The sequence below is a fragment of the Silene latifolia genome, chromosome 1 (genome assembly GCF_048544455.1).
Source record: "Silene latifolia isolate original U9 population chromosome 1, ASM4854445v1, whole genome shotgun sequence".
Classification (NCBI taxonomy): Eukaryota; Viridiplantae; Streptophyta; class Magnoliopsida; order Caryophyllales; family Caryophyllaceae; genus Silene; species Silene latifolia.
Genome location: NC_133526.1, coordinates 77,310,595 through 77,454,773, shown reverse-complemented (window position 1 = coordinate 77,454,773; position 144,179 = coordinate 77,310,595). Strand labels below are relative to the sequence as shown.

At 37.9% G+C, this 144,179-nt stretch overlaps 3 protein-coding genes, 1 long non-coding RNA gene and 1 other non-coding gene across 7 annotated transcripts; 2 read left to right on the top strand and 3 right to left on the bottom strand.

The window, feature by feature from the left end:
• Nucleotides 1–61,641: 61,641 nt before the first annotated feature.
• Nucleotides 61,642–64,478, top strand: LOC141606733 (uncharacterized). Its single transcript, XM_074426007.1, has 3 exons — nt 61,642–61,773; nt 62,370–62,786; nt 63,586–64,478. Exons 2-3 carry the CDS (start codon nt 62,374–62,376, stop codon nt 64,196–64,198), a joined length of 1,026 nt encoding a protein of 341 aa, XP_074282108.1. The 5' UTR covers nt 61,642–61,773; nt 62,370–62,373; the 3' UTR covers nt 64,199–64,478.
• Nucleotides 64,479–67,062: 2,584 nt separating this feature from the next.
• Nucleotides 67,063–74,367, bottom strand: LOC141606741 (uncharacterized). 3 transcript variants are annotated; one of them, XM_074426014.1, is made up of 7 exons: nt 74,129–74,367; nt 68,615–68,836; nt 68,408–68,539; nt 68,096–68,248; nt 67,883–67,999; nt 67,532–67,666; nt 67,063–67,319 (listed from the first exon to the last, which is right to left on the bottom strand). In XM_074426014.1, exons 1-7 carry the CDS (start codon nt 74,165–74,167, stop codon nt 67,173–67,175), a joined length of 945 nt encoding a protein of 314 aa, XP_074282115.1. In that variant the 5' UTR covers nt 74,168–74,367; the 3' UTR covers nt 67,063–67,172. The 3 variants fall into 3 exon arrangements, with proteins under 3 accessions (XP_074282115.1, XP_074282124.1, XP_074282131.1); XM_074426023.1 differs by having other exon boundaries at nt 68,615–68,782; XM_074426030.1 differs by having other exon boundaries at nt 68,615–70,344; nt 73,860–74,328.
• An 18,868-nt stretch (nt 74,368–93,235) lies between these two features.
• TRNAN-GUU (transfer RNA asparagine (anticodon GUU)) lies at nt 93,236–93,309 on the top strand. Its single transcript has one exon. It is a non-coding gene; the product is annotated as a tRNA-Asn (tRNA).
• Nucleotides 93,310–93,675: 366 nt separating this feature from the next.
• LOC141606756 (soluble inorganic pyrophosphatase 1-like) lies at nt 93,676–97,390 on the bottom strand. Its single transcript, XM_074426039.1, has 9 exons — nt 97,235–97,390; nt 95,969–96,105; nt 95,848–95,876; nt 95,622–95,687; nt 94,882–94,989; nt 94,743–94,808; nt 94,535–94,655; nt 94,196–94,277; nt 93,676–94,055 (listed from the first exon to the last, which is right to left on the bottom strand). The coding sequence occupies exons 2-9, from the start codon at nt 96,099–96,101 to the stop codon at nt 94,013–94,015; spliced, it is 648 nt and encodes a 215-aa protein (XP_074282140.1). The 5' UTR covers nt 96,102–96,105; nt 97,235–97,390; the 3' UTR covers nt 93,676–94,012.
• Nucleotides 97,391–101,378: 3,988 nt separating this feature from the next.
• On the bottom strand, nt 101,379–103,585 carry LOC141606732 (uncharacterized). The gene is made up of 3 exons (XR_012526795.1): nt 103,416–103,585; nt 102,380–102,494; nt 101,379–101,694 (listed from the first exon to the last, which is right to left on the bottom strand). It is a non-coding gene; the product is annotated as an uncharacterized LOC141606732 (long non-coding RNA).
• Between the last annotated feature and the right edge of the window lie 40,594 nt (nt 103,586–144,179).

Below are 144,179 nucleotides of genomic sequence, written 5' to 3'. Positions count from 1 at the left end.
ATCGAGTACCCCCTTACTCGATCGAGTACCCCAGCTACTCGATCGAGTACCCAACAGGTCAGAAACTATTTTATTTCGCCACTTACCCTTACTCGACAGAGTAAGGGCTACTCGATAGAGTACCCCCAAGACTATAAATACGGAGTATTACACCTCTCCCCCTTCGCCTAGTACTAGGGCCACTGCCGATGTAAGGGAGGCTTTTTCAAATTATCAAAAGGAATCCGCTGCAATTAAAAATGTTTTGATTTTTTCAATGGATCCTGCTTTACAAAGGCAATGTGTCAAGTTTTGCGATGCACATGAAGTATTTGGTATCTATCAGGCTGGCGACTAACCCTTTCTGACCTCCTAGGTTCAATATGACACCGCATTTCGTTTCTTTGAGGCTAACCTCAAAGATGGTCAACCTGTAAGTTCACACGTACTTAAAATGATTGAGTACGTGGAAACTTTAAAGGGGTTGGGATGCAAGATCCCCGACGAACTTATGGTGGACCGAGTGCTCCACTCTCTCTCGCACGTCAAGGGATTTACCCAATTTAGGGTAAATTACAATATGACGAACATGAAAAAGAGTTTACATGAGCTCCATTCTCTGCTTGTGCAAGCAGAGAAGGACATGGGATTGAGTGGGAGTACGAGGAAAGATGTGCTTGCGATTAACGTGAAGGGGAAGAAGCAGTTTAAGAGGAACGTAGGTAAGAAGCCCGTTCAGGTGGAGGGCAAAGGTAAAGCAATTGCGAATTGCTCTACCAAGCCAAAACCTATAAAGGGTAATCCTCTTAAAGATACTTGTAATTATTGTAATAACAAGGGACATTGGAGACGTAATTGTACAAAGTACCTGGATGACATAAAAGCTGGCATTATGAAGCCGACATGTAATTTCTCAACTGAATATTTTATGATAGACATAAATTATGCTTCAAATAAAACTTGGATATTAGATACTGGTTGTGGTTCTCACTTGTGTAATCATTTGCAGGGCCTAAAAAGCATAAGAAAGCTAAACAAGGGTGATGTCGATCTCCGAATGGGAAACGGGTCTAAAGTAGCTGTCGTCTCAGTAGGAACTTATGTACTTAGTTTAGCTTCGGGGTTGGAGTTACATCTTAATAATTGTTATTTTGTACCAACGCTATCTAGAAATATAATATCCGTATCTGTGTTAGACACAGAAGGGTTTTCCTTTGTAATTAAAGACAAGTGTTGTACTTTTTCCCTTAATGGGATTGTATATAGTCAAGCTATTTCAATCAATGGTATTTATATTCTAGATACTTGCAATGATGTTTATCATTTAGATAATAAAAGACTCAAAACAGGTGATCCTGATCTATCTTATTTATGGCATTGTCGATTAGGACACATCAACGAGAAGCGCATTAAAAGACTAGTGTCGACTGGTGTAATTAAACCTTTTGATTTCGAATCATTTGGTACATGCGAATCTTGTCTTCTTGGCAAGATGACTCGTTCACCTTTTCTAGGAAAAGGATCTCGAGCTAGTGAGTTATTGGGTTTAATACATACCGATGTATGTGGCCCAATGACGATCCGCTAGAGGTAATTATGACTATTTCATTACTTTTACCGATGACATGAGTAGATATAGGTATATCTACTTAATGAGGTATAAAAGTGAAGCTTTTGATAAGTTCAAAGAGTTTCAGAATGAAGTAGAAAACCAATTAAATAAGAAGATTAAAGCATTACGATCAGATCGTGGTGGGGAATATTTAAGGAAGGACTTTAAAGATCACCTTAAAAACTGCGGTATTGTATCTCGATTAACTCCTCTGGCACACCACAATTAAATGGTGTGGTGAAAGGAGGAATCGAACTTTATTAGATATGGTTCGATCGATGATGAGTCAAACAGAGTTACCTAAGTCATTCAGGGGTTTTGCCATTTTATCTATTGTACAATCACTTAATAAAAGTCCCACTAAAGCAATCGACAAAACTCCATATGAGATATGGAAAGGGAAAGTCCCGAATCTGCGATACATGAAAGTATGGGGTTGTGATGCTTATGTCAAGAGCAAGTCTGACGATAAGCTTGCACCTCGTTCTGAAAAGTGTATTTTTGTAGGCTACCCTAAGGAAACTTGTGGATATTACTTCTACAATAGTAACGAGAAAAAAGTGTTTGTGGCTCGTAAAGCTGTCTTTCTAGAAAAAGAGTTTATTTCTAGAAGACAGAGTGGGAGAAAATTTGAACTTGATGAAGTTCAAGAGCCACAAACTGATTTGACAATACAGGAAGATGTTCCTTCTACGTCTGAATCAGTTATTGTTCCCTCTCAACTTAGGAGGTCAGAAAGGGTTAGTCGCCAGCCTGATAGATACCTTGGTATTATCGAGGAAGATGGTGACTATGAGATTTTACTTTTAGAAAGTGATGAACCCAAGACCTATAAAGCAGCTATTATGAGTTCTGACTCTAAGCTATGGCTCGAGGCCAAGCAATCCAAAATGGATTCCATGTACGATAATCAGGTATGGGACCTGGTTGACTTACCTAAAGATGTTCGACCTCTTCAGTGTAAGTGGATATTCAAGATTAAAATCGGTATGGATGGACATAAAGATGTCTACAAAGCTAGATTGGTTGCAAAAGGTTTCACTCAGGTTCATGGTTTACACTATGATGAAACTTTTGCACCAGTTGCTATGCTTAGATCTGTCCGGATAATGTTAGCGATTGCTGCATTTCATGATTATGAGATATGGCAAATGGATGTCAAAATCGCTTTCCTGAACGGGTTTCTGGAATAGGAAGTGTTCAAGACACAACGTGAGGGTTTTGTGGATCCTAAAAATCCTAACAAAGTATGCAAACTTAAGAGATCCATTTATGGTCTTAAGCAAGCGTCAAGGAGTTGGAATCATCGTTTTGATCATGTTATTAAACAGAATGGTTTTTCTCGAAGTGTTGAGGAACCATGTTTATACATGAAGTTTAGTGGGAGTAAAGTTGTTTTCTTACTTCTTTATGTGGACGACATATTACTCATTGGGAATGATGTTAATATGATTGCTTCTGTTAAGAAGTGGTTGGGAAATCACTTCCAAATGAAACATTTGGGAGAAGCTCAGCGCATCTTGGGTATCCGGATCTATAGGGATAGATCCAAAAGGATTTTAGCATTGAGTCAAGAAGCCTATATCGATAAGATTCTTGGCCGATTCAATATGAAAAACTCCAAGAGAGGTTTTCTACCTATAGGCAGTGGGATCACTTTGAGTAAGTCACAGTGTCCTACTGAGCCTAAGGATATTGAACGCATGAAATCTATTCCCTATGCTTCCGCTGTTGGATCGATCATGTATGCTATGATGTGTTCTCGTCCTGACGTCTCGTATGCTTTGAATATGACGAGTAGTTTTTCAGAAAACTCCAGGTGAGAGTCACTGGATAGCCGTCAAGAATATTCTGAAGTACTTGAGAAGAACTAAAGATTCATTCTTAGTGTTTGGAGGAGAATCTGAAATACGTGTAAGAGGTTATACGGATGCCAGTTTCCAAACCGATAGGGATGATTTGAAATCCCAGGCTGGTTTTGTCTTTTTGTTGAACGGAGGGGCGGTTTGTTGGAGAAGTTTCAAAGAGTCTCGTGGATGCTGATTCTACAACGGAAGTCGAGTACATTGCGACCCTCCGAAGCGCAAAGGAAGCTGTTTGGATTAGGCAATTTTTAGAGGGACCGAAAGTAGTTCCGATCACGAGGATCCTATCACTTTGTATTGTGATAACAGTGGGGCAATTTTTCAAGCAAAAGAGCCCAAGTCTAGTAACAAATCTAGACATGTACTTAGTAAATTTCATGTAATTAGAGATTTAATTGAAAGGAAAGAAATTACAGTTTGTAAGGTTGGGACAGCTGACAACATCGCTGATCCTTTAACCAAACCTTTGTCTCAAGCTAAACATAATAGTCATGTAGTTTCGATGGGGTTGAGATGAATGCCAGAACTGTTGTAAATTATATGATATGTAATAATCAAAATATTGTATTTATTATTTCATATATGATAAGTTGCATTTATCGTTATATTCAGTTTTATGTCTGAATTTATATACTTTGTTTTCTCCAAATAGGTTGTAAAGACAATGTCGAACCCTATTAAGTGAACTGGACTAACATTGTATTTTGTCCCTAGTTACTTAATGAGGTGACGTCTCGGAGTGACTAGATTGTAAGGCGATAGATGACAGGTTCGACTGTCATATGGTCATAGTGATGACTGGTCGATTACATAGGCATATTGTGAGACAATTTGTCGGACAGTGACAGTTTATAGAGTCCTTTTGTTGCTAGGTCGTGGCGAGGATTTCTATTTATTCCTTCGAGTCAATTCTTTATACTGGTGACTATTTGTCTGAGTTGGTACGGTTTTTCGGTGGCTTTGGTTTTTGTTCTAGGTCGCACCGTAAAAGGAGGCCGATGAGCATTTACTGGGTCATTGTGATCCGTATCGAATGAAGAAAATAGGTCAACAGGATTGTCCTTTTAAGTCATATTTTATCTCAAGGCCACTCGAGGAGAGATGACTGTGAATGCGTGGCCACGCTCGGATGCGATCTATAGTAGATTGTCCGGTCAGACAGTCATTCTTCTGATCGAGGAAACCACTTTATGATATGATCACGTGCAAGAACGACCTGAAAGACATCTTGCATTGAGTGGGAGATATTATTGGACAAGAGAATTGGTAACGCACACTTGTGTCAGACAAGTGGGAGATTGTTGGAGTAGTGTCCTCCACAATGAGTGCGTTTACATAATAAATCTTGTAAAAGGAATATCAGGGATTTATATTATTTTTTTGTCAGGTGGTCATCGTTAATCGGTAATGATTGGTTGACTAGAGTTTGACATTACTGTCGTGTGACGGCGGTGATCAGCTGATCCCTTTAGGTCACACCTATAGGACGATGCCCAAATTGGATAAATTAATTATTTGTATGAGATACGATATAATTAATTCCTTGTATTAATTGACTTTTAATAAGTCGTGTGAATGTATTATTTGATGACGGGTTATGAACTCGGGCCAAGAGGATTTATTATTTAATTATGTGATAATTAATTAATAAATATAAATTAGAATTTATTAATTAATTGTTAATTAATTAAATTTATACGATATATGTATAAGTTTTGAGGTAAAGATAATTAGCTATTTTAATTTACAAGAGGTTGTAAAATTAGCTAAATGGGGTAGTATTGACACAATATATGTTGATAAAATGGTCTCATGATTACTTAATAGTTAAGTAATCATTAGTGGTTAATTTGTATTATTTAACTGTTAAATAATTAAATTAATATTTAATTATGTAAGATAATTAAATATAAGACTTATAAGCATTTGTGGGACAAATGTCGGAAATCGAAATGGACCAAAATATTACATGTGGGTTGACACTTGTATAAGATAAGTGTTATTACATGTGGCATAACCCACTAAAAAATGTTTAACTCATTTCTTTACATTTTGTTCTCTATAAATACCCCACTATTTACACTCATTAGATGAAGATTTTGGAGACCAAAAAATCCTCAAAATAGACCCTTGGTCGTGCCATATTGAAGAGAAAAAGAGAAAGAAAAAAAAAACCTTATTTTCTTCATATTTTCCCATCAAAAACTTGATCAAATTGTTGATCATCATCAAAAATAATTCACAAAACTATAATATACATAAAGTAATATTATTAGCGTAATAATATTACATAGTATACAAGGTTATCCTACTAATTATCTAGTTAGTAATTATTAGGATTTTTGGGTTTAATCTTGGGTGCATCCAAAGGAGATTACCTAAGTTGGTAATTTGGTTTTTGGAGGATCATCCATCATCTATTAGCTCAAGAACAACATCAAGGAAGGAGTCCTTGAGTTGTGCCCTTTATATTTCCATCATCAATATAAGGAAATTTCTCTTAAATAGTTTTTACACCATTTTTGTTATTTTTATTTGCATGCATGTAGATTTAGACCATTACATCAAATTAATTAGTAATTTTGATTTCATAAGATGAGTATAAAATGGTCTAAATGACTAACATCAAGAAGTCCACCCGTGCTAATATAGCTCGATCGACCTAGTTGTCTACTTAAACTAGTCGATCGAATTCTTTACATTGCTGAAGGTTCTCGATCGAGTTCTTATGTTACTCGATCGAAATAGTTGTTTGTTGGAGTCCTCGATCGAGTACTTATGTTACTCGATCGAGAGGTTTGCTAGGTTTTATCCTTGATCGAGTGGTTTCATTTCACTCGACCGAGAGGTTCGGTCTTCTAGGCGGATTTTAAGTTAATTTCGAGATATTCTTTTGTAATTAGGAATAAATAGGAATTGACGGCAGTCGTTAGCTTCTTTTCTTCTCCTTTTTCTCTCCCTTACTCTTTCTTTTAGAACTTTACACTAAAAAACCTAATTCTCTATTGCTATTTCCTTTATAATCGGTATTCTCTACTCTTAATTAATTACTTTTACTTTTATTATTATTTTTTTGGTGGAAATGTAAGTAATATTAAGCTCCTCCCAAATCGGGAGTGTTCACCTTAGTACAACCTATTCAAATCAACCTACTCCTGCACAATACATTCAATAATGCCTACAACAGTTTCCAGAACTCTTATAATAAACCTCTCACACGACACAAGTTGACATCTACTGATGATAAAGTAGCATTCCTATTGTGCAACAAAGCTCCCTTACCAGCCTCCTCTACAGCTTTCAAGATGGTCTTGGGGTGTAGCACCGTTTGTTCCATCCTGCAGATATTGCGAGCATACCAAATTTGGTAATGAGTTGCTATCACCAACGAGCAAAGTAACTTCCTCATAAAGCCAAACACTTTCCTAAGCCTCATCATCTCCTCAGCTATACCAATTTGCCTAGGTTACAGGTTGAGCCAGTTGTACAACATTTTAAAGCACAGACAGGTGAACTTGTATTGAGTAAACAAATGAGCATGGTCCTCATCCTGTTCTCCACACAAAAAAGCAAAGTTTCTAATCAGTGACCCCCATTCTACATAGCCTATCCAAAGTGAGAAGCCTCTTATGTTTGATTAACCACGTAATGAACCTATGCTTAAGAGTATTCAGACTATTCCAGACAACGTTGTACCATTCAACTTTAGGTACAGGACCCTGTCTAAGCCATTCATATCCTGCAGCAATCATATAATCACCATCCTTCCCCAACCACTTATCTCCAATATAGCCTCCTTTAAGTCTCTCCTTAACTGCACATATCTGTCTCCAAGCCCAGGAACTATTAGGACTCGGTTGGTAATCAAACTTGTCATTGCCTTTCATATAAATTTTATCAATCCATCTAATCCACAAGATGTCCTTCTTGGTTACTATCCACCATACAATCTTCCCAACAGCTGCAATATTCCAATCCTTACTGTCAATCATCCCCATGCCACCAGCTTTGAGAGGTAAACAGACAACTTTCCAAGATATTAGGGGTGCTTTAGTGTAATTATCAGCTCCCTCCCAAATAAAATTCCTACACAAAGCCTGTATTCTATCCATAACTCCCATGGGTAACACAAAAATTTGAGCCCAGTAATTATGCAAAGTTGCCAACACTGATTTTACCAACACCAACCTTTCAGTATAAGAAATTCTTCTCTTGTTCCAACCTTTAATTATATGTATCATCTTATCCACCAGAGTATTGCAATCCATTTTGGACAGTTTCTTGTAAGATATGTTGACCCCCAGGTATTTGAATGGGAGTGCCCCTCTCTTAAAACCAGTTCCCCTCATTATAATGTCCTCCACCTCAGGTTGCATACCATTAAACATAATATCAGTCTTCTCAGTGTTTATATGTAATCCACTAGCCTTCGAGAAGCAGTCAAAAGCCCCCATCAGAGTGAACACAGACCCCACAGTCCCTTTGCAGAAAAAAAAAAGGAGGTCGTCAGCAAACATCAAGTGGGTAAGTTTGAGTCCTATGCACAGGGGGGTGATAGGTGAAATTTGGTCCCTTACATGTGTGGACGCGGGCCCACGGGGGCGCTTGGGAAACAAGCCTTTGCATTTGTGAAGTCGCCACCAATTTATTGTGGAAAATTGGAAACCGTTCGAATATCTCGTGCCATGTCAAGACACAAAGTAGTGACATGAACACCAAGAACTCGTTACCCTTAGCATTCTATGTCTAGAATGAATCTCGTGGATGCCAATAAACACGGATGTTCACGGAGATCTGAAGTAAAGGGTGAGGGTACGTATTAGGAAGCTCTTTTGATCGAACACCTAATCCCGCCCGCCTCGATAGCGGCCTCTACTAATGATTAGGGAAAATTGTCTATACTCGATATATTGTCGATTATATGCATGTAATGCAACATCCAACGTTTTGATCCTAACATATGAAGAATTAGACTACGTCGGTGAAACACGTAATTTAACATACAATTAATGTCAAAGTAGAAATTTAAGTTGATTACATGTGAGAGCATACAAGCAATATGATAAAAGAAATACAATAATAAATACAATGAAGAAAATTACAATAATTACATTGGATTAATTGATTTATGTCGAAAATATATTTAAAACGGATGGTTTAGAAAAGAAAGAATAAATAAATAAACAAACATATTAGGCGATAATACGAGTAATAGTTAATTAAATACGTAAACTAATAAACTAGGTCAAGGCAACACGGGAGTTCAGGGACAGAAATCAACCAGGAACAGGCGCAGCAGAGCTGCGTCCCTTGGAAGAGGCGCAACACTTGCTGCGTCCGTTCCTTGGCTCAGTTCTGGCTGTAAAGCCGGAATTGCAAATTGTTAATATTCGTTGGTGATTTTAATGCTTGATTATATTATTTGACTCGGATGAAAGTGATTAACAGATTATTTACATGTGATTAAGGGTCATAAAAACAATAAACATGAAACAAAACTAATTAGGACTAATTAACTACTAATTACAAGAGTAATGGATTATTAACAAATTAAACAAACTAAATTATTTAGGTTAATCAGATTATTAGTGATGAATTAACGACGGATATGATAAATAACAGATGCAAATATATCAACAACGAATTCCAGAGACTCAATATTGATGAATCGAATCTCTAAAACCCGAATTGATTTTAATGACGAAAACCCGCAAATATGAATTACATGGGATTTAAGTCGGGAATTGAAAGATGAATTAATTACTAATGATTTATTAATGATATGTCAGATTACTATGCTTAACTTATTATGTCAAAGAATCAAAGAACAAACGAACTAAAAGAGATGAATTGACAAAAGACGAAGGAAGAAGAAAGGAAGCAGGAACTGCGGCAGCCTCACGAAGAGGCGCAGCAGGTGCTGCGTCCTTTCTCGACGGTCATCTTCTGGTAATTCGTAAAAAATGATTTAAAGCATGGTTTTATAAATCGGTTTTAGAAATACTTTCGACATAAACCTTACAATATGATTACAATAGTAAAGAACAATATTAAAATAGGGATTATACACCCTCAGACTTACATGTTTGACGAAACGAGATGAACTAAGTATACGTTTAGTGATGCTCGACTCGAATGTAGACGAAAGTGCCCTCGTAAGAGGAAAACGAATAAGATTGATTAAAGTTGATTAATTGTGGAGTTGGTCAAATTGGTCGGTCATGCAAAATGAGGCTGGTACTCAGAAAGATCCGAGCTTACGTGGTCGAAAGTTCAAGCACGTAGACGCCAAAAAGTAAGAACGTGGTCTAGAATGCAAAGGGAGAAGAGAAGGGCGGACACTCGCGTGACAAATATGTGAGACCGAAGGTCTCTATTTATACTAATCACGCGGAGGAAATTAGGGTTTTCGGAGAAACTTTGGAAGTGAATCTCGAAAAGATATGAAAAGATACGAAAAATACGCAGAAAAGGACTTTGGAAGAGGTGCAGCAAGAGCTGCGTCCCTTGGAAGAGACGCAGCACTTACTGCGTCCTTTCCCAAGTGGTTTCCTCCTGCGGAAGAAAGATTTCCGTGTTTTGATTATGGAATGACGGATTAATCTTGTTTTCCTTAATATTTTGTGTGAATATTACGGGAAATTATTTGCCAAAGATTAAAAGATTGTAAAATATGGAATAGAAATATCCGGAACATTCCAGAACATTCTGACTCGGTTTTAGAAAATGAAGACGGTTTTTTTGACCCGGACTCCAAATGTACTCTAATTACTGCCAAAACGACCGTAACGGCATGTAGATGACAATTAAAAGGTAAACATAAGTGTTTGAGCGATCACTTGACGATAAACTTACGAACTGTCACAAATCGTTCCGCGTACCAAACATGCGGCCCAATCATCACCGGGTGGCTTGCGGGAGGTGCATAAATGAGGTATCTACAGAGCCCCCACTTTGACTGAGGCTTGGACAAGGCGAAAGTCAAAGTATAGCCATCAGGTCAATCGAAGATTACAACATGACGACTATGGCGACGCGAGGCGGCTCAAGGGGTCTGAACCAAGGACCTATCGTCGGGAACATTTTAGAGTCTGTCGACTATCGGGGAGGGTCGTTTAAAGTCCATTAGACTACGTAAGGAGTCTCGCCAGCCATAAGAAGAGACCATATCTGAAATTCCTTGAAACTCCAGGGGAAACAAAACGCGATATTGGGATAAGACAGCAGGACATAGTCTGGAACTGCTGGGAGAAATCTGCTTGTGGTCGGCTTCAAACAAACTTCGGAAGTGCTTGGGGTCGATGTTGATCTCCATGTCTCGAGAGGGAATGACTGTCGGTCGTGAACTCTCGCTGGGGGAACATAATCGGGAACTGATCTCCATGTCTCGAGAGGGAATGTCTATCCGTGTGCTCTCGCTGGGGAAACATAATCGGGAATTGATCTCCATGTCTCGAGAGGGAATGTCTATCCGTGTGCTCTCGCTGGGGAAACATAATAAAGGCGTGTCAAAAACACCTTTCAAAGAAGGAACGCTCGTTGTGACAAGCTAGGTCTTGGATAAAAATAATATATGGCAGTTTGCAGTTAGCTTGAAAACGCGGGTCCAGGCGAAGAATATACGTTAAACAGATCAAATATGTGATATAGCATCAAGGAAGAGGCGCACCAAAGATGAGCCCACGAAATAACGAACTCATAACGAATTTTTGAAAATTCGTATGAAGAGAAGCTGTGGAAGAGGCGCAACAAGAGCTGCGTCCCTTGGAAGAGGCGCAGCACTTGCTGCGTCTTTTCCTGGGCGTGTCTTTCCTGCGTAAAAACCCGATGAAACAGAGGGTTTATTTCATTTATTCGAAACACAAATTCTCAATTTCTCTCTCAAATTCCAACCATTTTCGTCAAAATTTGATCCGAAAGCTTGCATTTGCCATGACTAATCGAGGTATGTGTACTAATCTTGCATTTATCTTCCGTATTTGATCGAATGGGATCGACAAAATTAGGGTTTTCGACCCTAATTAGTCGAAAATTTGGGGCTTTTCCCCCAAACAATTTTGCCTTGCAAAATTGACTTTGTAAACGGCTAATTGGTAATATAAGGATCATAACCATGTATTTGTTTCGAATTTTCGTTGAGTTTTGAGCATTTGAGTGAAATTGAGACGGTTTCACAGCTAAACCGTAAATCGCTTCGAAAATAGCCTTAGGATTGCCCATTTGTGACGAAACTTGATATTTGGACTCCTTGTATGATGGGTAAACTTCCTACCATCTCGGAATTTTGATTGGTGATGGCTTTTTCAGGACGTTTTCTAGGGCATAATCGCCGTTATAACGAAATGCTGTCGAAATTCCGACTCGAACCCATGATTAGGCTTCAACTTAGGCTTGACTTGACCCAAATTACCACATGAGCAGACGGGTTTATGGGAAAATTGCCAAGGATGGCGAGAAGGGAGCGATTTCGGAGCACCGAAAACTCGAAAACCTTCTAATCAAGGCTTGTCGTCACTTGACGCGGCCTAAATTTACTTAATGTTGCAGGTGACGAGGCTTCTACATCTGGGAGAGATCCCATGGACGTGGACACTGATGCTGACCCTTCTCAGGTGCTTGAGGAGGCGTTGGAGGAGGATTTCACCGCTGCGGTGACGGCTGTTGAGGACGAGGTCCTAGAGGAGGAGGTTGTTGAGGAGGAGGAGGCCCCGAGATGGGCCAACGTTGGACGGGGTGGTCGCCAGCTGAGGAGAGCACCCGCGTGGGCTGAGAACTGGGACAGTAGGCACCTGCTTTGGGCTGCGGAGAGTCACCTGTCCTACAAGACGGTGAAGAGCTTGGTAAATCGAATTCATTTCTCTTCATTCATCTTCTTTCATTTTTGTCCTTCCTTTTCTTCTTCATCTGAGCTAAAGATAGCTTTTGTTTCAAATCAACATAGGAGGCCGGGAACATCAGATCGTTCTCGGGCTACACGACGGCGATGGGGTGCTACGAGAGGCTGTCGGCCGAGGAGCAAGCCATGATCGAGCAGGGAGCATTCGGTGCCCTGGTGCAGGCTTGGAGGGATATCGCGAGGAGGAAGCTTCGGGCTAACCTCAGTCTCGTCCGAGCTTTCTTGGACCAGTTTTGGGACACGACCTCCATGTTTCACATGCCTTTTGGTGAGGTGGGGGTCACGTTATAGGACTACGGCATGATTTCTGGTCTGCCGTGTGGGACTGAGGTGGTGGAGTGGCCAGAGACAGCCGTGAGGGTTGATTCGGCGGAGGCTAGGAGGTTGATCGGCTGGAACTTGGAGGCGAAGGCGGCTGCGGTACCTGGATTGGTGCCTAGTTCTTACGTTCGGGACTACTTCGCAGGGAAGACTCCGACGTCGGTGGTGATCGAGGGGAGGGAGACGGCTCCTCCTCCCTGCACTGCAGAGTAGAGGGTCCGTTTGTGGCTCTGGTTGTTTCTGTCTTCGATCTACCTCGGATACAAGGGAGAGAGGCTTTCGACGAATCTCTTTCCCTTTCTTTCTAACCTGAGCTCCCTAGGCCGTTGGGACTGGGTCACTGCTAGTTTTGCGGTCCTCATCCGCTTCATGAGGGCCATGGTTCGTCCGGAGTTGATGGAGAAGGGGACTTCTCCTGCTGCTGTCGGCCCTGGACTGTTGTTGAAGGTATGATCCTTCACTTCGTTTCATGAAAGATCATTTCCTTTTCTTATTGAATCACGAAAGATCGTTGTTGATTATCTTATTTTACAGGCGTGGGTGTACTCCTACTTTCTGGGCCTCGCGCCCAAGAGGACGGAGCCGGTGGAGAAGGTGTAACACCCCCTCATACCAAGGTGCCTTACCAGGACCACCCTACCATGAAAGTGTGTTACCATCTCGGTTGCCCAAGGTTAGTACATATCAAAAGCGTCTGAACTGAGCACATTTATTAAAAATCTTGCAAGGTATAAAGTTTACAACATCCAAATCCAAATACGATTTAACAAAATACATCCCCAATGTCCGACAATAAAAGAAATCAAACTAAGACTCGAGACGGTGATGCTGATATTTGGTGATGACAATACTCCCATGACTGTCCCCAAGCTCACACTAGCAATACCTGTCAAGCCTGCTCACCATCCCCGAATGGATCACCGCAGATTCCACAAACAACAACGGGGTCAGTATTACTCAAATATTAAGACAAACAAACGAAGTAATCAACTGATCATCACCAATTCCCAATCATCCATTCTTACACAGTAACCGACTACACACCGAAGTGTGTAGCCCTGCCAGATTACCCATCGCAACAGGTAATCCTCGCCGCCAGTGGGTGACCGCAGCCGATCCCACCTAGTCCAGCTCCTCAACGAGCGACAACAATCCCTGTCCTTTAATGTGCACATCCCCTCCCGTGGCGGGTTCCACGGAGGGCGAACTAGGGTGTGAAGCCACTCCCGCAAGTGACTCCACCACAATCACAATCACATGACATCACAGCCGTCTCAATACCCTCACACCAACATCGTCACAACAATCTCCATACTCCGATGATCAACAGATAACAATAATCACAACAAACATGTCTTACAAAGAACGAAGAACCGAGTAGGAAACCCTACCTTAGCAATCAACAGTGGAATGAACTCGAACAATCACAAAGGCTCCTCTACGAAGTCTTCTCCTATACCATAATCATATACCACATTTACACATTGCACAACCCCCATATTCCCAATTCCCTAAATGTACAGTAACCCCAACGAATACGAATAACATAGAAATAGAACTTACCAACAGTAGGATGAGGAATTATACGCAAGAACTCCGAAGATTTCACACACAACAAAGCTATGGGATGATTAGGGAGTGATTAGGGAGAGATTAGGGTTAACGTAGAAATGATGAAGTTGAAATGATGTTTTAAAAACTGACGCGGGATATAAAAATAATCTTAAACACTCCCTAATCAAACCGTCAAAATAACACTCGCCCGACCGAATACTCGGTCGAGTAAAGTTATACTCAGCCGAGTATCCGCTACTCGGTCGAGTATTCACTATACTCGGCCGAGTATTCATCGGCAGAACCAAAACAACTCACAACAACAGCACTACTCGGCCGAGTAGGCTCTACTCGGTCGAGTAGTCACCAAAGAAAATCCGTAGTATTACAGTCTTCCCCCCTTAAAAAGAACTTTGTCCCGAAGTTCACACTCCACTCTAAAACAAGGCACAACACAACGCAACAAGACTATACTAACCACATATAACAACACCAAAGAACTACACAAGTCACCACAAAATTCACTACCCCGACTCAAAGCAAAACAACAAAACAAGACAAAACACGACCGCGACCATCTACTACCCCCCTAAAAAGACAACGGTTACGTCCCCGTAACCAAACATACCTGATCAAAAAGGTTAGGAAAACGTTCTCGCATAGCTTCCTCGGGTTCCCATGTGGCTTCCTCCACATTATGATTAGACCAAAGGACCTTGAGTAAGACCGTCTCACCATTTCGGGTCTTACGAACCTTGCGATCAAGAATCTCCTTAGGAATCTCGGCGTAGGATAAGGATTCATCAAGCTCGATGTTCTCCATTTCAAGGATATGCGACGGATCGCTCACATACTTCCGAAGTTGAGATACATGAAAAACATTGTGTACCCTATCCAAAGCTGGTGGTAACGCTAACCTGTAAGCTACCTCGCCAACACGGTCCAAAATCTCATAAGGACCTATAAACTTTTGGCTTAGCTTACCCTTTTTCCCAAACCTCATAACACCTCGCATAGGTGACACTTTCAAAAGGACCTTGTCACCTACCGCAAACTCAATGTCCTTGCGGTGTAAGTCGGCATAGCTCTTCTAACGATCTTGAGCTGCTCTCATCTTTTGCCGAATTAACTGGACTTGCTCAACCATATCTTGTACCAGCTGTGGCCCTAAAACCACCCTCTCAGAACTATCATCCCAACAAACTGGACTTCGGCATTTCCGACCATACAAAACTTCAAAAGGTGCCATCCCGATGCTTGTATGATAACTGTTATTGTATGAAAACTCGATCAGATCAAGCCTATCTTCCCAACTGCCCCCAAACTCCATAACACATGCCCTCAACATGTCCTCTAAGGTCTTGATGGTCCGTTCTGTCTGACCATCGGTTGCCGGATGAAAGGCTGTACTCATCTTCAAAGTTGTACCCATCAACTCTTTCAGTTCTTGCCAAAACTTAGATATGAACCTCGCATCACGATCAGAAACGATATCTTTAGGTATACCATGTAACCGAACCACATGCCTCCTGTAACCCAATGCCAGCTGCATCTTAGACCAAGTATCTTTCATGGGAACGAAATGGGCTGACTTGGTTAACCGATCAACAATTACCCAAATCATGTTGTTACCTTGCTGTGACCTAGGCAACCCCACAATGAAGTCCATGGAGATCGACTCCCACTTCCACTCGGGTACTTCCAAAGACTGAATCTTACCTTGTGGTCTCTTTTGTTCACCCTTGACCCTTTGACAGGTCAAACATCTGGCTACAAACTCAGCTACATCTCTCTTCATGTTTGGCCACCAAAAAGTCTTCTTAAGGTCTTTATAAAGCTTGTCACCACCCGGGTGAACTGAATAGGGAGTGCAATGAGCCTCCGTCAAGATCACTCTCCGCAACTCTGCATCCTCAGGAACACACCATCTCCCATCAAAACGAACACTCCCATCTGTATGGATAGAAAACCTGGAAACCGTTCCACTCTCTACCCTTGACTTCCACTCCTGAATCTTAGGATCAAGTTCTTGCTTACTCTTGATGTTCTCATACAACTCTGGCTCGATTGTCAAATCCCCGATGGTATCCCCCTCTCGAATCATAAAGATCCCCAACCTAGATATCTCATCCCTCAACTTCAGCAAGGACATAGCTGTACATAGCGAATGAACGCTCTTCCTACTCAGTGCATCTGCAACAACATTAGCCTTACCCTCGTGATAGATGATCTCCATATCATAATCTCCGATCAGCTCCATCCATCGTCTATGTCGCATGTTAAGCTCCTTCTGAGTGTAGATATATTTTAGACTCTTATGATTAGAGAACACCTTAAAAGTTGCTCCATAAAGGTAGTGCCTCCAAATCTTAAGAGCGAACACAACTGCACCCAGCTCCAGATCATGAGTAGGGTAGTTCTCCTCATATTGCTTCAGCTGCCTCGAAGCATAAGCTATGACTTTCCCTTCCTGTATCAAAACACAACCAAGACCATTCTTTGAAGCATCGGTATATACCTCAAAGTTCTCACATCCCTCTGGCAAGGCTAGGATAGGAGTTGTGGTCAAGCGTTCCTTTAAGGTCTGAAACGTCGTCTCAAAACTCTCATCCCAAACAAATCTGACTTCCTTCCTCATCAAAGATGTCATAGGCCGCGCTATGGTAGAGAAATCTTTCACAAATCTCCTATAGTAGCCATCAAGGCCTAAGAAACTCCGAATCTCAGCAACATTCTTCGGCGATTCCCACTTGGTTACGGCCTCAATCTTATTAGGATCCATAGATACTCCCTTCTTAGATATCACATGGCCTAGAAAAGCCACTTCTTCTAACCAGAACTCGCACTTAGATAGCTTGGCATAAAGCTGATTCTCTCTCAAGGTCTGCAAGACTATCCTCAAGTGCTCCTCATACTCTTCCTTAGTCTTAGAATAGACTAAGATATCGTCGATGAAAACAACCACAAACCTATCCAAGAATGGTGTAAATATCCGATTCATCAAATCCATAAATGCTGCTGGCGCATTGGTCAACCCAAAAGGCATCACCACGTACTCGTAATGACCATATCGAGATCGGAACGCTGTCTTAGGAATATCCTCATCTGCTATCCTCAGCTGGTGATATCCCGGCCTAAGATCAATCTTGGAAAACACACCTGCTCCACTTAGATGATCAAACAAGTCATCAATCCTCGGCAACGGATACTTGTTCTTCACTGTGACACGATTGAGCTCTCTGTAATCAATGCACAGTCTCATACTCCCATCTTTCTTCTTTACAAAAAGAACTGAAGCTCCCCACGGTGACACACTAGGCCTGATGTAACCCTTGCCTAGCAACTCATGTATCTGCTTTTTTAACTCTGCAAACTCTTTAGGTGCCATACGGTAAGGTGCTTTAGATATAGGACCCGTTCCCGGCTTAAGCTCCACGCTGAAATCAACATCTCTCTTGGGAGGCAAACTCGGTATCTCCTTAGGAAAAACATCTTCGAACTCTCTCACCACAGATATCTCAGAAGCTGTCGGTGGCTCTACTCGGTGGTCTCTCACATGACAGAGAATCAAGGGACACTTCTTCCTCAAACATGACTTTAAAGTCATCACAGCTATGAACCTACACTTAGGCTTTACCACAAACCCTCTATAGGACACCCTAATACCCTTGGGCCCCTTTAAGGACACCCTCTTTTGCCGACAATCTATCATGGCATCATACCTACCCAGCCAATCCATCCCGACAATCACCTCGAACCCATCCATGGGAAACTCTAACAGGTCTACTGGTAAATCTACCCCTCCAACTACCATGGATACTCCCTTATACAACTTGAGACACGACACAGACTCCCCCAAAGGTATGAACACATCATCTTTTACAACCTCAAACCTTCCCAAACCCATAGACACAGCATGACTCTTAGACACAAAAGAGTGTGTAGCCCCTGAATCAAACAAAACAAAGGATGGTACGTTATGAACAACAAAGGTACCGGTATCTACATGAGCATCATCCTGTGCTTCCTGCTTGTCCATCATGAAAAGCTTCCCATTTGTTTTTTCTGTCCTCCACCCGAATCGAAGCATTGGAGGTACTTGGCTTGGTTGCTTGAATCGAGTGGTCTTTGTTGTTCGGCGCGATATGATCCACCACCACTGCGGTTGTAACCGCCCTGGTTGCCCTGTCCACCTCTATTGCCCCATGAACCTCCCGGTCGGTTACTAGCAAAACTCTGAGTCGGCCCCTGAGAAAAATTCCCTGACCGAGCTCCTGAACCAGTGCCGGGCTTGTAGCTCGTGCATTCCCGTCTTTTGTGGCCTATCCCACCACAGTTGAAGCATGTAAGGTTAGAGTTGTCACTCACACTCCGACCTCCATTCTTTCCCCAGCCACGAGATCCTCCCGAAAAACCAGCTCCACTAGAAAAAGCCTTAGCATGGTTGAAGTTCCCCTTCTAGTTGGTCGACCGATCGTTGCTTCCACTTTGTCACCTTCCTCTTTTCCGCGCGAGTCCTCTCATCGATCTCTCTTGAGAGATCTACCATTCTCTCGGCTTGACCCGCTCTCGATACACTTCTTGAGGTCAGTAGCAACCCCGGCTGGCATACGACTCACGATCTTAGCAGATAAACCCCTCTCAAAACGGAGAGCCAAACCTCTCTGTCCTAGCTGCATGTCCTCAACATAACGAGATAGCTCCAGGAACCGATGATAGTAGTCAGTGACTGTCATCTCATCCGTCATGGTGAAGGAATCAAAGTCGGATCTCATCTTGTGTCGATATGCTCCGCACGAATCGCTCCCTCATAGCACTCTTCAACCGGACAAGGAATAGCTCCTTCCGCACGGTAAAAAGCTCTAGCATCTTCCTTGACGTTTTGCCACCAAACTGCAGCTTCACCTCTTAGGTAGTACACTACCTGCTCGATGATCATGTCTTTGGGGCACTTAACCATTTCCATGAGAGCTTCAATCTCACGGTGCCACTTCTCGAGTAGCTTTGGTTCACCTACCCCATCATATGTGGGAGGGTTGAAGCGAGCAATGATGATGCTTAGCTGAGTAGCATCCATCGACTTCTCGTTCCCCTTTCCCACATTTTTGAGAGCTTCAAGGAGAGCCTCTTGTTGCTCAATCATGCGAGCAGCCTCATCAAGAGTCATCTCAGAAGCTTGGATCTGCGCGGGAGTTCTTTTGGGCGGCATTTTGAGCTGACAAGAAACAAGGAAACGTAAACACAAAAGCCTATGGCTCAAAACGAAATCAAACTAAGACTCAGACGGTGATGTTATGACTGGTAATGACAATACTTCCATGACTGTCCCCAAGCTCACACTAGCAATACCTGTCAAGCCTACTCACCATCCCCGAATGGATCACCGCAGATTCCACAAACAACAACGGGGTCAGTATTACTCAAATATTAAGACAAACAAACGAAGTAATCAACTGATCATCACCAATTCCCAATCATCCATTCGTACACAGTAACCGACTACACACCGAAGTGTGTAGCCCTGCCAGATTACCCATCGCAACAGGTAATCCTCGCAGCCAGTGGGTGACCGCAGCCGATCCCACCTAGTCCAGCTCCTCAACGAGTGACAACAATCCCTGTCCCTTAATGTGCACATCCCCTCCCGTGGCGGGTTCCACGGAGGGCGAACTAGGGTGTGAAGCCACTCCCGCAAGTGACTCCACCACAATCACAATCACATGACATCACAGCCGTCTCAATACCCTCACACCATCATCGTCACAACAATCTCCATACTCCGATGATCAATAGATAACAATAATCACAACAAACATGTCTTACAAAGAACAGTAAACTGAGTAGGGAAACCCTACCTTAGCAATCAACAGTGGAATGAACTCGAACAATCAGAAAGGCTCCTCTACGAAGTCTTCTCCTATACCATAATCATATAACACAATTACACATTGCACAACTCCCATATTCCCAATTCCGTAAATGTACGGTAACCCCAACGAATATGAATAACATAGAAATAGAACTTACCAACAGTAGGATGAGGAATTATACGCAAGAACTCCGAAGATTTCACACACAACAAAGCTATGGGATGATTAGGGAGTGATTAGGGAGAGATTAGGGTTAACGTAGAAATGATGAAGTTGAAATGATGTTTTAAAAACTGACGCGGGATATAAAAATAATCTTAAACACTCCTTAATCTAACCGTCAAAATAACACTCGCCCGACCGAATACTCGGTCGAGTAAAGTTATACTCGGCCGAGTATCCGCTACTCGGTCGAGTATTCACTATACTCGGCCGAGTATTCATCGGCAGAACCAAAACAACTCACAACAACAGCATTCACCTTGCATTTGTTTGTCTTCCTTCTTTTACTTTTAGAATTGACCATAAGAATGACCCTTCGTTTGCTTTTCTAGTGGGTGCCCAGGCCCTGGGAGGAGTACGCTGGCGCTCCTCCTTTCGTGGCTGAGGTCCTTCGGCCTAGGAACTCGAGTCGGCTGCTGCTGAGGACGTCGATGGGTCCTGTGTGGTACTTGGGTGAGCACTTGGCTCGTCAGTGTTCTCGGGACGTCTTGATGGTTCTCATCGATCCTCCTCGGACGATGTTTAGGGAGCCTTCTGAGGCTGAGAGGGAGACTGACCTGGCTGGCGTCGGTGAAGACGCCCTCCTTCTTCCTGGTGAGGACTACCCGGCGTTCCTCTACGGGAGGTTGGCGTACTGGCCGGTTGTGGTAAGTGCTTTATCCTCTTTCCTTTTTGATTATTTGAGAATACGATGAACGATCATCGGTTAACGGAAATCACCTGACCTTGCAGGAGGTCGAGGCGGCGAGCATCGAGCCCCCAGAGTACCCCGAGACCCTTGAGTACACCGACACGATGGGGATGACGACGATCTCCGAGCTACGTGACTTTGACATGGCGGTGAGAGATGCTGGCTTGGACGAGTGGCAGCATCTGATTCGGAGGGTGAGTCTTCTAACTTATATGATTTTGTGTAAGAACACATTTGCTCGAGTTTTGTCCAATCGCTAAGAATTTTCTTTTTGAAATGCAGGTTGCGCCATCCCGGTTCGTGGCTTTGTGGAAGGTAGCCAACCGGCTGCGGGCTACTGCCGTCGAGGCGCTTGCTGGCGGCCGAGGACGTCAGGTATGAACCTTCCGTTTACTTCATTTTCGAATTTTTCTAATCTTCCTTATGTTTGAAATGATTGACATGAGCCAGTTCTTGTTGTTTGCAGAGGGAGCGTGAGCTGGAGCGAGAGCTTGCCCAGTCCCGGGAGGAGACGGCTCGCCTACTGAGGGAGCTCGAGGTTCGAGACGCCGAGGTTGCTGCTCTCGAGGCGAGAGTTGTTGAGCTAGACGGCGACCAGCAGTAGCTTTTTTGTTGTTTCTTGTTTTTTGGCTGTATTTGGTACATTTGTACATTTTAGGACCCACATTTTGGACATTCGGACCTTGTTTTGGGGCTCGAGCCCCCAGTTTGGTGTACATATCCCCTTTTGGTTGTGTATATGATGGCCTGAGTGCCTTTGCTGCTGGGTTTCTTTGTTTGTACCTGCAGGTTAGCTTTGAACAGGTTTGGTAGATGACGGTTTGCGCCGTCATGCTGCCGAAATTTACATAGAAGTCACATAGAACATACATTTGTACACATGGACTAAATTAGCACAAAACGATGACTCGAAAATGCAAAAAAAATGGCCGGAAATGAAAATGCAAAAATTTGGTCGGAAATGAACGGACGCTAGGGAGGGTTACCCCCTAAAAAAAGAAAAAATAAAAAACATATAAGTTTGAAACGTAATGTGGAAGGAGAGTGAAATGATTCCCCGAAAAGAAAATTAAAAAGAAATGTATAAGTTTGAAAATAAATAAATTAAATAAAATTGGTGAAATGATTCCCCCAAAAAGAAAATTAAAAAGAAATGTATAAGCGTGCTAAAAATGACGAAAATGTCGATATCGTCTCGAAATGCGTGCCCGTGCAATTAGGAAACACGAAATATGGCAACCTGACGTATTTACCAAAATAATAACCCGTATGAATAGGAAATTATTCGTTGAGGAATTTAGGAAAGATCCCACGCGGAAAATCACAGAAAGAAGGCTGAGGAAGAGGCGCAGCAAGAGTCGCGTCCTTCGAAGAGGCGCGCAGACTGGCCGCTGCTGCTTTGTTCCAAAGATGCATCCGTCCTGACGGATTTTAGGAAATAGCTTTTAGTATAAATAGAGACGTCGAGGGAGGTTTTATTCACATAATTCTTCCGTCTTTCTTCATCTTATTACACAAAGCTCCCAAAATAAGGATACATCATGAATACTCTTGAAATTCGTCTAAAAGAATGGACAAATGAGTTCTCTAATGTGGAGAAACACGACATGGGTGCTTATAATTTTGGATCGCTTTTGAGCTTGAAGTTGATCAAGGTAGTCAAACCATTTCTAGATGCTTGTCTTGACTATTGGGACCCGAATTATCACGTATTTGCCTTCCCTGGAGGCGACATTTGCCCATTTCGAGGAAATTCTTTGCGATTGGTGGTTGGGACCCGGAACATTTGCCTGCTATTCCCTCCACTTCTCAAGGGTATAAGAATAAGTTTAGAGACTTGCTTGGATTGGCAAGAGTTGATGTTGACCGTCTTGTGACTTCTAAAGGAGTGCGAATGTTGGATTTCATTGATCGATTCATCAATAGGGCTGATCCCACTGTCTCTTATGTTGCGAGGCGAAGGGCATTCGGATTTTGCCTATTACATGTATATGTCCTTCAAGGGCATATGGATGAGGATATGAGAGGCGACCCTCGTCTCTTGAGCTTGATTGAGCAAATGGAGCTGCGCAGGAGCCCAGCTTGTCTGTGTTTAGGAGAGATCTTATTGGGTTTAGATAACAGGAAAGCCAATCGCGACCTTCCTTACTTGGGAAGTCCCATTATTTTACAGGTAAAAGAACTCTTTTTCTCTTTTTTTTCTCTTTTTTCTTTTTTTTTCGATTTTTTTCGATTTTTTTCGATTTTTTTTTCTTTTTTTTTTCTTTTTTTTAATACCTGCTTTTGGTAGGCCTGGCTTATGGAGCGTCTTCGATTGATCGAGCCCCCAGTTAATGTTCCTGCTTATCATGCTCGCTCAATTGCAATGAGAATCGGGCTTTACATGGTGGACTTCACTCGAGTTTGCAATTACTGGGAAAACAAATTGAAGAGTGAAGATGGCCCCTTAACTAAATGGATCGTACCATGGTGGCATCTCAAATCTGTCACTGGAGTATCTTCCTTGGATCCTACCCGATCTGTTTGCATTCCCGGCCTGGAGTTTATGATATGCATCTTCCCAGAGAGGCTGATGAGGCAGGTTGGATTAAAGCAGATGATCCCGAAGCTCGACATGTCCCCCGCAGATCGCCGTGGCGCTTACTACTGAGAGTCGAAGAGAATGGGCCATCAAATGGGCTCAGAGGAACATTTAGTTCTTGAATTCTTCTGTCAGTGCTCTATGGGTGTCAGATTCCTATCTGCGGTGGAGTAAAGCTGCTACTCCGGAGGAGCGTGAGAGATTGAGGAAGCGTGAACCTGTTGACTACAAGGTTCGCGAGGTGGAAAAGGAGAAGGAGAAGCATCTGACTGAGGGAGAGGAAGAAGCCGGATTTCGAGTTGTTCATCCTTCGAAGAAACCGAAGACTTCTCCTGCCGTCGAGATGGTGGTTGACAAAAATGGCAAAGCAAGACCACGAGAGAGACCATTGGTGATTAGGTCGGAAGTGGCACAAGAGCGTCCGGCTCGAGGTCGGGACAAGAAGTATGATAGAAATGACAAAGGCAAAGGGAAAATGGAAGAGTAGCCTGAGTCTTTATTATTATCTATTTATTATTATTGTAATAAGAAGGTGGAGTTTTTAGAATCCTAGCCTATTTTTTTATTATTATGTAACGTACTATTATTAGAAATGAAATAAAAAGGTCAATTGGTTATGAAACCGTTATGATTTTCTTTGCATTATTCTTGTCGAAGTTCAAATGCATTTGCAAATGTCCTGCTATTTACATTTAAGACAATTAAATGGGTTGTATCCCGTGAAGGATTGCCTACGTATTCATTTAAAAAAATGAAATCAAACCCTTGCGCGTAGTTCGAGTAAATGTAAAAGAATAATTGTTCTAAGCAAGAGCTTGTAATGAACTTAGAAAATAAGCATGAGCTTTGCTTACTCCTGAAATGCTATTTAGTTTATTTGATGATATGAGGATGACAGATTGTCAAAGTGCAAGAGCAAGATGACATTAGCTTAATTCGGCTTGGCCAGGGGCCGTTTATTTCGTGCCACAAGAGCGACACGTGAGGTTACGCGAGGCGCGTTTTGTGCTCCTATTCTAGGCATAGTAACGTTTCAGTTGGTCAAGGTTTGTTGGGTTGACAAATTCGTTTCCATCTAGGTCTGTGATCCTAACCGCACCCCCTGGAAGTATGGACTTGACTAGGAATGGCCCGGCCCAATTGGGTTTGAATTTTCCTCGTGGATCGACAGGTAAAAGAGCTCTAATTGACTTGAGGACCAGGTCTCCTTCCTTAATGTTCCTTGGCTTAACCCTTTTATTGAAGGCTCGTTTGATACGCGCCTGATATGTTTGCACATTATGTAATGCACGTAACCTTCGTTCATCCAGGAGGATGAGTTCTTCATATCTATCCCTCTTCCACTCAGCTTCTGGGATTTGGCTTTCGAGTAAAATACGCAAGGATGGTATTTCTAGCTCGACTGGTTGTACGGCTTCCATGTCGTAGGTCAAATAGAAAGGAGTAGCCCCAGTGGGCGTCCTAACAGACGTACGGTATCCCCATAGAGCAAAGGATATCTTGCTTGGCCAATCTCTATAGTTGTCAATCATTTTCTTGAGAATCGTGACGACATTTTTGTTAGCTGCCTCTATCGCGCCATTCGTTTGTGGTCTATATGGCGAGGAGTGGTGATGCTTGATTTTGTACTTGGCTAGCAATTGTTCAGTCTCAGCTTGGAAATGTGACCCATTGTCACTGATGATCTCATATGGGCAACCATATCGACAGATAATGTTGGTTTGTATGAACTTTGCCACGTTCTTGGCTGTAAGACTGGTGTAGGAAGCCGCTTCTACCCACTTGGGGAAATAATCGATTGCTACTAGGATGAAATAGTGACCTCCTGTTCCGGCTGGAGTGATCTTGCCGATGATGTCAATTCCCCAAGCAGAAAATGGCCAGGGAGATGTCATGGTGTAAAGCAATGAAGGAGGGACATGTTGCACGTTCCCGAAGATTTGGCAATTATGGCAATGTCTTACATATTTGATGCAATCCGATTCCATCGTGGTCCAATAATACCCTAAACGTGTGATTTTCTTTGCCATCATGGGTCCACTCATGTGAGGGCCACATTCTCCATCATGGACCTCTTCCATCACTTTCCGCGCCTGTGAATGATCAAGACAATGTAGGATTACACCAAGAGGTGTTCTTTTGTATAGCTCTCCTTGCATGAGAACGTATTGGGAAGCTAGCAAGCGGATAGCGTGTTGTCCCCTTTTGTCCATTTCTGGTGGATAGGTGCCATTGAGCTTGAAGTTTAGGATTGCTTGGAACCAAGGTTCCTCCGCAATTTCCTCTTCATCGGTGATTTGGTGCACATAAGCTGGCTCTGATCGTCGTTCGATGCACAAAGGCTTTTCTACCATGCTATCCGGCATATTAATCAAAGATGCAAGTTTTGCAAGAGCATCTGCAAATTGATTTTCTTCTCGAGGTAGATGTAGGTAGGTCACTTGATCGAAGAATTGGGCAACTTGGTCTATTCTGGCTTGATAAGGTGCTAAGCTTTCGCTTCGGATTTTCCAAGATCCCGTAATTTGATTGATGAACGAAGATGAATCCCCATGTACTCGAAGATTCTTGATGCCTAAACTTACTGCCGCTTGCAATCCGATGAGACAGGCTTCGTATTCTACAGCGTTATTTGTCACCTCGAAGTCGAGTTTGACAGAGATTGGTGTATGCTCGCCTTCAGGAGAAATGAGCAACACTCCTATTCCACATCCTCTTAAATTCGATGCCCCATCAAAATAGAGGTCCCAGGAGTCTACATCCGTTTGGAGTATATCCTCATCCGGAAACGACCAGGTGTCTATCGTTTGTGTATCATTGATGGGATTTTCTGCGAAGAATTCGGCAACGGCGCGTGTGACACCCCGCGATAAAGTGGAAAATATAACTAATAAATTAAAGCGGAAATTTGTGATATTTTAAAAACTTTTAAAAATTACTAGTTAAAGAATAGCACGCGGGTACCACTAACGAAAAGAAACAAATACAACAATAGACAATTTTAGGTTATTACAACCCAAGTCTAGAAAACGGGGAAAAGATATCCCACGAATAAACATATAAGGGGTTTCTAAACTAGCAACTAAGGTCCAAGGGTTTAGTTCTCGCTAGCCCACACGTCTTCCCCACGTAAGCATCTGCACCACATGTTATTCATGTAAACATGAATGCCACAGTCAGTGGGGAGTAACTCAAGGTTCTCCCAGCCACAATATGTCGAAATGAACATAACAAAGAACATAAACAAACAATCATATTAGATAAGACATGGGTGAATCGAATCATAACTAAACATGGGATCATACGTGTTTAAACCAACAAGAGTAAAAGAAATGGTGGAAAAAACAAGTAAGGCATAAGCAACAATAAATAAATGGAAAAGAAGGACAAGGAAACCGACACGGCCACTTAGCCACGAGCACGTATTTCAAGGAGATATGACCAAAGTAACCATCCAAATAATGCAAGACATTTATCACTCTTAGACTATAATTTCCCCGGGTAGGACTACGATAATAATACGGTCCTAGTCTAAATCTGCAGATTCTCGGGTGTACATCCCGATTCGACGTGCGCCAGCACAGCACGCACCCAAGACTCGACTACTAAGGAGACCGAGTACCCCAATCGCCAGAATAGCACGAAAGTGGCGGAAAGACTAAGATAAGACTCACTTGCCAGAACAGCACAAGTGGCCAGAAGCCGTACTTGCCAGAACAGCACAAGTAGGCGAAAACCGTACTTGCCAGAAAAGCACAAGTAGGTCAAACCGGTGCTTGCCAGAACAGCACAAGCAGGGCAAAAATGTATGTCAAGCACGTACGATGGTAATATGGCATTTCTACAAGAATACGACTCTTACAAGTACTTATTTATAATAACCTTTTCATGCTGGTAACATATAAATAAACATTTCATTTCATAATTATACATGCGAGTTAAATAGAATAAACAAGTACAGCAAACAAGTACATGGGACGGAATTATTAATGTCACACTCATACTTATGGCTTGCATCTCACCATAAGTACGGATGGGAACATCGGTCCCGACGATCATATCGCAACTAGAGGGCCTATGGCTCACCCCTAGTGTCCGATAGGACCACGACTCACACCACCGAACAATACAAGACATTATCAAGAATATGACTTTTACCAGCACCTGTAATAAATATCTCGTACTTGTATCATATTAATAAATATTCCATTTTATAATTTAACATGCCGGTTAAATAAAATATACCAAGTGATAGTGAATAATTTACGTTACAGGAAATTACAGAATAAATTGTGACCAACTCAAGTGACTCATTTATGAGTCCAATAAGCAAACTATAAGGAGCCCAATTATAAACATATGACAAGCCCAATTAACTTAACAAGTCAAGCCCAATTGCATAAATGTATAAAGAGCGATATTAACGAATTACGTTATATAAAATACGAGACGGTTATTTAATCATATTTTAAATAAACCAAACTAGCGCCAAAAACAATTTATAAACATGACTTAAGAGGTATTTGACACGAGATTATCGAGTGTAAACACGATGGAATCAAATATGGCCCAAAATCCCACATATGGACCGGTCCCAAAATGAAACACAACCACACAAACAGCTGCAAAATAAAGGAGTAACCCCGTCCAATACGCGATATAAAAACAGGAAACCCACCGTCTAAAATCTGAGTTTTTCAAGCGGGAAACATCGAGTATACATGTGACGATAGTAGCGTAAAGATACCAACAAGGAATGGAACCGAGGGGACCATTTAGTCCGTTCCAGAACAGGGAAAGAAAACAGTAGAAAGGAGGGTAAAACAGGGTGAGTATCCTAGCAGGTATGCGATTTCAGACAAATAACCCCAAAGACAAATTTGAGACGGAGCGAGTACGACTTAAACAAGGATGACGCCATTATAATTCAGCCATAAATGAGCCCAGAGAACCAGCAAGGAAAGCATACGGTCATTCGAAGTGACAACAAGCAATACTCGGGTTTCGTAGGTGACAAAACCGTGACAATTAAGCCATGGGAACAACTACTAGCCAACTAAGCTGACCACAAGCTCAACAAAATTAATTCCACACATGAGAAAACACGTAAAGATTAAAACTTTAAGACGGATGAGTGTAAAACCGAGTTGAAAGGATGGAATATCGACTCATTGTCGAGTAACCTATCACCGTTACCTTTAACTCTCGAATTCCCGAGTAAAAACGTCTAAAACACGAGCCTATCTTTAGTCTTCAACTAAAAAGGAGGAAAAACGAGTTCCTGAGTCACCAAAACCGAGTTGTCCTAAGTTTCCCATTTCGAAACTAAGTCAAAACGTAAGCTTTCTTACCTTAAAATAACGAGGGAGGAATGAGGAAGCTAATGGTGTAAAAATAATGGAGTTTGGTTGAGAAATGGAGGAGGGATCTTGGTTTGAAGGGTCGATTAAAATGGTTGTACGGTGCTTTGTGTTTTTGGTGTTGTAGTTGTTGTGTTTGAAAAAGAAGAAGAAGACAGAGGAGGGAGTAAGAATGAGGGAGGTGGGGACGGGTAAAACAAAACAACAACAACAACAATAATAATAATAATAATAATAATAATAATAATAATAATAATAATAATAATAATAATAATAATAATAATAATAATAATAATAATAATAATAATAATAATAATAATAATAATAATAATAATAATAATAATAATAATAATAATAATGATAATATATAATAATAATAATAATAATAATATATAGATATGGGGTGTGAGTGAGTAGGTGTATGAGTGTTGTTTAATTTTGATTGGTCGAGATTAAGAATAACCTTACATATGAAAATGTGACGGTCTATTGCTTGACGGAAAAACGTCTCGAGTTTATTTCAACTTGAGACGGAAACTAACATTATAACTGTCACTATTATTGTCCGACCAAAAATACGTATACATATATTCTTATATAAATTATGTCTTAAAAAATATAATTTAATAATAATACGTATTTTTATATAAACGAGCTTTTATATATTACTTTTATAAAAATCGTGTTTGACATAAAATTGATTAAATTGAATAAATCAAAAATATAAAATAAAGTAATCAAACAGTTCAATAAATTTTAAATGTCAAAAAGGGAAATTCGCGGGTGTTACAATCACCCCACCTTTTAAAAAGTTTCGTCCTCGAAAGTTGAAGGTAGAAAAGAAAGGTTATAAAAATAAAACTTAGCTTTTTGGAATTGGTAACCAATCATTTAAAAGGCTACTCACTTGTAAGAATTAAAATTCTTCCAAAAGTTTCAACTAAAGTTTTCCGACAGAGCCAAATCGAAAGGTAAATCATTTGTATGAATCAAAAATCAAAATGCCTTCAAAAATATTAATGAAGAGTTTTCAAAAGTATAAGTCTCATTCATGGAACGAAATTGCTCTTGTCGTGCACACAAGAACGCTAACTTTCCAAGTCAAAGGCAGATTTAAAACAAAATCATACGCCGACAAGCGTAGAACAAGTTATCAAACGTCTCCAATAACGAGTTCTATCATCCGATCAACGTCAAAATCAAAAGAAAAAGATAGTCCACTCAAATTTTCTTTTGCAAAAGCCAAAATAGAGATAAAGGTTTCACTTTTAAATTAAAAAGGAAGTCAAATTCCTGAAAATATGACATTATACTTTGACAAAGAAATCATAAATAGATCAAAGTTAACAGAAATTGGATAAAATTTAAAGGAATTTCGGGTTTAGCAATTAAAGTTATGATAAAGAAGTCTATACTCAAGGAACGAATATGAAATTAAATCAAATTTTCATTTTCAAATCCTTAAAATAGGTAAGGTTTTTCAAAAGTAACATCAACTTTTAACAACGAATCGAAACTGGTAGCTTGAAAAATTTAGAAATTGTGCAAAAGAAAAGTAACTTAGATATCATAGATACAAGTATACTAAGAGGATTCAAACTTAACTAATCAAAAAGAGCTATGATGAAGCAAGGAAAAGGGGTATGAACGGTAACGCTTACGATCAAGGAAAAAAGGAAATAGTCAACAAGGAAACGCCAGATACTCACACCTCAAATACGACATCATCCTAAACGGTTCCGAAAACTTCCTAACAACAAAACTCATAATCACAACACTTCCAAGGATTTCCTCAAAACACTCATGTTACTTCATCCTAAGTCATTCCATGAAACAAGGTACTCCACAATAAGTGTGATCTCATCACTCTAAATCCTCAAACATCTACAAACAACTTCCACAAGATCAAGGTCAAAGCTTCCATCAGGGTTGTATTCATGTCCAACTAGGGTCAACCATGGGTTTCTCAAAATAGTAAAACTCCCAATCAAGGATCCTCATTCCAACTCTAAATTCTCATAAAAGGTTCCTCAAATATTCCACAAGGTTCTCATATAGGGTAAGCTAGTAACAAGTCAACCTAAAACTCCCTTCATAACAGTCCACTCTACTACCCTCATCCACCACATCATCCCATCATCTCAAGTATTCAACACAACCTCAAGGTTTATAAAACTATAGGGTTAACAAATACTTCTCAATACTAAGTCTCTCTCAACTGAAGAACTCTCAAGAGCCAACTAAAATCAAATCACATCACCAATCCATTATGGTCATCAACATCTCAAGGTATATTCCTCCAAATCCGATATCCTAGAACTTTACTTATCATCGAGTTCTCAAGAAACAAGGTCTTAGTGGTAACAACACTTTGCCACCTCAAAGTTCCTAAAACCATAAATTGAAACTATGTTCTTTAACCTAACAATTGGTGTCAACCATGCCATTACCCTTTCTAGTTACTAAAACAAGTGCTAAGACTTCCCAACAATGGAGTAATCAATATCACTCACTTAAACCAACTAATAATCCCGCCATTAGCTTTTCTCATATGGTTATACACATTTTCAAACTCTCATGTCCAAAGTGATTATGGAAGCCAATCAAAAACTCGACTTACTTAGTCAATCCTATATTGTAACACCCCCATACTCCAAGTGCCTTACTAGGACCACCCAGGTATAAGGATGCTACCATCTCGGTTACCCGAGGCAATGATAATCAAATAAACAATAATGAAACAACGTTTAAATAGAAATACTTTAGTGAAAGGTTACAATCCAAAAACCAAACCAAAATACGAATACATGTTCTCAAACCAACTGTCTACTAAGCTAACTGTAATGTTTATGAAAACTACTAAGCTACAGCGGAAGACTTCTATCATCAGACGGTGGCACATCCCAGCTATCCCAGAAACTCGACTCATACCTGCTCAATAACTGCTCACCATCCCCGAATGGATCACCACAGTTTTTAAAACATTAACCGGGGTCAGTACTAATCACACAATTTATATAATCAACGAAAGACAAAACAACACAGCTCAAACAGTCACACACAATCACCCACACCAATCAATCTCGTCACCGATCGTCCTTTGGACCACCGCGATGGGGGACCGCGGCCGTACCCACCAAATCCCCGCTCATCATACCGAGCGATAACCCTGTCCCATTAATGTGCACATCCCCTTCCGTGGCGGGTTCCACGAAGGGCGAAACTAGGGCGTGAAGCCACTCCCGCAAGTGACTCCACTCAGCCGAGAACGCATCTCGAGAACCAAGGACAAACAATCACAATCATCAACAGCAGTCAATCAACAACCGTCTGAATCAATCATCAATCACTAACTACAGCACAATCACCACACATTATGTAATTAATACTGAGTAGGGAAACCCTACCTGGAAAGCACAACACAATCGACGATCTCACGGTGATATCAAAACGCTTCCTCTACGAATCCTCCTCCTAACATACAAACATATAATCACTACCAATCATACAATACAACAAAACCCCCAATTCCCAATATTAGGGTTTAACCAACCTTAAGGAAATACGATAAAAACGGTATGTAGATCTTACCCTCGACGCAAGGATCACAACGGTATAAAGAAAGGTAAAATCCGACCTTCCAAGCTCCGGGATTTGCCAACAATGCGATTAAAGCGAATGACGTAGTTTGATTTCTCTTTTCACAGTAATTAGGTTTTAAAAGTGTTTAAAGAACAATGACGGAAGTTATATATACTCTAATCGCATTATTAACAAAACCCGAAAAATCATCCCCCGTAAACCGGCTACTCGATCGAGTAGCCAAGGTACTCAATCGAGTGCCCCCTTACTCGATCGAGTATCTGCGTTACTCGATCGAGTACCCAATAGGTCAGAAACTATTTTAAACTGCAACTCGCCCTTACTCGACAGAGTAAGGCCTACTCGATAGAGTACCCAGAGACTCATAAATACGTAGTATTACATATATCCTCAAATCCACCATTCAATTTCATCCACCTTAGGTCAAGTACTAAGCACTAGTATCCCAAACATAAACAACAAAGCCAGGTTCTATAACCTTAGTAACCAATGCAACTCACACTTGACACACAAAATCCACCAATCAAATATACTCACTTTATCAAGGATCTAGGTATAAGAATCAACAAGTATGTCTCATCACACTACCTAAGTCTTTCCAACATCAAATCCTCTCAAAACCAGGTTTAAGGGTCAAACACAACAATCTCCTCCAAAGTTAAATTTTCCAACCAAGGTCAACATTCCTCAAAAGAAAGAGTACCATTAAAAGGCGTTAAGGGAGGATAAGCAAGGAACAAAGGACAAGTTAGGAGTACAAGAGTAGCTTTCAAAGTAAAACAGAAGAGAGTTTAGAAGGAGGATAAGCACCAAGAGATAAAGAATAAGGCAGAAGAGAGTTTAGAAGGAGGATAAGCACCAAGAGATAAAGAATAAGGCAAGTTACACAAAGAATGAAAACATCTTCGAGGAAGTAGAAGCATTCTTCAAAGTTGAACAAACCTTCAATCCTCGGCAATAGGCACCAAATCTTGATCACCACATTGGTAAGTTTACAGTCATTGATCCACGAGCATAACAATTATTAAATGACAATTAACAAACATGTTAGATCCTAACAAGGAGCAAACACACTACAGACTACCACCTTAGGCCCTTAAGTCTACCCATCTCTCATTCATTATTCAAGGTCAAGTTCACATTTAAATTTGGGGTACACGTGTGTGCGTCGGGAGCAACATATGCTCTGATACCAACTGTGACACCCCGCGATAAAGCGGAAAATATAACTAATAAATTAAAGCGGAAATTTGTGATATTTTAAAAACTTTTAAAAATTACTAGTTAAAGAATAGCACGCGGGTGCCACTAACGAAAAGAAACAAATACAACAATAGACAAATTTAGGTTATTACAACCCAAGTCTAGAAAACGGGGAAAAGATATCCCACGAATAAACATATAAGGGGTTTCTAAACTAGCAACTAAGGTCCAAGGGTTTAGTTCTCGCTAGCCCACACGTCTTCCCCACGTAAGCATCTGCACCACCTGTCATTCATGTAAACATGAACGCCACAGTCAGTGGGGAGTAACTCAAGGTTCTCCCAGCCACAATATGTCGAAATGAACATAACAAAGAACATAAACAAACAATCATATTAGATAAGACATGGGTGAATCGAATCATAACTAAACATGGGATCATACGTGTTTAAACCAACAAGAGTAAAAGAAATGGTGGAATAAACAAGTAAGGCATAAGCAACAATAAATAAATGGAAAAGAAGGACAAGGAAACCGACACGGCCACTTAGCCACGAGCACGTATTTCAAGGAGATATGACCAAAGTAACCATCCAAATAATGCAAGACATTTATCACTCTTAGACTATAATTTCCCCGGGTAGGACTACGATAATAATACGGACCTAGTCTAAATCTGCAGATTCTCGGGTGTACATCCCGATTCGACGTGCCCCAGCACAGCACGCACCCAAGACTCGACTACTAAGGAGACCGAGTACCCCAATCGCCAGAACAACACGAAAGTGGCGGAAAGACTAAGATAAGACTCACTTGCCAGAACAGCAAAAGTGGCCAGAAGCCGTACTTGCCAGAACAGCACAAGTAGGCCAAAACCGTACTTGCCAGAACAGCACAAGTAGGTCAAACCGGTGCTTGCCAAAACAGCACAAGCAGGGCAAAAATATATGTCAAGCACGTACGATGGTAATATGGCATTTCTACAAGAATACGACTCTTACAAGTAATTATTTATAATAACCTTTTCATGCTGGTAACATATAAATAAACATTTCATTTCATAATTATACATGCGAGTTAAATAGAATAAACAAGTACAACAGACAAGTACATGGGACGGAATTATTAATGTCACACTCATACTTATGGCTTGCATCTCACCATAAGTACGGATGGGAACATCGATCCCGACGATCATATCGCAACTAGAGGGCCTATGGCTCACCCCTAGTGTCCGATAGGACCACGACTCACACCACGAACAATACAAGACATTATCAAGAATATGACTTTTACCAGCACCTATAGTAAATATCTCGTACTTGTATCATTTTAATAAATATTCCATTTTATAATTTAACATGCCGGTTAAATAAAATATACCAAGTGATAGTGAATAATTTACGTTACATGAAATTACGGAATAAATTGTGACCAACTCAAGTGATTCATTTATGAGTCCAATAAGCAAACTATAAGGAGCCCAATTATAAACATATGACAAGCCCAATTAACTTAACAAGTCAAGCCCAATTGAAGAAATGTGTAAAGAGCGATATTAACGAATTACGTTATATAAAATACGAGACGGTTATTTAATCATATTTTAAATAAACCAAACTAGCGCCAAAAACAATTTATAAACATGACTTAAGAGGTATTTGACACGAGATTATCGAGTGTAAACACGATGGAATCAAATATGGCCCAAAATCCCACATATGGACCGGTCCCAAAATGAAACACAACCACACGAACAGCTGCAAAATAAAGGAGTAACCCCGTCCAATACGCGATATAAAAACAGGACACCCACCGTCTAAAATCTGAGTTTTTCAAGCGGGAAACATCGAGTATACATGTGACGATAGTAGCGTAAAGACACCAACAAGGAATGGAACCGAGGGGACCATTTAATCCGTTCCAGAACAGGGAAAGAAAACAGTAGAAAGGAGGGTAAAACAGGGTGAGTATCCTAGAAGGTATGCGATTTCAGACAAATAACCCCAAAGACAAATTTGAGACGGAGCGAGTACGACTTAAACAAGGATGACGCCATTATAATTCAGCCATAAATGAGCCCAGAGAACCAGCAAGGAAAGCATACGGTCATTCGAAGTGACAACAAGCAATACTCGGGTTCCGGAGGTGACAAAACCGTGACAATTAAGCCATGGGAACAACTACTAGCCAACTAAGCTGACCACAAACTCAACAAAATTAATTCCACACATGGGAAAACACGTAAAGATTAAAACTTTAAGACGAATGAGTGTAAAACCGAGTTGAAAGGATGGAATATCGACTCATTGTCGAGTAACCTATCACCGTTACCTTTAACTCTCGAATTCCCGAGTAAAAACGTCCAAAACATGAGCCTATCTTCAGTATTCAACTAAAAATGAGGAAAAACGAGTTACATGAGTCACCAAAAACGAGTTGTCCTAAGTTGCCCATTTCGAAACTAAGTCAAAACGTAAGCTTTCTTACCTTAAAAGAACGAGGGAGGAATGAGGAAGCTAATGGTGTAAAAATAATGGAGTTTGGTTGAGAAATGGAGGAGGGATCTTGGTTTGAAGGGTCGATTAAAATGGTTGTACGGTGCTCTGTGTTTTTGGTGTTGTAGTTGCTGTGTTTGAAAAAGAAGAAGAAGACAGAGGAGGGAGTAAGAATGAGGGAGGTGGGGACGGGTAAAACAAAACAACAACAATAATAATGTTAATAATAATATATAGATGTGGGGTGTGAGTGAGTAGATGTATGAGTGTTGTTGAATTTTGATTGGTCGAGATTAAGAATAACCTTACATATGAAAATGTGACGGTCTATTGCTAGATGGAAAAACGTCTCGAGTTTATTTCAACTTGAGACGGAAACTAACATTATTACTGTCACTATTATTGTCCGGCCAAAAATACGTATACATATATTCTTATATAAATTATGTCTTAAAAAATATAATTTAATAATAATACGTATTTTTATATAAACGAGCTTTTATATATTACTTTTATAAAAATCATGTTTGACATAAAATTGATTAAATTGAATAATTCAAAAATATAAAATAAAGTAATCAAACAGTTCAATAAATTTTAAATGTCAAAATGGGAAATTCGCGGGTGTTACAGCGCGCCCCTTTATAACTTTCAGAGGTACATACTTGAGATCGAACTCTGAGAGCATCAAAGTCCATCTTGCTAAACGTCCATTGAGAACGGGTTTCTCGAAGAGGTATTTGACAGGATCCATTTTGGAGAAAATTTTGACGGAGTAGCTAAGCATGTAATGGCGTAGCTTCTTCGTTGCCCACACAAGAGTGAGGCATGTCTTCTCGAGTGGTGTGTATTTGCACTCATACTCCAAGAACTTCTTACTAAGGTAGTATATGGCTCTTTCTTCTTTTCCTACAGTTTGAGCTAGCATGGCGCCCATCGCCGTTTCAGTTACCGTGAGATATAAACCAAGAGGTTGATCTCGTTGAGGTGGCATGAGCACTAGCGGTTTGGCTAGTATTTCCTTGATTCGATTGAAAGCCTTCAGACAGTCATCATCCCACATGGTGCGATCTGTTTTCTTTAACTTCTTGAGGATAGGTTCGCAGATCATGGTGAGTTTCGATATGAATCGACTTATGTATTGCACCTTGCCTAGGAACCTCTAGCTTCTTTCTCTGTTTGAGGTTGCGGCATTTCGATTAGAGCTTTGATCTTGGAAGGGTCTATTTCTATACCTCGTTGGCTAACAACGTATCCCAGGAGTTTGCCAGATGTTACTCCGAATGCGCAATTCTGAGGATTGAGCCGCATGTTGTACTTCTGTAGCCTTGAGAAGAATTTGCGAAGGTTCGCAATGTGTCCCTCTCTTTCCTTGGACTTGACAATCATGTCATCTACGTATACCTCAACTTCTTTATGCATCATGTCATGTAAGAGCGTAGTTGCGGTGCGTTGGTATGTAGCTCCGGCATTGATTAAACCAAATGGCATAACCGTGTAGCAATAGGTTCCCCATTGAGTGACAAAGGCGGTCTTATGCATGTCTTCTAAGGCCATTTTGATCTGGTTATATCCTGCGTATCCATCCATGAAGGATAGCAACGCGTGATCCGCCGAATTATCCACTAATATGTCGATATGTGGTAGAGGAAAGTCACTCTTAAGACTTGCTTTGTTTAAGTCTCTAAAGTCAACACAAACACGGATTCTCCCATCCTTTTTGGGTACGGGTACTATGTTAGCTACCCAGTCTGAGTACTCGGAAACTTTGATGAACCTGGCTTTGAATTGTTTATCGACTTCTTCTTTAATCTTGAGAGCCCATTCTGTCCTCATTCGACGAAGCTTCTGTTTCACAGGTTTGAAACCTGGTTTGATTGGGATTTTATGCTCTGCGATGTCCCTGTCGATCCCTGGCATATCTTTGTAGGACCAAGCAAAAACTTCTTTGAACTCATGCAGGAGGTCTATGAAATTGGCCCTTTCGGTGGGGCTCAAGGTTGTCCCTATCCTAAGTTCTTGGGGTTCTAGTTCAGTTCCTACGTTGATGGGTTCAGTATTCTCTATCACTGGTCCCCCTTCCCCCTCTTGTAATATGTCTTTGGCTATATAGGGAGGTATTTCGATTGAGTCTGGGTCTGGATCATCCTCATCATCATCGTAAACAGAATTGCATTCAAGATAACACGAAGAGTAAGCAGAACCTGATTTATTCATATTAAGATTTGAGAAAAGTTGAAACAAAGAAGCCATCGATCCGTAGTCGGTGGCGGTAAAGGGACAATGTTGGGACATTTCCGAACTCTTTGTTGCTATTTGACACTAAGCTAGGAGAAACGAGGGGAGTGGGAATGACGACAGGAGGAGACTCTCTAGGAACTTCTCTAGACTCCGACTCTGATTCCGACTCTGACTCTGACTCGAATTCATCGTCTTCTGGTTCTCCTTTGAACATCTCTCCTTCTCCAGTAGTGAGCTTGAAGAGTCTTCCTTGATTGTTTGTCCACTTGATCGATTTTCTCCATCCTTTCTGCTGATTGGTGTTGGTTTCTGTGATTAACGCGGTAGGGTTGAAGTGATCATCTTGAAGTATCATGGTAATGATCTCATCCTGCGCGGCTCTAACAAATCGATCTTCTCCAAATAGTAGACTCACGGTTTGTTCGTCTAGGCAAGGTGCTTGACGAGTCTTGACGGTAGGAACCGTTTCTGGAGGAATGAAGTAGCAATCGTGAAAGATCTCGATTCCGGCTAGCTTCCTTTTGAGATAATGCCAAGGCTCAGGAAATCCGTGGAAGATATCTTGACTTCCTTCCCTAACGAAGTATACATTTAGGGTAGGGAGGTAGGGTCGCATTTGGATTCCTACGTTCTTACGGTTTTGAACTTGAGCGAGCATCTCGAGAACTTCCTCTTTAGTGGGTTTGTATCCTAGTCCAAGGGGTATTCTTTGTGAGTTACCCTCCTTGTAGGGTGCAAAGGTGTTTCTTCGGATAGGATTCAAAGGCATTCCCGGGAAGTATCCCTGGGTTTTGAGTATGTGGTTGACCACTAAGTTAGAGTAGGGATTGAAGTATAAGGGTGCCAACTCACTTTCTCTGACATTTATGATATTGAAGCCCCCAAGTTCATGTACTGGATCCGTAAGGACTTGATTACTTGACTTCCTTTCGATTACTGCCTTGATGGGCGACGAAGTGATCGTCACCACCTTACCATTTAGTGGGATTTTGATTTTCTGGTGGAGCGTGGATGTTACCGCTTTGGAAGCGTGAATCCAGGGTCTTCCCAGAATTATGTTAAAGGATGCCTCAATATCCACTATTTGGAAGTTGACCTTTCGCTCAATCGGCCCTGTGGCTATGGTTAGGTCAACAAGTCCTACTACCTTTCGTCGTGTACCTTCATATGCGCGAACACCTTGGTTGGTAGGGGTCCAATCCGACTCTTTCATGCCTAATTTGTATGCCGTTTTCAAGGGTATGACATTGACTGTGGAGCCATCATCTACCAGAGTCATTGGCACATTCTTCTTTAAGCAGATGACAGTGATATAAAGAGCCAAGTTATGACTAGCACCGAAGGGTGGCAAATCCTCATCCGAGAAAGTAATAGGATTACTTAGTTTTGGTGATTCTTGGAAGACCAAGTTGACCACGTTGTCGGGTGTAGAGTTATGTGCCACATTTAGTTTGGTCAAGGCTTGCAGTAAAGCTTGGCGATGTGGGAATGAGCTTGCCACTAGCTGCCAGACTATAGTTTCTTTAGCAAATGGTCGGTAGAGCCTTCTTCATTATCATTTGGTATGACCACATTGGTTGGACCGTTTGCTATGGGACCATTTTGAGAAGTGTTTTGGTATGGGCGCTCCGAACGAGTGAGGTGGTCTACATCTTGATCTTCACAATTTTAGACTATTTCCTTACTGACTTTGACTAAGTAGTGTTCAGTGAGATACTCGTCTTCATCATCATCGGCCCATATTCCGTTGACAGTAACAAGTTCCCTCATTCTCATGATTTCAGCCTCTAATTGGATAATTTGGTCGACTAGTTCATCAACCATGGCTACTACTTCTTTCATTGTGGTGTTTTGAGAGAAGACTAGTGGTGCACGTTCTTTAGGTGTGGCGTTAGGATCACGTAGGGTTGTCACTGCACTCTCTAGTTCCACGACTTGCCTATCTACACTTTTTGTCCATGCGATGAAATCAGTGATGGTTGGAGAAATGGTGGAGTAGTTCCCTTCATTTTCTATTGCATGAACTTCATTTTCGACTGGAGAAATGAGGTGTGAACAATCTATGGTAGATTCCTCACTTGTAATCACTAGAATTCCAAGAGGATTCTGATTGTCGTTAGGCTTACCTCCAGGTGGTATTAGTAGGCGACCGTCTTCGATCATATCTTGAAGTACATTTTTCAGTATGTAGCATTTTTCTGTATCATGTCCCTTACCTCTATGGTATTCGCAGTACGAATTCTTATCCCAGAACTTGGATTTCTTTTCTGGTTCGGGTGTAGGGCCTATGCGTTGAAGTTTACCCAGCTTCATCAACCTTTTCAGAGCGTTGGAATATGTGTCCCCTAGATTTGTGAATTTCCTTGGAGGGGTACTCTTCTTAGATGGCTCGAGGAGGTTAACTTCATCAGTTTTGCTAGTAGAGCCGTAAGAACGACTTGTTGAGCCTTGATATCCACGACCTATCGTTTTGGACAAGAGCCCTTTACGGATGTCATCTTCGATCCTTGTCCCTGGTACGGTTAAATCTTTGAAGGTCTTGATGTTTTAATACCTCAAATGATTTGCATAGATGGGCTTTAGGTTGTCCACGAATTTCTCTACGAGGGTGGCTTCATCCGGACGTTCAACAAGTTGAGTACTAGTCTTCCTCCACCGACTTAGGAAGTCGGTGAAACCTTCTTTGTCATTTTGGGTAAGAACCTCTAAAGTGCTCATGTTGACTTGGATTTCAGCATTATCCGCATATTGTTTAGCAAACTCGATTGCGGCATCATCCCAGGTAGCGATTTTCTTGTGCTCTAGCGAATAGAACCATTGTTTTGGGATGGTGTCAAGAGATGAAGGAAAGATCCTTAAGAACATCTCGGGTTTAATGCCTTTGATAGATATGTAATCCTTGAAGGCACGGATATGGTTCAAAGGGTTTTCATGCCCCTTGAATTTAGGGATATCCGTCATGTTGAAGTTGGTTGGAAACTTGGAACTCACAGCCTCATATTTGCGATTGTTCTCCCTATAAATGTCATCCCCTTTGAGATACATCAATTGTTCCTTCAAGTATTGGAGTCGTTTCTCAGCTGCAGTCATACCTATGGGAGGGTTTTCGTCCCCGAAGTTGTTCACAAATTCATCAGACACTTCACTTTCTCGAGGAGGCATCCTTGTTTCCACGGCATATATTCGGCCCTCAATGGTGTCAAGGCGATCATACACTTGGTCTTGAGTAACTTGGAGACGAGCTAGCGCGGCTAGGATTTGATCATTACCATTCTGGAGTTGATTGAAGTTCACGTCGCTCGTTTCAGGCATCTTGGAAACTGAAAAAGAGATCGACGACGAATCAAAACACGATCGACCATTCTAGCACACTTACTCGAAAAGAAATGTTTTGACTCGTGAAGTGGGAGTGTGCCACTTGTGTCAAGTGAGTTTTGAGGAAATGACAAAGTTTGAAAAATGTCGGTCCTAGTCAACTTTAGTGTAGTTGTAGGAGTGGACTCGAAGTGAGGTTTTGAAATGGGTTTTGAGGCCCGAATTTTGACTTGACAATTGGACAGAGTTTCGACTGATTTTGCGCTAATGTTAGGCCCAAGTTTCGAAAATTTTACATTTTGAAGAAGGATTTTGATTTTACAAAAAATCGTCATGGTTTGTTTTAGAAATGGTGATCACGTATGGTACAAGCATTATAACGGGATGTTGAGTGCATTTAAAAGGGTTTTGGTTTAAAGGGTGGGTTGCCATACCGAACAATCAAACCCAAAGTCTGTGGAGAGGCTCGTACCAAACAAGAGTAAGGCCGATTCCTAGTCTATTTCCTCAAGTAGTGAAAGTCCTTGATACAAACAAGAGTAAGTACCATGGTATTGATGACGTCAATCGCTATCCATCCTTAGGCCCAAATAAGAATTAGGACTGTTTAGACGGGACGATTGGTCGAATTGGTTGGGTTGGGCCTAAGAAGGCCGACTGAAACGATCTAGGAAGACCGAGTTATGAAAACCGACAATTGTCTTGTACAAACTATTCCCTAACCTTGTTCAAGTTTCACCCTTTTGGCTACACGTAAGTGTATTAATCCCCAGCGGAGTCGCCAAACTGTGGACGCGGGCCCACGGGGGCGCTTGGGAAACAAGCGTTTGCATTTGTGGAGTCTCCACCAATTTATTATGGAAAATTGGAAACCGTTCGAATACCTCGTGCCATGTCAAGACACAAAGTAGTGACATGAACACCAAGAACTCGTTACCCTTCGCATTCTATGTCTAGAATGACTCTCGTGGATGCCAATGAACACGGATGTTCACAGAGATCTGGAGTAAGGGGTGAGGGTACGTATTAGGAAGCTCTTTTGATCGAACACCTAATCCCGCCCGCCTCGATAGCGGCCTCTACTAATGACTAGGGAAAATTGTCTATACTCGATATATTGTTGATTATATGCATGTAATGCAACATCCAACGTTTTGATCCTAACATGTGAAGAATTAGACTACGTCGGTGAAACACGTAATTTAACATACAATTAATGTTAAAGTAGAAATTTAAGTTGATTACATGTGAGAGCATACAAGCAATATGATAAAAGAAATACAATAATAAATACAATGAAGAAAATTACAATAATTACATTGGATTAATTGATTTATGTCGAAAATATGTTTAAAACGAATGGTTTAGAAAAGAAAGAATAAATAAATAAACAAACAAATTAGGCGATAATACGAGTAATAGTTAATTAAATACGTAAACTAATAAACTAGGTCAAGGCAACACGGGAGTTCAGGGACAGAAATCAACCAGGAACAGGCACAGCAGAGCTGCGTCCCTTGGAAGAGGCGCAGCACTTGCTGCGTCCGTTCCTTGGCTCAGTTCTGGCTGTGAAGCCGGAATTGCAAATTGTTAATATTCGTTGGTGATTTTAATGCTTGATTATATTATTTGACTCGGATGAAAGTGATTAACAGATTATTTACATGTGATTAAGGGTCATAAAAACAATAAACATGAAACAAAACTAATTATGAGTAATTAACTACTAATTATAAGAGTAATGGATTATTAACAAATTAAACAAACTAAATTATTTAGGTTAATCAGATTATTAGTGATGAATTAACGACGGATATGATAAATAACAGATGCAAATATATCAACAACGAATTCCAGAGACTCAATACTGATGAATCGAATCTCTAAAACCCGAATTGATTTTAATGACGAAAACCCGCAAATATGAATTACTTGGGATTTAAGTCGGAAATTGAAAGATGAATAAATTACTAATGATTTATTAATGATATGTCAGATTACTATGCTTAAATTATTATGTCAAAGAATCAAAGAACAAACGAACTAAAAGAGACGAATTGACAAAAGACGAAGGAAGAAGAAAGGAAGCGAGAAGCTGGCGGCCTCACGAAGAGGCGCAAAGCAGTCTTTGTATCCCTTCGAAGAGGCGCAGCAGTTGCTGCGTCCTTTCTCGACGGTCATCTTCTGGTAATTCGTAAAAAAGAATTTAAAGCATGGTTTTATAAATCGGTTTTAGAAATACTTTCGACATAAACCTTACAATATGATTACAATAGTAAAGAACAATATTAAAATAGGGATTATACACCCTCAGACTTACATGTTTGACGAAACGAGATGAACTAAGTATACGTTTAGTGATGCTCGACTCGAATGTAGACGAAAGTGCCCTCGTAAGAGGAAAACGAATAAGATTGATTAAAGTTGATTAATTGTGGAGTTGGTCAAATTGGTCGGTCATGCAAAACGAGGCTGGTACTCAGAAAGATCCGAGCTTATGTGGTCGAAAGTTCAAGCACGTAGACGCCAAAAAGTAAGAACGTGGTCTAGAATGCAAAGGAAGAAGAGAAGGGCGGACACTCGCGTGAGAAATATGTGAGACCGAAGGTCTCTATTTATACTAATCACGCGGAGGAAATTAGGGTTTTCGGAGAAACTTTTGAAGTGAATCTCGAAAAGATATGAAAAGATACGAAAAATACGCAGAAAAGGACTTGGGAAGAGGCGCAGCAAGAGCTGCGTCCCTTGGAAGAGGCGCAGCACTTGCTGCGTCCTTTCCCAAGTGGTTTCCTCCTGCGGAAGAAAGATTTTCGTGTTTTGATTATGGAATGACGGATTAATCTTGTTTTCCTTAATATTTTGTGTGAATATTACGGGAAATTATTTGCCAAAGATTAAAAGATTGTAAAATATGGAATAGAAATATCCGGAACATTCCAGAACATTCTGACTCGGTTTTAGAAAATGAAGATGGTTTTTTTTTTACCCGGACTCCAAATGTACTATAATTACTGCCAAAACGACCGTAACGGCACGTAGATGACAATTAAGAGGTAAACATAAGTGTTTGAGCGATCACTTGATGATAAACTTACAAACTGTCACAAATCGTTCCGCGTACCAAACATGCGGCCCAATCATCACCGGGTGGCTTGCGGGAGGTGCAGAAATGAGGTATCTACAACATGCAATGTCAAGGAGCCTACTTAAATACTCCAGACTTTTATTGTTTTTATTCCTTTAATCTCTCTACTCTTTTTATTCTCTTCTTAGATTATTTATTATGTTGAATTTTGTCAGTTTAGTTGTTGTTGTTGTTTATTCAATAATTATGCATAGCTAAACTCCTTTGCTAGGACATAGGGGAGCCATGATATTAAGGAGATTATAAAATAGGTGACTGGGCTTTAGTGTGAATTAGATCTATGTTGTTAATCACTGCATTTAATTGTTATTGTCTGCTTGAGTCGACCCAATTAGATGATTAACTTTGGTACACCTTGACCTGGATTGGAAGATTGGAAGGGGTAAGACCTGTAGTGAACATTAGAGCATTCTAATGAGGGCGGAAGCTAAGTTAGTAATGTTTTAGGGCGAATAGCGGACCGGAATGCCCTTTTCACCACCCTATAGACCGAATTTGCACTGACCTAAGACCCTAGACTAGACTTCTTGAGAATCATGGTGAACCGACTGTCCTAGCTGTTTCTCTCTACATGGTAAACTCGTCAAATTTCTGCTTTATTTCTCTTTACTTTATTTCTCTTTTAATCTCCGTAGATTAGAACAAACTATCAAAACCCCCAAGAAATAGTTACTCAGACGGACTTAGTTTAGCATACATTTTCCCATCTCCCTGTGGAGATCGACCCTACTTCCACTAGCTTCTGTTAGTTGTGTTAGGTATTTATTTTTGGTACTAAACGACAGTATCAAATTTGGCGCCGTTGCCGGGGAGGTGGCGTAATTTTGTTGCTTTATTTTAAGTTTGTCTCTCGTCTCAAGGAATTTATTCCTTGAGACCGATCTCATATTTTTCCTAGTACTTTAATAGTGTTGCAGGAAATCTGTCCTAGAAGAGGACATAGTCATACCTGCCATTTTATCAACTCTACTTGCTAAGATGCCGAACATCGCCAGTCACTCAGAACCTACGGTGGATTCTTTGCCTAAAGGTTTTCTGCTTCCTACTACAGACGCAGGCACCTTTGGGATTCATTTATCCTGCATACAGCTGGTTGAGAGAAATCTCTTCAAGGGAGTACCTGGCGAGGACCCATGTAAGCATATAGAGCTGTTTACGGAGTATAGCTCTACCATTCCATTATCTGCTGGGGTGACACAGGATAGGGTCAAGGGAGTCCTTTTTCCTTTTTCCTTGACTGATGACGCCCGGGAATGGTTGAGAGACTTGGATAGGGAAGCTCCCGGTGTCACTGACTGGAATTCCCTAGCCTTAGCCTTCTACAGAAGGTATTTTCCACCACAGCGCACCAATGTGCTGAGAGGCCAAATCACCACTTTTACACAATTGGCCACTGAAGATTTGAGTGAAGCTTGGACTAGGTTCAAGAAGCTGGTTCGTTCCGTACCTCATCATGGTTTCCAATGATGGTTCTTATGCACCCAATTTTACAATGGGTTGTATGATGATCAAAGAGCTGTGTTGGACAATGCAGCCAAAGGGAGATTCCAGGAAAATATTGAAGACGACAAGAGATGACGTCTTATTGAAGAAATGACCATTCATGTAGCTGAATATGGAAATCCTAGAGGAGGTAAACGAGTAAATGAATCTTTAGTAGCTGAAGTGGAAAGTCCTAGTGGAAGGTTTGACAATACGGAGACTCTACAAGTTTCGGGTGCACATGAGGAGGTTCATGCTATAATTGAGCAAGAGATAATTTGTGGTAGATGCGGTACAGAGGAACACGATCCTATTACTTGCATGGCAAATGTAGAACGATTCCATGCTTACCAACAATTCAAGCAAGGAGTGTCGTTCTCCAAACTTTATGAAGATTTGACCGTGCCAAGTACCTCTAGTCTTCCTAATCTGATGCCACAACAAGTCAATTCATCTTCTACCATTGTAAAAATTGCGGAGTTGAAGTCCTTGGTGCTATCTTTAGCACTTCAACTTGAAAGAAAGTCGGACAAGGTTGACAACTCTATAGAAAAGTTGCAAGACCAAGTCGCGCAACATACATCCAAGCAAAGCCAAGTGAATCACCCACCTCAATGTGATCCGGTCAATGCAATGAATCTCCAAAGTGGTCTTACCTATGATGGACCAAAAATGCTGGAAAATGACGATATAAATGTTGACGAAATTCCGAAAATTGTCTTGGAGGAATTAATCGAAGATGTCCCTACTGAACATCGCCAAATCACTCGATCGAATGATTATTCTTCTCGATCGAATGAATTGTCCTCCGAAAATACTCGATTGAATATCCCAAGCGGTCGATCGAATGGTGCCTATTCCGATATTCTCGATCGAGGAGATTGTGGTGCTCGATCGAGTAACTTGTCCACAGAAAACGTTCGATCGAGTAACTCATATCTTCGATCGAACTGTGCCAAATCTGATGTCCTCTATCGAGAGGTATGCGTTCCTAGATCGAGTAATTTGCCTGAAGAAAATGTTTGATCGAGTGGAAATAGTACTCGATCGAGTGTTTATACTAGCGGAGATCCTATTTCAAAGCTTAAACCCGTTGCTGTGTCATCTTCCCATGCTGCGGAGATGCCACGTTCTGACAAAGGTAAAGGGAAATTCGCAGGTCCGCTTATTGTTACCAGAATTCCTTATCCGGGATGTCTGAACGATGCTAAGGTCAAGCGACAGTACGGTAAATTCGTGGACGTGGTCAAGAACCTTCAGGTGAAGGTAACCATCCCTTTTACTGAACTAATTACCCTGGTACATACTTACGCAAAATTTATGAAAGATATTTTGACGTGTAAGAGAGAGCTTAGTGAATTCGAGATTGTTGCTTTTATGGAAGAGTCTAGTAATTTACTTCTCAATAAAGCTCCACCTAAAATGAAAGACCCGGGTAGTTTCTCTATTACCTGTACCATTGGAAATGAAGTGATAGATAAGGCTCTTTGTGATTTAGGAGCCAGTGTCATGCCTTACTCTGTCTGCAAGAAACTTAATATGGGTCACCTTAAATTGACTAATATCACCTTACAGATGGATGATAGATCTGTGACGACCCTTGGGTATCCTAGAGGACGTGCCTGTTAAAGTTGGCAAGTTCTTTATACCAGTGGACTTCATTGTCTTAGACATAGCTGAGGATACCCGGACCCCAATTATACTAGGAGGACCATTCTTATGTACAACTGGGGCTATTATTGATGTCAAACAAGGGCGTTTGACTCTTGCAGTGGGGTATGATGCAATCACTTTTAGTTTACCTGGTACACTTGCTCACCCAATGATAGAGGATACTTATTATTCAGTTTATATTGTCGACGAGTCTATTTATGAGTTCTGGTCGGATTCCTTAATAAAGGATCCACTAGAAGCTTTGATGTTATTAGATGAGTGTGCAGATAACCCAGAGAACAACGACGCTGTGTTGGATTTGCTTGAAGCTGCTATAGATGAGCGTGAACTCACCGACGCTGAAGGAGAGAGAGTAGAACAAATGATAAATACTCTATGCGCTATGGAGGTAAAGGTACCCGAGCGTACGCCTCTTCCTTCTGATCTTAAATATGCATTTTTAGATGATACAGAGCAATATCTAGTCATTGTTAGTGCTAAATTGGATGATGATCAGCTGACCTCTTTGTTAGCTGTTCTTAGGAAAAACAGGCAGGCAATGGGTTATTCATTAGATGACATTAAGGGCATCAGTCCTGATATTTGTATGCATAGAATTGAGCTAGAGGAAGATCACAAACCTTGCAGACAGGGTCAACGCTGGTTGAATCAGAAGATGTAGGATGTTGTGATGGCTGAGGTAATGAAGTTGCTCGATGCAGGTAATATCTACTCTGTTGGTCATTCTAAATGAGTGAGTCCAGTTCAGGTAGCTCCTAAGAAAGGAGGGACTACTGTGGTTAAGAATGATAAAAATGAATTAATACCCAATAAAGTAGTAACTGGTTGGCGGATGTGCATAGACTACAGACAGCTAAATGCCACCACAAAGAAAGATCATTTTCCCCTTCCTTTCATTGATCAGATGGTAGAAAGGTTAGCTTCTCATAAGTTTTATGTTATTTAGATGGATATTCAGGGTTCTTTCAGATCCCTATTCATCCGGATGATCAGGAAAAAACTACTTTTACTTGTCCTCAGGGTGTTTTTGCTTATCGTAGAATGCCTTTTGGTTTATGTAATGCCCCTGTCACCTTTCAAAGGTGCATGATAGGGATATTTTCTGAGTATATAGAGTCTATTATGGAAGTCTTTATGGACGATATTAGCGTCTATGGAAGTGACTTTGATAATTGCCTGTCTAACCTTGATAAAGTGTTGCAGCGCTGTATTAAGGTTAATCTTGTGCTTAACTGAGAGAAGTGCCACTTTATGGTCAACGAGGGAGTTGTCTTAGGGCATTTAGTTTCTGATAGGGGCATCGAAGTTGATAAAGCAAAGGTGCAAGTGATTCAACAATTACCTCCTCCTGTTAATGTTAAAGGAGTGAGGAGTTTCCTTGGTCATGCCGGCTTTTATCGCCGGTTCATTAAGGATTTTTCAAAAATTGCTAAACCGCTTACACATCTGTTGCTTAAGGATACCCCCTTTGCATTTACTGATGAGTGTCTTTCTGCTTTTAACAGATTGAAGCAGGCCTTGATATCAGCATCGATTATCCAGCCTCCTAACTGGGAGTTTCCATTTGAAATTATGTCCAATGCTAGTGACTATGCACTAGGAGCAGTGTTAGGCCAGCGGAAAGACAAAGCTTTGAGTGCAATCTATTATACGAGCCGAACTCTAGATGAGGCTCAAGTGAAGTACACCTCTACTGAGAAGGAACTGTTAGCTGTGGTTTATGCGCTGGAGAAATTTTGTTCTTATTTGATAGGGTCAGAAGTTACTGTTTTTACTGACCATGCAGCGCTGAGACACCTTCTTGCAAAGAAGGAAGTTAAACCATGACTAAAGAGATAGATTCTTCTTCTCCAGGAATTTGATCTTCAAATCAAATATAAGAAGGGTGTAGAGAATGTAGTAGTCAATCATCTGTCGCGATTATCGCAGCAGGAGGGAGAGGATTGTTTACCCATTAATGACTTTTTTCCCGATGATTCCTTATTTGCTATTTTGTCTAACACTAACCATGATCTATGGTATGCAGATTTGGCTAACTATGTTGTTAGTGTCGAGCTGCCACCCGATCTTTCTTATCAGCAGAAGAAGCGTTTTCTTTACAATGCTAAGCAGTACTTCTGGGATGATCCTTATTTATTTAAGGAGTGTGCAGACGGTCTCTACATATGGTGTATTCCGCAGTGGGAGACCAAGGCAATATTAGAAGGCTGTCATTCATCCTCTTATGGTGGTCACCACGGTCCGTCGCGAACCGTGGCTAAGGTACTTCAATCTGGTTTTTACTGGCCTACTTTATTTGCTGATGCTAAAGTGTTTTTTTCAGCTTGTGATGCTTGCTAGCGCTCTGGGAATATATCTAAGAGACATGAGATGCCACAAAATGACATTCTAGAGGTCGAGGTTTTTGATATCTGGGGTATTGATTTCCAAGGACCATTCCCATCTAGTAAAGGTAACAGGTATATTTTGGTAGCCGTAGATTATGTGTCTAAATGGGTGGAGGCCATTGCTTCACCTAATTGTGATGCAAAGACTGTGATTAAGATGTTTAAAAAGATTATTTTTTCTCGATTTGGTGTCCCTAGGGTCGTCATTAGTGATGGGGAATGCATTTTAAAGAAAAGAAACTTACTTCTATATTGTCTAGAGTCGATGTCCAACATCGTCGTGGTTCGGGGTATCATCCCCAAACTAGTGGGAAGGTTGAGGTCTCTAATAGGGAACTAAAAGAGATTTTGTCTAAGGTAGTTTCTAAATCACGAAAGGATTGGAGTCTTAAGCTGGATGACACATTGTGGGCTTATCGGACTGCCTTTAAAACACCGATTGGTGCATCACCGTATAGGTTGGCTTATGGGAAGTCCTGTCATTTACCTGTTGAGTTAGAGTGTAAGGCTTGGTGGGCAATTCGTGAATTAAACTATGATTCTAAGCTGCACAGCCAGAATCGTTTATTGCAGCTAGATGAGCTGGAAGAGTTTAGTCTAAATGCCTATGATAGCTCGCGCATTTATAAAGAGAAAACGAAGAGATGGCATGATAAACAGATCATACCTCGAGAATTTCATGCCGGGCAGAAGGTGTTGCTGTTTAATGCCCGACCGCGCGTGTTTCCTGGTAAGCTGAAGTCCAGGTGGAGTGGCCCTTATACAGTGACTGCTGTCACCAAATTTGGGTCCGTTGAATTAGAAAGTTCCGAGGGCAACCGGTTTAAAGTCAATGGGCAATACGTGAAGCACTACCACAAGGCAAATGACTTGGGTGGCAGAATTGAAGTTCTCTACTTCGACAATCCAGATGATCCAGATAATTGAAGTAAAAAAGGTCGTGTGAAACCTCTTAAACCTGCGCTACCCGGGAGGCAACCTGGCCTGTTTTTGTTGTAATTTTGTTTAAACTTTTTGAATTGTTTTTGTGTGCTTAAACTCTAGTTTTACAAACAATAGGCTGAACATTTACGCTATTTTGTTAGTCCCGTAGCATTTCTGTTGTGTTTTGCAGGAATCTCGCGTGAGTTATTCGATCGAGAGCTTTGTTTACTCGATCGAACGTTTTTGCTACTCCTTCTCCTCGATCGAGCACCCTTTCTCTCGATCGAATGCTTGCAAAACACCCATTTTTTATCGAGAGCTCCTTTTCTTCGATCGAGAGTTTCTGATGCCCTATATACTCGATCGAACACTTATGGCCTCTCGATCGAGTGAATCTACTATACCTCGCATGCTGCGACGTTAATGGGCCATTTGCGACCTCCCATGTTGCTGGTCGGTTTGGGGAGGTCCCTACTTCACGCCTATATTGTAAGTTTTCCGAGTCCTATTCTCCTTTTCTCTTCCGTTTGGATTTCTTTCCCTATTTTTGGTACAATGAGGGCATTGTACGGTTTGGTTTGGGGAGGTATGCATCCATATCTGTGTCTGCATGTTGTTTTATTGCATTTCAGTTTGCACGTTTATTTATTTCCGCGTGCATTGTTGTTTTTAATTCAAAAATCGTTTAAAATTCAAAAAAATTCACGTTTAATTTTGCTCTTAAATTGAGTCGGAACGTTGAACTTTTATGCTACGATTAGTCTTTTACCCTTGCCTTGCATATTCTTAACATTTCGTTGGCATGGTAATATGCATAATCTACAAGTTTTCGGTTTAAACTTATCTGAACGAATAGATTTGACTCTTATATTGGCAAGCTACATATACATTATAAGACTTAGATCTTGATAAACTGGTGACATTCATGACCAGTTTCATATAGGATGTGAGTAGTACTCTCTATTAGACATGTAACATCAATTTGCACGTGCATGACGCCCTTTTTTTTCATTACTACCCATAAACTTCACAATAGCCAAATCTGCCTTTTTGACCCCTGAACTACATCCAAAACTTAGTCTGCCCTGTCAAGCTAGTTCCAGTGGTTTTTGCGGGTATGCTGTTATCCTTGTCTATTTGGCTCGCTTTGAATGATTTGAAGTTGTTAGTATGAATTGAGGAAGTGAACTGAACAAAATGAATTGAAAAAAAGATTGAAAAAAAAATATGAAAGAAAGAAAGATAAGAAAGAACGAAAAAGAAAATATAAGTGGAAAAGATCGTTGAATAATACTCCCATACTTATCATTATCTTCCTATGGGGAGTCCTTTGTTGATGTGATGATGTTCTGCCATAATGGCACAGTTCTGCATTTTGTATTGAGTAGCGAAGCGGGATGATTCTCTTATTTGGTTATGGTTGTACTAGCTTGACTTTATCTCCACTTATCCAAATCTGTTTTTGCCCCTTCTTACCCAATAACCTCACCTCACATCATATGTAAGTCCTCGGCGTGTATCTCGGCCTGGATTGGTTGGAATGCATATGTACGGTCGGTAGAAATTGGTTTCATGACAGCTGCATGCATGTTCTTATAGGTCAAGTTAGGTGAGTGTCTTTACTACTTTCTCTCTCTTACTAATAAACTCACCTTGTGCTTAATTTGTGTGATGAGTGACCCGTGAGAGTCCGATATATATGAGTCTTGCAAGGTCGACGGTTCAATAGTTTAAAGCATTGATCTAACTCGTTTGCACTTACTTATCACCACTTTGTTAGTTGTTGCATTAAATTGGCTTGGGTGGACATTTTGTAGCTGATGAGTTGGTCCCGTTCCATTAGTTGTCTTTAGTTGCATTCATAGTTTGCTTGGGGACAAGCAACGGTTTGGTTTGGGGAGATTTGATGTGTGTATTTTATATAAGGTTTTTTTCCTGTATTTACACGCATTTCTATGTTATTTACGTGGCGTCTAGCTACAAATGCCCCTGAATAGTCTACTTTGGTTTGTCCTGATTAGTCGCAGGTATGGACCAAAAAGGAGCGAAATCGAGCCTGAACCTGTCCTAATCTCATGCATTTTGGAAAAGGAGGAATCAGAGCTTGGAATCTGTCACTTATGTGTCTCAACCCCTCCCTTACACGGCCACAAGAGTTATCTGTACATAGCCTTAGTTTAAGCAACTTCTCCTTAGTGCTGAGGGCTTCCTGTTTAATCAACCGACCCATGAATGAATGTTTAGGGATACACCACCTATCCCAAACATCACGGTACCATTGCACAAGGGGATGCATGCCCGGTAAACGTTTGTACCCTGAACTGATATTATATCGTTTAGCAACATGAATCCAGCTACCCTATAATCAGCACCATTTAAGTAGATATGACGTATACATTGCACCCATAGTCTATCAGCTTTTAGGTAAAGTCAGTTAACCAGCTTCCTTATAGTTGTTATATTCCACTTCTCTGCATCTTTTACCCTTAATCCACCTTCTCTCTTGCTGCAACAAACCTCGTGTCAGGTCAACAATGGTGCTCTATGATATTCTTTACGACCATCCTAAAGATAAGTCCTGCATACAGCTACTATAATCATCTTGGGAATTAGAAAAATTGAAGCCCAATAATTATGCAAAGTATTCAACACTAAACTTATCATTGTTAATCTACCAGCATAAGCCAATTTCCTCACCTCAATTCCTCTAATCCTAGCTACAATCTTTTCCACCAAGATGTTACAGTCCTGTCTGGTAAGCCCCCCAGCCTGAATTGGAATATCCAGATATTTAAAAGGCAAAGCCCCTTCATTGAAGCCTGAGATCTTGATAATATCATTCCTCACTTCCTCTATTACTCCATTAAACACCACCTCAAATTTAGAGGCATTAACCTTTAACCCATAAAAAGCATAAAACTATCACCAACAAACCTTTTTTTCTTCTATTAATGAAATACGTATGTTTTTTCGTTATAAAGAAAGTCACAAGAACAAATGTAATACCCACAAGATCGAACTCAAACTCATAACATTATCACCTTTAACTAGCTTAACAGAAGTTTTTTTTTTTTTTTTTTGGTGTAAAGTTATTAACTTGGGATGATTTTGATGCCGACGAGGTTCAAACACGGTTATGAGTATCACTCTCATGACTTTACCTAGACATGAGAAAACTGACCCGACCTAAATAAACCGACGGGAACCCGACCCCCACCCGAACAGAGGACCCTAATCTAACCTGAAACCCGAATCAACTCGAACCGAATGTTTACTATCGCAAACTGACAGTTATCCCCAAATAACTTGAAAACAAACCACCCAAAATGAGGACAACCCGAAATAGCCCATCCCGATCCAAACTCGATTTGACCCGACCCGAAGCCAACTCAATTAACTCATTTACCAGATCTAACTTTACCAACTATGACAAATTAACATCTACAATTAGCTTAACACAAAACCATTCCTCCTCTAGTACAGCTGGTCTTTTCTCCTAGTAAAGTGTCAAGTTGAGGTGGTTTGTTTGGGTTGGTTGTATGTACCAGGGTTAGGTTGGTTGTAGTAGTCTTTTTCTTTGTTACTGATTAGCTCCTTTTGCACCATCTCTTGTTCAAAGTTAATCTCTTTGTTTCTTTCCTTCAAAGTTGCCTTCTTTATTTCGGTTGTCTTTCAAGTTATGTCATCTTCTCTATTCGTTTCTTCCTCTTCCGGTGCCACTTTTATAGAATACTTGGCTTTTATTTATGGTCATGAAAAGATAGCGGATGATGAAACTGAATCTCGGATTGTTCTTACTCAATTGGATTCTTTCCTTCTTTCTAAAATTCATACTCTTAAAGATTTTGGGAATAACCTTTTCTGTCAGCATCAATTTGATCTTGCGGGTGATGGTTATGATAAGGCATGTCGTCAATTGTGTCTATCTCTTATAAACAAAAGCGACCTTGATTTGGACCCATTAGTGTCTCTTGTTGTTTCATTAAATTTAAACCTAGCTACTTGCTCCATTAAACTTTAATCTTTTGAAGGGCGCTAAATTTTGTTCTCTAGTTTATGCTTTTTCCCCAACAATGTTAAGGTTATTTTTCGTAAAGCCATGGCCCTTAGGAATTTGAATATATTTTCTGAGGCGATAGTCGCTTTGGGGGAGGCATGTGTGTTAGAGCCTCATAACAAGGACACTATTCGAGAGCTGGAGGAAGGTCAGGAAAAATGTGGATATTAATCAAAATAGTAAGCAGATTGTGCTAGACCTCTTGAATGCGAATGAGGCCGGTGTTGGGAAAAAGTGTGCTTCTTCACTTCAAATTCAAGAAGGCGATTTGGGGCAGAATATGGTTGCACCTACCATTTTTGCATCGTCACAAATGTATGCTAGTGACTTTGTTGCCTCGTCGGTTGAGATCATTCTATGGTTATGGGGAGTAATAGTGAAGTTAGTAATAGAGACTGTTCGACTAATGGGTCTATTGGTTTGACCGATGTGCCAATGTATTCAGGGAATACAAATGTGCCTATGGATTTCGAGAGTATCAGTACGGCCAACGAGACCTCGAATGATACAGAGGTCTGTAATTCATCCTCCTCAACTAACTCAAGATCTTCTCAATTCTACTTCACCAACAAGAACCGGCCTCATAATACACTAAATCTATCATCTCAAGATTATGATAATTTACTACATGGCAAAATTTCGGGATTCTATCACCCGGGTCTATGTCTTTCATGAGGGTCCGTAACCCTCATCTCTAAAACCATCAGACCGGAACTCCTCATGAAAAAATTTATGGGACAACAGAAGCTCCCACCTCTTCTCCTACACTGGAGAACTTTCTAAAATAATTGATATCGAAGAGATTGAAAGTGGGTTCAGGAGGAGGCCATTTTACAGGTTGAGAAGAAGACATGTCTTAATTCGGACTCTCTCTTTGCTACTAAGATCTCATCGGTCTAGTTTAAGTTTGCCGCTATAAGGGATCATTCACTTAGCAAAGAGGGACGCATTGTGGATCGTTGCCACCCTAAAGGTCGAAAGGGCTGTGCTTTTGCCTCTTCGAAGAAACGATCTTTTGTTTTTGTTGACGTTTCGACTTCTTTTTGCAGGGAAGGATGTCCACTTAATCGAGTTTGACATCCATTATACCATCCTACGTTCAAGAAAACTCGTCTTTTCTCTTCGGTTGCGACTACTTGTGTTGTTTCTAGTTTGATTTGGGTATCAAGTTGTTTTGGGGTTGCTAATGCCCCTTTATTTGTACTTTAAATGTATCCTATGTACTAGGCTTTTAATTTTATAAAAGTTTATTGTTGTAAAAAAAAAAAAAAAAACTAGCTTAACAAATGTGATGATGTAGGATTTACAATTTTTTCAAGATTTATAATACAAACTAGATTAGTTTCCCGTGAAATTCACGGGACTTCTGTAACTCTTCATTAATAAATGTTTGCTCGCATAAATTTTTTTACTACTTTTTGTAATAGCTTGGTATTCACATAATTGTTTAGTAGTGTTTTTTTTTATTATAACCTATTTTTTTGTTATTCTCATTCTCATTACTTTTGTAAGCAAACGATATCATTTTTGCTCAACGTCAAAATGATATTTTTGTTAGTCTAACTTTATTAAAATGATGATTGATGAGTCATAATTATAATACATATTTATGCCTCCCCTTAATTGCTTTTGATATGGTTTTCGTGCTAGATTATATCATTTACATGCCTTTTATATTAGAACTTTGATACTTCCGTTATTTGATGTTTAATGCAGGAATGATGCATTTGAGGAGCAAGGAATGAAATGGGCATCGCGAAGTAGGCATGAAGGAATACACAAAACATGGCACGAGAATCCATAAGAATGAAGGAAGAGAAGTTAAAAAGACAGCACGAAGCAAAAAGCAGAAACAAGTGATGACTCGATCAACTATGGACGGGCTCGATCGAGGAAGCTGGTGACTCGATCGAGTACATTGGGGCTCGATCGAGGAACCACTTATTTCCTTATTTTCCGCAATTTTCCTTAAGTCAATTATGTTTTATTATAAACACCTAAAATCGTACCCTACTTTATTTACGCTTTATTTTTCGTAGCTACAGTAGAATCTACCCTAGAAAACTCTCAAATACTTAGTTTAGTTTAATTATTGTTCTTACTTCCGGATCTAAGCTATTTTACTGTATTGTTCTAATCTTTCTTCAATAATTATTATTCAATCTTTATTCATCTTTTATTATTGTTCATCATGTTTCTTATTACTATTGTTGTTGTTCTTCCCTTTAATATGAGTAGCTAATTCTCTTATCTAGGGTGAATGGGAATCTAGGTTGTTAGAAGGGGGATTATATTGATGAATTGATAGTTAAATTGCTCTTTGTTGTTGTTCGGTTTTTTGGTTTGAATCTAGTTGATTAGCTTCTGCAAGGTTAATTAATTAGTATTGCATAAACTAGGATTTTCACCGACCGGGTTAAGACTAGTAAAGACTATGACAACTGAATAGAACTAATTTGATGATAGCGATTGCATGTTAAATTAGATCTAAAGGACATATTAGAATCGATCGATCTTATGACCTTAAACAATATAAATTGCTCTATCAATAAGTTAAATCTCACCCCCGAATAACTACTTAGTGAACCTAATCCCTAGACCTTTTTATATTATTGAATTCGTCTTATTTATTTACATTTATTAGTTGCTAGAAATCAAACAATCAAAACTCCCAAAAATTGTTACTTTAAGACGATCTAAATATAAACAAACTAGATTACTACCGCCTTCATGTGGGTACGATACCCTACTTACCGCTAGCTATTTGTTAGTAGTATTATAGGATTTATTTTGATTAAGGTGATATGACTTTAGCCTTATCAATGATACTCCGTACTAATTATAAAAATTAAAATTAATAAGTAGTATTAACCATAATTTATATACATTTATTTTTATTTTTTTTAGTTTGGAAATAATGATGATATTTAAAACTTAAAATATTTTTCACTCATTTTCACTTAACAGTTGTAACGTTTAATCAAATAAAAATAATTTAAATGAGGTGGGTAAATAGATAAAACAACATTCATTCTCACATTGGAAATTCAAAGTAAAAAAAGATATGCTACTAATTAGTGTTCTGTTTTTTTTTTTTTTTGGATAAAATGTAAGTAATTATATTAAGAGAATTAATATAAACAGATTACCGAAAATCGATGGGTATATACAATGTATTTTTGCCATCTTATCATCAAAGCAACAATAAAACAATAAAATCAAATGCATCGTATCTCATTAGTACTCAAACCGCAAGGAAAATATAGATTATCCTTTTAACCAATTTAATTAAATATATAGAGAATATTATATTTACACTAAACTTGCCTTAGTCATATTTGTAATTTGTTGTTAATATCAATCTTAAAAAATTCACTACGCATTAACAATGATGAATATATTAAAAACATCCGCAAAACAATTTATCACTATTAGAAATGTGAGATTAAAAAACTAAAGTTACAATTTAGTCAAGCAAAGAATTCCTTCACCAAAGTTTGACCACCTTCGCTGATGATTATATTCAATCATCGACAATATCAAGTGTCTTCATGAACATTCGACAATGCTAAAACGAACTATATAATGTAAATGCTTGTCGAATTCTCCACTTTTCTTCTACTTCTCTCCTATCTCTTCATTTCTTGTCCATTTGATTCCTACTCACCACAAAGTAAAGACATGAGAAGTGTTGCAAAATAAATCAAATGAAATAACTAGGTAAAAATAAACAAACTTTTTCATTAATTTGCTTTTTCTAGGAATGTGCTATAATTTTTATCAATTCATTTTCTTTTATAGATGAAATTTTTTCATAACGGTAAAATATAAAAAGTTTAGCACTAAATTATGATTATTAAGTGGAATAATGCTTGATGAATAAAAGTTTAAATAAGATGAGTAATTAGGCTCTGTTCTTTTGGACTTAAAATTGCTGAACTTAACTTAATTTTGCTGAACTTAACTTAATTTTGCTGAACTTAACTTATAATAGTTTAACTTTTCTGAATTAAAAGAATCTTACTTAAATTAACTTGATTTAATTTCATTTAATAATAATAATAATAATAATAATAATAATAATAATAATAATAATAATAATAATAATAATAATAATAATAATAATAATAATAATAATAATAACTTAAAACACAAGTAAAGATAATAAAATACTTCCTTTATATAAATTAATATGTTCGTACACATTACCTGATACATAAAAATAAAAAGTAAATCACATATTACCATTTTTTTTCTAATCATCTAGTTCCATATTATCATCATCCTCGTCACTTTCTTCATCTTCATTTGAGCTCACCCCGTCAAATCCATTGCCTCGCCATATGTTTTTGACTATGTTATTTCGCACCTTGTACATAGCTTTTTTCTGCTTCTTATTAAACATGCCTGAATTTGTTGTCCCTAGAACGTTCTCATGTGTTGTATAACAGGTATCCCAAGAGTGTGCATCCGTATAAAATTATCAAGTGTGAGGGGTGTGATTAAAATTATGGAGTTTTGATGCCTTTGTGTGGTTTTAATGGGTGGGTTACGGGATAGGTAAGAATTCGGGGTTGAAATAAATACATTTGTTTTTTTTTTCTTTGAAAAAAATATAGAATAATAATTATTCTCGCGTTGTTTATACAATCGATTTGAACAAAAATCGTATCTTTTTTGTAAAACTCGTCAATATTATGAAACTTATAATTTTGCTTAATTTTTCTGAACTTAATTTTGCTGAACTTTTCTGAACTTAATTTTGCTGAACTTAACTTATCTTATAGGAGCTGAATTTTTCTGAACTTAACTTAATTTTGCTGAACTTAACTTAAAGAGAGTGACTTTAAGTCCAAAAGAACAGAGCCTTAGTCTATTGATTACTACTTTGCCTTCATTTTTTATTTTTATTTTTTTAAAAATAAAATAAAAAATTGATCTAACATATAAATGTAGTGCACCACATGTCATTTGAGTAACTACTCAATCTAGATTATTGGTTATTGGTAAGACTCTCTAAAGTTTTAAGACTCTGCCACATCAGTTTTCCACTAACTTTTATTATTTATTTATTGTTCAGACTCACCTCAGACTTACCTCAGACTTTATACATTATCAGTCAGACCCATCTCAAACTCTACTTTTTCACCTTACTTAAGAAAATGTGGGCTTTAAGAAAAAAAGAACAAAAATAATATAACACATGGCTTTATTTCATTGGATGTCTTTTTTTGAGAGTGGGGTCAAGAGTCAAGACTCATGTAAAGTGTTAAGTTGAGTCTTGAATTTCCAAGACTTAACTTAAGACTTTGTCAAGATTTTATCACGACTATAATAGATTATTGGTAGTTTTGAGTGAGTCTTGTCTTAAGACTCACCAAAGTTTTGTCTCAAGACTAGCAATAATTAGGGTTGAGCAGAATCGGGTACCCGACCCGGTTTTGCAAACCGGTTCTGTCCCCGGTTTTAAAAAACCTTAAATTTCTTAAACCTCACCCGCACCTCTTTTGATCCGGGTAACCGGTTTTTCTGGAATTTTCAAACCGGATCTGAAAACCGGTACCCGAACCGGTTTTCGAACCCGGTTTTTGGTTGAATGCTCCTGATTGGCACAATAACCATGCTGCCATTTTGAATATTTCAAGACCTTGGTTGTCAAATGTTAAAATTACTTCATAAAAAGTCATACATATTAAAGTTCAAAGAGTCATAGACATGTAAATGATGTTCAAAACTACAATTAAAGAGTCACAACATCTAAAATTACTTCATAAAGAATTTTTGGTTTTTTTAGAGATGATAGAGAGGAGGTGAGAGACTGAAGGGCTGGAGATGAACGAGAGAAATAGGGTTTTGATGTTTTGGGCCTAAGTCTTGGCTTGGGTGTGTTTAATTCATAGATGAAATTATGTTTTTAAGAAAAAAGTCAATCCGGTTTTAAAAGTGGTCTCCAGTTTGGTTTTATTTAGACCCACACCCGCACCTCATTTGTGCTTAAAAATTCGGTTCGGGCCCAACACCGGAAAAAACCCAAATTTTTCGGTCTCCATTATTCGGGTTTCGCTCCGATTTCGGTTTAAAAATGCGGTTTGGATTTTTTTGCTCAGCCCTAGCAATAATCTTACCCTTATTAGTGTATATGATGTGATGATGTAGGATTTGCAATTTTTTTAAGAGTTCAGAACACAAGTCACACCTTCGATTCTTCTCAGCTACACAAAAAACAGTTACATATCAACTCTTCTTATCTTGATTTCTCCTCCATCTTTTTTCCTTGTTTCTCGCGTTCTCAGGTATTTTTCTCCTTTCTCTCATATTCTCATGTTTCATTATTTTCGACTCTTAAATTTTTCTTTTTGTTTTCTTTTATTTATTTATTGTATCACCTTTTAGTTCATGTATTCAATGTTTAATTTGATGAATGATTATATTTTGGGTTAATTGTTTGTAATTTACCGGTTGATCTGTTAATTTTATTTGAGAATTTGTGGGTTTTATTATAGTTTCGTTTACATCTACATGTATTTTTTTCTATTTACTTTTTTTTTGTTTTTATATATTGAACTTATGCCTCAGCGGTTTCGAATGATGTTTCCCAAATCATTTTGGCATTAAGGCTTTATGTTCTCTATGAATAGAATGTATGACTTCAATTTTCAAATTTGTGTGATTTTTCATTTAAATTCATTGAAAAAGGTGATAACTTTAATTCTCTGTTGCTTGAGTTTACAGAATTTGAGAACTTTCTTTGTTGAGTTTTTGGTTTGGTTACCTACAAGGGGTCTTATTTTGGCAAAATGTAGTTCAGTAGTTGAATTTTCCAATTTTCGGAAGATTGATCAAGTGATTATTTTGATTTGAAGTTGATATGATTAAATGTGATGCTTAGGAAAATGGATGAGGCGAAAGCATTAGCGCAACACCAGCAGCAACTAATGATGCAGCATCACCAACAACAGCAGCAACAGCAGCAGCAGCTTTATCTCTTACAACAGTTTCAGCAGCAACAGCAAGGTGCCATGTCTCGTTTCCCATCTAATATCGATGCTCATTTGCGGCCTCTAGGTGCCAATCGCCCCCTTAATCTTTCTCAAAACCCCAACCCTAACGCTAACCCTAACCCAAACCCAAACCCAAGTCCTAACCCTAATCCCCAGTCGCAGCAGCAACATTTGCAATCCAAGCTGAATCGCCCACCGTTGGCTGGTAACCAAGCTGAGCTTCAGATGGCTTACCAAGATGCTTGGCGCGTTTGCCACCCTGACTTCAAGCGTCCTTTCTCATCTCTTGAAGATGCCTGTGAAAGGTTTGTTCCCTTTTTGTATCATCTTCCTTTTATCATTCACACTCCTTTTTACTTGCCACACTGAATATATAATAATGTAACTTCGGTGCCTCAAGAGCTGCAACTTGCGGAATCAGTGGGGGTGTGGTGTACACACTACACAGGCTTACTCTTGTGTTAGCCGCATCGAGAGGATAAGTTGTTTCTTCATAAACCAAAATGAAAATTGTCGAATAATTGCTATTTTACTATTAAAATAAGCAAAGCAATTTAGTGAACCATTTTGTTTTTTTCACCATAATGCATATAACCAATGAATAATTAGTCATTAGCAGTATTGAACATGGAAATTTCGTTCCTAAATGTATGACAAATTGTTTCCTATGACCTATAAATGACCACGAATTACCTCTTGAAGCTGAAGATATCATTCGAAAAGGATTCAAGATTGTCCCCATTTGTTACCCCAAATGTTATAGTGGGGATTTCTCAATTTTGTGTAAAGAGATAGTCTTTTATATCTCCTTGTTTAGTAAGTAAATAAGAATACTTTACGAAAGAAAGAAAACGTAGAGTATAAGAGAGCACAAGGAATACTCAGAGACTATGGAAGGAAGGGAAATAACAATATCACGTTATAATCTACTAAGAAACCTTTCTTAAGACCTTTGTTATTATAATTTATAATTAATCCCGGATTTCAAGTTCTCGTGTTCTCCAATTCTTTTTTTCTTACCAGTATAGGTTGCACTGTAGCTTGTCTTAATTGACCAATTTCAGCTTCATTTTGTCGAATACCTGATGCCTATAAAATGTACAGGCTGTTACCCTACCATGTTGTGGCTGATTATGAAGCTGAGGAAGATGACAGAATCCTCGACTCTGATTCAACAGGGCAAATGCTTTCTCGTTCCCAGCAGTGGGATCACAATATCGCAGTTAAGGTAGCTGAGTTCACATCAACTTTTGAGAAACAGGCACTGGCTTTTAATATAATAACTCAAAAGCGGGCCTTGGGGGAATTTCGATCAGAAGAAAGATTGATGCTAGAACAGGCACTCTTACAGGAAGAAAAGAGGGCCATCATGGAAATAAGGGCAGAAATGGAGTCAAGAGAGAAGGCTGGCCGGGAAGCTCACGAAGCAAAGTTGAGGATGGCTGCCATCCAGGCTGAGTCACAGGCACATGCTGAGTTGATGGCCCGAGCTCCAATTAGGGCTAGTGCACTAGGATCACAAACTAATGTTGAAATGACAGAACTAGAGCAAGTGGTTAGCCCAGACGAGATGATGAATGGATGGGGAAACAATGCACAGAGAGCTGATAGAGAACCGTCAGATGATTTCTTGAATGACGAGGAGGCTGACAATGGAGATGCAGAACTACGAGAGGAGTGGCGTGAAAACGCAGAATTCGATCTCAATACAAGATGATTAATTAGTTCTGAACATTTGCTAAATTAAAACCAGCTTGTGCTGTTGCTGTTTCATGACTTGAATCTATGTTGAATCTATGTCTAGATTGCATTTAGTGTCGTCTTAAAATTTATGCTTGTGTTGGATCCTTCAAGTGACTTGTTTTTCAATGAGTTGGCAATCGTAAACCTATGGCCAAAAGCCCAACTTCGGGAAAGCCTAGTACTCTAGGAATACAAAAGCTTGTATGAGATGTGTGTATACAACCAAAACTTTTAATGTTGTTTCTCTTCCAATGATTGTTGTGCAGGTGGATTTGGTAGGAATATTCCGAATGATTTACATATATTATTCTTAGTTCATTCGTGTTTTAGCTCTTTTTTATATGTTACATATATGTTATGTTTGCCATTTTATCCTAAATATATGAGTTCAGTCGTCATAACCTCCTCTTCCCTCTTGACTGGCGGAAAATTTTGATTCCTCTCTTGACTGAGAAAATTTTGATTTGCTTCTGCTTCTGTTTAGAATCATGTAAAAACATTCTGCTTCTTTTTAGAATCGTGTAAAAACTGAAGATGTTTTCGATTTTGTGGTCTCTATTATGTATTTCAGTCAATAACTTCTGTTATTATTAATGTGATGATAAAAGTGTACAAGTTTTTGTTACTCAGGAATGCAGATACTAAACATGAGTTTTGCATTCAAGTCACCTTCAATTCAAATACCACCGGACAGCGGAATGAGGATGGACTTATGCAGGAGACATTTGGGGAGAGGTTGACACAAGGTCTGCATTGTACTTATATCCCTTTTTTTTTGGTTACAGTATCTAATTATTTGGATATCAACTTATAGTCTTATACAGCTCATTTCAAATTACAAATTTTCAAATATTCCAATCTGTTGTCTGTTACTATTATGTCAGTTGGACAAAGATGCGAAGTAGGCGTGTAAACTACACTGTGAGATGCAAAAACATTGATGAGGGATTTCGATGCACTCCTGGGAGGAGTGCATCAGGCGTGTCAAAATTGAGATTTTGTGGCGATCATATTGATTAGAATCTACTTCTTGATTGTTTTAAGAATGCTTTCATGGTTGTCTGTACGTTCACCATGATTAGATTCACAGCACAACCGAGACTGCAGACATGTATTTATTGATAGGCCATGAAGACGTGGAATAGTACGAAATTTGTTTGGAAGGATGTAGCTAGTCTCCCTGTTTTGCAATTTGAGAAGCGTGCTATATGTCTGGATATGAAGTTAAAACCCGAGTAAGGCAGGAGTTGGATAAAGTTGGGAAATTGGAATCTTAGAGAGGCCCTAAATGTTAATGCATTCCACACTTTGGAGTTGCATGTAATACGCTTGAACAACACTGCATTCCCATTTCGATACCTAAAGAAGAGGTTGATGATTTTTATATTGAATTGAAACTTCTACGGGTAACTACATAACAAGAAGTGGCTATGCATTAGCTCATAAAGATTTTATGAAATCGTAAATCGAGTAGCATGGATGGCTCTCGCTTAAATGACTCAAAAATTGGTTTTTTGTAAAAAATTATCTCGGGAATCTTCCTGTCAAAGGAAATTGGAAAGTCTTCCTATGGAAAATCCTTTCTAATTCTCTGCCTTGTGGTGAAGAAGCCATGTCTCGAGGGTTTCTGTGGGATGTTTTATCGTTTTTGAGATTGTGAGGTCTCCTCTAGAATATGGTTTGGGTCTCAACTCAGCATTAGAAGCTATATTGGCAAAGAGATTTCTGTTCAGCAATGGAGTTAGGATTATAAACTGGATCACATACTTGAAAAGGTCAAAAGGATCTGTTTCTATTGTCATTGATTTTATGAGTGTCTTATCGGGAATTTGATGTAAAAGAAACGACATGATTTATAGACGTCTATCGATGACATTTGGACGAATTAAGCTGGAATCGCCTATTAACTTCAGGGCTTTGCAACAATTGAAATTGAGGATTCCTATTACTGGTCAAGATGGTTCTGAAGATCTCGGGGGGTACAGGTTTGTGGATCTACATTATCCCATTAATCTCATAAATATTATCCTTACGTATATCGTGTGCATTCAAAATGTGATGCGGCTTTTAACATAAAGAGCAACAATGCTGCTGCAGGATGGTCCTTATTGGGGAGTTTGGAGCAAAATTATACCTGGTAGTATGGTAGTTCTTTTTTCTGGGTCATGGACTCCCTTCATACTGAAGCAGTGGCTCTTTGGGAAGCGATTGATAAGACTAATGCTCCAGTGATGCCACTTCGGACTGCCTAAATCTTGTCTAACAGGTTGCAGGTTGCGGGATTTCAGGAATCTGTGCAAATTTTTAAAGTGATACTTGGGGATATCAATCATCTTGTTAAATTATGTAAACCCCATACGTAGGACTCCGGGAAATATACCCCCATGATTCTCATCAATCCGGAGCATTAGATCGGTAAGCACCCGAATTCACACCGGGAAAGGTCATATTAGAAGTAAAATGTACACTTCAGAGGTTACTGATGGAGCACGACGAGTTCAAGTCCGACCTCTTGGCATAGTTGATCTTACTTGTGTAGTGTTTACTCATCTCCAGAAAGCCTAGTAAAGCTCCTTTCGAGTGCCACAAATCTTCCATCACTTTTTCCTATTTTTTTGCCTAGTTTCCGCACAAAAAATTGTATTTTTCTTTCGTTTCTTTTTTAATTGCACTTATTCTACTCGAACTTGAGATTAAATCATTAACCCCTTTAATAACAAGCAAAATTATCTATTTTACGAAAGTTGAGAGTTGAAGAACTCACTAGACTAACTCGTTTGTGAATCTGACGTTTGATCTATCAGCAACTATCGATGGCCATTATGGCTACAGTACTCGAAATGCAATCAGTCAATCTATCATAAAAGACAATTAGTTACCATAATCTAGGGTATATCACGCCAATTTTACAAAGTACAAGCATAATACAATATGTTTATGAATGCTATCTACTGTATTATACCGGCATGCTGGTCTACCAACTCTTTCCATTTTTGTCTCCTTATTCTTCCATTCCTAAAGCTCTTCCTGCCTCTTTTATTCTTTTGCTGTTCATCGCCATTATCTATTTCCGGCCTTATATGCAATGTACCACCCTGCAAACACCAAACCAAGAAAATCAATTTCCGAGATTTAAATCGTAAACAGTCCGATCTTTTCTTAAATCTTACTCATTTTTTATCGAATATATTGGTTTCTTTGTAAGAAATGGGGTTTGATGTTTGGATGACCAGATTCTTTCAAGGTCTACAGTTAGAAAGGAACGAAATGAACTTGTTGATGCATCACTTTACATGATATCACTTACCTGACTTCCTTCATTGCACTTGGAAGGTTCAAAACTATTCACGCATCTTCTCGCAGCATGGCCTTCCTCTCCACATTTGTAGCATATAGAAGGCGGCTTTGAACCGCTCTTGTCGATAAGCGGTTTTGGGCATTGCTGTACAAGATTGCAAAGATACAAATAACAAACTTGGTCAGCCACAATATAAAAACTCAGCATTCGTTGATTCTGTACTGAGGTGGAATGAAGCAAAATGACTCATTAAACCACTGAGCTTCTATTTATAGTAAATGCAATTCTTAAGCAGGATATTATCAGAATAGAGAATTCCACAGAAAATTGCTAGTGTAATAAGAAAAGCATGACTTATACCAGCCCTGAATGTCCAGATTCTCCACAGTTGTAACAAGATACTGTTGGCATGTTTTCGTCAATAAGGTTCCCGCAGTAGATATGGCCAAGTTCATTGCAGACATAACAATGTATTTTCTGTCAAAAGGAAAATAAGAAAGGACAGTTCAGGGGATCAAGCTCCATACAGCATTTAAAGGAGAGGAAAAGGAGGACATGTACTCTATTATTCACCTTGACATCTTCTGGACAATAATCATTATTGCATGAAGATATTTCATGCCCTGTCTCTCCACATTTCAAACAGATTCTTTCACTTTCATTTATGTTCATAGGACAATCTATGGCATAGTGACCTTTCCTCTTGCAGCTGTAACAGGGACGGCGCTGGAAGTGAAACTCAAATTAGAATTTGAGAGTAGTGGCTTCACATTATGCTGAAACCTTAACTGGTATCACATAGCATCGCACGATAACTAGTAGTTTAATGATACATTCAGAGACCAATGCAATAAGTTAGTAACATACAAATAAATATTTAAATACCTTGGGGCATTTTTTTGCATCATGAAGTAATTGTCCGCATAAATAACAGACTTTCCTCCTCTTTTGTGTGCGGCAAACAGCTGCACGATCTTCTAAGCAAGAACTCCCCGAGTCAAAATATCTCGTCCTCCTCTGGTTACATTGCAAAACTTAAGTGCCAACATCATGGACCAAAAAACAATCAAATGAGTCTACTCTTTAACTTACAAGAAGTTTTTTAAGGACAATACTGCTTGTAATAGCAGCTTTTGACTCGGTAACTGCACATCTTGATTCTGAGTGATCCTCTTTGTTTGGGGGAGTAGGTGTTTGTTGTTGTTGCTCTTGCAGAAATGCTGATGCTCCTTGAGCGGATTCTTCCGCTCTACCATCATTCTGAATGATCGTGACAAGTGCAAATAAATCAAACATGAGAGAATCTGTAACTTCCTACAATTCATGATTTCAAATATCAAGAAACATATTTTCTTCCAAGAGCTAAATTCATAATTTAGTAAGAAATGACAAAAATGAATATAAAGGATTAGGTTCGTAAATTTGCAGATGGGGACGAATTACACTAATTTGTTTGAACCCAGAACATTGACAAACAATGACAGAGATAAGCATTCTATTAAATATATACTGAAAGGCAATCTCTGAGAAATATATTAAAAAGATGTTTTTGTGTTGACATGAAATGCATATATCGATGTATCTGCAGCAATGAAGAAGTCTAGACTATAAAGTGTTCCAATATGTTTGATGTATGTGCAGCAACTAAGACGTTTTTGAATCTGTTCATTTTGATTTTGATGGTCAATTACACAGATTGCCCCATTGCACTTTGTACGGATACAAAATGAGAAGGGAAAAGGGAGGGGAGGGGGATGGAGGGAAGAGAAGGAGAAATGGATCAAGAAAGTTTTTACTCCAAATCTTTCCTGTGTTGTAGGGGGTATTGATTAGGCTTGAGGGAAGGAAAATGGATTGCTCCAATTTCCCCCCAACCTCACTACCTAACTACATGGAATTTTGCCTCTCTCCCTTTCCCTCTAACTTCTTCAGTCTGAACAAAGTCAACAAACCCGTAATCTTTTCAAATATATGTAAAGGTACGATTCAAAGTTGAAACGTTCGATTTGTCAAAAGTCAAAACAACTACTCCCTCTGTTCAAGCCATTCCATTACGTATATACTCATATAATTTCTTTAAAAAAAGTTAATATTCATCGTATATTCTGAGAAAATTATAGTTTAAGTTTACTCCCAAAGTCCATAGGAGATAATATGGGATAAAGGGAGTACTATACACCTATATCAAACTTATTAAGCACTGGAAAGCGGAAAAAATATCTACAATGACTAAATTGACACAGAACAACACTTCAATCTTCTCCAATCAACCCGAATTAGCCTCCATCAGGGCAATCAGACTCCATATTTTCCACTTCTACAATTGGACATTGATGATCTCGTTCTAGAGCCCGTCAATAAATTGGTCATTATCTAACTTTGCCAAATGCTAACTACCTTTCTGTGAAGTTAACTTTCATCATTCACTTTTGCCAAAAGGTCGTGGCACTGAGCAGAGACCAGCATGCCAACAGTTTAATAGTATCTCCAAGTGTGTGCAAAATTCTGGGCTACCATAAAAAATTTCTAAATTTCTAATTCAATGCTTCAATACTAAATTTCTAAATTTACTTTGATCTTTCACTTGAACCCCAAGTATCACATGTTGCCTTGGTCAAGCAGATACCAATCTTATTGCAAAGTTAAGCAGAACTGATGTAAGTGTAAAATCTAAGAATTGGGCGAATCACTAACTAGCTTCAAAACCGAGTTAAATGTTGCTTATTCTACTATTATTCCTAAAGAAACATTGGACAACAACAACAACAACAACATCAGAGCCTTAATCCCAAAAAGATTTGGGGTCGGCTGACATGAATCATCTTTTCGAACCGTCCATGGGTGAACGCACGCCTCAAAATGCGAATAAAAAAAGGGAAGATGAAAAACAAAAAGGACGAACGAAAATGTAATGGAAAGTCAAGGTAAACTTAGGGGTTTTAAAATCGAATTCCGTCTTTCTTTTATAAAAACTTAAAATTTAAATCGAGAGAAAAGATTAAACGATTTTTAAAAACCGAAATAGAGTTAAGGATCCGGAATGAACCAGGTAAAATCTATAAGAAAGTGGTTGGTTAAAAAGTGTAATAAAGGAGAGAAAAATAAATAAATAAATTTTTTTTAAATTAAATAAAAAAAACACTAAATCTGGCAAAAAAAAAAAACATCAAATACTAAAAATCCACATGTATCCTTTCCCTCCATTGTGCCCTCTCCGTCACCATACTCTCCTCAAGCCCCAGAACTCTCATATCGTGCTCTATCACTCTCAACCAAGTCTGTCTCGGTCTTCCTCTGCCTCTAGGGACCTTTTCTGTTCTCCAAGTCTCCAGCCTCCTAACTGGTGCGTCCATAGGTCTCCTTCTCACATGGCCAAACCATCTTAGTCGGTTTTCTATCATCTTGTCCTCTATTGGCGCCACTTTTACCTTTTCCCTAATCACCTCATTCCTTAACCGATCTTTCCTTGTATGTCCGCACATCCACCTCAACATGCGCATCTCCGCCACACTCATCTTTTGAATGTGACAATGCTTCACGGCCCAACACTCGGAGTCGTAAAGTAGTAAGGAGCCTAATTGCCGTGCGATAAAATTTTCCCTTTAATCTTTGGGGCATATCTTTATCGCATAGAAACCCTGAAGCACTCTTCCATTTCAACCATCCCGCTTTAATTCTGTGAGCTACATCTCCGTCTAACTCCCCATCTTTTTGAATAATAGATCCTAGATATCTGAAGAAATCCGAACCCTCAACAACATTCCCATCGAAAATAATACTCCCCGCCTCTGTCGATCTCAACCCCGCCACCTTAGTGAATTGACACCTCAAATACTCGGTCTTACTCCCGCTCACTGAACCCACGAGTCTCTAAAGTCCGCCTCCACAATTCCAACTTTCTCTCCACCCCTCTTTTGTCTCATCAATCAACACAATATCATCAGCAAACATCATACACCAAGGGATGTCGTCCTGAATATCCCTTGTCAACTCATCCATAACTATAGCAAAGAGAAAAGGACTAAGTGCGGAACCTTGATGCACCCCGATGGTAATAGGAAATTCTTCCGTTCTCCCAACATTAGTGCGAACACTTGCACTAGCCCCCTCATACATGTCCTTTATGAGGTCAATATATTTTCGCGACACACCCTTTTTCGCCAAAGCCCACCAAAGTACTTCTCTTGGTACCCTATCATAAGCCTTTTCCAAGTCAATAAAAACCATATGTAAGTCCTTCTTCTTGTCCCGATGGTATTCCATCAACTGTCTCATGATAAAAATCGCATCCATAGTCGATCTCCCGGGCATAAATCCAAATTGGTTTTCCGAGATGTCTACACATCTCCTAAGCCTTTGCTCAATTACCCGCTCCCATAACTTCATCGTATGACTCATAAGTTTAATTCCCCGATAATTGGAGCACTCTTGAACATCACCTTTGTTCTTGTACAGAGGGACAAGAGTGCTTCTCCTCCAAGCCGATGGCATCTTGTTGCTCCTCCAAATCTTGTTGAAGAGCATGGTTACCCATTCGATCCCTTTCCCCCCAAAGCACCTCCAAACTTCTATGGGTATACCATCCGGTCCCTCTGCTTTCTTTGACCCCATCTTCCTTAACGCCTTTCTAACTTCACTCTTTTGTATTCTACGCACAAATTCCCGATTAACCATGCTTGGTGTTACCTCTACATCCCCAAAACCTTGTTCTTGATGTCCATTGAATAAATTATCAAAGTAAGAACTCCATCTAGCCTTTATTTCGTTATCCTGAACCAGAACCTTGTCGTCCATATCTTTCACACACCTAACTCTCCCAATATCTCTCGTCTTTCGGTCTCTTATGCGAGCCAGTTTATAGATATCCTTCTCTCCTTCTCTCGTGTCCAACTTGGCATACACTTCTTGGTTAACTTTTGCCCTCGCATCCCGTACGGCCTTTTTAGCGGCTCGTCTAGCCTCCTTGTACTTTTCAAAGTTCTGTGGCATGCCAGTGAGATAGTCCATGAATCAATTCCCACAGCGGAGATACTTTTATGTTCTGATTCTAAAACAGTGTCGAGTGTTGTATCATGTTAGAATGTCAGAGTGCCAAAGGGTCAGACATACGAAGCGCTGCTAAAGTGAAGTGTCAATAGTAGCATATTTGACATCCACCATACAAGCAGAAGAACCTGATATATATTTTGGACGCGGAAACCATTTACTCCTGCTTTAGTAACTTAACACCATGGAGAAATCCCAAAGGAATATGACAACCATTTCTGAAATCTGCTGGATCTTCCGAAAATATGAGGATCAAAAGTTTTTATAATGTTGTAAAGGGAAAGGAACTTGTATGTGGTATCAAACAATACGGAAATAGAAAAGAAGCTCGAGATAGACAATTAACTTAACTGAAAAATTCCCCGGATTAAAGCATTCGAGGGACCCTCGAAAACTAATGACTAGTTTAGAAAGGCAATCTGAAAATATTTAGGACAGAAGAGAAATTATAATGGCAAGTTGTCATGATTTTCTAGCATTAACAAAGCTCAAGATACTAGTTCAGTAAATTAATCTAAGGCAGTCACGTTGTTACCTTATAAGACCATATAATATGTCATACAATGCAAAGTTGCAACCTCCACTGATTAATATGAAACCAGCTATCTTAATGACTTAAATCTTGCAATAGACCCTTTAAGACATTCGGCCAGATACTGGCATAGTGCTATGTGCATCAAACTAAAGAGTCCTTCCAAACAACAAATCACAAATCCGCAGTCCACATTCTGTTACACATCCATGTTAAAAGAACTCCTAAGAACCAAATCAAGATAACTCATTCTGCAGCAAAGAACATAGCTGCAAGGGAAACAAATGCCTATTTTGCATTTGGTTCCTTCCTCAAAGTCATCACTATGTCGAACCTTCAGAGGATTAATTATGCACATCCTAGAACAAAGCTCCAAGTAAGCGGCAGTACAACAGAAGATATCCATTTACAATGGAGCGAGAAAATTAAACTCTGTATTTTTTAGCTTAGGAATAATATGGAATAAACCAAATTGGTTGATTAAATTGTCCACCCTTTATATCCTGAAATCGCAAACCATCAACACAACTTCCATTACCGTTTTACAAATTTAGAAACCCCTTTTTGTTTCCAACGCAAGATAACATTGCTTACATTCGACCTCTTACCCAAGATAGGTACAGAGCCTTTGAGGCATGGGGATAACCTTGTCGCCGTTGGGCAGCAGAGCCAAATGAAATGATAACATAAACAAAGTTATGAATTATGATTACATGAATCCCAACTTCACAATTAGTGCATTAATCAGTGATTAAGAACCCCAGTGCAGCAAACAGTCATAACATCATCATCTACAACAACATTACCCCAGTGCGTCACGGGCTCCCGCAAATTAACTTAAACGGACATTAAACATGAACCCATACAGACAGTCATAAACCTAAATTAATGCATTACAAGAAACCATACAGATCCAAGGTCTTTACTTTAACGCAAACAACATTGAATCTCAATCAAAAAAACATGAAACAAGAAAAAATTAGGATCAAATAACCAAAGAAAAAAAAAATTAACAAAATGAGACTTACATTATCTTGAGAAATAGTTTCAGAATCATGGGCATTCATGTTATTAAAGATTACTGCTTTGGTATTGTGAAAGATTGGATATTGAGATGAGCAAAGCTATTAAATTAGGGAAAATCAGTAACAAGGATCAATTTTTCATATTTTGGTGGACAATTTCCCCTCTTCTTTGTTCATGTTCTTGCTTGTATCTGGGTAAATTCGCCCAAAACATTTGGGCACCCGATTGATTATAGGAGCTCGTCCGACAATCCCTTGGAATCGGTTTTTATTGTAATCTTGCTTGGTTTTGGTCAAACTTATCCCTATCTCGAATACTTACCCAACATTTTTTTTTTTTTTTTTTTGAAAGGGAATACTTACCCAACATAAAACACTTTGAATTACAATTCATGTGATTTGTAAAATAAATTGGTGGATGGTTTGTTTGCTCCAAATCACATGAATTGAGGTTCCTTAGGAACTTTAATTCCTCCATGATGAGAGAAGTTGTTTACCTAGGTCTCCTAGGTAAGTGGGTATTCCTATAGAATTCACTTTCCACATTTCAACCAAACATTCTTTTCCATTTCACATGAATTGCAAAATCATGTGAATTGTAACTTCCTTGGAACTTCAATTCCTCTATCGAACCAAATGACCCCTAAATGTGATCTTCCAAATTTCAGCCTGTTTCTTTTTTCCGTTTGAGGAGGAGCGTATTCTTAAAATGAGAATTTGTGAGCATCCATCGACTGATGAGTGGTGCTGGGAAGGAGAACGTGATGGTATGTATTCGGTCAAGTTGGCTTATAGGTTGTAGGTGGAGAAGGACGGGGAGAAGGAAGGCTCGTCTAGTGTTGTTAATAATAGTTGGCTTTTGATATTAATATTTAAAGTGTCTTAAAGTAATCGATTTCTTGGGGTTTTGTTTGTTTGTTTTCTAACAACTAATCAATCAATCAATCAATCAATATATATAACTAAAGGAGGCTTTTTTTTTCTAATTATACTATTAACATTAGAACTAGGAGATAATTAATTATTTACAATTTTTCTATTATAATTAGGAATATAATTTTCCTATTAGAAATGAGAAATAATTAATTATTTTACAATTTTCCTATTAGAAATAGGAAATAAATTAACAATTTATTAAGGATTTTTTTTCCTAATTATACTATTAGAATTAGGAGATAATAATATTTAAAAAATTTCTATTATAATTAGGAATATGATTTTCCTATTAGAAATGAGAATTAATTAATTATTTTACAATTTTATAATTAGAAACAGGAAATAAATTAATTATCAACAATTTATTAATATTAAAAAAACTATTCATTAGTAGTTGTTCACTTTTTATTAAATTAGAAGGAAAAAAACCTTTGATATATTTATAATATCCAATTTTATAACAACTTCCGATTAAAAAAATGAGGTATTATCAGGCTAAAAGGCCCTAGGCCGAACTGGGTTGTGACAAAAAATGTGCATGTCTAATACGTACTACATGGAATTTACTCATGTAAGAGTAAAATGAACGCTGAAATATGCCCTTACGTCTTTTGTTATTCCTAATGTCATATTTAATTATACATAATACGAAGTTTATTTTTCAAATGTCATATGTATTTCTTCTACTAAGTTTAAAGTTATTTCCCTCACAATACACTTCAACTTCTATTGATAATTTATTATTATATTATTTACATTCATTTGTCATTATATAAAAGTATATTAATCAAAATTTAAATAAGATATTCACAAATTATTGATAAGTACAAAGTTTGATATCTATTTTTCAGGGAGTATTAAAAGATAAAGAAAGTTGCTGCTAATTTGCGAATCGAAATATCATGTTATGACAAATGAGTAAATGTTCTGAAAAACTTTATTGTGCGATTGTTTTACAATTTAAAGTAAAAATGGTACCATGAGTAATAAAATAGATTTGAATGAGGCTTGAAGGTAAATTAGATGCACTTATTATAGAAATATGATAAGGTTAAGATTCAATTCAAGCAACGATCAATATTAAAAAAAAAAAAAGTCATGAAAAACACATAAGAGTAGTCTTTCCTTAACATAGTGAAGACCGTCTCTCTCAAACTTTTCTTCTGACAAATTTACATGCATAAAAAACGGTACTATTTAATTATATGGAGCAAACTAATTATTGTTGATGCTATAATTTTTTTTTTTTTTGTAAATTGAGAACATCATCACTATAATTTAGGGAGAGATACGAATTGGGGAAGGGTGAGACATATTCGTCATGCATAATACGATGCTTTAACCACCTTTAGGCAAAAATATAAAAATAAATGAAAAAATTTAAACCTAAAAGCGGGTCACGTACTTGCCAACTCTTCTATAGTTCTCTACCGCATTAATATTCTCATGAAGTTTATGACATTTATTTCATAATAATAAAAAATGATTACACTGCATCGTACAATTTGTGTTTTATAATTTTAGCTAACTTATTTGAACTTGCTTAAGTTTATATATTTTAAGTGAAGAATATTAATTATAAATATGATAAAGATAAAGTTTGATCTTTAATTTCCTCAGAGATAAAAAAAAACTTGGATTTTTATTTTCTTATAATATACTCCGTACTAATTAAAGGTCATAATGTAAAACAGGAAATTACACCACAATATACTATTTCAATATGTCGATGATCAACACTCAAAATAGCACATTTGTTATTTACATAGTGTAAAAACTCTCAAAATGCTAAAAAAAATGTTCAATCTGTCGTTATCAAACAAAACCTATGTTTCTGCATTTTTTTGTCATGTTCAACTTAATCTTTACGGAATGTAAAATGATGAAGTTCAGAAAGTAGTAGTTAGTTTTATGTTAGTTAGATGGACTTTTCAAGAAAGAGATGAAAGCTTTGCATTTTAGACTGTTTTATGTGTGAACCGAAGGGATTAAGTAGTGAGCTAAAGGTTGTTTTGAAAGGGAATGAGGTTGATTGCGACCAGTTGGTTGACTAAATTAAAGTTTTTCTTTACTAGATCTAGAAAGGGGATAATAATTATGAGATAATAAAATTTGAAGAAAAATGGACAATAAAAATGAGATGGAGGTAGTAAGATTTATTTATGCAAAATGAAATAAATAGCAAAGTTCGTGTATATATATAATATTCAAACTTATTCAGTTTACAAACATAGTACCCAAACACTTTGTTTGAGTATCTGGAATGGAGGTAGGGAAGGGGACGAGAAAAAGACTAGGAAGAGAAAGCACTACTACAGATACAGCCTATAACAACGGGTAAAAACCGTTGTAAAATCAAAAAGCGGACGTTGTTAAAGCGGCCGTTGTAGAAGGTATTTACAACGGTTTGCTTATTTAGAGAAACCGTTGTCTAAAGTATTCACCACGGTTAAAAGCCGTTGTTGTTGGGTGTTCTCCGTTGTGGAAAGTGTTTCAAAATTTTGGAGGGAATAATATAACAACGGTTGTCGTATGTATAACCGTTGTTGTAACTTTCCCTCCAAAATTGTGAAGTCTTTTGACAACGGGTTTATGGTACATACCCGTTGTTGAAATTTTTAGTAACAACGGTTCTTTGTTTAATACCCGTTGTTGTAATTTTACCTCCAAAATTGTGAAGACTTTTAACAACGGTTCTTCGATTAAAACTTGTTGTTGAATATTATGCATGTATTTTCTCATATTTCATACCCACTCCTCTTATTAGTTTTTTCGCCTCATATGTCTTAACAGGTAGAACATTACCATCAGGAAGCAACTCCTTTATCAAGGCTAAAAAACTAGTGAAACACGTGTCACTCACCCCATTTGCCCCCTTGATATTATACAACTTCACCACAGCCGACATTTTTGTGAACTTACAACCAGGATACAGAGGTGCTTCAGACTCACACAACTTCTCATACATGTTGTTAAGGTCATCCCAATTACTAGTGTCATCACCTACATCTTCAAAAGCAATGGACTCATCATCATTATCTTCTTTATCTATAGACCCAACATTCAACTTCTCTACTTCCAACTCTTCCAACTCAAAAAACTCGGCAAACTCAGGATCACCAGTTAGCCTTTCGTGTACCTCAACATCATCTTCTTCAAAGTTATTCTCTTCCTCTAATGATTCCCCATGAAAAATCCAAAGCGTATAGGATCGACTAAATCTCTACTTTTCTAGGTGTATTTTTAACGTCCGGAAAAGCCATATAGTTAATATTACCACATCTTTCACAAGGACATGTAATACTAGAAGAACCTTTCAAATTGTTCGAAACGAATTCATAAAATTCAGCTAAACCATCCTTGTAGGTGCGGTCACTCATATTTGCATCAATCATCCAAGTTCGAGTCATTATTCTACATTCGTAATAATAGGCAACTAATTCAGAAAATACAATAATAGGCAAACAAATAAACGAAATTCAGGAAAGCAATTAAGCTAAATTATCAACAAATTAGATAATAACCCAAAAAATCCTATATCTAGTTATAAGCGTTGCTAAGAAACATATATATACCTGATTGATAAACACGATGAGGGAGAGAAGACGTGACAACAGTGACGGAGATGAAGACAGAGAGACGATCAGGGAGGAATGGAGGATGATATAGTAGCAGTATTAGCTTGTGTTTGTGTTTATAGCGTATAGCAGAATAAAGCAATATGTTGTTCTTAAGATTTTCATAATATTAATAACAACGGTTATTGAGTCTACAACCGTTGTTAAAAAGTATTAAAAACGGGTTCTAATATAACCGTTGTGATTACTTTTCACTAATTTGGCGCCAAACCATTAACAACGGTTAAAATTTAACCGTTGTTATTAGTTTTTTCATTAACAACGGTTGTTTAAGTATGACCCGTTGTTAAAACCAATAACAACGGCTAACAACACATAACCGTTGTAATTAAGTTTGGTAAAATTCGCGGAATAAATTCTACAACGTGTTTTGATGATTTTCGTGAATAAGCGTTGTTAAAGGGCCGTTGTGGTTGCCTGTATTTGTAGTAGTGAAGAGAGAGAGATAAGAGGGAAGATTTTTTCTTAAACTTTTCTTTGTTAAAAGAGAAATAAATTGTCTTCGATAAGGGAGATGGGGATCCATATCATCTAGAGTAAAGATGGGTGTTTCATGGAGGTGAATGTGAGTTATGACTTCTTAGATGTAAAACGTGGCAGAAAGGTAGTGATAGTGGTAGTGGATTGGAGGTTGTTTCAAGTAGTAAGAACTAATCATAGTGGCCGATGTTTTATTTTGTGGGTAAATTAGTGAGGCGGAGGGAGGGTGCATTTGTGGAGAGTGACGAGTTTAACGAAGATAGTGATAATAAGTAAGGTTATTTATCAGCAAAATATCACTTGCATTAAAATATATAGGTAACATGAATAATAACAAAAAATCTCAAAAGATCATATTGATAAACTTAATCTTGATCCCATCATTCCAAATAAAAGTAAAATCTTAATTCTAACAACATTGTCGAGAGAAATGATTAATTTCCATTGGATTGTGGATTTTTCTAGAAGTAGGGGTTTAATTTTTCACTTGGTTGGATAAATTTGAGAGAAGTTTCGAAGACAAGGATCGATCTTCTAGGATGAGATTGTTTTAGATCTGTGAATAGGGAAGAAAAATAGGAGTCTGCGTGAAAGATTTTATTTCAAATGAGAAGATGGGGCCAAGACTATTGCTATATACTCCCTCCGTCTCAGTGAATTGTTATTTATTGCTTTTTACACGAAGACCAATGCATGTGAAACAAACCAATAAAATAATGGAATTATTGTCCACTTGCTTACACTAGCCACTTGCTCATTACTTACCCAAAAAGGAAATAGATAACAAATGAATGATACACCTCAAAATGGAAATAGATAACAATTCACCGGGACGGAGGGAGTATATATATATATATATATATATATATATATATATATATATATATATATATATATATATATAGAGAGAGAGAGAGAGAGAGAGAGAGAGAGAGAGAGAGATGGGTCATAAGCAGCCCTAGCCATGTAATATTGTGTCGGAATTTTGTTCACATTCAAACGTACTTCTATAGTTTGACCGGGAGATATAACATTCTAACTACCTCTAAATGTTTTTACATAATTACAATTTGATCGAACAATGATTAAATTATGGTGGTTATTTAAAAGAATGAGATTTGTTGCATCCTTGAGTTGATTACGTAGAGTAAATATTATTGTTTTCCTTGACCAATTGAAAAACAAACAGGTATTAATGAACAAATTCTAAAAACTATCGGTCTAAGTATCATATATATATATATATATATATATATATATATATATATATATATATATATATATATATATATATATATATATATATAAACTTCATATTGGTTTTATTTTCCTAAAAAAAACACTCTTTTATTCTTATGTCAATATTATGTTAACGGTAATTATATGTTGGTCATGCGACATACATAAAATCTTAGACATGAACGATGTACTGTATGTCTATATTCCATTTTATTGTGAAATTTATCACATATTATTTTAATATCCGTGCAACGCACGGGCAATAAAACTAGTAGCAACTGAATATAAGATGTATAACAATAATATTAAAGAAGTCTAAGATTCCGGTTCACTAGGTCAATTATACGGGGTGTATCTTAATCAATTGTTAGCTCAATCAAACTATCTAAGGTCACATGATTGATTAATTCTATTATGCCCTTTAGATTAAGTCTAACATGCAATCGCTGTAATTAAACACAATCTATCTGATTATCGCAGCCTATATTAATTCTAACCCAGACGATGAAAGTATTAATTCGCTACACTAATTATAGACTCAGACCTTAAATCATATAACTAGAAGAAGAACAATAACCAAACGAAAGCTTATACGATATTACTAACAATCAATTAATAACCCCCCTTCTAATAACCTAGATCCCCTTTATCCTAGATGAATTATTTAGCTGCTCATAGTAAATTGATTCACAATAATTAAAGTAGATAAAAGCATGATTGAAGATATAAAATAACAACAATGAATTAAAAGCATAAACTTGAATAATAATTAATGAAGAACGATTAAATACCTTAACAATTAATAAGGAAAGATTAAAGATCCAAAAGTATGCAAACTAACCAATTCTAAGAGTATTTTGCGGTACGAAAGTAAATAAAAGCGTAACCTCATAAATCCTACGATTTAGAATATATATTACAAATAAGACGTGTTTTAGGAAAATATGGAAAAGATTCAGCTATAAAGATCCTCGGTCGAGCCTTGACATACTCGATCAAGGACAGGTTACTCGATCGAGCCTTTCCCTACTCGATCGAGGAACCAGGTGGTTCCAGCTTCATCTTCGCCTTAACTTCTCTTTTTGTCTTCAAGTCTCCTCGTTTCCCGTGTTATGCCTCGTGTATTCCACTATGTCATATCCACAATGCTCATCTTTACTTGATTCACCTCGTAATGCGTCATGATGTGTTCATTTTATATTTACTTTTACCCCTCATTTTAGCTCGGTTTTGATTGCATATCATACTTTAATTAGTATATTTGTGAGCTAATCTTGTGTTCTAGGTGTGTTGCTTGTATTTTATCGCCTTTTGTAGGAATGAAGCACATGGATGCTTTTTCCCGTCATTTTAGCAGGCACCGAGTTCACTAAACTAAGTGGAAGCAAGAAGGACCATGGTAGGAAATTATCAAATGACAAGGACCAAAACAACCATGGAAGAATGTGTTTCCAAGCCCAAGCAAGAGTGTATGAGATATGGATTGTTAATGCAAAATGATCTTTCAAAAGAGCCCAAAAGAAGTCCAAATTTATGAAGAGAATTCCAAGCTTAGGATACTCCTTTGGATGCTCTTAGGTAGAATTATGAAGCATTAACTGGAGACATTAAGGGACATTTATCGCATACTTAAGATTCCTTGGAGCATTTAATCAAGAAATGAAGGAATAAACCCGGATACCCACAGCCCCGATCGGGGTTGACCCCATCTTGGAATTTTACGTTATGCCCCTATCTATATCTATATATATTTATAAAAGAGGCTTTTTTCGAGCGATTCTAGAGCGTCAACATCATCAAAAATCAATTTAGGAAAGTATCATAAATAATAATTTTTGATATAAAATTTAAAGTGGAGAATCTTTTAATTATTATAATATATATATTTCCTAAATTATATTCAAGTGATATTTCCAATTTTTATATAAAACTTTTTCCATTTAATTTGACAATAAAGTATTGTTAAAAAAATTATGAAAATATTACAATTAGATTCGTGATAAAAAATGCTATCATTATTAGAGTATAAATTTTATATTATTTGCACATACTAAAGATAGTGTACCTCTTAGTTGTTAATACATTATATGTCCCACATTAAAAAATAATATAGGTGTGGAGAATATACTACGTATAAATAATAAAATTGTCCCACATCGAAAGATTAACAAAGTGGGTTAATCCTATGAATATAAATAGGAGGCATCTTTGAATCTTAGGTATTAACCCAAATCTTTTGAGTCTCTTAAGCATTGTCTTAAAGAGCTCTTAAAAGTTTGTATTATATCTCCACAATAAGATATAAAAAAAGTGGATATTTTTTAATTATTATAATATATATTTTCTATATTATATATCCAAGTCATGTTTATAATTTTTATATAAAAATATTTTACATTTCATTTGATAAAAAACTATCGTAAAAAAAAATAAAATTATTAGAGTATAAATTTCATATAATTTGCACTAAAAAAGAAAAAAAAAAGTACGATTATTAATAGACAGTATAGGATGTCGAACTAGGTGAGAAAAATAAGACGTGCTTCTTAGTATGTTATATGTCACGCATTGAAAAATAATGTAAGTGTGATAAACATACTACGTATAAATAGTAAAATCGTCCCACATCAGAAAATTACCATACGGTGGGGTCATCTAATTATAAATAATAGAATTATCCAACGTCGAAAGATTAACATAAGGTGTGATGATCCTATGATTATATATATGAGTCATCCTTTGAACTTTTAAAGAGATCTTATATGTTACATTTGTTGTGCTCTAACAGTTAAATTGATACAAGTGACCTTGATTTTCTTGATTCAATTATCTAATTATATTATACTTTAATCTAACAATCGAACACCGATAAGACTAACTAACAAATGTAACAATAAGTATGCATGATCTCCATAATTAATAAGTCTTAACAGCGATTAATATTGATTAATTCAATTTAATGAGAATGAGAATATAAAAATGAGTTAGGTATGATTTCATTACAATGGGACCAACTCACTGAATATTAGTCAAACAATTAAGCGGACAACAGTTGAAGAAATCCAAGTATAGCAAAGAGCTCAGGGTTCAGCTACCATATTAGCTTTAAGAACTGCCAACACACTCATAATAAAATGCTTCAAAAACATTTTCCTAAAACATCCATAGGCCATAACAGCTTATGTAGTCTTAATACCAAATTTATTTGTGTTTAGTTATCCACAAATTTTTATTTAAGACGGAATTATCCGTCTTCAACCTTTTTTTTTCTTTAAATATGTACTTATATTAAAAGACTTACAAAAAGAGTTCATACATTAGTTAAGGGGAAAAAATCCAAAGAACAAAACGTTATTAAATCGAGTTGGATGTCGAACTAGGTGCGAAAAAGATGATTTAATTCTTAGTATATTATCTGTCACACATTGTAAAATAATAAGATGTGCTGAACATACTACGTATAAATAGTAGAATTGTCCCACATCGGAAAATTACTATAAAGTGTGATAATCCTATTATAAACTAGTTTGAAAGCCCGTACTTCGTACGGGTTAATGACCTTGATTATTTTAAAACTAAGTTATAGAACATTATCGAATAGGTGTTGCGAAGTTCAAATATGAGTGTCACATAATTCTTAAAAAAAATGAAATATCCTAATCCCCTATGGTCTCTTGACATGTACTTGATTTTAAGCATTAAGTAGCCTTTAAAGCTTTGTTATTTCGAATTCTAGTAAAATTTATTAAGTACTAATCATCATAAGTGTAACGGAATCGTCGGGGCGCTTTGATAGCCCTTATGATTAATATAAAGACAGGTGTGAAATTGATGCATGAATAATTTACATTTGTTGTATTCTGTGAAGGAAAATAAATCAAATGTTAACTATTGACTGGGATGGAGGGAATATATATTTTGTTTGAACCATATACTTACCCTTCAAATATGGGCAATTAACTTACACATGTCATGCTTTTAAATTAGTCATTTCAAATTTTTTGTTCAATTAATAAGAGCATCTTACATAATAATAATAATTAATCTTCTAATTACTGATACACAAAGTTCATTTTTATGTTCTCTCTTTCACAAAGCACATGTAATGTATACTCCTATGATCATCTTATTGCTATCATTCCATCGTATAAGCGTAAAAGATAAACCCATCTATGTTTTTGGCCACTATAAGGAAACATACAATTTAGTGACAACGAAATTTTAGTTTGTTAAATTTTAATTTTAACCCTTAATAATACAAACTCTTAAGAGCTCTCTTTCACAATAATTAAGTGACTCAAAAAAAATTGGGTTGATTTTCAAGGATAACTTTTATTTATAATCATATGCTAATCTTTCAATGTGAGACAATTCTACTATTTATACGTAGTATATTCACAACACCTCCATTATTTTTCAATGAGATACAAATAACATACTAAGAAATACATCATTTTTTTTCACACCTAGCTCGACATCCAACCCGAATCCCGAAATACGGACAATTGCTACTCATTATATCTAATAGTAGTTATATTTAATAATATGAGCAAATACTATATGTTAATATTCTTATGTTCAACATCCAATCCGATTACTAATGAGCAAATACTAACAAACTAATCTTATCTAGATTCTAAAGTTTTTCGCACGTATATAGGTAACATTTGTGCAATTTTATCTTATTGGTAACACTAATCTTATATAAAGTGCAAAGTTTTGTTACGTATAAAATTTAACATTTTTTTCTTATAAATATTATGTCGTTTGGGTTGGACTCTCTAGATGAAAAAAAAAATGTTAAAACTTGAAAAATTAACATTAAAAATTAGCATTATGTAATGTTATTTTTAAAGTCTCTTATAAGAACTATCTAAGACAATATTTAAGCGACTGTGGACATGGGCCACGTCTCGGTCCGTGGATTTGGGGGTCCACCTACCGGTCCGTAGTCGCGGGCCACCTGCACGCCAGGCCGATCTGGTGGACATGCAGCGGTCTTTTGAAAGCCACGCCCGACGGCATAAAAATGTTTTCGACCGGATCTTTTCAGATCGGTCGGTTTCGTCTCGGTAAGGGTCTCGAAACGATTAGAGATGTTCGGAGTCGCCACCAAGCATTTGTGGGATGCCTGGAACCCGTTCGAAATCCACTTTATACCTCGGTCAAATCGAAGCACAAAGCAGCGTTTGACATATGTACTAAAGATAAGGAAATCGTCCCTCTTTAGCATCCTATCTCTAGAATGACTCTCGTACGCCCTGGATAAGGTCGTCCACTATCCAAAGTTTCTGAGTAAGAGGTGAAGGTACGTATTGGGAAGCCCTTTAATCAGACACCCAATCCCGCCGCATGTAGCGCCTCTACCGATCGATCTTGGTTGGTTGAATGCAAAAGTTGATAAAACGGTTTAAATGCATGGATGCGCATCCAATAATTTAAACCTAACATGTGAGATCTTTCTAAGTCGGTTGATTTAATCCAAGTATCAAGTATAAGATGTCGAGTTGGATTAATGATTAATTTACATGCAAGACGGGAATTAAACATCCATTTACCGTATTAGGTTTAGGGTGCATAACGTGATCCATTTGTCTTGGTATTTTGCAAACATGATTTTGAACGAGTAATAGTCATCTGATCCGTCCTGTATCCGGGCTAACCGGAGTCGGGGTCGTCCTAGACTCATGCTGTAAAAGGGAACAGGTCTTGTACCAGACGGCTATATGAGGCGCGAGCCAGCCGGCGGTATAAGGGGCCTCTTCCTGGTTTTGAAAATGAGAAATGGAGGGCCTGTTTAGGCGCGGGTTAGCCCACGGTTTATGTGTCGTGTTCTGACTTTTTAGAAAACGTTATAAAACGTGTTGAAAATGGGTATTTGAACCCGGTTTGATTTGAAGGGGTCGTTTAGACCGCATTTGTTGATTTGAAGAACTAGACTCGAATAATCATCATTATTTTGATAATATTCGGTGTCGGGTTCGATTTGACAAACTTGACATGAATAGTTTTGAAAATAATTATGGACTAATTGTTTTAAGTCCATTTGAATGTAATTAGTCGATACTCATCATCGTACCCGGGTTAAAAATCCGGCTTGGTATGTAGAACCAAGGATGACTTCGTGTTGGTGAGTAATATGTTTATTTTGGAAATGTAAAGAAATGAAATAAAAGGTTTCAAAATACCTTTTAAATGTCGTTAACCAAATATTATCACCGAAACACGGATTTAACCGTCATGGTATGAGGAACCAAGGGTGAAAAATGTTTTATGGTTAAAACAAATAACATGAAATAAAAAGGGTTCGAAAATATTTGAAATGGTGAAAACCGATTACAAATATGAAAATGGATTAAAGGGAAATGACGAGAACAAACACGGTTGATCTCTGGCCTGGATACCCCATTTAGGCGCGGGCTAGCCGGCGAACCAAGGGGCTTCTGTCCCAGGCCAAAAATCAGTTTTGGCTCGTTTATTCCATTGTTTTGGTTCATGTTATGCACGTTTTAGCATGTTATAGTCATGAAACAAATGAAAACATAATAAAAGAGGATTTTTACACCCTCATACTTATATGTTTGGTTATGGCGAGTGACCGACGTAAGTGTAACAACTCGTTTGATCGGAAAAAACTCGGTTTAAAACCGTTTTGGTAAGTAAAAAGAGTGTTTTTAATATTAGTGATGGTGTAGTGGTTGAAATGGTCGGTCAAGTGATTTAATGCACGATGACGGTACCAAACAATGTGTAAGGCTTGTATTTACGATCGGTAGGTCGTAAATACGCGTCGGATTGTGACTTAAGAAGTCGAGTCGAGAATTTTAAGTGAGAAAAGAGGGGGCGGACACTCGCGTAAGTCTCAAATGGAGGGCATTTGAGGGGTATTTATAGGAGAATGAGTGGTTGTGTGAGTTTTGAGCGACGTGGCCACTTGGGCTGCTCAAAGAGGCGCGAGCCACGTCGCGGTTCTTCGAGTTGTCTTGTCACTTTCACAACAAACGCAATCATGATTTGTTCTATCCTAGGTTTTGTAGTCACATGTTTGGTACTTGACCAACATGAATCCGGGAAAACTTAAGGTAGAAGATTTGAAATGTTTTGTTTTTGGTGGTGACTCGGTTTGACTCGTTGTTGGAGTCGGGATTTGAATTTTTGAGTCGGTTTTTGGTCCGGTGTCGGTTTTGACTCTAGTTAGTGTCGTTGCGACCCCGTCATCGTGCATTGAACACTCCAGGTATTTTTGAAATGTTTTGAGATATTTTATTTTCGAAATAGTTTTAAGTTTTCCGACGTAAAGTTGTACACAAACTGTCGATCAAACGCCGCGATTCCAAAACATGTTGTAGTCCGATAATCATCTGGTGTTTGTTGGAGTCTCAGCAGATACTGGGTATCTACAGTGACTCAAAAGATTCTAGGTTGATATTTAAGTTGCAAGGATGACTCATATTTATAATCATATGATCATCCCACATTATATTAATCTTTCGATGTGAGACAATTCTACTATTTATAATAATAGGATCAGCACACATTATGTTAATCTTTCGATGTGGGACAATTCTACTATTTATAATAGGATGACCACACCTTATGTTAATTTTTCGATGTGGGACAATTCTGCTATTTATACGTAGTATGTTCACCACATCTTATTATTTTACAATGTGTGACATATAATATACTAAGAATTACATCTATCTATTAATAATCACACTTTTTTTTTCTTTTTTTGTGATATGAAATTCATACTCTAATAATTTCATTTTTTTATCCTAAATCTAATTATATAATTTTTTTGCGATAGTTTTTTTATCAAATGAAATGTAAAATGTTTTTATAAAAAAATTATAAACATAACTTTGATATATATAATATAGAAAATATATATTATAATAATTAAAAAATATCAACTTTATTTTTTATATCATATTGTGGAGATATGATACAAACTTTTAAGAGCTCTTTAAGACAATACTTAAGAGACTCAAAAGATTTGGGTTAATACCTAAATTTCAAGGATGCCTCATATTTATAATCATAGGATTAACCCACTTTGTTAATCTTTCGATGTGGGACAATTCTATTATTTATACGTAGTATATTCTCCACACCTACATTATTTTTCAATGTGGGACATATAATGTATTAAGAACTAAGAGGTACACTATCTTTGTATGTGCAAATGATATACAATTTATACTCTAATGATAGCATTTTTTATCACGAATCTAATTATATTATTTTCATAATTTTTTTAACAATACTTTGTTGTCAAATGAAATGGAAAAGTTTTTATATAAAAATTGAAAATATCACTTGAATATAATTTAGAAAATATATATATTATTATAATTAAAATATTCTCCACTTTATTTTTTACATCAAAAATTATTATTTATGATACTATCCTAAATTGATTTTTGATGATGTGGACGCTCTAGAATCGCTCGAAAAAAGCCTCTTTTATAAATATATATAGATAGTAGAATTGTTCCACATCGAAAGATTAACATAAGGTGTGCTAATCCTATTATTATAAACAGTAGAATTGTCTCACATTGAAAGATTAACATAATGTGGGGTGATCCTATGATTATAAATATGAGTCATCCTTAGAACTTAAATATCAACCCAAAATCTTTTGAGTCTCTTAAATATTGTCTTAGATAGCTCTTATAAGAGTTTGTATTATTACCTCCACAATAGTGAAATTTATTTGTATTATACTTTTAATTTTGGTGGTTTCACAATTATATAATTATATATTGTTATATCATCTCCTTTTCTACTCAAATTTAGTAGTTTAGCAATAAGTTATTTTTTTTTTAGTTTTTAAGCTGAATTTTTAAATAACGAACATACATCAGTAGTATTCTTATTATATAAGAGACTTTAAAAGTAACATTACATAATGTTAATTTTTCAAGTTTTAACATTTTTTTCATCTAGAGAGTCCAACCCTTAAAAACTACTTAATATTTATAAGAAAAAAAATGTTAATTTTATACGTAAGAAAAACACTGGACTTTAAATAAGATTCGTTTGTTATTTTTTTTTTTTTTGATGATGGGAGGGTTGAATCCCCCCGGGTCCATGCATTCCAACACCACCACATGGACCATGTAAGCCACCCCTTTGGGGGCTGTAGTGGCCAAGTGATCATCGCCCCGACTGGTAGTCGAACCCGGAACCTCTCAATTCCCGCATTTCTGCAAGCTTCAAGGTTTAACCCGGTTACCACTGGACTAACACGATTTGGTTAGATTAGTTTGTTAGCAATAAGATAAAATTGCACAAATGTTACCTATATACGTGCGAAAAACTTTAGACTCTAGATAAGATTAGTTTGTTAGTATTTGCTCATTATTAATCGGATTGGATGTTGAATGTACGAATATTAACATATAGTATTTGCTCATATTATTAAATATTAAATATAACTACTATTAGATATAATGAGTAGCAATTGTCGGTATTTCGGGATTCGGGTTGGATGTCGAGCTAGATGTGTAAAAGATGGTGTATTTATTAGTATGTTATTTGTCCCACATTGAAAAATAATTGAGGTGTTGTGAGCATACTACGTATAAATATTAGATTTGTCCCAAATTGAAAGGTTAGCATGCATAAGGTAGGGTGATCTTATGATTATAAATAGAAGCTATCCTTGAAACTTGGGAATCAACCCAAAATCTTTTGAGTCACTTAACAATTGTGAAAGAGAGCTCTTAATAGTATAATTTTGTTGTCACTAAATTATATGTTTGCTTATAGTGGCCAAAGACATAGACGGATTTATCTTTTACGCCTTTACGATGGAATGATAGCAATAAGATGATCATAGGATTGTACATTACATGTGCTTTGTGAAAGAAAGAACATAAAAATGAACTCTATGTATCAGTAATTAGAAGATTAATTATTATTATTATTATGTAAGACGGTCTTATTAATTGAACAAAAAAATTTGAAATGACTAACTTATAAGAAAGACATGTGTAAGTAAATTGTCCATATTTAAAGGGTACGTAGTTATGGTTCAAAAAAATATATATACTCCCTCCGTCCGAGTCAATATATAGTTTACATTTGCTTTATTCTCCCTACCAAAATATAGCAAATGTAAACTATTCATTAATTTCACACTTGTCTTTGTATTAATCATAAGGGTTATGAAAGCGCCCCCATTGGCTTACACTTATGATGATTAGTACTTAATAAATTTTGCTAGAATTCGAGATAATAAAGCTTTAGAGGCTACTTAATGCTTAGAATCAAGTACGCATCAAGAGACCATAAGGGATGAAGATATTTCATTTTTTTTTAGAATTATAAACACCTATCTTTATATTAATCATAAGGGTTATCAAAACGCCCCTATTGGCTTACACTTATGATGATTAGTATTTTTTAAATTTTGCTTGAATTCGAGATAACAAAGCTTTAGAGGCTACTTAATGCTTAGAATCAAGTACGTATCAAGGGACCATAAGGGATTAGGATATTTCATTTTTTTTAGAATTATGTGACACCCGGATTTGAATAATGTTCTATAACTTAGTTTTAAAATAATCAAGGTCATTAACCCGTACGAAGTACGGGCTTTCAAACTAGTTTTATTATAAATATGAGCCTTAATCCGTCATTGTAGGATATCTTTCATACGTCTTTCATACACTATTTCACTCTCTATTAGCCTTAAGTACAAAATTCTCTTTTAGTTTTCATTTTAGTTTTAATATTATTAAGCATTTGATACTTGTTAAACATTTGATTCTAATTTATTCAAGCATTTGGTCCTCAATTGTTCTTCCTTGCAAGTTCCATTTCTATTTCGGTAATTCTAATTCTAGTTTATTTAGTTTACGTTTTCATTATTAGTTGTCACATAGTTTCGTCATTAGTATTTCAACTATATCACATAGTTTAATATTACATTTTATGATTCACCATTTAGTTTATATCATTTATATAATCATGTCTAGCATTTCATACATCAAAGTTTGTAGTTTACATTTCAACATGAGTAGCTAATTTACCTCAGTATAGGGACTAGGGAAGCCATGCAATAACTAATATATGTAAAATGATGAATTAGGTTGATATAATATTGTCTAATTATTTCTATCACATGTTTGTACCGACACGATTAATCTTTGTATAGAGGCCTTTGGACTTACCATGGACCGCTTTTTGTTGCCTCCATTAAGCCTCAGCCCACCTCGTCGGGTCACTAGCATCTTCTCTTGGACGACCCTGTCTCAACACCATGAGTCCCATGTCGCTTCTTGCAAACATATTAGCTCTCCCTCGAGCTATAGAAGTTCCACGCCTTATAGTGTACGTCCATCTTCAAGTCTTGGCCTGATGAATCTCTGTGTCTAGCCCAAGTCGAAGTTTGGGCTCTGATACCACTTGTTGTGCGGAAGCGTGAATATCCCTGTGTTGAGCCTCTGCTGCATCTGTGTCCACCATCCATAATAGTACGTTATTGTCCGTTTTGGGCCAAGCCCTCACGGATTTACTCTTGGGCTCTTCCCAAAAGGCTTCATACTATGATATTTTGTAGACACTTATAAAGATGAGCTTCCATCTTTATTCTACCGATGTAGGACATGAGTTTGCACCCTAACAGTAGGGATGAGGGAGGTATGGTTGAGTGAGGCGTGGTTGTGCAGAGGCTGGGAAGCATGAATCCTACTATGGCGGAAACAGAGACGGTTTTTCAAGGTTTAAAGGAAGCTAGACGGATGAATATATCTAAAGTGAACATGGATGGTGATTGCTATACTATCATTGACGATCTAAAGCGGCGACGGAAGGTACAATGTAATTTTCTTAGTTTAAGATGATATTTATGTTCTCTGTAATCCGTTTGAAAGTGTCTCGTTTAGTTGGGTTCGTAGAAACTATAATATGGTCGCTCATGGACGGGCTCATTACAGACCGTGTTTAGTAGGTACTCGTAGATGGTCAGAGTATTTACCTCCGTATATCACTGTGATAGCTTGTGTGAAATCTAGTAATTTTAATTCTTAAACCCTTTTGGGTTTATTTCAAAAAAAAATGTGATCTTGATTTTTAATTTTATGGAGTTTAAATTTTGGAGTTAAGCTTCATTTTCTATCGAGTCTAGGTTACTACGTTGTTGCTAAATGTTGATTTTTTTTTGTTTCTCTAGGAATTCGTAACTTGTATATTTGCTCAAAATATATGCGCATTTAGGTGAAAGATAATGACGAAATGAGAAAGATAAGGATTGTCATAGCAATAAAAAAACCGCACGTATTTAAGTTTACAACGACAAAAATGCACAAGCATAAACAAATAGAAAAATCATTTATTTTCAATCAAAATACTCCCTCCTAGTCTGCCTAATGTTCCTTTTTATTGGGGATTGGAGATTTCGTTACAATATCACAGATTCTTCAATACAATATCACATGTTATTCGAAAAAATATCATATAAAAAAAATAGTTGCGCAAAAAAAAAATTGTAACTTTTTTTTTTTTTTTTTTGTATTTTTAAGCTTAGAACTAATATTCATCTAATTGCATTGCGTTATAACTAGAGCTAGCAAACACTATTACGACCCGAAGATACGACACGAACCCGAAACATAATTAATAAGTGTGGGTCGAGATTTAATGACCCATTTATGTAAATGGATCGATAAGAACACGACACGAAATTTTATTGGGTTGAGTTAGGACTTGTAATAACCTACTCCTTATCTAACATCTAGTGTTGGGCAAGGAAACATCATGTCATAGAATATAAATAAACGACAAAAGATTATAAAGCAGTGAAGCTGGAATAGCTCAGTTGGTTAGAGCGTGTGGCTGTTAACCACAAGGTCGGAGGTTCAAGCCCTCCTTCTAGCGTTTTCTTTTTAAACTTTTTTGTTCACCTTCGACTCCTTACAGGTTTGGTCAGACTCTTTTCTTTAATGCTATGGTTATCAACTATGTCAAACAAACCCAGTTCTAATTATTTGGACCGGATTTCTAGGATTGTCTTTAACAATACATTAGAGCTAAATGGCATCTACGAAATCAAACGCGACACATCCAAACCAACGCACGGGCAACTAGTTTGGCAGTGTCACACCATCACATCCGAATGCATTCAGACAATCTGAATGACACGTGCCCAACCCGTCTGAAAGTCACAATATCAATCCTGTCAGATCTGAGGGGTATTTTGAATCTTTGACAACAAGAATGTATCATCATCATATATCAAGTAAATTTTGTCAAATAAATTCAGAATGAATCACAGTTTCATTTCATCATCATCATATATCAAGTAGTTGTAGTCATACTTGACTGAGTATTAGGGATACATACTTAAAACCAAAAAGATTTGCCCCCTTCCAATGAGAATGGTAGGAGGCTTCTTACGATAAATAAAACAAACAAAAATAATACAGGAAAACTCAAAGCTCCTGATCCTTAGTACAGTAAATAAGATACTAGTTAACCAAAGACAAACGACTCGAGACAAGTAGGACTACAAAACAAATTCTGACTTCAACAAGAAATCCAATTCCCAACATGGCTGGTGGAGGATTCTTTCTTGCATCACTTATCTTCTCAAGGTATGAAGAACATATTCCGCATAAAGATCCCTGTAAAATTTAACAGAAACAAAAATGCAGCCGATGAATATACTAGGAATTAGGCATTTTCCTGTAGAGATAGCAAGTTAAGGAAGTTGGAACTTGTTATCTTCAAAGTCAAAATAGTATATTTCATGGCATCAGCTTACATGGAATACTGGATAGCTTGATGAGCGGTCTCTGCTGGCAAAAACTCATTCACTGCCACTTCTTTGTTCTCATTTTTCTTGTCTAACAAATTGTTAAGAAGCACACAATTTTCTGTTGACAGATGACAAAAGACTCTTGTAACTGTTGTCAGGCGGTTTTCTACAAAAATGTAGTTGAATGGTAGGTTAAATACCAGAATACCCAATGGAAGAACTTTTCATCAACTATTCCATAAGGCATTTGGTACATAGCAACTAGCAAGTGAAACTGCCTGACACAAGTATTTGTGGGGAAAATAATAGTTAGCTGGACCAACTCATATCAATATAGAAGGATACAGTCCTCAAAAAAGCGCTTGATCTCAGTCAAACGGTGTGGTGGAAGCTGGTTGATATCAGTGTAGTGCATAACTTCAGGATCATCAGCACAAACTGCGATAATTTTATCATCCTTCTCTCCCTGGTCAATGCATATTCAAAACACAGTTGTTTAGGCTCCAAACAGTCGTTCTATATTTGACATTTATACATTATAACTTAGGCGTACCTGATCAATCATAGGCATCAGACCAATGGCCCGTGCTCTGAGGAAACAACCTGGGATTACTGGTTCCTGAGGAAAATGGAAAATTAATGTCAACTCATAAAGACAGATACTCCACAAAACTCAAAGGACAATGCTTTACCTGCATAAGTACTAAGACATCCATGGGATCATTATCTTCACACAATGTTCGGGGAATGAAACCATAGTTGTGAGGGTAGACCACAGATGAGTACAATATGCGATCAACCTGTAAAAAGGCAAGCAAAATAGAACTTTAAGAGATGAGAAAGTCCTAATATAGCCATATGGAGTTATTTGATATTTGAAGTTGCACAAACCAGTGCAACAAATAAATACAAGCAGCTACCGCCATCCCAGATTATTGTCACATTTGACTGTTGTGGTCAATCAATGTCCAACTTTGACTATTTCTTTCTTCCAAATAGGGATACAACAACAACATTCAATGGGACCCACAAAAAGTGCGGTAGGGGGGTTGGATGTACGAAGCTTTACCCCTGTATTAGCAACACAAAGAGGTTGCTTTCCAATAACCCGAGATGAAAATTGCGTAGAACTACATTGAAGGACGGCTACTTCACAATAGAAAGAAGCGCAACCACTTTAGTAAGTCATTTTGCTTTTATTCCATCACAATCCAAAGGCAAATAGAGATACAATGCAAAATTTGTCATTTTCTATACAAGTACACTCTAACCATTATCATTTAAAAAATCTGTAACAACTGTATTTCGAGAGCAAATATGGGTCAAAGTCAATATCATTTGACCATCAAAGTCCACTAGGGACAATATAATTGGGATTTGAGGGAGTACTATTTGAATTATTCAGTACAAACAAGAATGGAGAATAAGTCACCTTAATTAGCCCAGTCTTCTTGTCCAGCTCATATTTGACTTTACTTCCCTTGGGAATTTCGACAACCTGCAACAGAACAATGGTAGGTAATCTAGTGTCAAGGCTTCACCTTCAAGCAGTATTAGTTTGAACACACATTGCCATTCATTTACTAGTCGAAGCTATTGGATAACAGTGCTTTCGGCAGCAGCTAAATAACTACACAGAAAAGGGACAGATGACGTACACAGTTGACAATTTCAGGAGCCTTTGGACCTGTCAATAATAATGTGCGAACAGGGTAAGCTCCATGAGTCACAGTATAAACATAAAACCTAGTGACAAAGATAATCATGTAGGATCTATACCAATCTCAAGGTCATGCCACGGATGGGCGGCAACAGATCTTCTTGACATGGATGATAGGATTCTCTGGTTCAATCTTGGAACTGAGCGGTTCGCGTTTTGGGGAGATTCAACTCCATTTGTCTCATCAGCCATGTTTCTACAGGAATGAACAAATTGGTCACCATTCACAAAAGGACACTTACTAACGGGGTAAATATCATTTTTTCAGGACTTTTACTTTAGCATATAGGAGTAGCATAATTCATTTTCTTCCTTGACCACGAAAATTCATTTTAATGACATCATAGATCCAATATTGGCAAGTATATTAAGTACAGATAAAAACAGTAGTCCATCAAATGGGAGGAGGAGCGTTTTTAACGACGGTAATTCAATTTATCAGATATGAATCATGAAGAAGCAGATTAAGGTCGTTGAAGAACAAGCGCAAACACAAAAGTGTAAGTGAGGGAAATGTTCCAGCTACGAGTGTAGGGGGGGCATTAAGCAAAAAAAATTATGATAGTACTATAAGTCTACAATCTGAGAGCTTGATCTAATCATCTTAAATCGAGCATAGGATCTCCATCCTACATAATGTGTGATCAATTTCAGCAAGTATTAAGCTCGAAAAATACAAGGGTAGTAAGATCTCCTAAGTTGATCTAGTCATCTGTTTACGAGAATAGAATTCTTCCAAGTTGGTGTGTCATTGACAATTTCAAATAACATCCCATTTTGCCACGCTACGAGATCTAATCGCCGACTGGCATAAGGAGATGAGGCTGAATAATTTATAGTTTGAATTTTTATAATTGGGAGTAGCAGTTGATAATGTCAATGCAGTTGTTAATAAGTGTTAGTCTGTGTAAATTAATCGTCCGAATAATGGGATTACTGTAATTAATATTTAGATGCCTTAAATTCTACTACCTCCATCTCAACCATTTATTTACTCCCCTACCATCCATTCATTTGTCCGAATAATTGGATTACTGTAATCAATAAATTAGAGGGTAATTAAGATGGTGGGGAAAGGGGGACACAAGATGGGACAGACGATCGATTTAAAAACAGGACGAAAGGCATAAAGTGAAAAAGGAAAGGAATCAAAATGACATGACAAACAACAATAATCTTCTAATGAGAAACAGCAACAAACAAGGTACAAAATGACAAATGAATCGAACAAATTCACATATAAATGGATAATAATAAAATCAATACAGAGTGAGTAGTATTAAGATGATGATGATGATGATGATAAAGAGGGCAAAGAAATGTACCAAAAAAATGGAAGAAAGGAAGAGGGGGAATAAATGGAAGGGATGAGAAAAGAGAGATCTGTGAAAATGAGGAACCTGTAATTAGTGTGCGTGTTTAACAAAATGTGAATATCCCCGGTATATATTTATATAGGGACTAAATACGACATGGGCCGTATTGGAGTTGGTGTTAGACAGACGCGATTTCCTAAGACGTGAGACGCGTTACACATTCGATAGCTTTGACCTTCTCTATTATATCCAACCAACCAACCAACCAACCTTGTTCTTCTTCATTTGTTGGTCTTGCTTCAAAGTTCACTTCAAAGTTCAAACCACGGTTTTGATGTGAAATAATAAGACAAATTTTGTAATCATTTTACGAACCATTTTATAATCAGACGTGATCACTATTAAAAAACAAGTTATTATAAGCTATAACACTTACTGTATCATTGTGTTTACATGTAACCATAAAATTGTCACATATTCCTCTTTAAAGCTTGAAACGAAAAATTGTCATCTAAAACGAGAATTTATGCTTCCTCTTTTTTACTTTCTATTAATAAATTAATTAGCACTTTTAGTATTATTAACTAAGAAACTAGTTTATATCCCTTGCAAATGCACGGTATTTTAGATTGTAGTAATATATAGAAATTAGCATTATTAGTAATTACACTTTAAATTTACGGTTAAAGTTTACAATATTAGTGTGTTCTATTAATTATTAGGATAGAAAAGCAAAAATTTGAGGACAATCTTACATACGAAAAATCAAAATCTCATTACATTTACTAATTTTAATAAAAAATGTGTTTTAATTTAGAGACATTTTCGTATTTTATAAAATTACACTAATTAGTATTTTGGCCATGTATATTTCAAATAAGAGACGAAGATAATTGTGATGGAGAAAATTCTTTAATATAATATTATAATAAAATAAAAATGGTTAAAATGTGATAATAATAATAATATGAGTAAAATATATAGTAATCTTACAAACTGACATATATCATGGAATATAGCATACGTAACATATATGGTAGTCTAAAGTATTTACGTGTAATATATTCTCTACAAATATTGAGAAATAAGAATTATGCTCTGTTTGGTAGCGCATTTCAGGTACCTTTTTTTATCGAAGTAGGTTTTTTGAAAAAAAATTCAGATAACTTATTTTCTTGAACGTGTTTGGCATGTAGCATTTTATAGCAAAAAAAGTACCTGAAATGAAATGCTACCTAGGGTAGCATTTGGGATTTGTACCTGATTATATTTTGCTTACCTTTTTTACCCTTCAACTTTTTATATATTACTCCAATATTATTATTTTTTATATTATGATCTCAAATAAACCCAATTAAATAGTTTCTACGGAAATGAAAAGCGTCCGTGATAATATCAATACTTTAATTCAGGGTGCAATTTAATTAACTATTTTTATGTATGGTTTAATAGAAAACTTACTTCGTATCCATAAAATACATTTTTTGATGATATACTGTTTGATATATATTTTTTTTACGTTATCGTGATATTTTAATTATTGTTTCCGTCATTTTGAAACATGTTGAAGATTTGTGCAATTATAGTGAAAAAATTACATTTTCTTCTAATTACTAACAATGCCAACGACAATAACACAACAATAATAATAAAAACATAAATGATAACAATAATAAGTCATGTCCTTTTACGTCATTTGGCCAAATATCAGCTACCTTTTCAGCTAGTCTTCCATACAATTTTAATAAAAATCAGGTACCTTTTCAGGTCGTAATTTTCAGCTACCTTTTTAGGTTTCAGGTAGCTTTTCAGGGTTTAGGTAGCTTTTCATATAGTTTCACCAAACGGAGCCTTACTCGTATAACGTAGGCCAACATCCCCCTTTTATTTTTTTACTACTAAGAGAATAAAAATTCTCTTAGTTTCCTCTCCAAAATGCATTTGCCTTAATAAGGAAATAATTAAAATTTTCTTCTAATAAACCATTATATTTTCCTTAAAATATAATTTTATTATAATTATAATTATACTCTAATCTTTTAATTAAATTCAAAATTGTGATTTTTTTCATTATAATAAAATAAAATTGGTATTAAACTATAGATTATAAGTTGCTAAATTTTTCATAATGCAATAATGATTACTTTAGAAAGTAACTTAACACATCACTTTTATTAAAAGAATAAGAGGTCTCTCAATTTTTCCTACTGAAGTAAAATGTTTTGTATTGGTCCTCACTCCTCACACTATATCATACAAGTATTAATTATATACCATAAATAGGAGATACTATTACTAACTTTTAATTTGTAAACACACATTAATGAGATATTTTGATTTACTACAAATGTGGTATTGCATTAATAATGAGAGGATGATATGAGAAGAATTTTCTCCATAATTTTTTCCATAGTTCTATTTTCCTATTTTTTTTTTTTTTTTGCTACAAAGGTACTATACAAGCTGACTATCTCATTTTGCAAATTGTCTAATTTTATTGTATAATTAAGTCATTACGAGGTTATTCTTTTGGTAAATGTAACTGTATAATAATATTATTTTTAATAATTAAGTAATAATTTATATAATTAGTTTCAGTTAAATATCAATCTTATTTGGTGTGAAAACTATCAAATTTTCTCTCTTATACCGTTTACCAAGCTATAATATTTAAAGCCTTTGTATATTATTATCTAAAAAACCGCGCATTTGCGCGGGTTCTACACTAGTTTATATAGAATAAATAAAAGTTTAATCCCAATATTTTAGAATAACCAAACCTATTTACTATTAAGGCCCAATTTGTTGTCGAGGGTGATTTGAGCGGGAAAATTCCTAGTTTCAGTTATTCTTTTAGTAAATAGAGGATTCCTAGATGAGTAGTTCACTTCCCACATTCCAACCAAACACGTTTTTTCTATTTCATATAATTTAAAAAAGAGTAGAAATTAATTACTTTCTTGAAACTTTAATTACTCTAGCGAATCAAACAACCCGTTCGTATTATTAATCAACAAATTCCAGCACGTTACATCAACGAATCTTCATTACTAATGACAACTTCTTTTAATGACGGTGCCTAAGCTAAACACTGCCTAAACCTATCCTTTTCACATTACTTTTTTGAAATGGTGTTTTAACCACCAGGGACATATTAATGATGTAGCGGTTTTTTCTAATACGGAATGTGTATAAGTCAGATTTGGTGTTTTTTTAGATATTGTACAGTTTTAAACAATTTTCGAGCTAATATGTCAAGTGAAATACGGAGTATTGATTACTAGTATAAGTCGTCGCTTGTTAGATAAGATAATTATTTGATGATGAAAATTCGGATAAGGAAGTTTGGATGAATGAAATAAAAATAGTTGATATTTCGGATTTTGTTATTACTCCATACGGAATTTTTCATATGTAAGTAGGTTATTAGGTGATCCGTTCATGTTTCAGTTTACGGAGCATCATTCATGAGACTAACCCGAATAACTCATTAACATAATCCATATATTTGAAAAGGAAATCTAAATTGGTAGCTCAAAAGAAGCTTCATATGATGCCTGACAGAGATTAAATTGCTGAATTACAGGCACCAATCCCTGCAGCTGGTCGTGGCTAACATAATTGAATGAGACTTGTTGTGCATAAACAAATTATGTAATTACATTACATAACTTGTTGTAGCAAAACACTTCAAAGTACGACTGGCCGACTGCGACTCACATAATTACACAATATTTTATTAATTTTTCTATATTTCTCCTATATAAGTTTTTATTGTTACATAAATAAATAAATAAATGACAATATATCACCGGAAGGAGGAAGTGCAAGTAAACAAAAGACGAGAAAGAGAGAGCACTTCAAAATAAAAGCAGAGTAGGTTGCTTATAAACACATCATCCTGAAATCGTTCAAGCTCGGCTGATCATGTTCAAATGTAGGTTCAAGACAAGTATTCCAAAGGCTACATATACACAATCAATCACCATGAAATGGTACAACAGTCTCTGTCTATAATGTGTGTCGATGATGATGCACAAGGACAATATTGATGTTGACGGGACTGAAATCTACATCACAGGTACTATTGTTTAATGAGTTTACGAGCAAAGCGACATGTGCAAGGTTTGTCCTTGTTGACGAATCCAATGAATATGTTCAACACAGACCTATGATTAGACCAACATCAAACTTCTAATTTTACACAGAGTCAGCAAAAATTTTAAAATAAAGATAATGACCCTCTTGATATTTGCGGCATAACACCAGCAGAACCACAACCATGAGAGCCGATACATTTCATAGGCAAAAAAGCAGAGAAATGTAACTAAACATACAACGGAGTGTCCTAAATCACACCAAGAAACAATATTGAGAGGACCTCATTTCAACTGGACATTTGTTTTGGGAGGAAAAGGTGGCAATCGGAGTACTGCTTGTTCAGCCTGAGTAGGGTCCGAACTCCATAACTGTGAGGTCAATAACACAAACAGTTGAGATGCCATGAAATTCATATTCAAAAAATCAAAATGGAAAAGAAAACACTAAATAAATGACCCGATGAATTAAGGTTAGAACATGCAAGGCATCGACCCAAATCAACCAAACCAGTACACAGTTATGACTTGCCAAAGTAGTATATGTTTTCGAAGACAAATTTATCATTCAATCCAAGTTCATCAGGATACTTGAAATGCCCTATCATCAATGACCTTTCAGCCTTCACACATCCAACTAATCCAACTGCGGATCTGTGTCTGATAACATGGTGTTCCAGGGCAATGTTAAAACAAAAAAAAAGTGCATTTTGCCAAATTTTGTTGTACAAATATTAAAATCTACAATTTTTTTTAATAACATTGACTTGGGTATTTCCCAATTCCCATGGGACAAAAAAAAGGTGCATTTTGCCAAATTTTGTAGCACATCAAGATTAAAAATGCAGTGCACCAAATGTAGACTATAAATGCAATGTAAAAGATTTTATGGTAATCAGGACTGTAGTTTGATGCCTTTACAGGCTGACTGCAACAGTCGAGATAAGGCCAAAGAGACAGTTTTCAGATTGCGGCCAAAACAAGATTACAATCCTGTTAAAACATAATGATAACGCATAAGTAATAACAATAACAAAGAGAAGTGAAATTTACTAACTGGATCTCGGAGAACAGGCTTTGTATCATCTTCAGCAACGACATACGGAGGTTTCTCAATACTTTTCTTTATATGCTGCTCGTTTCCTCTCTTTGAACTGATATCCATACTTTCTCTATCACTCAACAATTTGGAAAACCGTCAGTTAACTTCAAAAAACAGTTCTACTATAATCAGTCCAAAAAGTTAGAAAAGAACAAGTCCTATGTTCCCCTAACAATAGCATCCTGCAATCACAGATTCACAAAGCTTCAATCTGACTAAATTCACTTCCTTCTAAACTTCTATACATAGCATGACCTATCTATAGTCTATTCTACAGTTTTAATTTGAGTCAGCTAGGCATGTCCTTGAATGAGTAGTTGCATTCTATATCTTACTTGTCAAAAATACAAGTAATACAATTGTTTGCCAACCCTACAATTACCTAATGGTTATCATTCAAATAACATTTTACAGTATCAGGCATACAATACTTGACCTTGTCGTTGCACATTCGGATGAAATCAAACCAATTCCTATGTTACCACCACCTTTATTTTTTTTTTTTCTCAGAACTTGATAAATTTCCTTCCTTTATTTATTCCTTCAAAATCAGCATTGACTGAAACTAAACAAGTCGTAACCCTAAAACCTATAAACTTGATTAGCAAGATTCTTCACATCTTCCAGCACCATTGCAACTAAAATTACAAATGCTACGAAAGTCATGAATTCAACCCGATTCATTTTGAGTTGTAAAGCTATCCACCTATTGTAGATGGGTCAGGGTCACAAATGCTACTCATACCATACTTCTCATATTTGCAAATTACTAGATACTAGTAGTTCCATCTCAGTCATCTCCGCAAATGCTATTATCTCACTCAAATCTCAACCCATTTTATACGCAATTATTCTAATTCTCCCTTCCTCCCTCCCTATCAATCATTTGTTTACCTTTACCCTGAATATAAAAGATAAACAAATAACTACCCGTCTAAGACACCATGATTAATCAAAAGGACAAATTATTAAAAATAGCGATGTTGCGTACCTTGTTTTTGGTACTCGACAAACCCGGAAGCAGATTCTCAAGGTAGCATTTACCAAAGGAATGATGTACCAAAAGAATGATGTGGAGTCTTGATCCGGCTAATTACACGGGGACCTATACAAAAGTTTCATTTTAGACGGAAGGATCCGTCTTTAACCATAATTGAGTCGGACTTTTTTTTTTCCAGGTTGATTCTCTAGTGTGGTACCAATTTATCTCATCTTTTCGAATGTGTAAGATAAGTTAAAGCCACCGACTTTCAAACCACTTCATGAAAGCAATATTTAATTATCAGTTCATCGAAGAAATGACTAGTTTCATATCCTTGATAATACTAGAGATTTCCTATGAAATTTGTCAAGTACTACGAAGTGAGTTAATAACACATAAATTATCACCCTCTACAATTAACTTTGAGATTCCTAAGTGTTTAGTGGCTAAAATACCTTCTTTTAAAGCGAGAGCTTCCGCAACAAGAGTACTATTAGATCCGCACTTTTTTGCTCCTAACAAAACGACTTTACTATTATGATCTCTTGTACAATATCCTAAAACAACTTTATTGCCTTCTATTCTCGAACCGTCAAAATTTAGCTTTAGGAAACCGTTTCTAGGTTTCTCCCACCATATTTCTTCCTTACTAGAATTGATTCTAGTTGACTTATTTTTTTGGGGATTGTTGAGACCCTTATGTCTAGTCTCATTCCAGATCTTAATGCTATTATTACATAAAATAATAATTTTGCTGCTATTGATACGAACATTGTTAAAGATAATGTCATTTCTATAAAATCATGCATTCCACCAAATAAAGATAATTTTAATGAAATCATCTTTTGGAATTAAGTCTTTGAGATAATTGAGTTTCATAAGAAAGCTTTGACTTGTAATATTATCATAATTTGACAAAAAGTTGTTAAAGCTAATAATATTCATGTCTTGGATAATCGAACCAATCAAGGGACATTCGTAGAAGAAATGATATTTGTTTTCAATATGATGGTTGCACAAAACACAAATAGGTGGGACATTAGTATGACTTTTAAGAAGTCTGCTTTTCGTTGGGAGCCATCAACACAGACTTTCCAAAGGAAAAATTTTAACTTTGGAGGAATATTCAATTTCCAAATCCAGTGAAATTCACATTTTTCAAGACTTTGATCGAACAAACCTTGTGCTAGCCATGTTACTGTTTTGGTAGAAAAATTTCTATCTACGGACAACCCCCAAAGAAGGGTATCTGGAATATCATTATGTGGCAGTGAGATGTTATTAATCTGATTAACAATATCGTTGTTCACTAAATTGGATAATTTACAAACATCTAATTGTTTATCATAGGTTATGAAAGCTTTAACCAAAAGATTAAGATCACGGATACTATCATCACCAATATTGCTGGTAATTGGGTGTGAAAAGACCCAATTATCAGTCCAAAATTTAATATTACTACCATTCCCTACCTGTCATCTCAACCCTTTTTGTAAATAGAGCCCGAAGACTCATAAGTTTACGCCATTGCCACGAAGAGACTGAATTAAGCTTATGATCAAAGAGTGAACAATTTCTCAGGTATTTTTTAGTAATCACTTTGACCCATATTCTTTCCTTATCAATAAGAATTTTCCATAAGAGTTTCATTTGAAGAGCTTTATTAGCTGCTTCAGAAGATTTTATCCCCAGTCCACCAACCGATTTCGGTAAACAAACTTTATGCCAACCAATCTGTAGATACCCGTATCCGTCGATATTGGAATTTACAGAAATCTCGACAAAACACCCGATGATGATAGGACACATGTTTACTTACATCGCTCATTAGCGGATTTCGTTTTGTGATGCGGGACAAGCGTTATTTGACGGTTTTATAATTTAAATGAAATTTTAATTATTTTGAAATAAATGAAATTTATTTCATCGATCTTCTTTATTTTCGAGTTTATTTAAAATTTAAGCTTTTATAATTTATTTGAAAAATAAATTATCAATTCAAAGTTTGTATTTTGAATTTATTTGAAATAAGATATGTGACGATTTCTGTGGACAAGGCCCTCGGGAACTGCGTCCGCGGGATCCACACTAGGCATAATCGACTCGAGGTTCTTTCGAATCGAATTAAGACAAATTAGAGTCGCCACCAAGTTTTTTGGGAACTTGGAACCGTTCAAGTCAACTTTACACCTTTCATCGAAAAGCATAAAGCCAATCGACTACGAGTGATTAAAGATAAAGACTTGTACCCTATATCACTCGATTTGAATGACTCTCGTAATCCAATGGTATTTAGACGGATCCACAAACCATAGATCTTGAGTAAGGGGTGAGGGTACGTGTTGGGAAGCCCATAAGGACACCCAACCCCGCCCGTCGATAACGGCCTCTACTAAGTCAAATGTCGGAGTTCAAACAAGGTCATAGCTACTACGATGTATGATATGCAAACGTTGTTTTAACCCTATCATGTGACAACAATTTCTATGTCGTTTTAGATGCAACTAAACTAACTTTGTCAAAGTTGTAATTTAGCATGTGGGTTGATTGATCTAACAACATGTAAAGCAAACAAACAAGGCTTAGGGGGAATGGGGGAGCCGTTGGGATCTACCTATTACAAACCAGGCATTTCATGCCGACACAACAACAAATTAAAGATACAACTCGATCTAAATACAAATGCTACATACGACGCAATACATGACAACACACACGGCCGTTTGGCCTTGAAAACCGTGCACATGAGGGGTGGCCCACGGCTCACATGACCCACGGTCCTTGGGTCACTCCTCGTAATGCGTGCTCGCGCTTAATCTCATCGAATTAGACATAGGGCTACGCACCAAAGCATGCATTAGCATAAACCGGGCCATGTTGCTTTAGACAACATGCGGTTTACTACGCTTCTACAAACATTGGGGAACAACCGTCTAACCAAACAAGACTAAGGTTTTTAGAAATCATTTGACTCGATAAAAGAAAACAAACTTGAAAGATTACAACTCGATAAACCAACGATAAATTACAAACAATGAAACAACGAGAAAACAAACGGTATAAAAACAAAACGAGAAAGGTAAAGAAAACGGCCACCTCACGGCCCAAACCGACGGCCACCCTCACGGCCAAGACGAGGCCAACCTAGTTCCTAAGTTAGATTCATTGGTTAGATCGAATGATTGCGAAAAGGGATAGGAAACAAGTTAGAAAATGAGTTAAAAACGATGTTGATTGATTGTCGCATGAGGGTGCATTCTACACGGCCTAAAGGGTCTAATTAGGTCAAATTCGCTAATTAAATTAACTCATCGAGTGTCAATAAGAAGGTGCTAATCACGCACTCTTATACTAGCGAGAAATTAGGTGAAAGAGAGAGATGCATTCAATTATTTACAGAATCGTCGATTGATTTTATAACTTACGTCGAAGCCACCTATCGTGTCTAATTAGGTTATTAAATTAAATTAATGTCATCTAAATACGTCATAGGTTAACAATCAGAGGTTAAACTAACATACAACGGGTCCTAGGGTATGTCGAATTGGCCGAAACAACAAGGGGGTCAAAAGCGAAGAACGAAATTAGACAATTGTTTTATTTATGCCCTACCTTGAACACGAGGATATGTAAATGAGACGGGGGTGTACGACCGACTGATGTAGCGGTTTCTTTTCCCATCTCAAGTCAACGCGGGTGTTCATGGTGGTACTTTAACTCATACTCGGACTAACTAGTTTCATAGTTAATTTAAAACAATCGATAAACAAAACGAAAACAAACAAAAAACAAACTATAAAAAAAGCATAAGAAAACGAAATAAAAGAGAGGAAAGAGAAGGGGATTTGATGCACCCTCAACCTACATGTATCGTTGACACCGTCTTGGGTCGTAATCGATGGTAGATTTTATCTCGAGAGGCCGTCGTCGACGAAGAATAAAGCAAACACGCGTTTTGGAAACTTTCTGGACAGCGATTTTAAAACAGTGATATCTCCCTCGTTTCACGACGAAAATTCGATTTAAAAGATGTTTTGGAAACTAGAAAGAGAGGAGAACAAGGATCTTAAAGCAACCCCTGCTCGTTTTGGGCTATTGGGCACGAAAAACGAGCACAAACAGAACTGGACAGACAAGAAGAAACCGCGAAAACAGAGTGTTATTTCACTCTGTTTTTCGAGGGATTTCGTGTACTCTCAATGGCAATTTGGCTCGTAATTCTTTGTCTCATGTGTAGATGGATGTTATTTGGTTAATTAGGAACAAGAAACTCGAGTTTTTATGGAGGTTTGATGGAGGAACGAATGGGTTTTCGAAGAGGACACACAAACAGTTTCAGTTTGTGTGTCGGTTTTGTTTAGGGTTTTTGGGAGGCAATTAGGGTTTGTTTCTGAGGTTTTAAGCTTATGGGTGATGGTAGGATGTATGGAGAACTTAGAGGAATGAATGTATGGTGAAGGGGTCGTATTTATAAGGAGTTAAAGTAGGTTAAAAGAGAGGGAGAGGCAATCGGGCTTCATCCCGTATGGCTGCTGTCCAGCAGCTTTTGTGAGGGTTTGAGAGGGGTTTTCTTGGTGATTAAGCTAGGATAATATGGGTAGGATACTAGGGTATGGGTTAGGGTTAATGGGTACGGGTTTTGGTGGTGTTTGGAGCGGGTTTTGGGCTCGGGATTGAGCTGCCAAAACAGGGGGGCTGCTCGTGTATATGCGGGCTGTTTGGGGGGTGTTTGGGATGGAATTTGGGCCGTGGTTATGGGGGTTCGAACTGGGTTGGATGGGTAGAGGCTTAGGTTGGTTAGTGTACTCGATATTCGTGCCAACTCGTAAAGAAAACGGGCCCAAAAACCGAGCTAAAATCGAGCTCAAAAACATGCTTTTAAAACGAGTTTTTCTTCGCTTTTAAAATCGATTTTTCAAATCAATTAACACATTAAAATAAATGATTTTTCAAATCAAATATATTCATAAAATGATTTTTCAAATCAATTTTATTTTCAATAAAATAAACTTGGGAAAATAAATTCAAAATAAAATAAAATAAATTGAATTCACCTCAAAAAAAACCATAATTTAAATATCATTTAAAATAATAAAATGAACTCACTAAAAAAATATTAATTTAAATATCATTTAAAATAATAAAATGAATTCACTTAAAAAAACATTAATTTAAATATCATTTAAATTAATAAAATACTTCATCGACGACGCCCATTCTACATCGTAAAACGAGCTCCAAATAATGACAATGACAACTAAAGAATACACGTGTCCTATCATCATCGGGTGTTTGTCGGGTTCTTTATAAATTCCAATATCGACGGATACGGGTATCTACAGAGCCCCCACTTTGACTGAGGCTTGGACAAGGCGAAAGTCAAAGTATACCCCAGGTCCCTTTCGACCTGAGGATTCTTCGGGTCGTTTATAGTCCATTAGACTTGCGTATATAAGCTCGCCAGCCATAAGAAGAGACCATACCTGAAACTTCGTTGGGGATTGACTCTTGCTTCTGTTGTGTCAAATTATCGTCGTTGGTCGTCGACCCATAAAATTCCATATATGGTGGATTGAGCCTTATCCTTAGGCGCCTACGTATCCGTTTCTGACGGAATCAAACCCGCGTCGTAGTTCGGCACTGCTGACACATGCCCAAAGTTTATCATCTGCTGGCATTTGTCCAAAATTCATCATCTGTTGACATTTGCCTAAAGCTTATCATCTGCTGGCAGGTGCCCAAATGGGACGGGACTTTCTGAGGAGGTTGCCGCCACTTTCATCATTTGCTTTCAGCTACGGAATTCTTCCATTTAATACTCTTGTATTGAATTGAATTCTTGGTGGATGTCATCCTTTACATCTTGATAATGGTCTCTGGAGCCAACGGCTTCAGAGCCCCCAGTTTGTGATGGCTCTAAAGTCGAAGACTTTAGAGCCCCCAGTTGAAGCATATCCTGCTATATTTGAAACACAGAAAATGTACAAGCGATAATCATCACATAAGCACATTTGGATCATCGATCTTGAAATTGGATCATTTGAAATACTGGGTCACCGACCCGAAGATTGAATTTGAAAATTTTGAATGATTGGGTCATCGACCCGAAAATTGAATTTGAAAATTTTGAATGATTGGGTCATCGACCCGAAAATTGAATTTGAAAATTTTGAATGATTGGGTCATCGACCCGAAAATTGAATTTGAAAATGTTGAATAATTGGGTCATCGACCCGAATTTTGAATTTAAAATGAATCACTTTGATGCTGGGTCGTCGACCCAAAAAGTTTTTGAAATTTTAAAATTTTGAAATCGAACCTTGATGGGTGAGCATGAAATGCGACTCAGACATTCTATATGACTCGTAAACAACGTGGGCGTAGCCCGCTACCGTAAAACAAAAAAAGAAAATAAAACCGTAAGTGTGCACGGGTTTTAATTCGATTATTGACTTGTTGGGGGTAGAAATGTAAATTGGCCATTCTGGCGCCAAAAGATGGCAAATGGGAATCACAAGGTCATCGGACTTGGGAAGGATATATCGTATGTCATGGGCGTGCTCCCGAGGGCACATGGGAATCAAGATCACTTGGCATTGACAAGGGGGATTAAACTCACAGAGCAACAACGTTGGCTTCGCCTAGACACTAAACACAGACTGACTTTATTAGAATACTTAGACATCACACATCACTCCTGTTGGGAACATCCTGTCACTCTTCTCCTCGCCTTCTTTCTTTTCAGCGAGTTTTCATCATTTCTTGCCACCGCCTTCTTTCTTTTCAGCGGGCTTTTACTATTTTTCTTCCACGCCTTCTTTCTTTTCAGCGGGTTTTTCATATTTTCCGTTCCCAACACAAACCCACATCTATGTGACTCAGCATTATTGTCTACACCGTTAGATAAAGCTCATTCTGAGACTTGATACTATTCATCCGAACCTATATCCTTATCCTAGCCTACATCGAGTACTAAGACCAACTCAAACAAAGGTGGCTTCATTTGGACTTGGTTAAGACCCGTAATAAACCGACAAGATGACAACTTGGTTGATGAGTGGATTGAATCCCTTATTCTGAAGGACTGCCTACGTATTCCCGTGGAGCGAAATCAAATCCGACGTAGTTCGATCAAGGTGCATTAACATGGCATTTTGATTGTGTGTACACACTCGAAGGTTTCACCTAAGGTATCATGTCATATCCCATTCTAGCCTGTAAGGTACTGTTAAATCCCGTATCTAGGGTTGGTACAAAAGGCTATGGTTCTTTGGGATGTGGAGCTTGGTAAAAATAGGTTCGCAAGGTAAACCATCATTCTGAAGGTTCGTTTTGTGGTTTTAAGGCCAAGGGCCATGGCTTCTGATGTGGTTGGAAATGGTGTCTGGGGTTTGATGAAACCCGAGTGCAAATGGGTTAGAAAATGATGTGGGTTCAAATTTCCATGTCTGGACCCTAAAGGCTGGGTGTAACAACACAAGCGGAATAATTCTCAAAATTCCCGACTATCCCTTTGTAACTGTCTCAGGAAGGACTTAGAGGGTAATGAGGTTACTACTTAATCTTTTGGGCTTCGCCCATTGAACCTCAACTATGGGTACTTGACTTGAATTCTGGCTTCCGTAACTTCGACATTCAACCAAAAAGCATTCCGCAATAACATCAACATCTTTTTTTCTTTTTTCTTTTTCTTTCATCTTTTTTTTTTTCATTTTTCTTTTTTTTTTTCATTTTTCCAATTTTTGAAAATGATCTTCTATTCATTCTCTTAGTCACAAATGGATACACCTTGAAAACTGGGCTTCGCCAACTAATTTGGGTAAGAACTAACAATTCCTTGTTAGAACGGGTTGATATCTTCTCTCTTCGAGATGGGATGATTTTGTTGGGGAAAAGGCTTGCCTTCCATCATCGATAGGGGAAACAAGGAGCTAGTCCGAGTTCGTCATAGAATCATCTAAAAGCTTGTCATAAGCACTGGTTCTGATGGAGGTTTTCTACCGCCAGACATGGAATAGGTAAAGGAATCAAACACAGGATCCTAGTGTACCTTACATTTTGAAACGGGACATATTTCTACCCCAGGGATGCCTTTGAGTGTGTTGTGCATTTTATCATGTTTCGGAATGATTGAGGATTGGAAACAAGACATATTTGGAAACGAAACTGCAACTTTTTATTGGAATGAGAAATGCTTAACAGACTCGAAGAAACGATTCCTAGGACACATCCTAGGTCATCGCGGAACAAACGACTCAAATTCAAAAAAAGAAAGTCCTAGACTCGACTCGACTAAGAAAAGAAAACAGATCCCGACTCATAATTTTTCAAATCTGGTCTTGAGCTTTCCCTTGTTCAGCTGTCAGCTTAGATGCTCGGCTCTTGTCCTTGATTCCTTTGATGGTATTCCTCCATCCCGAGGTAGTCCTCTGAGGATCTACGTCAATGATGAAGGTTGGTGAATCGAATTGTCTTTTATTAACTTCGTTAACGAGAGGAGTACATTCTAGAGCAAGACTCCCGACTTGAATTTCATTCTTCGGGTTTGCCAAGAATTCAAAGCAATCCACAAATATTTTCCCAATAAACACCCCTTTCAAGTGACATGGGCGGATAAGATGGGAATAATCGACATTGTCTTCGACAGAAACAAAGTTAGCGTGATCGGCAAATGGATTGGTGATGTTATTGGGCTTGACAGCTGGGATTGGAAGTGTTCCATTCTCAATCATATCTTGGATTTCGTGCTTCAGTCGATAGCACCTTTCAGTATCATGGCCTTTCCCTTGATGAAAGGCACAGTAGGCATTTGGTTTATACCATTTACCTTGTTGATCAGCGGGAGGGTCCGGAGTTGGACCAATAGGCTTCAGCTTTCCTTGGGCTATGAGCCTTTGGAGAGCGTATGTATAAGTGCATCCGATATCGGTGAATGCCCTAGGTGTTTGGCGTTGCGACTTCTTCGATTGCCCTTCTAAGAGATTGATGGCTTCATCAATATGGGCGTTCTTTGGGCCTTGCCCTTAGACGATGAGGCCCCTTGGTACCCTTTCGGCCTTTCACCTCGCCCTTATGACATCATCTTCTACCTTTATCCCGATTCTTATCAATTCTTTGAAAGAGCCAAAATTCTGGTATTTCAGAGCATTGCGGTAAATAGGTCGTAGATTCTTTACGAACTTATCTACCATTTCAACTTCGTCAGGCTTCTTGGCTAATTTCACGCTTTCAGCGCGCCATCTTGCAAGGAATTCAGTAAAGCCCTCTTTTTTCCTTCGTGTCATTACTTCCAAAGTCCTTATGTTGGTTTGAATCTCGACGTTGTCAAGCATAGTGCTTGCTGTAACTCCATCGTAATATCTTCGAAAGTGGGGAAGTTCTTAAGGTCAAGATTATAGAACCACGCCTTCGGGTGTTCATCCAAAGATTGGGCAAAAATTTCAGAGAGCATGTCAGCAGGTACTCCCTTCAGTGCTAAGTACCCTTTATAGGCCTTAACATGGTGGACTGAATCTTCGGTGCCTTTGAACTTTGGGATGTCAGTGAGTACCATGTTCGTGGGCAACTTATCCTGAACTGGGGCATAGGCCCTAGCATTCTCATAGTGAATGTTCTTCCCCTGGGAGAGTTTCAAACGGTCTTCGATGAACTTGAACCGTTTCTCCAGATCGGTCAGAGGTGGGATAAATGGAGGGGAATCTTCACCCAGCTTAGATTCAATTGCATCCATGCGGGTCATCATGAGGTTCACGGCCTCGGTGAGCTTGTTGATAGCATCTTCCATTGCTTGATGTCGGGTTTTTGGCGGCCTTTCTACAAGAAAACCCCGTACTGAGTCAATATTTAAAGTAAGAGACCCTGCACACTTAAGGACACGATCCCAACTTGACTCAAACAAAGACTCGACTTGAGACTGACTAACCAAAGGTTCGACTCACGGTTGGATTTAGACCTTGGTTCATTTTAGACTCGGCAAAACGACATGACTCAAACTATCATAGCACGATTCTAAACCGGACTCGGTGTGACTAAACCCGTGATTGGACCAACATGGTCCTTAGGTTCGGGTGAAACGTCCTAAAGGGCCTAGCTTGGACGTGTCTGTGGACTATCCTAGACCAAATGGTCGACCAACATGACTCAAAGCCCAAGAGGTGAGCTTGGGTGACCCAACAGGGTCATGTTCTAGACTCTTAGAACGAAACACACCCGGCCTAACACGGCCATGACCCGGACACGACTCGACGCATTTCATGCTTGGTTAAGGTTCAAGAAATATTTTGGATTGAATTTGAAAAAAACGAAGGATCGATTTGAAAATGAGATTTGAAATGGGCAGCATGCCGGCTATAAAAGCTTGTTTTGGCCGAAATTTCTAGTCCTATTTGGGCAGCATTCCGCGTTTTTAAAACCATGCTAATTTTGAAAGTAAGTTGTTCAAAAGTTCGGTTTTGAAATGGACATGGAAAATTTTGAAAAGACTCGGGAAACAACTTGCACATTGTCATTCTCATGTTATAAGGATGTATGCTCCTAGACATCTCTAAGTCTCGGCAAGTCTTCTACAAGAAGGTCTATGCCCTCCATCCTTTTGCGAGCTTATAGAGCAAGGTGTCTTAAGGTAAAGTACCTAGAAGATCGTCCCCACCATCAAGAACCACGCGAGGCGAAGTGGAAGCGAGCAATGTGCGCTTCCGGCATAGTGGGACGTCGCCCCCACGCATCACGAAGAAACGCTGGGACGGCCCGGGCAAGTCCTTAAGGGTTTATGCATGAATCGTAGCACTATGAGTAATGTTTTACTTTCCAACGCTTTCTTTTCAAGTTTCACCTCGGAGGAAAAGACCCTAGAAACACAGTGTAACTAGTCCTCTTTTCCCCGGAGTCGCCAAATCGTGGACAAGGCCCTGGGAAGCTGCGTCGCGGGATCCACACTAGGCATAATCGACTCGAGGTTCTTTCGAATCGAATTAAGACAAATTAGAGTCGCCACCAAGTTTTTGGGAACTTGGAACCGTTCAAGTCAACTTTACACCTTTCATCGAAAAGCATAAAGCCAATCGACTACGAGTGATTAAAGATAAAGACTTGTACCCTATATCACTTGATTTGAATGACTCTCGTAATCCAATGGTATTTAGACGGATCCACAAACCATAGATCTTGAGTAAGGGGTGAGGGTACGTGTTGGGAAGCCCATAAGGACACCCAACCCCCCCGTCGATAACGGCCTCTACTAAGTCAAATGTCGGAGTTCAAACAAGGTCATAGCTACTACGATGTATGATATGCAAACGTTGTTTTAACCCTATCATGTGACAACAATTTCTATGTCGTTTTAGATGCAACTAAACTAACTTTGTCAAAGTTGTAATTTAGCATGTGGGTTGATTGATCTAACAACATGTAAAGCAAACAAACAAGGCTTAGGGGGAATGGGGGAGCCGTTGGGATCTACCTATTACAAACCAGGCATTTCATGCCGACACAACAACAAATTAAAGATACAACTCGATCTAAATACAAATGCTACATACGACGCAATACATGACAACACACACGGCCGTTTGGCCTTGAAAACCGTGCACATGAGGGGTGGCCCACGGCTCACATGACCCACGGTCCTTGGGTCACTCCTCGTAATGCGTGCTCGCGCTTAATCTCATCGAATTAGACATAGGGCTACGCACCAAAGCATGCATTAGCATAAACCGGGCCATGTTGCTTTAGACAACATGCGGTTTACTACGCTTCTACAAACATTGGGGAACAACCGTCTAACCAAACAAGACTAAGGTTTTTAGAAATCATTTGACTCGATAAAAGAAAACAAACTTGAAAGATTACAACTCGATAAACCAACGATAAATTACAAACAATGAAACAACGAGAAAACAAACGGTATAAAAACAAAACGAGAAAGGTAAAGAAAACGGCCACCTCACAGCCCAAACCGACGGCCACCCTCACGGCCAAGACGAGGCCAACCTAGTTCCTAAGTTAGATTCATTGGTTAGATCGAATGATTGCGAAAAGGGATAGGAAACAAGTTAGAAAATGAGTTAAAAACGATGTTGATTGATTGTCGCATGAGGTGCATTCTACGGCCTAAAGGGTCTAATTAGGTCAAATTCGCTAATTAAATTAACTCATCGAGTGTCAATAAGAAGGTGCTAATCACGCACTCTAATACTAGCGAGAAATTAGGTGAAAGAGAGAGATGCATTCAATTATTTACAGAATCGTCGATTGATTTTATAACTTACGTCGAAGCCACCTATCGTGTCTAATTAGGTTATTAAATTAAATTAATGTCATCTAAATACGTCATAGGTTAACAATCAGAGGTTAAACTAACATACAACGGGTCCTAGGGTATGTCGAATTGGCCGAAACAACAAGGGGGTCAAAAGCGAAGAACGAAATTAGACAATTGTTTTATTTATGCCCTACCTTGAACACGAGGATATGTAAATGAGACGGGGGTGTACGACCGACTGATGTAGCGGTTTCTTTTCCCATCTCAAGTCAACGCGGGTGTTCATGGTGGTACTTTAACTCATACTCGGACTAACTAGTTTCATAGTTAATTTAAAACAATCGATAAACAAAACGAAAACAAACAAAAAACAAACTATAAAAAAAGCATAAGAAAACGAAATAAAAGAGAGGAAAGAGAAGGGGATTTGATGCACCCTCAACCTACATGTATCGTTGACACCGTCTTGGGTCGTAATCGATGGTAGATTTTATCTCGAGAGGCCGTCGTCGACGAAGAATAAAGCAAACACGCGTTTTGGAAACTTTCTGGACAGCGATTTTAAAACAGTGATATCTCCCTCGTTTCACGACGAAAATTCGATTTAAAAGATGTTTTGGAAACTAGAAAGAGAGGAGAACAAGGATCTTAAAGCAACCCCTGCTCGTTTTGGGCTATTGGGCACGAAAAACGAGCACAAACAGAACTGGACAGACAAGAAGAAACCGCGAAAACAGAGTGTTATTTCACTCTGTTTTTCGAGGGATTTCGTGTACTCTCAATGGCAATTTGGCTCGTAATTCTTTGTCTCATGTGTAGATGGATGTTATGTGGTTAATTAGGAACAAGAAACTCGAGTTTTTATGGAGGTTTGATGGAGGAACGAATGGGTTTTCGAAGAGGACACACAAACAGTTTCAGTTTGTGTGTCGGTTTTGTTTAGGGTTTTTGGGAGGCAATTAGGGTTTGTTTCTGAGGTTTTAAGCTTATGGGTGATGGTAGGATGTATGGAGAACTTAGAGGAATGAATGTATGGTGAAGGGGTCGTATTTATAAGGAGTTAAAGTAGGTTAAAAGAGAGGGAGAGGCAATCGGGCTTCATCCCGTATGGCTGCTGTCCAGCAGCTTTTGTGAGGGTTTGAGAGGGGTTTTCTTGGTGATTAAGCTAGGATAATATGGGTAGGATACTAGGGTATGGGTTAGGGTTAATGGGTACGGGTTTTGGTGGTGTTTGGAGCGGGTTTTGGGCTCGGGATTGAGCTGCCAAAACAGGGGGGCTGCTCGTGTATATGCGGGCTGTTTGGGGGGTGTTTGGGATGGAATTTGGGCCGTGGTTATGGGGGTTCGAACTGGGTTGGATGGGTAGAGGCTTAGGTTGGTTAGTGTACTCGATATTCGTGCCAACTCGTAAAGAAAACGGGCCCAAAAACCGAGCTAAAATCGAGCTCAAAAACATGCTTTTAAAACGAGTTTTTCTTCGCTTTTAAAATCGATTTTTCAAATCAATTAACACATTAAAATAAATGATTTTTCAAATCAAATATATTCATAAAATGATTTTTCAAATCAATTTTATTTTCAATAAAATAAACTTGGGAAAATAAATTCAAAATAAAATAAAATAAATTGAATTCACCTCAAAAAAAACCATAATTTAAATATCATTTAAAATAATAAAATGAACTCACTAAAAAAATATTAATTTAAATATCATTTAAAATAATAAAATGAATTCACTTAAAAAAACATTAATTTAAATATCATTTAAATTAATAAAATACTTCATCGACGACGCCCATTCTACATCGTAAAACGAGCTCCAAATAATGACAATGACAACTAAAGAATACACGTGTCCTATCATCATCGGGTGTTTGTCGGGTTCTTTATAAATTCCAATATCGACGGATACGGGTATCTACAATTTCATTTTATCGTTTTATTTTTAATTTGAAAAGTTAATTTTGAAGCGGTTTTTAACAAGGTTTTTAAACGGTTTTAAGCTCGTTTTTAAGATGATTTTAAACTCAATTTTTGAACGGATTTCGACACGAGTTTCGAGGCTTGCTTTGACACAACCCATTCTCCCCAAGGTCTCGGGTTCGAACCCCCATACCAACACCCTTTTCCCTCTCTTTTCCTTCCCCAAACCCGCAACCCAACTCCCCCTCCCCTGTTTTTCCCGAGCCCACACCCAACACCACACACCACCGAAACACGAACCCAACCCAGCCTAGACCACACCAATACCTAGCCCATTAACCCAACACCCAATCTAGCCCAAACCCTTGACCAAACCCATACCAAAACCCACCCAAACAACCCCAACCCGTACCCTGTTTTGCGCGGCAAAACAGGGGCTCAATCCGTTTCCTTTTCGAGCCTATCCAACCCCAACTCCTTCCATATATTTCCCTAGCTTGTTCCCCAAGTATAGAATATACTTACCTCACCATAACTAGCTTACAAGATCTCGAAAAAACCGAAATATAATCCCTTCCCTTATCTCTTTCCATAACCGATTTATCCTCCTCCACTCTCCATATCTCGTCCAATTCCCTTTCCCCTTCCACAAGCCAACCCTAAGCAGCCTAGATGACCTAACCCTAGCTCCCTACCCTGTTTCCTATATAAACCAACACCCACACTCCATAAAATAGGACGAAAAAAGAGACAAAAACCACACACTCAGCACGGCTCAAAACCCTAGCAAACTACCATCAATCTCACGTAATAAAGCAGCCCTAAACTCCTCTCATACCCAGAAATAAAGTACAAAGTTCATACAAAGGATTAGACAAGCATTAGAGCATCGATTTGCCCTCTTGTTTGTGTTTTCCCGCGCTTTGGACAACCTCTGTTCTCATCCGTTTCTCGTTGTTTTTAAACCGTTTTTACGTCTGTTTTTTTGCTAAAGTTTGAATCTTTGGAGTCTAAGGATTCCATAACATCTTTCGGTTGTTTGAAAATCGTTGTACGAAGTACAACAAAATCACGTTTTTATTGAACTCGCTCGTTTTTAATCATTTCAAAGTGCTTTTTGCTTTTTTTTTGCTAAAGTTAGAATCTTTGGAGTCTAAGGATTCCAGAACATCTTTCGGATTCAGATTTGAGTAAGAAACGAAGTCACAATCTTCATTTGAAAATCGCTGCACGAAGTACCTTTTACGCGAGAAAATTGTTTTGTTTTTCGAAATTGATTTTGTTAAATTGTTTCGAAACTTGTTTTACGATCGTTGAAGACGCGCCTTCTAAGCAAAGCTTGCATACGGGATCCCGAGTGGTGTCCAAGTTTACATGTGTAGACACCTCGTTTCTGCACCTCCGGCAAACCACCCGGTGATGATTGGGCCGCATGTTTGGCACGCGGAACGATTTGTGACAGTTCGTAAGTTTATCGTCAAGTGATTGCTCAAACATTTATGTCTACCTCTTAGTTGTCATCTACGCGCCGATACGGTCGTTTTGACAGTAATTAGAGTACATTTGGAGTCCGGGTCAAAAACCGTCTTCATTTCCTAAAACCGTCAAATCCCGAGTCAAAAGCAATGTGCTCGTATACCTAAGGTTAGGATGTCATAAAATGTCATGTTTATATCTCATTTTGAGTCACATGTCACTTCATTAGGCTAAACTAAAAGTTTACATTACAAAATGTGCATTTCATTTAACTAAAATGATAACCCGACCTTTAGGCCCGTTTTACAAGGTGATAACGAATTTTTTGGGTCAGACCTATTTCACAAAAAGTTCTAGATCTCTTTCTTAGCTTTCCAACGCCACCGAAATCACATTAATCCGAGTCTTGTAGAGGAACTTATGCCTAAAATACGACAGGCTGTCAAACGCGTTTTCTACGCGTAGAGGAACCTACCCGGGAATGGACGCAGCAAGTGCTGCGCCTCTTCCAAGGGACGCAACACCTGCTGCGCCTTTTCCTCAAGGTTTTCTTTTTGTCCAAGTTTCCGTGTTTAACCTAAGTCGGTTGTTTCCGGATCTTTCTCTCCTTTCCATAATTCCGCCGCGTGATTAGTATAAATAGGAGCCTTCGCTCCTCATATTTCTCACGCGAGTGTCCGCCCTTCTCTTCTCCCTTTGCATTCTAGACCTTTGTTCTTACTTTTTGGCGTCTACGTGTTTGAACATTCGACCACGTAAGCTCGGATCCTTCTGAGTACCAGCCTCGTTTGCATGACCGACCAATTTGACCAACTCCACAATCAATCAACATAATTAAATTAATCGTTTTCCTCTTACGAGGGCACTTTCATATTTGCATTATAGTTCGAGTCGAGCATCACTAATCGATATCTTAGTCCTTCTCGTTTCGTCAAACATGTAAGTCTGAGGGTGTATATTCTCTCTTTATTTATTGTTCTTTACCTATTGTATCATTATTGTAAGGTTTATGTCGAAAACATCTCTTAAAACCGATTTCTAAAACCGTGCTTTAAAACCTCTTTTTACGGATTTCCAGAAGACAAACCGTCGAGAAAGGACGCAGCAACTGCTGCGCCTCTTCGAAGGAGCGCAGTTCCTGCTGCGTCTCTTCGTGAGGCTGCCGCAGTTCCTGCTTCCTTTCTTCTTCCTTCGTCCCCTGTAAACTCGTTTTCTTTTGATTTGTTATTTGTTTGTTTGTTAATTCTTCGACGTAATTGTATATTAATTTCACATGTATAATTCATCATCATTAACACGTAATTAATTCATCACTAATCCCGACTTAAATCCCTAATAATCCAATATTAGCGGGTTTTCGTCATCAGATTCAATTCCGGGTTATAGAAATTCGATTTGTTCATATTGAGTTTCTGTAATTCACTCCTTTGACATACTTACATCTGTTTATTGTCATGTTCGTCATATTTGTCATTAATTCATCATGTTTAGTTTATTTCATTCACCCATGTCACTATTAATCGTTCATCCATGTAATTAATTCGTAATATTCCGTCTCATCCATGTTTTGTTGCTTTTATGACCATTAATCACATATAAATAACTTGCTAATCACTTCCATCCGAGTAAATAATTTAATCGATCTTTAAATTTACCAACGAGTATTAACAACACGCAATTCCGGTTTCACAGCCAGAATTCAGGTCAGGAACAGACGCAGCAACTGCTGCGCCTATTCCAAAGGACGCAATTCTGCTGCGCCTGTTCCGAGTTGAATTCTGTCTCTGAACTCTGTTGTTGCCTTGACCTAGTTTAATTAGTTTACGTATAATTAATTATTATTCGTATTATCACCTTCTGTTTTGTTCGTTAATTTATTCCTTTATTCGTTTTCTCAAATTGTTCGTTTTAAAGGTATTTTCGACATAAATCGCTAAATCCGTTGTAATTATTGTAATTTTCTATTATTGTATTATTTATCGCATTTGTATGATTTATTTACATGTTCTCGCATAAATCAATTCTAAATTCCTACTTCGACCAAATTGCATGTTAAATTAATTGTCTACCGACTTAGCCTAATTCACATGTTAGGATTAAAACTTGGATGTTGCATTGCATGCATATAATCGATGATATATCGAGTACGAATAACTTCCCTAATCATTAGTAGAGGCCGCTATCGAGGCGGGCGGGATTAGGTGTTCGATCAAAAGAGCTTCCTAATACGTACCCTCACCCCTTACTCCAGATCTCCGTGAGCACCCGTGTTCATTGGCATCCACGAGAGTCATTCTAAACATAGAATGCTAAGGGTAACGATTGCTTAGTGTTCATGTCTCTACTTTGTGTCTTGACATGACACGAGGTATTCGAACGGTTCCAATTTCCCATAAAAATTGGTGGCGACTCCAACAAAAATGCAAACACTTGTTCTCTTCCTCCCAAGCGCCCCCGTGGGCCCCCCGATGTCCACAGTTTGGCGATTCCGCTGGGGAATATACACTTACGTGTAAGGGTGAAACTTGAACAAGGTTAGGGAATAGTTTGTACAAGACAATTGTCGGTTTTCATAACTCGGTCTTCCTAGATCGTTTTATTCGGCCTTCCTAGGCCCAACCCAACCCATTCGACCAATCGTCCCGTCTAAACGGTCCTAATTCTTATTTGGGCCTAAGGATGGATAGCGATTGACGTCATCAATACCATGATGCTTACTCTTGTTTGTATCAAGGACCTTCACTACTTGAGGAAATGGACTAGGATCGGCCTTACTCTTGTTTGGTACGAGCCTCTCCACAGACTTCGGGTTTGATTGTTCGGTATGGCAACCCACCTTTTAAACCAAAACCCTTTTAAATGAACTCAGCATCCCGTTATAATGCCTGTATGAATGCTTGTATCATATGTGATCACCTTTTTCTAAACAAAACCATGACGAATTTTGTAAAATAAAAAATCCCTTTCAAAATGTAAACATTTTCAAAATAGCGCAAAATAAGCCTAAATTCTGTCCATATGTCGAGTCAAATTTCGGGCCTAAAACCCATTTCAAAATCCGTGTAATAAAGAAAAAAAAAACCAAAAAAAAAAGTCCAAAAAAAACAAAAACAAAAAAAAGGGTCCAAAAAAAAAAAAAAAAGTCCGAAAAAAAAAAAGTCCAACGAAAAAAACAAAAAAAAAACGTAAAAAAAAAACAAAAATGTTTTAATCAAAATATTTTCGAATCATGTAAATGTAAATGTGTAAATTCAATTGGGCTAAGTTAAACCCAAAATTCAAACCGACTATGTCCTAGTCGAAACTCTGCCGAGTCATAAACTCGTCTTCCTTTACATTTTGGGTCTTTTCAAAATTCAAGTCAAGTCCTAAGGCGTCACGCCGTCATTTTGGACTCCCTACCCGAATTCAGTTAGGATCTAAATACTCGGGTCACACGTTCCGAGGCTCAACACACGAGTCTCAATGGGCCTCATATTTAAGTCTAAACTACGACAGTCTTCTTAACACCTATAAGCAAACCTCGAGTCCAGAATCAACACGTGTCATCAATCCCGTCAATCGAGTCAACCATATAAATGTCACTCTGTCAAAGTCAACACTCGAGTCTAAAGGTCAAAGTCAAGCACCGTGAATTCTAGCACGAGAAGTCGCTTATGACATTTCACGAGTTCACAAGTCAAGTCTAGATGTGTCATCTTGTCCCTTCCTTTGTTTGTTGCCTTAGTATGCGTGATCCTATGTCGAACCGAGTGTAATGAGCGTCATTTCTGTCGAGTAGGAATCCAGCAAGTCCTGTCAATCAGCAAGGTCACGAAGCAGATCAAGCCACAATCACCATGTCTCTCCAGGACGTTTATGTCATGGTCCTGCGAGTTCAAGCTACAGTGGAAACATTGAGCATTCGCGTCCTCACCCTCGAGAATGGAATGGTGGAAAAGAACATCCCAACTAGAGAAACCTCTAGTCTAGGTCGTCCAAAGCTTACCTCTTGCAATAACCATCGTCCTAGAAAACCAAAAATAGCTGAAAGGAAACCTGGGAGGCATCAAAGGGTGCTTACCGATTTAGGCATGTCTTATGCCGATGCTTTGAAGAGACTCTCTTCCCAAGGCAAGCTACATCCAATAGGACCGACTCCGGATCCACCTTTAGAGAAGCAAGTGAACCTCTGGAAGGGCAACAAATATTGCTTATATCACCAAGGTAGAGGCCATGATATTGAAGAGTGTTTTCTCTTGAAAAACACCATCGAAGATATGATCGAAGAGGGCAAGCTTCCTAAGCCACCTTCCGCCAAGAAATCCAAGAAGATCGACCCTCTTGGGTCTAATACCAATAAACATGATGAAGAATCATTCCTGGATTGTTATCATCTCCTCAATCATCATGATGACGAAGAGATCAATGTCCTCGAAGACGAAGATATCCAAAATGGAATGCTCATGCTTTCCATGGCCTTCAATAATAAATTCTCCAAAATAGAGGGGGCTATTGATAAAATAAACTCTCGACTTTCCAACATGGAGAAACAGATTGCTGAAATGGGTAAGAAGCTTGATGCCCAACCTCTTAAGATGAAAAGTGTCCAGACAAACTGTAACACCCCGTATTTTATTAAGTTGGATAAAATTCTTTTAATTGCTATTTTGAATTTAATTACATCATTTGACGATTTATATATATATGCTTAGCTAATTAATTAATTTCATCATAAGTCGATACGTTAATTTTAATAATCATTAATAAGTTTATTTAAAGTTAGTTCGAGTTTATTGAAATTAGTTCGAGTTTATTTATTTAATAATTTCCGTTTCTTTACGAGTCCTTATGAAAGTTGTTTTAAGTGAACCCGAGATGGATTTTGGGAACAAAACCGTCCAATTAGCTATTTTGTGCTTATTTCACTAAAATAGCAATTTTTATTAATATCCGTTAGTTTCGTAAAAATCGCTAATAATTCCGATTCAAGCTGATATCGTATTATTTCCGTTAACTAGCTGAGTTTATTTTATTTTCACTCATTAAATTTATTTATTATTGATTCCGTTTTATTACTAAAACTTTTACTTAAATCGGTTAAATTTAACTCGAAACGATTTTAATAACGATCGAAGTTTCTTAACGACGAAGAAACGTACGTATAATTAATAGCAGGCTAGCAGGCTGCTGTCTCATTTATAAACAACGCACGCCTGTTTTCTTCTTCTTCCTTCTTTTTCCTTCCTTTTTCGCATGTTCTTTGAAATTTGATCCGTTAATCGACGCGGTGCTTCGTTCCTTATCCGTTTTCAACTATTTTTGTTCCATAGCGCTCCTTTCGTCGTTCTCGTCAATCCGTTGTAAGTAAAATTCATTTTCGTTATGTATTTTTACAAACCCAATTTATATTTTTAGCTTTGTTTATTATAAGACGGTTGTATGTACTAAAATAGACGGTCTGGTAGAATATTTGTTAGTCATAAATGATTAGTTCAATCGGAAAAAGGTAATAATGATAGGTTACTCAGTATTACTTGTTAATTTGTGTATTTTGAAAGCTGGTTAGTCTGTTTTATAGTTGAGACGGTGTATAATTATATATAGGGATCATTATGGATGTTAATTAGTCAGTTGTATAGTTGAGACGGTGTATATTGATATGTGGAGATGATTGAGACGGTGTATACTGACCTCTAGGAATCATTTGGGATGCTAGTTAGTAAGTGGTATATTTAAGACGGTGTATGCTGACATGTATGGATTGTTTTGGGTGCTAATTGGTATCTTTGATAGTTGAGACGGTGTATACTGACATGTAGGGATTGTTTTGGGATGCTATTTGGGATCTTGTTTAGTTGTGGTATTGTGCAGTAAAATAGGACTGTTTTTGAGTCCGCTTTGCAGGTACTTTGGGACATTTTTGGGACTGTTTTGACTCGGTTTAGAACTGGTTTAGGATTGATTGAACTCTGTTTTGGTACCGTTTTTTGTGCGAGCCTTACATTGTTTTGGGACAGTCGAAATGGAGGCCGTGTGGGCTGTTTTGGCCTCGGTGTTGGGAGCCGTGACAGGCTGATTTGGGCTCAGTTTTGGGACGGATAAAATGGTGCTTTATAGGACTATTTCTAGGGCGTAAAAGTTGTGACAATTTTCTGGGTATGCCTGTCAAAAGGGAGGGTCATAATGGTTTATGAACATAAGACAGTAGCTAATGAATATGATTTACATGTTTTGATTTAAATTAATTTCCGTCTCATATTTTATATAACGATAATTCGTTAATATCGTCCCTTCACATAATTATTTTAGGTGGCTCATATGTGGTTGAAGAGGAAGAGTAATTTTGGGTTTTAGAAACTTTCTCAAGTTATTGCTTGTCTCTTTGCTAGCTTAAGGTAACTATTCCGAGTTACTCGACGAATTAATGTCACATTAGTAGTAAATGTGGTGCTTGTTGTTTGTTAAGTGTTTAGGTGATTGATAATGTTTTACTTTCATTTTTCACATGATAGAAATTGGAAATAGCATGAGAATAATATAGCGATAAAATTTGTAATTTGGGCCAAAGTAGGCCAAGACTCTGAGCTGGGCCAGATTGACCGAACGAGTTTGGTCAAGCTAGGTTTAAACGATCGACCTCGATTTGACCGATGACCCGTCGCGGGACTCGGGTCGAGGGTTTGTCTTTGAGGTGAGATTGGTTGTTTTTGGATGTTTTATGTTGATGCCTTAATAGTTGTAATTATCATTTCACATGTTGGTTGTTGGATGAATTGGTTGCCTTATACTTCAGTCTTCTTGTCTTGTTGCCATTTTAGCTTGTTCTCATGAATTATGAGATTAACGGTTAGCTAGAGTTTGGATTATTATTGATATTGAGGATATTGTTGGATTGTCTGCTGAATAGACATTTATATAGCCTTTCACATGATAGAATGTTAGCATTTATGTTGGTAAGTTGGACTTTTTGCCCTCTTATGGTTAAGTGGGTGTCTTACTTGACTTGTGTGGTGAGTTATGTGTGGTGTGGGCTAAAATATTCAAGCTGGGACTAGCTGTGACTAGGTCCTAGGTGAGTATTTCGGCCTTCATCATAGATAGGTCTTTATAGTCTCTGACGAGTATATGTTCTTTGCTTGATAGCCTTTGTGTTCCGACTAGTGGATTTATATCCAAGTTGGGGCATGACCTCGTTACTTATTTTGATAGTATGGGGTCACTTAAGTACTAGCCAACCCTTCGGTGGTGTCCTTAGGGTACTCACTTCACTTTGTTTTAAAAAAGTTGTGGGTCTTGGGTGCGGTGGTGTGTATCCGCATGTCTAGGTCTTGTGATTTTAGGCTAGGGTTGTGTTGTCTCTTGGCCATGTTTTCTTAATAGTAACCGCTGAGCCAAGATACCGGTTCGATTACCTTCCCTACCTCGTGGTATAGACTCGAGTTACAAAGTGACTATTGACGGGACTAAGAACTTATGCCTGTCTTTGATATATTGCCCTTTCTTGTTTGATGATTCTATGAATCATAGAAGGTGAGATGCAAGCGGCTATGGTTGATAGAGTTTGGATTACTGGATGTTATGTGATTCACATGATAGTGTAGTATGAGTCGGTCTAGTATTCACATGCTAGGACTATGTGGCGTTATATTGTTGTTCACATGATAAGCACGATTGCCTTAGCATCTATATGCTAAGGCAGTGTGTGATTCGTATTCATATTCTTATGTTTACATGTTATATTAATTATGACATTTCGTGGCTGGGAGAACTCGGAGTTACTCCCCACTGATTGTGGCTTTCGTATTTGTATAAAATGCGAATGACAGGTAGGTGATGCATATATGGGGTACATGGACGAGCTAGCGAGAAAAGTAACCTTGGGACCTAGATTGGCTTTATTTTATGGTGACCCTTAAACCCTTTTTATGTCACATACATTTTAGGTACATATGTCTCCCTCTTTACATTTAGTTGTATAATTTGCTATTCGCGACTTTAGCGATGGTTATGTTATGAATCTTCTAGTTAGACCTTGTATGTTTGACACCTTCCAATTTGGATATCTTTATAACAGGTTCAGGTTTTAAAAATTACAGGTTTTTACCCAAATGAACCTATTACAAACATATCCATGCAGTTTTATTCTAGAATTACGTGTTTACTTTTCCGCAATAAATGAGGGTGTCACAGTTGGTATCAGAGCATATTTGCTCCCGACGCACGTTTGTGCACCCCAATATAAATAACTTGACCTTAAAATAATAAACTTGAGAGATGGGTAAGATGGGTAGATTTAGGACCTTATGTTGTAGTCTCTTTGTGTTTGCTCTTTGTTAGGTACTAACCTGTTTGTTGATTGTCATTTAATAATTGTTGCGTTCTTGGATCAATGACTGTGAGCTTATCTATAGCTAATGGAATTATTACCCTTATTAAAAAAAATTTGAACTAAAAGTTTTGAAAATATTTTAATGTTTTTCACTGGTTTTAACGTCAATTAGTGTTAAAGCTTGTTATTGGAGACGTCTGATAATTAGTTTTATCATTTGTTGGTGTAAAAATGTATTTTTATGTCTTTGAATTGGAATATTGATGTTCTTGAGTGATCGCCAAGAGTATCTCCGTTCCATTGAAAGGACACTTATATTTTACGAAGATCAAGATTTAGTGCCGATTGCCGAGGATTGAAGATTTGTTCAACCTTTGAAGAATGCTTTTACTTCCTTGCAGATGTTTCTCGTTCTTTTTGTATCTCGCCTTATTCTTAATCTCTTGGTGCTTATCCTCCTTCTAAACTCCCTTCAGTTTTACTTTAAAAGCTACGCTTGTACTCCTAACTTGTCTTTTGTTCCTTGCTTATCCTCCCTTAACGCCATTAGATAGTACTCTTTCTTGTGAGGAATGTTGACCTGGGTTGGAAAATTCGACTTTTGAGGAGATTGTTTGTGTCTGACCCTTAACCCTGGCTTTGAGAAGTCGTGATGTTAGAAAGACTTAGGTAAGGTGATGAGACATACTTAGTGATTCTTATACCTAGTTCCTTGACTAAGTAAGTCGAGTTGTGATTGGCTTCCATAATCACTTTGGACATGAGAGTTTGATAATGGGTATGATCATATGAGAAAAGCTAATGTGGGATTATTAGTTGGCTCTTGAGAGTTCTTGAGTTGAGAGAGATTTAGTATTGAGAAGAATTTGTTAACCCTATAGTTGTATAGACCTTGAGGTCGCATTGAGTACTTGAGATGATGGGATGATGTCGTAGCTGAGTGTAGCTGAGCGTAGTACCGCTTTTGGGAATCCTTGATAAGTAAAGGGATAGAGAAACTTGAGATCCTATTGATTTTTCAGATTTTGGGGTTGGTATGTTACTACCTTGTTTTGAAATGAGAACCTTGTGGAATATTTGAGGAACCTTCTCTTGGAGTTTAGAGCTTGGTATTGGGATTCTTGATTGAAGGTTTACCTTTTTGAGAAACCCATAGTTGACACTAGTTGGATACGAATATATCTTTGTTGGAAGCCTTGACCTTAGGCTTGTGAAAGTTGTTTCTGGATGTTTGAGGATTTGGAGCGATGAAATCACACTTATAGTGGAGTACCTTGTTTCAGGGAATAGATTTGGATGAGGTAACATAAGCGATTGAGGAAAACCTTGGGAGTGATGTGGTTATGAGTTTTGTTGTTAGGAAGTTTTCGGAACCGTTTTGAGTGATGTTGTTGTTTGAGATAAGAGTGTCTGGCGTTTCTTTGTTGTTTAATTTTCCCTTTCTCCTCGTTCATAAGCGTTACCGTTCATACCTCATTTCCTTGCTTCATCTTGCTCCTCCTTTAAATTTGACACTCGTATCTTGTGAAACTATATCTTTGACATCCTTGTAATTTTGACTTCAATTTTTACCCTATGAAAGTCATTATAGCTCTCTTGTGGCTTAAGTTTGAGCTCTCTTAACATACTTTGTTTTTATGCTATCTAAGTTACTTTCCTTTTTGTACAATTTCTAAATATTTCAAGCTACCATTTTTGGTTCGTTGCTAAAATTTTATGTTACTATTACAAAATTTTCCCTACTTGTAAAGATTTGAAAAAATGAAAATTCGATTTAATTCTCTAATTGCTCTTTGAGTATAGACTTCTTTATCATAGTTTTGAGTTGCTAAACCTGGGATTTTTGTAAATTTTATCCAATTTCTATTCACTTTGATCTAATTATGATGCTTTTGTCAAAGTTTAATGTTACACTTTCAGGGATTTGACCCCCAATTGGGTTTAAAAGTGAAACCTTTATTTCTATTTTGGCTTTTTGCAAAAGAAAATTTGGGTAAATTACCTTTTCTTTTGATTTTAACGTTGATCGGATGTTAGAACTCGTTATTAGAAACGTTTAATAACTTGTTCTACTCTTGTCGACGAGTGATTTTCGGTTTTAAATTTGTCTTTGACTTGGAAAGTTAGCGCTCTTGTGTGCACGACAAGGGCAATTTCGTTCCATGAATGAGACTTATACATTTGAAAACTTTTCATTAATGTTTCTGAAAGTATTTTGATTTTCGATTTATACAAATGATTTGCCTTTGACCTTATCTTGGATTTGGAATGTGATGTTCTTGAATGCGCAACGAGAGCACTTTCGTTCCTTTGATGAGAATCAGTTTTTCGGAAAATTTTATTTGAAACTTTTGAAAGAATTTTGATTCTTACGATAAATAACCTTTAAAATGTTTTGGTTACCGATTCCAATTCAGGTTTTATTTTTATAACCTTTCATTTATACTTTCAAGTTTCGAGGACGAAACTTTTTAAAAGATGGGGTGATTGTAACACCCCGTATTTTATTAAGTTGGATAAAATTCTTTTAATTGCTATTTTGAATTTAATTACATCATTTGACGATTTATATATATATGCTTAGCTAATTAATTAATTTCATCATAAGTCGATACGTTAATTTTAATAATCATTAATAAGTTTATTTAAAGTTAGTTCGAGTTTATTGAAATTAGTTCGAGTTTATTTATTTAATAATTTCCGTTTCTTTACGAGTCCTTATGAAAGTTGTTTTAAGTGAACCCGAGATGGATTTTGGGAACAAAACCGTCCAATTAGCTATTTTGTGCTTATTTCACTAAAATAGCAATTTTTATTAATATCCGTTAGTTTCGTAAAAATCGCTAATAATTCCGATTCAAGCTGATATCGTATTATTTCCGTTAACTATTTGAGTTTATTTTATTTTCACTCATTAAATTTATTTATTATTGATTCCGTTTTATTACTAAAACTTTTACTTAAATCGGTTAAATTTAACTCGAAACGATTTTAATAACGATCGAAGTTTCTTAACGACGAAGAAACGACGTATATAATTAATAGCAAAGGCTAGCAGTGTCTTTGTCTCATTTATAAACAACGCACGCCTGTTTTCTTCTTCTTCCTTCTTTTTCCTTCCTTTTAAATCTTGTTCTTTGAAATTTGATCCGTTAATCGACGCGGTGCTTCGTTCCTTATCCGTTTTCAACTATTTTTGTTCCATAGCGCTCCTTTCGTCGTTCTCGTCAATCCGTTGTAAGTAAAATTCATTTTCGTTATGTATTTTTACAAACCCAATTTATATTTTTAGCTTTGTTTATTATAAGACGGTTGTATGTACTAAAATAGACAGTGCCTGGTAGAATATTTGTTAGTCATAAATGATTAGTTCAATCGGAAAAAGGTAATAATGATAGGTTACTCAAGTATTACTTGTTAATTTGTGTATTTTGAAAGTGGTTAGTCTGTTTTATAGTTGAGACGGTGTATAATTATATATAGGGATCATTATGGATGTTAATTAGTCAGTTGTATAGTTGAGACGGTGTATATTGATATGTGGAGATGATTGAGACGGTGTATCGACCTCTAGGAATCATTTGGGATGCTAGTTAGTAAGTGGTATATTTAAGACGGTGTATCTTTGACATGTATGGATTGTTTTGGGTGCTAATTGGTATCTTTGATAGTTGAGACGGTGTATACTGACATGTAGGGATTGTTTTGGGATGCTATTTGGGATCTTGTTTAGTTGTGGTATTGTGCGGTAAAATAGATGTTTTTGAGTCCGCTTTGCAGGTACTTTGGGACATTTTGGGACTGTTTTGACTCGGTTTAGGACTGGTTTAGGATTGATTGAACTGTTTTGGTACCGTTTTTTGTGCGAGCCTTACATTGTTTTGGGACGATCGAAATGGAGGCCGTGTGGGCTGTTTTGGCCTCGGTGTTGGGAGCCGTGACAGGCTGATTTGGGCTCGATTTTGGGACGGATAAAATGGTGCTTTATAGGACTATTTCTAGGGCGTAAAAGTTGTGACAATTTTCGGGTATGCTGTCAAAAGGGAGGGTCATAATGGTTTATGAACATAAGACAATAGCTAATGAATATGATTTACATGTTTTGATTTAAATTAATTTCCGTCTCATATTTTATATAACGATAATTCGTTAATATCGTCCCTTCACATAATTATTTTAGGTGGCTCATATGTGGTTGAAGAGGAAGAGTAATTTTGGGTTTTAGAAACTTTCTCAAGTTATTGCTTGTCTCTTTGCTAGCTTAAGGTAATTATTCCGAGTTACTCGACGAATTAATGTCACATTAGTAGTAAATGTGGTGCTTGTTGTTTGTTAAGTGTTTAGGTGATTGATAATGTTTTACTTTCATTTTTCACATGATAGAAATTGGAAATAGCATGAGAATAATATAGCGATAAAATTTGTAATTTGGGCCAAAGTAGGCCAAGACTCGAGTGGGCAGTTATTGACCGAACGAGTTTGGTCAAGCTAGGTTTAAACCAGATCGACCTCGATTTGACCGATGACCGTCGCGGGACTCGGGTCGAGGGTTTGTCTTTGAGGTGAGATTGGTTGTTTTTGGATGTTTTATGTTGATGCCTTAATAGTTGTAATTATCATTTCACATGTTGGTTGTTGGATGAATTGGTTGCCTTATACTTGAGTCTTCTTGTCTTGTTGCCATTTTAGCTTGTTCTCATGAATTATGAGATTAACGGTTTGTTGGAGTTTGGATTATTATTGATATTGAGGATATTGTTGGATTGTCTCATTTGAATAGACATTTATATAGCCTTTCACATGATAGAATGTTAGCATTTATGTTGGTAAGTTGGACTTTTTGCCCTCTTATGGTTAAGTGGGTGTCTTACTTGACTTGTGTGGTGAGTTATGTGTGGTGTGGGCTAAAATATTCAAGCTGGGACTAGCTGTGACTAGGTCCTAGGTGAGTATTTCGGCCTTCATCATAGATAGGTCTTTATAGTCTCTGACGAGTATATGTTCACTGCTTGATAGCCTTTGTGTTCCTGACTAGTGGATTTATATCCAAGTTGGGGCATGACCTCGGTACTTATTTTGATAGTAAGTGGTCGGCTTAAGTACTAGCCAACCCTTCGGTGGTGTCCTTAGGGTACTCACTTCACTTTGTTTTAAAAAAGTTGTGGGTCTTGGGTGCGGTGGTGTGTATCCGCATGTCTAGGTCTCCGCAGATTTTAGGCTAGGGTTGTGTTGTCTCTTGGCCATGTTTTCTTAATAGTAACCGCTGAGCCAAGATACCGGTTCGATTACCTTCCCTACCTCGTGGTATAGACTCGAGTTACAAAGTGACTATTGACGGGACTAAGAACTTATGCCTGTCTTTGATATATTGCCCTTTCTTGTTTGATGATTCTATGAATCATAGAAGGTGAGATGCAAGCCGGCTATGGTTGATAGAGTTTGGATTCCTGGATGTTATGTGATTCACATGATAGTGTAGTATGAGTCGGTCTAGTATTCACATGCTAGGACTATGTGGCGTTATATTGTTGTTCACATGATAAGCACGATTGCCTTAGCATCTATATGCTAAGGCAGTGTGTGATTCGTATTCATATTCTTATGTTTACATGTTATATTAATTATGACATTTCGTGGCTGGGAGAACTCGGAGTTACTCCCCACTGATTGTGGCTTTCGTATTTGTATAAAATGCGAATGACAGGTAGGTGATGCATATATGGGGTACATGGACGAGCTAGCGAGAAAAGTAACCTTGGGACCTAGATTGGCTTTATTTTATGGTGACCCTTAAACCCTTTTTATGTCACATACATTTTAGGTACATATGTCTCCCTCTTTACATTTAGTTGTATAATTTGCTATTCGCGACTTTAGCGATGGTTATGTTATGAATCTTCTAGTTAGACCTTGTATGTTTGACACCTTCCAATTTGGATATCTTTATAACAGGTTCAGGTTTTAAAAATTACAGGTTTTTACCCAAATGAACCTATTACAAACATATCCATGCAGTTTTATTCTAGAATTACGTGTTTACTTTTCCGCAATAAATGAGGGTGTCACACAAACCCTCAATTTGACAGTCTTAAGGAGAAAGTAACTAGTGAACGATCTATTCCTAACAACTCTCCAAGGTCATTTACAAAGACTACCGAAAAGAAGGGCACGCCTCCTAGAAAATTTACCAACATTGGTATTAGATACGCCGATGCCTTTCAGAGACTCATGGAGCAACGAATGTTGAATCCTATTGGACCTACTCCCGAACCCGAAAGGAAATCCAAGTTCTGGGATGAGAATGCCTACTGCAAATATCATAGGGGCAAAGGGCATGATATAGAGAAATGCTACAAATTAAAAAATGTCATTCAGGATATGATCGAAGACGGGAAGTTGTCCCTCTCAACTTTTAACCCACAAGGCAACTTCGGCAATCCTCATGGATATACCACTTATCAAGAAACTTTTCTTGACTATTATCCTTTCAATGTTCCCAATAATGAGGACGGGGTGCTCAAATGGGTGAATGCTCAAAGTCAGATGCCGAAGCCAGTTGCTAGAAGAGTAAAAGTTCAAGCGTGGGCCGATGATTACGAGTCTAGATCTGAAATCGAGTCAAAGTCCAAATCCGAGTCCGAGTCTTAGGCTTTCTATCTCATATTTGTTCTAGTATCTTTCTCCATTTTCATTCTTAGTGACAACCTGGGGGCTGTCCCACGAGTCACGTGTCTTCTCGAGTCTATGTTAAATACATTTATTATTCATTGCAATAAAAGTACACTTTTCAATCCACATATTCTATCATATCTCTTCCTCTACCCTTTTTCTGTGACAACAAGAATTGGTTTGAGACATTTTTTAAAAATGACAACAACAACACATGACAGTCAATGTGAGTACACTTAGATGATGTTCCATTCCAAGTTGTAGAGGACTAGAAACTCCGTGTTCGTTTTCTTACCTATTCCATGTCTGGCAATAGAAACCACAATATAACCCTAGTTTAGGACAAGCCTATCTCAAGAGATTCTAGGACAAATCCAGACCATCTCCCTTGTTAACGATCCATGACGGAAGGCAAGCCCATTCCCCACAATAAACAACCTGTGTTACTAAAGACCAACCTGTTTCGCACCAAAGGTGCTAGTCTGACCCAAATCCATGGTAACAAGAAAATCCAAGACGATACGAGCCATGATCAAAGACAAAGGCTCAATCAAGAGAAATGACCAAGATCAATATCCAAAGCCGTAGTTATGCCTATAGCCCAAGACAAAAGAGTCAAAAGAAGAAGGCTCAATCAAAGAGAAACTAGTGTCAACATCCAAAGACGATGTCATCCTCAAAAAAAAAAAAACCGAATCAAGAGTCTAAGCAAAATCCGAGATATATTCTAGACCAAGAATCTGAGTCTAAATCAAGAACAAGCCTGAAATCAAATGCTGAACGAAACCAATGCTGAATTCTATATAGAATCAAGACATCAATGAAGATGGTTAGCTAGCCCTCACTTAGCCTATCACACATCACATACCCTAAGTCCTTCTCGAGACCGTTACAGGGAGATAGTTAGGAATTTTGAGAATCTTCTCAAGCTTGTCAAATATACCCATCCTTTAGAGCCAAGACATGGAAATTTGAACCCGCATCAATTAACCTACCTTTATGTGCTCAGGCTACATCAAGCCGAGAGACTTCATTTTCCTAGCCACATTACAAGCCATAACCCCATCAAGCCTTAACTCCACAAAATCAAGCTCCAGAGATTTGTTCATCAAAGCCCCTTATTACCGAGCTCCACATTCCAAATATCCAATCCAGTTTCACCTTGACCCATACACGGAGTCTTCAAATACTTTGCTACCTAGAATGGGACATACCCAATTCATCCTTAGGGTCCACCTTTTAGGTGTGCTCACATGACAAGGAAATTTTTACAAAATTAATTATACCTCTTTGGTCTATCATCAGAGGGAGTTATCTCAAATCAGTTCTTCGAGTCACCAAAGGAATATACTCTCCTTACCCATGCACTTTAAGGTCTTGACAACATAAGCTTAGGCACACACCTGAACTACGATCTGGTTTGATTTCACCTACTCAGGTGGATACGTAGGCAGTCCTTTCTTACCCAAGAAGGACACAACCACAACACCCAAACAAAATTAACCAAACCTCAGAACTACGATCTGGTTTGATTTCACTTCACGTGAATACGTAGGCAGTCCTCAAGGACACAACCATCCCCACTTCCAACTTTCAATCTCAATTATCAACCACCTCAACCATCAAATTTCAACCTCTATTTCAACCTTCCAACCTCAATTAACATCCCTTCCACAACCAACACCTCTATACTGGGGGCTCCTTATTGTCGCCCAGTCTCTTTTTTACCAAATTCCAGAGTCATATTCTCATCCTGAGGGCTTCTCTTCCGAGATGCCACCCTTCTTTTATTCCTCTAAGTCTAGCTAGTACTCGGTCCGGACAATGACAAAGGTCTTAGATCGATTATCCAAGTCATCGTGCCGCAAGAGGGGTCTCTTTTACAGCAAACGGTTGTGAAAGAAGTCCTAGCAGTAGACAGATGATCCATGGCTCATGCCTTGCCTTTATATGCCTTCATCATTCTTGCAATTCTTATACCTTTGGAACTGATACGCATTGTCACCCACACTTGGCTAGGGGTTGCGCATACTTAAGCAAAGTCTGTCAAAGTCATCCCTGTGTCGCATCAAATCTAAGTTAGTGTCGCGTCAGTCAAACCTAAGTCTACATTTCGCGTCGCATCCTAGTGAGTCAATGTCATGTCAAGTCCTATGTCTAAAGCCCATTGAATATGCATAACGCATTACAAACGATAAACTTCTTTGAACAAGTTTTAAACAACTTTTATAAAGAAACAAGTTTTGCAAAGCCTATGTGTTTCCTTATTCGAGGTCCATGTGATAATCGCTTACGTGCATATATTAGATTGCATTCTTGTGTGGCTACTAACCATGCAGGTAAGTATCAGAAGCAGTACTTTACCAAGACCTCGCTTGTCACAACGAGCGAGTATTTCCCGACAGGTGTTTCAACACGCCTTCATTATATTTCCCCAAGCGAGAGTAAGCGGATAGACAATCTCTCACAAGACATGGAAATAAATTCCCGATTATGTTCCCCAGCGAGAGTTCACGACCGACAGTCATTTCCTCTCGAGACATGGAGATCAACATTGACCCAACATTCTTCTGAAGTTTGTTTGAAGACTACCCAAGCAGTTTTCTCCTCAGCAGTTCCTGCCTGTGTCCTGCTACTTACAATATTTCTCGAAGACTACCCAAGCAGTTTTCTCTCAGCAGTTCCCGCCTGTGTCCTGCTACTCGCAATTTTTCTTGTTCCCAAACCAGAGCCTCCTTCCTTAGGTTCGTAAACCCAAAGTTAGGATTCTTATCCCTAGATCCTTAGATCCCAAAATAGCTTCCTTTAGGTTCATAAGCCTTTAAGCTCCCACACCAAACGACCTTAGGTTCATAAACCCATAAATCCTTTTGGAGTTCTCATACCACAGAAACCTTAAACGCGCGCGTTTTAAAATAAGAATTAGTAACCCAGTAGTTCCTAAACTTAACCCTAGGATCCCAATTCCTCTTAGGTTCACAAGCCTTTAAGTTCCCATACCGGCCGTCCTTTTAGGTTCGTACACCCAGGTTCATACGTCTAGCTCTTTAGGTTCCCAAACTCCCTAGATTTCATATACTTATACCCTTTAGGATCACATTCCTTTAAAATACACTTTTCCTCTTAGGATCACATTCCTTTAAAATACACTTTTCCTCTTAGGATCACATTCCTTTAAAATACACTTTTACCCTTTAGGATCATATTCCTTTAGGATCACCTTTTCCCTTTAGGATCACATTCCTTTAAGATCACCTTTTTAGAATCACACTTCCTTGGAGTTCCTACACCCAAACCTTGGTTACCCCTTAAGTTGAACTTATATTTGGTCTCCTTCCCGTCGATGCTTTCCTTTAAGGTCCCACACCCTAGCACAATCCTTATATATCTTTTAGGTCTTACCCTTAGCTCCTACGCTTAACCTTAGCTCCCACGCACCTCCGGAAACATCTCGAGAAAGAAGTCTCAGGTATGGTCTCTTCTTATGGCTGGCGAGCCTCCTTACGTAGTCTAATGGACTTTAAACGACCCTCCCCGATAGTCGACAGACTCTAAAATGTTCCCGACGATAGGTCCTTGGTTCAGACCCTTTGAACCGCCTCGCGTCGCCATAGTCGTCAGGTTGTAATCTTCGATTGACCTGATGGCTATACTTTGACTTTCGCCTTGTCCAAGCCTCAGTCAAAGTGGGGGCTCTGTAGACACCTCGTTTCTGCACCTCCCGCAAACCACCCGGTGATGATTGGGCCGCATGTTTGGTACGCGGAACGATTTGTGACAGTTCGTAAGTTTATCGTCAAGTGATCGCTCAAACATTTATGTCTACCTCTTAGTTGTCATCTACGCGCCGATACGGTCGTTTTGACAGTAATTAGAGTACATTTGGATTCCGGGTCAAAAACCGTCTTCATTTCCTAAAACCGTCAAATCCCGAGTCAAAAGCAATGTGCTCGTATACCTAAGGTTAGGATGTCATAAAATGTCATGTTTATATCTCATTTTGAGTCACATGTCACTTCATTAGGCTAAACTAAAAGTTTACATTACAAAATGTGCATTTCATTTAGCTAAAATGATAACCCGACCTTTAGGCCCGTTTTACAAGGTGATAACGAATTTTTTGGGTCAGACCTATTTCACAAAAAGTTCTAGATCTCTTTCTTAGCTTTCCAACGCCACCGAAATCACCTTAATCCGAGTCTTGTAGAGGAAGTTATGCCTAAAATACGACAGGCTGTCAAACGTGTTTTCTACGCGCAGAGGAACCTACCCGGGAATGGACGCAGCAAGTGCTGCGCCTCTTCCAAGGGACGCAACACCTGCTGCGCCTTTTCCTCAAGGTTTTCTTTTTGTCCAAGTTTCCGTGTTTAACCTAAGTCGGTTATTTCCGGATCTTTCTCTCCTTTCCATAATTCCGCCGCGTGATTAGTATAAATAGGAGCCTTCGCTCCTCATATTTCTCACGCGAGTGTCCGCCCTTCTCTTCTCCCTTTGCATTCTAGACCTTTGTTCTTACTTTTTGGCGTCTACGTGCTTGAACATTCGACCACGTAAGCTCGGATCCTTCTGAGTACCAGCCTCGTTTGCATGACCGACCAATTTGACCAACTCCACAATCAATCATCATAATTAAATTAATCGTTTTCCTCTTACGAGGGCACTTTCATATTTGTATTATAGTTCGAGTCGAGCATCACTAATCGATATCTTAGTCCTTCTCGTTTCGTCAAACATGTAAGTCTGAGGGTGTATATTCTCTCTTTATTTATTGTTCTTTACCTATTATATCATTATTGTAAGGTTTATGTCGAAAACATCTCTTAAAACCGATTTCTAAAACCGTGCTTTAAAACCTCTTTTTACGGATTTCAGGAGAAGACAAACGTCGAGAAAGGACGCAGCAATCGCTGCGCCTCTTGAAGGAGCGCGATTCGCTGCGCCTCTTCGTGAGGGCGCGCAGATTCTCGCTTCCTTTCTTCTTCCTTCGTCCCCTGTAAACTCGTTTTCTTTTGATTTGTTATTTGTTTGTTTGTTAATTCTTCGACGTAATTGTATATTAATTTCACATGTATAATTCATCATCATTAACACGTAATTAATTCATCACTAATCCCGACTTAAATCCCTAATAATCCAATATTAGCGGGTTTTCGTCATCAGATTCAATTCCGGGTTATAGAAATTCGATTTGTTCATATTGAGTTTCTGTAATTCACTCCTTTGACATACTTACATCTGTTTATTGTCATGTTCGTCATATTTGTCATTAATTCATCATGTTTAGTTTATTTCATTCATCCATGTCACTATTAATCGTTCATCCATGTAATTAATTCGTAATATTCCGTCTCATCCATGTTTTGTTGCTTTTATGACCATTAATCACATATAAATAACCTGCTAATCACTTCCATCCGAGTAAATAATTTAATCGATCTTTAAATTTACCAACGAGTATTAACAACACGCAACCCGCTTCACGGCCCGAGTGCAGTCGTCAGAAAGACGAAAGAATCTGCTGCGCCTATTCCAAAGGATGCGATTCATTGCTGCTACTGTTCGGGTTGAATTCTGTCTCTGAACTCCGTTGTTGCCTTGACCTAGTTTAATTAGTTTACGTATAATTAATTATTATTCGTATTATCACCTTCTGTTTTGTTCGTTAATTTATTCCTTTATTCGTTTTCTCAAATTGTCCGTTTTAAAGGTATTTTCGACATAAATCGCTAAATCCGTTGTAATTATTGTAATTTTCTATTATTGTATTATTTATCGCATTTGTATGATTTATTTACATGTTCTCGCATAAATCAATTCTAAATTCCTACTTCGACCAAATTGCATGTTAAATTAATTGTCTACCGACTTAGCCTAATTCACATGTTAGGATTAAAACTTGGATGTTGCATTGCATGCATATAATCGATGATATATCGAGTACAAATAACTTCCCTAATCATTAGTAGAGGCCGCTATCGAGGCGGGCGGGATTAGGTGTTCGATCAAAAGAGCTTCCTAATACGTACCCTCACCCCTTACTCCAGATCTCCGTGAGCACCCGTGTTCATTGGCATCCACGAGAGTCATTCTAGACATAGAATGCTAAGGGTAACAATTGCTTAGTGTTCATGTCTCTACTTTGTGTCTTGACATGACACGAGGTATTCGAACGGTTCCAATTTCCCATAAAAATTGGTGGCGACTCCAACAAAAATGCAAACGCTTGTTGTCTTCCTCCCAAGCGCCCCCGTGGGCCCCCCGCTGTCCACAACATGTAAGTTGAGGGTGCACAAAATCCCGACTCTGTCTCTTCCCTTTGCTCGTGTATGTCACGTCCTAAGGTCCTTATTGCTCGTTTTTATCGTCTTTTGATTATCGTCTCATGTTAGTTAATATGTTTCGTAATTATTATGTTATGGAATGTTTAATTGCTGTTAGAATAATAATATGCTAATCATATGCTTGTATTTCGATTTATGACGGTAATATGCTTAGTTAGAATAATTAACATGTTTAAATGAAACAATTGGTTAATTGAATGACGATAACATGTTTTAAATTAATTAAAATGAAATTTTAGTTAGTTTAATTCGTTCTCACATGTCTTATATTTTGTTTTAATTTTAATTATGAAATAATTAGGTTACTTCATATGTTAGACTTGTTTTATTTGATTAATGATGCATGTATGCTATTCGTATCGTTTATCATTGTTAAGTTGCAACTTGGCCAAATTAATGTGTTGAATGCATGTTAAATGAATTAGACATTCATAGGTCATACAAAACCCGACATAGGACAATTTAAATGATTTCTTTAAACGTTTAAATAAATTCATCTTTTCTTATGACGATTTCTCGCTAGTGGAATTGCGCATGCTTAGCATCCAATTCATTGCATTCGAGGACTAGAATAGTCAACGTCGATCACCCCCTTTTAGGCCGTGTATATGGCCGTGTGTGTCTCGTTTTTCATGCCACGATTGGATCGGTTTTTTTTGTTTTATTTAATTGTTACGGTTTTATTTCAATTGTTATTGTAATTCAATCGTTGTAATTATTGTAATTAATTCAAACAATGTAATTTGTACTTTAAAAATGGGTCTAGTAAGTCCTTTATTTTGAGTCAAAATGATTTTATAAAACCTTTGTTTTAGTTGGTTAAATTGAAGTATTTAATCAATTAAATCGAAGTGAGTGCGCAAAACGCTGATGAAGCTAAGGACGAAGTCCTATGTGAGCCATGATGTAATACCCCGTATTTTATATAATCGATTAAACGGATATTATTATATATTAGTATTATACATTTTATATTGGTTGCATCGTAATATCGTGAATGTTATTAAGTCGGGTTTATATCGTATATGTTGAGTCGGGCTACATCACATTTTGTCTTTTGGGTCAAGAATTAACCATCTACATTTACCCAACGACCATACCCGTTTAACCCATTTGCCCTACCCGGAACATGTAACCACCATTTACCCTAAACCTAATCTAAGAGCCGCTCTCCCTCTCCCCTCTTTTCATTATATCATTCATAAAACCATTTCTAAACCTAGAGAAAGGGAGAGGAAGAAGAATTGTCGAGCCTTTCATTTGATTGAAGATTTCTCATCGATGCCAACCTAATTCGATTTCCCTGTTTGTAAGTCGATTTCATTCTATTGTTTATACTGTTTTAAATTGTTCGTCTTCAAAAAGTTTGAAAATAGAGTCCTATTTATTTGATGTCTAGTTTATTCATATAAAATCTCGTAGTCAAATTCTTTATGGTTTGTCCTAGGTGATTTATTTATGAACATGTCGCTGAAAAGTCCGCGAATCTGATTTGGTTGTGGAAAATGATTTGAAACCCTAATTTTTATGTCGATTCAGTTATGAGGCTTCTTCATACATCATCTTTGTATAGTCTAGATGATAATAAGATTTGGAATTACTGCAAAATAATGTTTTAAACTCGTTTTATGAATCAATACTTTTTATGCGACGGTTTCTGTCAGTTTTTGGAAATCAGTCTGAAAACTCTTGATAAGTTTGGAATTTGAGAAAAACACGTTAGATATAATTTGTAGCTAAGACTCATGGGGTTCCAATACAATTGGCCTTGTATCAATTTGATTTTTCTGGAATTAGTTATGTATTTTATTCCGAGTCTGTCATGTGCTGGAAAATCAGGAAAAATCGTGTTTGTTCTTTAAGTTGATATTCCTATTAAGTTATGATGAGTCTAGGTTATGTGCATGATTATTTGATTGAGTAGGTGGTAATTATACATAATTATGTTATATAAGTGATGGATATGTGAAGGATCATAATTGATTGCTTGTGTGCTTGGATTGCGAAAAGGTAGGGAATACACTTGACTTATTATCGTTGTTGTTGAATTGTGTTGACTTGTTTGTGTTTCATATGACCAAAATGTGAACGTTGACGTGATTCGTGGTTGTTGATTCATGTTATGATTCATATCCTGGAATGTGCTTGACTGAATTGATCGTATTGAGTATATTATCACAACATTGTATGACCCAGGCATGATTCTATGATTTACCAGTTCAATGACATACATATTGAGTTGCATTAATTTCTTGAGCATTCATATGCATTGGATATGGAGGATGTTGTGGTGACGTGGTGTGGTGATGATGATGTTGTGATAAGGCTCAGGCGGGTTCTGCAGGACTTGCCCTGGTGTCCTCAGCTGCGAGCTGGCAGATCGGCTACGGTCGATATATAGTCTACCAGGGGATCGGTATGGTGGGCGTTCGGGTTATGAGATATGAGTTGAGATGGAGGTGGAGGTGACGGAGGAGCATGCATATCATATTTTGTTGTTTCATTGTATTCCCTACTCAACCTCGTGGTTGACCCTGTGTATTCGTGAACACCTGTGACGATCCAAATATTGGGGAGCAGACTTGACAGGTTTATGAGATAGTATGGGAGCTTGATGGGCGTGAGACACTGGATCAGAAGACTTAGTAGCTAGATCATCATTTAGAAGACTTTCACTTTTATTTATGTTAGTTCTTTGTAATTTGATGTAAATGAGGTTTTGTAAAAAAGTTAAGTTAAAGAAATTATGTAATTTGCCTTGGAGTTTAATTTGTTATTCACTACCTCGGGAAACCGAGATGGTAACAGTCCGGTTTATTAAGGAATGTCTTGCTAGAGGCTCCTTTATAAATCGGGGTGTTACAAAGTGGTATCAGAGCGAACGATTCTCAGGCCTAAACCAATGAACCCAATGAACGTAGGATGTGTCTAAATAAAATGAACCCCGGGAATAAAAGCTGTTAGGAGCTCACAGTGCGGTTAAGAAGGCGCCCTTAATGCGTGCTCTTTTGCCCTCTCAGTTTTGAACCAGGTAACCCGAGATAAATTGAGTGAATGGGGTAGTTAGAAGGAAAACCTTGGATATAATCGAGTTGATGTATACCTTGAGACCCATATATTCTAACCATTATGCAGGACAACGTTACGGTAAGTATTTTGTATGAATGATGACGTGATCATATGATGTTGTGGAGATGAGAAATAAATTTTCGTGTTCAGGTTGATAATCAATGAAGTGTTGGATTGTGGTAATCGTGAGCGTGAAAATAATTGCGAATTGATGATATTTATCTGGATGGATGTTGAATGACGTGTTGATAGTGCTATTATGTCTAGGGATATGCGGTTATGTGATCCCGAAGCCATGCTAGTATAATATTGTGATAGTAATCAGAAACACTATTGAATTGCATGTTTCTAGTCATAGCAATCGTGATTTAGATGTAAGGAGTAGATCGAGATGCGAAGGGATTCTATGGGATAGATGTTTACGTAAGTACAAAGTGTGAGATTCAAGTTGGGATGGGTTAGTATACATAGTATGCTCATAAGAGCTTGTAACATAGTAAAGAATGACCTAGTGCTGAAACTCGTTTTGTTTGATTTTACTCTTTAATTGACCTTACTGCCATTTCTTTTCTGTTTATTGCCTATGGATAAAAATTTTATGAGAGATAGCCTCGTGAGTTAGTGTTCATTTGGCGTTGGTTTCATGCTTATAGGATATACGGATTAGGAGTAATAAATATTTTAGTGGGCTGTGGTTAGGAAGTTCCTGTGCAGTGATGTTTTGA

Coding starts and splice junctions, on each gene's coding strand:
- LOC141606733 (XM_074426007.1), top strand. CDS start 62,374: ATGGATGAGGCGAAAGCATTAGCGCAACACCAGCAGCAACTAATGATG. Junction 62,787..63,585: donor CTTGAAGATGCCTGTGAAAG/GTTTGTTCCCTT, acceptor TAAAATGTACAG/GCTGTTACCCTACCATGTTG.
- LOC141606741 (XM_074426014.1), bottom strand. CDS start 74,167: ATGAATGCCCATGATTCTGAAACTATTTCTCAAGATAAT. Junction 68,249..68,407: donor ATGCAAAAAAATGCCCCAAG/GTATTTAAATAT, acceptor TTTCACTTCCAG/CGCCGTCCCTGTTACAGCTG. Junction 68,000..68,095: donor ATTGTCCAGAAGATGTCAAG/GTGAATAATAGA, acceptor TCCTTTTGACAG/AAAATACATTGTTATGTCTG.
- LOC141606756 (XM_074426039.1), bottom strand. CDS start 96,101: ATGGCTGATGAGACAAATGGAGTTGAATCTCCCCAAAACGCGAACCGC. Junction 94,990..95,621: donor AGAAGACTGGGCTAATTAAG/GTGACTTATTCT, acceptor GCCTTTTTACAG/GTTGATCGCATATTGTACTC. Junction 94,809..94,881: donor ATGTCTTAGTACTTATGCAG/GTAAAGCATTGT, acceptor CATTTTCCTCAG/GAACCAGTAATCCCAGGTTG.